General features: G+C 34.8%; 1 protein-coding gene across 1 annotated transcript; it reads left to right on the top strand.

Annotated features, from left to right (window-relative positions):
- The first annotated feature begins 90,358 nt into the window (after nt 1–90,358).
- On the top strand, nt 90,359–94,158 carry LOC139852444 (uncharacterized). Its single transcript, XM_071841742.1, has 6 exons — nt 90,359–90,836; nt 90,921–91,141; nt 92,306–92,519; nt 92,612–92,697; nt 93,411–93,502; nt 93,600–94,158. The coding sequence occupies exons 1-6, from the start codon at nt 90,765–90,767 to the stop codon at nt 93,842–93,844; spliced, it is 930 nt and encodes a 309-aa protein (XP_071697843.1). The 5' UTR covers nt 90,359–90,764; the 3' UTR covers nt 93,845–94,158.
- The last annotated feature ends 50,021 nt before the right edge of the window (nt 94,159–144,179 follow it).

Raw genomic sequence — 144,179 nt, 5'->3', positions numbered from 1 at the left:
TATGAGTGAAGAGGAATTTTATGCCTTTCTTGCTTCAAACATAGCCACAGTACAGGCCGCGCTACATATCAACAATAACTCTGAATCTAGCAATACAGGTAACGGCGCAAGAAATCGTGTAGGATGCTCCTACAAGAAATTCACTGCCTGCAAACCTTCAGAATTTGATGGGACATAAGGACCAATCGGATTGAAATGGTGGACCGAGAAAATTGAATCGGTGTTTGCCATAAGTAAGTGTGCTGAAGGAGACAAAGTGAAGTACGCTACGCATACCTTCACAGGTATTGCGTTAACATGGTGGAATACCTATCTAGAGCAAGTGGGACAAGATGCTGCTTACGCGCTACCGTGGTCAGCATTCAAGCACTTGATGAACGAGAAGTACCGTCCCAGAACCGAGGTCAATAAGCTCAAGTCAAAACTTAGAGGGTTACGAACACAGGGATTCGATATTACTTCGTACGAAAGATGATTCACAGAATTGTGCCTATTGTGTCCGAGAGCGTTCGAAGATGAGGAAGAGAAGATCGACGCGTTTGTGAAAGGGTTACCGGAGAGAATCCAAGAAGATATAAGTTCACACGAGCCTGCCTCCATACAAAAGGCATGTAGAATGGCTCACAAACTAGTGAACCAGATTGAGGGAAGAATTAAAGAACAGGCAGCCGAAGAGGCCAACGTGAAGCTAGTCAAAAGAAAGTGGGAGGAAAATGGTGATAAGAGTCACCAATACAACAACAACAATCCCAACAATCGCAACATCAATCGCAACTACAACAAACGGCACAACAACAACAACAATAACAACAACTACAACAATCATCCCAATAATAATAACAACCACAACAACAACAACAACAACAATAATCAGAAGCAGCTATGCCAAAGGTGTGAAAAGTATCACTCGGGGTTCTGCACCAATTTTGCAACAAGTGTAAAAGAAATGGACATAGCGCGGCGAAGTGCGAGGTCTACGGACCAGGGGTTAATATAACAAAAGGAACAAATGGTGTCAAAATGAGTAATGGAGGAGCAAGTAGTGTCGGAGCAAGTTATGCCAATGTAGTTTGCTATAAATGTGGAAAACCGGGCCACATTATTAGAAATTGCCCGAACCAGGAGAATACGAATGGACAAGGCCGCGGAAGAGTTTTCAATATTAACGCGGTAGAGGCACAGGAAGACCCGGAGCTTGTTGAAATGTCCCGTTCTTATTGATTAAAAACGTTCCATATTAATTGATTTCGTTGCGAGGTTTTGACCTCTATATGAGACGTTTTTCAAAGACTGCATTCATTTTTAAAACAAACCATAACCTTTATTTCATAAATAAAGGTTTAAAAAGCTTTACGTAGATTATCAAATAATGATAATCTAAAATATCCTGTTTACACACGACCATTACATAATGGTTTACAATACAAATATGTTACAACAAAATAAGTTTCTTGAATGCAATTTTTACACAATATCATACAAGCATGGACTCAAAATCTCGTCCATATTTAAGTATGCGATAGCGGAAGCTCTTAATAATCACCTGAGAATAAACATGCTTAAAACGTCAACAAAAATGTTGGTGAGTTATAGGTTTAACCTATATATATCAAATCAGAATAATAGACCACAAGATTTCATATTTCAATACACATCCCATACATAGAGATAAAAATCATTCATATGGTGAACACCTGGTAACCGACATTAACAAGATGCATATATAAGATTATCCCCATCATTCCGGGACACCCTTCGGATATGATATAAATTTCGAAGTACTAAAGCATCCGGTACTTTGGATGGGGTTTGTTAGGCCCAATAGATCTATCTTTAGGATTCGCGTCAATTAGGGTGTCTGTTCCCTAATTCTTAGATTACCAGACTTAATAAAAAGGGGCATATTCGATTTCGATAATTCAACCATAGAATGTAGTTTCACGTACTTGTGTCTATTTTGTAAATCATTTATAAAACCTGCATGTATTCTCATCCCAAAAATATTAGATTTTAAAAGTGGGACTATAACTCACTTTCACAGATTTTTACTTCGTCGGGAAGTAAGACTTGGCCACTGGTTGATTCACGAACCTATAACAATATATACATATATATCAAAGTATGTTCAAAATATATTTACAACACTTTTAATATATTTTGATGTTTTAAGTTTATTAAGTCAGCTGTCCTCGTTAGTAACCTACAACTAGTTGTCCACAGTTAGATGTACAGAAATAAATCGATAAATATTATCTTGAATTAATCCACGACCCAGTGTATACATATCTCAGTATTGATCACAACTCAAACTATATATATTTTGGAATCAACCTCAACCCTGTATAGCTAACTCCAACATTCACATATAGAGTGTCTATGGTTGTTCCGAAATATATATAGATGTGTCGACATGATAGGTCGAAACATTGTATACGTGTCTATGGTATCTCAAGATTACATAATATACAATACAAGTTGATTAAGTTATGGTTGGAATAGATTTGTTACCAATTTTCACGTAGCTAAAATGAGAAAAATTATCCAATCTTGTTTTACCCATAACTTCTTCATTTTAAATCCGTTTTGAGTGAATCAAATTGCTATGGTTTCATATTGAACTCTATTTTATGAATCTAAACAGAAAAAGTATTGGTTTATAGTCGGAAAAATAAGTTACAAGTCGTTTTTGTAAAGGTAGTCATTTCAGTCGAAAGAACGACGTCTAGATGACCATTTTAGAAAACATACTTCCACTTTGAGTTTAACCATAATTTTTGGTTATAGTTTCATATTCATAATAAAAATCATTTTCTCAGAATAACAACTTTTAAATCAAAGTTTATCATAGTTTTTAATTAACTAACCCAAAACAGCCCGCGGTGTTACTACGACGGCGTAAATCCGGTTTTACGGTGTTTTTCGTGTTTCCAGGTTTTAAATCATTAAGTTAGCATATCATATAGATATAGAACATGTGTTTAGTTGATTTTAAAAGTCAAGTTAGAAGGATTAACTTTTGTTTGCGAAAAAGTTTAGAATTAACTAAACTATGTTCTAGTGATTACGAGTTTAAACCTTCGAATAAGATAGTTTTATATATATGAATTGAATGATGTTATGAACATCATTACTACCTCAAGTTTAGTAGGTAAACCTACTGGAAGTGACAATAAATGATCTAGCTTCAAAGGATCTTGGATGGCTTGAAAGTTCTTGAAGTAGGATCATGACACAAAAACAAGTTCAAGTAAGATTTTTACTCGAATTAAGATAGTTTATAGTTATAGAAATTGAATCAAAGTTTGAATATGAATATTACCTTGAATAAGAAAGATAACCTACTGTATATAACAAAGGTTTCTTGATCTTAGATGATTACTTGGAATGGATTAGAAAGCTTGGAAGTAAATTAGTAAACTTGAAGGGATTTTTGAAGTGTTCTTGAAGTGTTCTTCCTATGATGATTATAGCTTGATTCTTGAAGTGATTTTTGATGAAGATGATGATTAACTACTGGAAAAATACGTTCATAATAGTGTGGGTGTGTTGAGAGAGAATTAGAAAGAGAATTGGAAGTGAAATGGAGTGAATGATGAGTGGTAATTGGTGAGTGGTGAGTGGGGTTAAAAGGAGTTCTAGTTAGTTGACTAGCTCATGGTAGAAGTTAAAATTGATTAGTCATACATGACATAATCAAGAGTGGAATCCCATGCTAGTTCCTATTGGTATATACCCATAGTAAGTACGTTTTGAAGCTGTGTATAATACGGGTAAAAATACGACTAGAATTCTTGATGAAAGAAAAGAATGGGAAAGTAACTGTAACCATTTTCGTTAAGTATGAGTGTTTTGATATATGTTTTGAAGTCTTCCAAAAGTATTTTAATACATCTAAATACACTACATGTATATACATTTTAACTGAGTCGTTAAGTCATCGTTAGTCGTTACATGTAAGTGTTGTTTTGAAACCTTTAAGTTAACGATCTCAATTAATGTTGTTAACCCATTGTTTATTATATCTAATGAGATGTTAAATTATTATATTATCATGATATTATGATATATTAATATATCTTAATATGATATATATACATTTAACTGTCGTTATAACGATAATCGTTACATATATGTCTCGTTTCGAAATCCTTAAGTTAGTAGTCTTGTTTATATGTATATAACTCATTGTTAATATACTTATGGAGATACTTACTTATCATAATCTCATGTTAACCATATGTATATCCATATATATATCGTCATGTCGTTTTTACAAGTTTTAACGTTCGTGAATCGCCGGCCAACTTGGGTGGTCAATTGTCTATATGAAACATATTTCAATTAATCAAGTCTTAACAAGTTCGATTGCTTAACATGTTGGAAACATTTAATCATGTAAATATAAATCTCAATTAATATATATAAACATGGAAAAGTTCGGGTCACTACACTTGTTACGGGTACGTTTCTTATTGACAATAAATCTGCTTCCTTTTTATTTGATTCGGGTGCGGATAGAAGCTATATGAGTAGAGATTTTTGTGTTAAATTAAGTTATCCATTGACGCAGTTGGATAGTAAATTTTTACTCGAATTAGCAAACGGTAAATTAATTTCAGCAGATAATATATGTCGGAATCGAGAAATTAAACTGGTTAGCGAAACATTTAAGATTGATTTGATACCAGTAGAGTTAGGGAGTTTTGATGTGATAATCGGCATGGACAGGTTGAAAGAGGTGAAAGCAGAGATCGTATGTTACAAAAATGCAATTCGCATTGTACGAGAAGAAGGAAAACCCTTAATGGTGTACGGAGAAAAGAGCAACGCGAAGCTAAATCTTATTAGTAATTTGAAGGCGCAAAAGTTAATAAGAAAGGGTTGCTATGCTGTTCTAGCACACGTCGAGAAAGTACAAACTGAAGAAAAGAGCATCAATGATGTTCCCTTCGCAAAAGAATTTCCCGATGTATTTCCGAAAGAATTACCGGGATTACCTCCACACCGATCCGTTGAATTTCAAATAGATCTTGTACCGGGACCAATAGCTCGTGCTCCATACAGACTTGCACCCAGCGAAATGAAGGAACTTCAAAGCCAATTACAAGAACTTCTAGAGCGTGGTTTCATACGACCAAGTACATCACCATGGGGAGCTCCTGTTTTGTTTGTCAAAAAGAAGGATGGTACATTTAGGTTGTGTATTGACTACAGAGAGTTGAATAAACTTACCATCAAAAACTGTTATCCACTGCCGAGAATTGACGACTTATTTATCAACTACAAGGCTCGTCGGTTTATTCGAAAATCGATTTACGTTCTGGATATCATCAAATGCGAGTAAAGGAGGATGATATTCCAAAAACTGCTTTTAGGACGCGTTATGGTCATTACGAGATTATGGTTATGCCGTTTGGATTGACTAACGCACCAGCTGTGTTCATGGACCTTATGAACTGAGTATGTGGGACATATCTTGACAAGTTTGTCATTGTTTTCATCGATGACATACTTATTTACTCAAAGAATGATCAAGAGCACGAAGAACATTTGAGAAAAGTGCTAGAAGTATTGAGGAAAGAAAAACTGTACGCTAAGTTTTCAAAGTGTGCATTTTGGTTGGAAGAAGTTCAATTCCTCGATCACATAGTGAATAAAGAAGTATCCAGGTGGACCCGGCAAAGATCGAAACCGTTGAAAAGTGGAAAACCCCAAAAACTCCAAAGCATATACGTCAATTTTTAGGATTGGCTGGTTACTACAGAAGATTCATCCAAGATTTCTCCAAAATAGCAAAACCCTTGACTGCATTAACGCATAAAGGGAAGAAATTTGAATGGAAGGATGAACAAGAGAAGGCATTTCAGTTATTAAATAAAAAGCTAACTACGGCACCTATATTGTCATTGCCTGAAGGGAATGATGATTTTGTGATTTATTGTGACGCATCAAAGCAAGGTCTTGGTTGTGTATTAATGCAACGAACGAAGGTGATTGCTTATGCGTCTAGACAATTGAAGATTCACGAGCAAAATTATACGACGCATGATTTGAAATTAGGCGCGGTTGTTTTTGCATTAAAGACTTGGAGGCACTACTTATATGGGGTCAAAAGTATTATATATACCGACCAGAAAAGTCTTCAACACATATTTAATCAGAAACAACTGAATATGAGGCAGCGTAGGTGGATTGAATTGTTAAATGATTGCGACTTTGAGATTCGTTACCACCCGGGGAAGGCAAATGTGGTAGCCGACGCCTTGAGCAGAAAGGACAGAGAAACCATTCGAGTAAAATCTATGAATATAATGATTCACAATAACCTTACTACTCAAATAAAGGAGGCGCAACAAGGAGTTTTAAAAGAGGGAAATTTAAAGGATGAAATACCCAAAGGATCAGAGAAGCGTCTTAATATTCAGGAAGACGGAACCCGGTATAGGGCTGAAAGAATTTGGGTACCAAAATTTGGAGATATGAGAGAAATGGTACTTAGAGAAGCTCATAAAACAAGATACTTAATACATCCTGGAACGGGGAAGATGTACAAGGATCTTAAGAAACATTTTCGGTGGCCAGGTATGAAAGCTGATATTGCTAAATATGTAGGAGAATGTTTGACGTGTTCTAAGGTCAAAGCTGAACATCAGAAACCATCAGGTCTACTACAACAACCTGAAATCCCTGAATGGAAATGGGAAAATATTACCATGGATTTCATTATTAAAGTGCCAAGGACTGCAAGTGGTTTTGATACTATTTGGGTAACAGTTGATCATCTCACCAAATCAGCACACTTCCTGCCAATAAGAGAAGATGACAAGATGGAGAAGTTAGCACGACTGTATTTGAAGGAAGTCGTCTCCAGACATGGAATACTAATCTCTATTATCTCTGATAGGGATGGCAGATTTATTTCAAGATTCTGGCAGACATTACAGCAAGCATTAGGAACTCATCTAGACATGAGTACTGCCTATCATCCACAAACTGATGGGCAGAGCGAAAGGACGATACAAACACTTGAAGACATGCTACGAGCATGTGTTATTGATTTCGGAAACAGTTGGGATCGACATCTACCGTTAGCAGAATTTTCCTACAACAATAGCTACCATTCAAGCATTGAGATGGCGCCGTTTGAGGCACTTTATGGTAGAAAGTGCAGGTCTCCGATTTGTTGGAGTGAAGTGGGAGATAGACAGATTACGGGTCCTGAGATAATACAAGAAACTACTGAGAAGATCATTCAAATTCAACAACAGTTGAAAACCGCCCAAAGTCGACAAAAGAGCTACGCCGACATTAAAAGAAAAGATATAGAATTTGAAATTGGAGAGATGGTCATGCTTAAGGTTGCACCTTGGAAAGGCGTTGTTCGATTTGGTAAACGAGGGAAATTAAATCCAAGGTATATTGGACCATTCAAGATTATTGATCATGTCGGACCAGTAGCTTACCGACTTGAGTTACCTCAACAACTCGTGGCTGTACATAACACTTTCCACGTCTCGAATTTGAAGAAATATTTTACCAAAGAAGATCTCACTATTCCGTTAGACGAAATCCAAATTAATGAAAAACTTCAATTCATTGAAGAACCCGTCGAAATAATGGATCGTGAGGTTAAGAGACTTAAACAAAACAAGATACCGATTGTTAAGGTTCGATGGAATGCTCATAGAGGACCCGAGTTCACCGGGGAGCATGAAGATCAGATGAAGAAGAAATACCCGCATCTATTTCCAGAAGACACGTCAACACCTCCAATAGCTTAAAATTTCAGGATAAAATTTATTTAACGGGTAGGTACTGTAGTGACCCGAACTTTTCCATGTTTATATATATTAAATGAAATTGATATTTACATGATTAAGTGTTTCCAACATGTTAAGCAATCAAACTTGTTAATACTTGATTAATTGAAATAGGTTTCATATAGACAATTGACCACCCAAGTTGACCGGTGATTCACGAACGTTAAAACTTGTAAAAACTATATGATGACATATATATATGATTATATATATAGTTAACATGATATTATGATAAGTAAGTATCTCATTAGGTATTTTAACAATGAGTTATATACATAAAAATGAGACTATTAAATTAAGAAACACGAAAACGATATATATAACGATTATCGTTATAACAACGTTTTACTAGGTACATATGAATCATATTAAGATATTGATACACTTGGTTAATTATGTTAAATGATAATTAAATATATCATTAAGTGTATTAACAATGAACTACATATGTAAAAATAAGACTACTAATTTAATGATTTCGAAACGAGACATATATGTAACGATTATCGTTGTAACGACATTTAACTGTATATATATCATACTAAGATATATTATATATCATAATATCATGATAATGTAACAATTTAATATCTCATTTGATATAATAAACAATGGGTTAACAACATTTAACAAGATCGTTAACCTAAAGGTTTCAAAACAACATTTACATGTAACGACTAACGATGACTTAACGACTCAGTTAAAATGTATATACATGTAGTGTTTTAATATGTATTCATACACTTTTGAAAGACTTCAAGACACTTATCAAAATACTTCTACTTAACAAAAATGCTTACAATTACATCCTCGTTCAGTTTCATCAACAATTCTACTCGTATGCACCTGTATTCGTACTCGTACAATACACAACTTTTAGATGTATGTACTATTGGTATATACACTCCAATGATCAGCTCTTAGCAGCCCATGAAAGTCACCTAACACATGTGGGAACCATCATTTGGCAGCTAGCATGAAATATCTCATAAAATTACAAAAATATGAGTAATCATTCATGACTTATTTACATGAAAACAAAATTACACATCCTTTATATCTAATCCATATACCAACGACCAAAAACACCTACAAACACTTTCATTCTTCAATTTTCTTCATCTAAGTGATCTCTCTCAAGTTTTATCTTCAAGTTCTAAGTGTTCTTCATAAATTCCATAAGTATAGTTTCATAAAAATCAAGAATACTTCCAAGTTTGCAAGTCTACTTCCAAGCTTTCTAATTCATTCCAAGTAATCATCTAAGATAAAGGAACCTTTGTTATTTATAGTAGGTTATCTTTCAAATTCAAGATAATATTCATATTCAAACTTTGATTCAATTTCTACAACTATAACAATCTTATTTCGAGTGAAAATCTTACTTGAACTGTTTTCGTGTCATGATTCTGCTTCAAGAACTTTCAAGCCATCCAAGGATCCTTTGAAGCTAGATCTATTTTTCTCATTTCCAGTAGCTTTATCCAGAAAACTTGAGGTAGTAATGATGTTCATAACATCATTCGATTCATACATATAAAACTATCTTATTCGAAGGTTTAAACTTGAAATCACTAGAACATAGTTTAGTTAATTCTAAACTTGTTCGCAAACAAAAGTTAATCCTTCTAACTTGACTTTTAAAATCAACTAAACACATGTTCTACATCTATATGATATGCTAACTTAATGATTTAAAACCTGGAAACACGATGAACACCATAAAACCGGATATACGCCGTCGTAGTAACACCGCGGGCTGTTTTGGGTTAGTTAATTAAAAACTATGTTAAACTTTGATTTAAAAGTTGTTCTTCTGAGAAAATGATCTTTCTTATGAACATGAAACTATATCCAAAAATCATGGTTAAACTCAAAGTGGAAGTATGTTTTCTAAAATGGTCATCTAGACGTCGTTCCTTCGACTGAAATGACTACCTTTACAAAAACGACTTGTAACTTATATTTCTAACTATAAACCTATACTTTTTATGTTTAGATTCATAAAATAGAGTTCAATATGAAACCATAGCAATTTGATTCACTTAAAACGGATTTAAAATGAAGAAGTTATGGGTAAAACAAGATTGGATATTTTTGATCTTTTTAGCTACGGGAAATGTTTAACAAATCTATACAAATCATATCCTAGCTAACTTATATTGTATTATACATGTATTCTAATATATTATGTAATCTTGGGATACCATAGACACGTATGTAAATGTTTTGACATATCATATCGACCCATCTATATATATTATTTGGAACAACCATAGACACTCTATATGCAGTAATGTTGGAGTTAGCTATACAGGGTTGAGGTTGATTCCAAAAATAAATATAGTTTGAGTTGTGATCTAGCCTGAGACGTGTATACACTGGGTCGTGGATTGATTCAAGATAATATATATCGATTTATTTCTGTACATCTAACTGTGGACAACTAGTTGTAGGTTACTAATGAAATGTCCCGTTCATATTGATTAAAAACGTTCCATATTAATTGATTTCGTTGCGAGGTTTTGACCTCTATATGAGACGTTTTTCAAAGACTGCATTCATTTTTAAAACAAACCATAACCTTTATTTTATAAATGAAGGTTTAAAAAGCTTTACGTAGATTATCAAATAATGATAATCTAAAATATCCTGTTTACACACGACCATTACATAATGGTTTACAATACAAATATGTTACATCGAAATCAGTTTCTTGAATGCAGTTTTTACACAATATCATACAAACATGGACTCCAAATCTTGTGCTTATTTTAGTATGCAACAGCGGAAGCTCTTAATATTCACCTGAGAATAAACATGCTTTAAACGTCAACAAAAATGTTGGTGAGTTATAGGTTTAACCTATATATATCAAATCGTAACAATAGACCACAAGATTTCATATTTCAATACACATCCCATACATAGAGATAAAAATCATTCATATGGTGAACACCTGGTAACCAACATTAACAAGATGCATATATTAGAATATCCCCATCATTCCGGGACACCCTTCGGATATGATATAAATTTCGAAGTACTAAAGCATCCGGTACTTTGGATGGGGTTTGTTAGGCCCAATAGATCTATCTTTAGGATTCGCATCAATTAGGGTGTCTGTTCCCTAATTCTTAGATTACCAGACTTAATAAAAAGGGGCATATTCGATTTCGATCATTCAACCATAGAATGTAGTTTCACGTACTTGTGTCTATTTTGTAAATCATTTATAAAACCTGCATGTATTCTCATCCCAAAAATATTAGAATTTAAAAGTGGGACTATAACTCACTTTCACAGATTTTTTACTTCGTCGGGAAGTAAGACTTGTCCACTGGTTGATTCACGAACCTATAACAATATATACATATATATCAAAGTATGTTCAAAATATATTTACAACACTTTTAATATATTTTGATGTTTTAAGTTTATTAAGTCAGCTGTCCTCGTTAGTAACCTACAACTAGTTGTCCACAATTAGATATACAGAAATAAATCGATAAATATTATCTTGAATCAATCCACGACCCAGTGTATACGTATCTCAGTATTGATCATAACTCAAACTATACATATTTGGGAATCAACCTCAACCCTGTATAGCTAACTCCAACATTCACATATAGAGTGTCTATGGTTGTTCCGAAATATATATAGATGTGTCGACATGATAGGTCGAAACATTGTATACGTGTCTATGGTATCTCAAGATTACATAATATACAATACAAGTTGATTAAGTTATGGTTGGAATATATTTGTTACCAATTTTCACGTAGCTAAAATGAGAAAAATTATCCAATCTTGTTTTACCCATAACTTCTTCATTTTAAATCCGTTTTGAGTGAATCAAATTGCTATGGTTTCATATTAAACTCTATTTTATGAATCTAAACAGAAAAAGTATAGGTTTATAGTTGGAAAAATAAGTTACAAGTCATTTTTGTAAAGGTAGTCATTTCAGTCGAAAGAACGACGTCTAGATGACCATTTTAGAAAACATACTTCCACTTTGAGTTTAACCATAATTTTTTGGATATAGTTTCATGTTCATAATAAAAATCATTTTCTCAGAATAACAACTTTTATATCAAAGTTTATCATAGTTTTTAATTAACTAACCCAAAACAGCCCGCGGTGTTACTACGACTGCGTAAATCCGGTTTTACGGTGTTTTTCGTGTTTCCAGGTTTTAAATCATTAAGTTAGCATATCATATAGATATAGAACATGTGTTTAGCTAATTTTAAAAGTCAATTTAGAAGGATTAACTTTTGTTTGCGAACAAGTTTAGAATTAACTAAACTATGTTCTAGTGATTACGAGTTTAAACCTTCGAATAAGATAGTTTTATATATATGAATCGAATGATGTTATGAACATCATTACTACCTCAAGTTTAGTAGGTAAACCTACTGGAAGTGACAAGAAATGATCTAGCTTCAAAGGATCTTGGATGGCTTGAAAGTTCTTGAAGTAGGATCATGACACAAAACAAGTTCAAGTAAGATTTTTACTCGAATTAAGATAGTTTATAGTTATAGAAATTGAATCAAAGTTTGAATATGAATATTACCTTGAATAAGAAAGATAACCTACTGTATATAACAAAGGTTTCTTGATCTTAGATGATTACTTGGAATGGATTAGAAAGCTTGGAAGTAAATTAGTAAACTTGAAGGGATTTTTGAAGTGTTCTTGAAGTGTTCTTCCTATGATGATTATAGCTTGATTCTTGAAGTGATTTTTGATGAAGATGATGATTAACTACTGGAAAAATACGTTCATAATAGTGTGTGTGTGTGTGTTGAGAGAGAATTAGAAAGAGAATTGGAAGTGAAATGGAGTGAATGATGAGTGGTAATTGGTGAGTGGTGAGTGGGGTTAAAAGGAGTTCTAGTTAGTTGACTAGCTCATGGTAGAAGTTAAAATTGATTAGTCATACATGACATAATCAAGAGTGGAATCCCATGCTAGTTCCTATTGGTATATACCCATAGTAAGTACGTTTTGAAGCTGTGTATAATACGGGTAAGAATACGACTAGAATTCTTGATGAAAGAAAAGAATAGGAAAGTAACTGTAACCATTTTCGTTAAGTATGAGTGTTTTGATATATGTCTTGAAGTCTTCCAAAAGTATTTTAATACATCTAAATACACTACATGTATATATATTTTAACTGAGTCGTTAAGTCATCGTTAGTCGTTACATGTAAGTGTTGTTTTGAAACCATTAAGTTAACGATCTCAATTAATGTTGTTAACCCATTGTTTATTATATCTAATGAGATGTTAAATTATTATATTATCATGATATTATGATATATTAATATATCTTAATATGATATATATACATTTAAATGTCGTTACAACGATAATCGTTACATATATGTCTCGTTTCGAAATCCTTAAGTTAGTAGTCTTGTTTATATGTATATAACTCATTGTTAATATACTTATGGAGATACTTACTTATCATAATCTCATGTTAACCATATGTATATCCATATATATATCGTCATGTCGTTTTTACAAGTTTTAACGTTCGTGAATCGCCGATCAACTTGGGTGGTCAATTGTCTATATGAAACATATTTCAATTAATCAAGTCTTAACAAGTTTGATTGCTTAACATGTTGGAAACATTTAATCATGTAAATATCAATCTCAATTAATATATATAAACATGGAAAAGTTCGGGTCACTACAGTACCTACTCGTTAAATAAATTTCGTCCCGAAATTTTAAGCTGTTGAAGGTGTTGACGAATCTTCTGGAAATAGATGCGGGTATTTCTTCTTCATCTGATCTTCACGCTCCCAGGTGAACTCGGGTCCTCTACGAGCATTCCATCGAACCTTAACAATTGGTATCTTGTTTTGCTTAAGTCTTTTAACCTCAAGATCCATTATTTCGACGGGTTCTTCGATGAATTGAAGTTTTTCGTTGATTTGGATTTCATCTAACGGAATAGTGAGATCTTCTTTAGCAAAACATTTCTTCAAATTCGAGACGTGGAAAGTGTTATGTACAGCCGCGAGTTGTTGAGGTAACTCAAGTCGGTAAGCTACTGGTCCGACACGATCAATAATCTTGAATGGTCCAATATACCTTGGATTTAATTTCCCTCGTTTACCAAATCGAACAACACCTTTCCAAGGTGCAACTTTAAGCATGACCATCTCTCTGATTTCAAATTCTATATCTTTTCTTTTAATGTCAGCGTAGCTCTTTTGTCGACTTTGGGCGGTTTTCAACCGTTGTTGAATTTGGATGATCTTCTCGGTAGTTTCTTGTATAATCTCCGGACCCGTAATCTGTCTATCCCCCACTTCACTCCAACAAATCGGAGACCTGCACTTTCTACCATAAAGTGCTTTAAACGGCGCCATCTCAATGCTTGAATGGTAGCTGTTGTTGTAGGAAAATTCTGCTAACGGTAGATGTCGAACCTAACTGTTTCCGAAATCAATAACACATGCCCGTAGCATGTCTTCAAGCGTTTGTATCGTCCTTTCACTCTGCCCATCAGTTTGTGGATGATAGGCAGTACTCATGTCTAGACGAGTTCCTAATGCTTGCTGTAATGTCTGCCAGAATCTTGAAATAAATCTGCCATCCCTATCAGAGATAATAGAGATTGGTATTCCATGTCTGGAGACGACTTCCTTCAAATACAATCGTGCTAACTTCTCTATCTTGTCATCTTCTTTTATTGGTAGGAAGTGTGCTGATTTGGTGAGACGATCAACTATTACCCAAATAGTATCAAAACCACTTGCAGTCCTTGGCAATTTAGTGATGAAATCCATGGTAATGTTTTCCCATTTCCATTCCGGAATTTCGGGTTGTTGAAGTAGACCTGATGGTTTCTGATGCTCAGCTTTGACCTTAGAACACGTCAAACATTCTCCTACGTATTTAGCAACATCGGCTTTCATACCCGGCCACCAAAAATGTTTCTTGAGATCCTTGTACATCTTCCCCGTTCCAGGATGTATTGAGTATCTGGTTTTATGAGCTTCTCTAAGTACCATTTCTCTCATATCTCCAAATTTTGGTACCCAAATCCTTTCAGCCCTATACCGGGTTCCGTCTTCCCGAATATTAAGATGCTTCTCCGATCCTTTGGGTATTTCATCCTTTAAATTTCCCTCTTTTAAAACTCCTTGTTGCGCCTCCTTTATTTGAGTAGTAATGTTATTATGAATCATTATATTCATAGATTTTACTCGAATGGGTTCTCTGTCCTTCCTGCTCAAGGCATCGGCTACCACATTTGCCTTCCCCGGGTGGTAACGAATCTCAAAGTTGTAATCATTCAATAATTCAATCCACCTACGCTGCCTCATATTCAGTTGTTTCTGATTAAATATGTGTTGAAGACTTTTGTGGTCGGTATATATAATACTTTTGACCCCATATAAGTAGTGCCTCCAAGTCTTTAATGCAAAAACAACCGCGTCTAATTCCAAATCATGCGTCGTATAATTTTGTTTGTGAATCTTCAATTGTCTAGGGGCATAAGCAATCACCTTCGTTCGTTGCATTAATACACAACCGAGACCTTGCTTTGATGCATCACAATAAATCACTAAATCATCATTCCCTTCAGGCAATGACAATATAGGTGCCGTAGTTAGCTTTTTCTTCAATAACTGAAACGCTTTCTCTTGTTCATCATTCCATTCAAATTTCTTCCCTTTATGCGTTAATGCAGTCAAGGGTTTTGCTATTCTGGAAAAGTCTTGGATGAACCTTCTGTAGTAACCAGCTAGTCCTAAAAACTGGCGTATGTGTTTCGGAGTTTTCGGGGTTTCCCACTTTTCAACAGTTTCTATCTTTGCCGGATCCACCTTAATACCTTCTTTGTTCACTATGTGACCGAGGAATTGAACTTCTTCCAACCAAAATGCACACTTTGAAATCTTAGCGTAAAATTCTTCCTTCCTCAATACTTCTAACACTTTTCTCAAATGTTCACCGTGTTCTTGGTCATTCTTTGAGTAAATAAGTATGTCATCAATGAAAACAATGACAAACTTGTCAAGGTATGGTCCACACACTCGGTTCATAAGGTCCATGAACACAGCTGGTGCATTAGTTAAACCAAACGGCATGACCATAAACTCGTAATGACCGTAACGTGTTCTGAAAGCAGTCTTTGGAATATCATCTTCTTTCACCCGCATTTGATGTTACCCGGAACGTAAGTCAATCTTTGAATAAACAGACGAGCCTTGTAGTTGATCAAATAAGTCATCGATTCTCGGTAGTGGGTAGCAGTTCTTGATGGTAAGTTTGTTCAACTCTCGGTAGTCGATACACAACCTGAATGTACCATATTTCTTCTTGACAAACAAAACAGGAGCTCCCCACGGTGATGTGCTTGGTCGAATGAAACCATGCTCTAAAAGTTCTTGTAATTGACTTTGCAGTTCTTTCATCTCGCTGGGTGCGAGTCTGTAAGGAGCACGAGCTATTGGTGCAGCTCCTGGTATAAGATCTATTTGAAATTCAACGGATCGATGTGGGGGTAATCCCGGTAATTCTTTCGGAAATACATCGGGAAATTCTTTTGCGACGGGAACATCATTGATGCTCTTTTCTTCAGTTTGTACTTTCTCGACGTGTGCTAGAACAGCATAGCAACCTTTTCTTATTAGTTTTTGTGCCTTCAAATTACTAATAAGATGTAGCTTCGTGTTGCCCTTTTCTCCGTACACCATTAAGGGTTTTCCTTTTTCTCGTATAATGCGAATTGCATTTTTGTAACAAACGATCTCTGCTTTCACTTATTTCAACCAGTCCATACCGATTATCACATCAAAACTCCCTAACTCTACTGGTATCAAGTCAATCTTAAATGTTTCGCTAACCAGTTTAATTTCTCGATTCCGACATATATTATCTGCTGAAATTAATTTACCATTTGCTAATTCGAGTAAAAATTTACTATCCAAAGGCGTCAATGGACAACTTAATTTAGCACAAAAATCTCTACTCATATAGCTTCTATCCGCACTCGAATCAAATAAAACGTAAGCAGATTTATTGTCAATAAGAAACGTACCCGTAACAAGCTCCGGGTCTTCTTGTGCCTCTGCCGCATTAATATTGAAAACTCTTCCGCGGCCTTGTCCATTCGTGTTCTCCTGGTTTGGGCAATTTCTAATGATGTGGCCCGGTTTTCCACATTTATAACAAACTACATTGGCATAACTTGCTCCGACACTACTTGCTCCGCCATTACTCGTTCCGACACTATTTGTTCCTTTCGTTCTATTATCCCCTGGTCCGTAGACCTCACACTTCGCCGCGCTATGACCATTTCTTTTACACTTGTTGCAAAATTTGGTGCAGAACCCCGAGTGATACTTTTCACACCTTTGGCATAGCTGCTTCTGATTGTTGTTTGTAACAACCCAAACCGTAACCGACCAAACACGACGAAATTGCAAACAAAAAAAATTTTCTGGTGCAGGCCATCTGCGCGGCGCGCCAGGTGGCCGCGCGGCGCGCCAAACCACCTGGACAGCCCGCTGTCCCCGGAAGTCTATTTAACGAAAATGTTTGACTAGTTCTCGACATTTTTAGCCAAAACGCTTTTAACCATACATTCATATATGTAAAACTAGCACATAACTAAGGTTTGAGCGAGTTTTACAAAGTGGGGCCCACACGTGCCCAAAACGCCACTAAGTTTAAAATACAATGTTTAATACAAATTAGAGTTTCGACCACAAAAGTTTAATTGCCAAACGACACAACGAGCATGGTGTTTGGGGTTAAACTACCCAAGTCTCGGTCAAACTCCAAGCCAAAACCAAAAGTGCTTCCTAATCATCGAAGCGGGAAACTCAATCCAAGGTAATGCCCTTACCCTTGTCCACACACGAACCTATAAAAAGGTAAACAACGAGAGGGTAAGCAAAGCTTAGTGAGCAAGATAATTATACATATACATATATAATCTACTTACTCGCATCACTTACACAACATCATATTCGAGTTTAACAATTCATCAAGCATGCTACAATACTAAGCATATACCAATAACCGCAATACCACAATAGCTAGTAATACAATAGCATATATTTCATGATTAAATACTTTCAATACATAAATCACATAACCTTGGTTAACCAATTCGAACAAGGGAAACGGTGCTTAAGAGCCCGTTGGAGTTCATAACATCCGTTAGTGCTACTTAACCAACGCGTAGTCACTAATCCCCCGGGTGATGTCTTAAACAACGCGACTCACTCACCCTTTCCAATGTGGCGTCTTAAACAACGCGACGATTCCACATGCCATTCAATACGATGGGTGGTGTCTTAAGCAACGCGACATCCACCCCAATACATTGTGGTGTCTTAACAACGCGACATCCACTTCTTTACAATGTGGTGTCTTAAACAACGCGACAATGCCACATTCATGCAACACAAATAAATACATTATATACACATACGCATAATTATTCCACTCACCTTATGCCGTCGGTGATTACTAAACCAAGCTTGAATTCCGAGGTAACGTACCTATTTCACAAGCATATAATCAATCAATCGACTTGGCCTAAACTCATAACACACATCATCCTAGGTCATCTTGACCCATTTTGACACTTAACCCTAATTTGGGTCATTCTTACCAAAAACCCTAACTCTTGGCACTCAAGGCCTTCATACACTTTAAATCACTAGATTTTAACACAAAACACTAACGTTAACCAATCTTGGTCCATTTTGACCCGTTTGACTCAATAAAAGTCAATACACCCATTTTGGGTCATTTATACCCAAATCACACCCATTTACACTTCCCTAAGGTGTTCTAGCAAATTATTAGCCAATTAGGGTTTCATAACAACAATTAGTACCTTTAAAACCCTAGCTTACACATAATTGAGTCTACATGACCCAATTTACCCAAGAACACCCAATTTACCTACAAATGGGTCTTAGTGTTCATCTTCAACACAAACCCTAACCCATACACGAAAACAAAACAAGAATTGAAAGTTAAGGCATACCACAACTATCAAAATGTAGCAATTGACGAGATGAACAACTTTAGAACTTGGGCTTTAGCAAGAAACCCTCTTCTTCCTCTTCAAAGTGAGCTTTCCCTCTCTAAAACTCACTCTCTCACTAAAATAAATTGGGAGGTGATAAGGTTGGTGAACAAGGGAGTAAATGAGCTCCCAAACTACTGAACCAAGCATTAAACTCGGCCTTGATGTGAATTTACCAAAATACCCCCAAAATATCTAATTTAAAAAGAGAAAGGGATCTGTCACAGACAGTTGGCGCGGCGCGCCACAAGGCCGCGCGGCGCGCAACCCTGCCAGTTCAGCTCCTTTTGTATTTTAAATACACGCAACAGAACCCCGTTTCAAGTACCGTACATTACACTTATATACACTTATGTACACTATAAATAATCGGGTCTTACAACTCTTCCCCACTTATTCGGATTGCGACCTCGCAATCCATGCCGCATGACAAGCGGGAAGATAAACCAACACAAACTCTTCAGGTTCCCAAGTGAACTCGGAACCCTTATTCCGCCGCCATTGAACTTTAAAAGTCCTAACCTCCTTATGCCTCAACCTCTTGACCTTTTCATCAAGTATTGCAATTGGCTCTTCAACATACTCCAACTTATTGTTTAGCTCAATTTCATCTAAAGGCATCCATGAAGAATCATCTGCAAGGCACTTACGGAGGTGAGAAACATGAAACGTGTTATGGATCCCCGCAAGCTCTTCGGGCAATTCCAATCGATATGCAACTTCACCAACACGAGCTAAGACTTTAAACGGTCCAATAAACCGAGGACCTAACTTTCCCCGTTTTCGAAATCGAATAATACCCTTCCATGGCGAGACCTTAAGCATAACCATGTCACCCTCTTGGAATTCGATCGTTCGTCTACGTTTATCGGCATACGACTTTTGCCTATCTTGAGCCTTCTTCAAATGCTCCCGAATAATATCAATTTTGTTATTCGTCTCTAAAACCAAATCGGTACTTCCGATTTCTCTTTGACCCACTTCTCCCCAACAAATGGGAGTTCGACACCTTCGGCCATAAAGCATCTCGTAAGGTGGCATCCCGATACTAGTATGAAAACTATTATTGTACGAGAATTCCACCAAGGGTAAATGCTCGTCCCAACTACCACCGAAATCGATAATGCACGCCCGTAACATATCTTCCAAAGTTTGGTTCGTACGTTCGGTTTGACCGTCCGTTTGAGGATGATACGCCGTGCTCAACTTTAATTGTGTACCCATATCTTCGTGAAACTTTTCCCAAAATCGAGATGTAAAACGGGTATCTCGATCCGAAATAATAGATATAGGAACGCCATGTCGCGAGACCACTTCCTTGATAAACAACTTAGCCAGGGCCTCCGACGATATTGCTTCTTTAATGGGAAGAAACAAAGCACTTTTCGTCAACCGATCCACTATAACCCAAATCGAATCATATTGAGTTCTCGCCGTCTTAGGTAATTTAGTGATGAAGTCCATGGTAATGTGCTCCCATTTCCATTTCGGGATCTCTAACGGTTGCAACTTACCATACGGCTTTTGATGTTCGGCTTTAACTTGCAAACAAGTAACACATCGTTCAACGTATTTTACAACATCGCGTTTCATGCCCGGCCACCAATAATCTTTCTTCAAGTCATGATACATTTTCGTCGCGCCCGGATGAATGGAATATTTCGACTTATGTGCTTCATCGAGTAGCACCCGTCGGTAATCACCCGTCTTAGGCACCCACACCCTTCCTTGAAAGGACAACAAACCCCGCGGACCCATAGTAATAAACTCCAATTGGCCCACAATTCGTTCCGTGTGCTTATCGTGAACATAAGCCTCTATTTGGTCTTCACCCATCTTTTCAAGAAAGTCGTTAGTGATAATCAAACGTAACGATGTTATACGTATCGCCGGATGTTGAGTCTTTCGACTTAACGCATCCGCGACCACATTCGCCTTACCCGGATGGTAAAGTATCTCACAATCATAATCTTTCACCACATCCATCCATCTACGTTGACGATAATTCAAATCCCTTTGAGTAAAAAGGTGTTTCAAATTCTTATGATCCGAATATATCGTACACTTGACACCATACAAGTAGTGGCGCCAAATTTTCAACGCATGCACAACTGCCGCCATTTCAAGATCATGAGTCGGGTACCTCGTTTCGTGTTCCTTTAATTGTCGAGAGGCATAAGCAATGACTTTACCCCTTTGCATAAGAACGCACCCGAGCCCATTTAAGGAAGCATCACAATAAACCACCATGTCTTCGACGCCTTCCGGTAACACTAACACCGGAGCTTGACACAACTTCTCTTTCAATAATTGAAAAGCAATTTCTTGCTCGTTTTCCCAATTGAACTTAGCACTCTTCCTCGTCAACTTTGTTAATGGAGAAGCAATCTTAGAAAAGTCTTGGATAAACCGACGATAATAACCGGCCAATCCGAGAAAACTTCGGATCTCCGTGGGCGTAGTCGGTCGTCCCCAACTCTTCACCGTCTCAATCTTCCCGGGATCCACTTGGATACCGCTTTCGTTCACAATGTGACCAAGGAATTGAACCTCCCTTAGCCAAAATTCACATTTAGAGAACTTTGCATACAACTTCTCTTTTCTTAGCGTCTTCAAAACTTCACGTAAGTGACGTTCATGTTCGTGCATACTTTTCGAGTAGACTAGTATGTCGTCAATGAATACAATAACCGACTTGTCCAACATAGGTTGGCACACCCGGTTCATAAGATCCATGAATGCCGCCGGTGCATTCGTAAGACCGAAGGGCATAACTACAAATTCATAATGCCCGTAACGCGTTCGGAAAGCCGTTTTCTCAATATCTTCCTCACGGACCCGCATTTGGTGATAGCCGGACCGTAGGTCGATCTTAGAGAAATACGTTGCGCCTTGAAGTTGATCAAACAAATAGTCGATCCTAGGTAGTGGATAACGATTCTTGATCGTCACTTTATTCAACTCACGGTAATCAATGCACATACGCATACTACCGTCTTTCTTCTTCACAAATAAGACCGGAGCGCCCCATGGCGAAGCACTCGGTCGGATAAAACCCTTCTCGAGCAATTCTTGAATTTGATTCAATAACTCTTGCATCTCCGTTGGTGCTAAACGATAAGGAGTTTTAGCAATGGGGGTAGCCCCCGGAACCAACTCGATGCGAAATTCGACTTGTCTTTCCGCCGGGACACCCGGTAACTCATCCGGAAAGACATCTTCAAACTCATTAACTACCGGAATTTCACGAATTGGTGGTGGCTCATTACGAGTGTCGACAACATGAGCAAGGAAAGCCATACCACCGGTAACAACGTGACGTCGTGCCCGAGCAAAAGTGCATATCGGCACCGATCTCATTCGTTTGTCACCATGAATAATCATCTCTCCCCCACTTGGTGTCTTTACGCGAATAAACTTGTCGTGGCATGCAATATCGGCTCTATAACGATCGAGCCAATCCATACCAACGACAACATCAAAATCACCCAAAGTCATCGGAATAAGATCAATTTCGAAACTTTCGGCGCCAAACACAACATTGCAATTTTTACACACATCAACCACTAGCGCCGTCTTGCCATCCGCTATTTCAACTTCTACCGGACGACTCAACTTTACTAGCGGTTTATTTAACTTAGGCACAAATCTTGGAGATACGAAAGACAAATTAGCACCACTATCAAAAAGTATCCGAGCCGGATTAGAATTAACCATGAAAGTACCTGAAACGACTTCATTGGATTGTTTAGCTTCTTCATTAGACATCAAGTAGTTACGACCCCTAGCCGTACCCGCCGCCTTCTCTATCCGCTTAGCATTATCATTACGCAACTCGGGACACTCGGGCCGTTTGTGCCCTTCTTTACCGCAATTGAAACAAGTAAACTTGGGTGTAGTAGAGGGATTGGTGCAATCACGGGCCATATGTCCCTTTCGCCCACAATTATGGCAAGTATAACGAAACTCTCCCGGCGCACTCTTCTTGACACTTCCGACACTCTCGGTTGCACCCTTCTTTGAAAAGTTTGACTTCTTGCTTGAAAAATTTGAGTGACTCGAACCTTCATACTTTCTCTTCCTCAACACAATCGCTTCAAACCCTTTCGCCATATTAAACAACTCATCGAAGCTCTTCACCACATTTACGCTAATCTTTTCTTGATAACTGTCATTCAAGGTTCGATAGAAATCTTCTTTCAACATTTTATCATTCCCGACATACTCCGGGCAAAATTGCGTCTTGGACAAGAACACGGATTTGAGAGTGTTCAAGTCCATCGACCCTTGCCTTAAGGTGCGTAACTCGTCCTTAAGCCTTGTAAGATCGGCCGAAGTTCGGTACTCATCGAAGAACTCCGCTTTAAATTCCTCCCAAGTGAAGTCCATACATTGTTCTTCACCATAGAGTTGGATCTTAGCATCCCACCACAATTTCGCGTCACCCCTTAACATGCTACAACCATACCTAGTCTTCTTGTCGGGTGGACACTCACAAGTACGGAAGGCCCCCTCCATATCGGAGATGAATCGGGCACTCTTGAGTGGGTCCCGATCGCCCTCAAAAGTAGGAGGTTGAGCATCCCTAAAGTTCTTGAAGAAAAAGTCACGCCTTCCCCCATTTTCTTCTTGAAGAGCAATCTTAATTTGCTCCTTAACCAAAGTGACGACTTGTTCGTCAATCGTCTCTAAAAACATCTTCTTAACATCCTCGCGAAACTCCGCCTTTTGGCGTTCAAAGATGGCCTCAACCTTGGCCGTGAACTCGGGGTCCTCGCTCGTGCCCCCAATATCGGTGTCGTGTCCGTTTCTCATCTTCATTCTATAAAACGGAAAAGATTAAACAACGAAACTAAAGACATGACACATATATACATATACACCATACCACTCCATCTCGCTTGACAATCGTCGTACATCGCTTGCTTGACACGATTTGCACCCGTAGTAAGGGTAGCTAATCATTACTACGCGAGCTCGTCGCGTTAACTCGCTAGTACAACGTTCATTTCGCTCGATGATTACTATACAACACAACCAACAATGCATGATTAGTTCACATAAACCTATGTACTAACCAAGACCCGGTCCGACCCAAAGTCCTACAAGTCCCGCACAATACGCACACAAAAGTCTAAGTCTAGGCGCCTATCTCAAGTCACCTAAATCCCTTAGACCATGCTCTGATGCCACTTGTAACAACCCAAACCGTAACCGACCAAACACGACGAAATTGCAAACAAAAAAAATTTTCTGGTGCAGGCCATCTGCGCGGCGCGCCAGGTGGCCGCGCGGCGCGCCAAACCACCTGGACAGCCCGCTGTCCCCGGAAGTCTATTTAACGAAAATGTTTGACTAGTTCTCGACATTTTTAGCCAAAACGCTTTTAACCATACATTCATATATGTAAAACTAGCACATAACTAAGGTTTGAGCGAGTTTTACAAAGTGGGGCCCACACGTGCCCAAAACGCCACTAAGTTTAAAATACAATGTTTAATACAAATTAGAGTTTCGACCACAAAAGTTTAATTGCCAAACGACACAACGAGCATGGTGTTTGGGGTTAAACTACCCAAGTCTCGGTCAAACTCCAAGCCAAAACCAAAAGTGCTTCCTAATCATCGAAGCGGGAAACTCAATCCAAGGTAATGCCCTTACCCTTGTCCACACACGAACCTATAAAAAGGTAAACAACGAGAGGGTAAGCAAAGCTTAGTGAGCAAGATAATTATACATATACATATATAATCTACTTACTCGCATCACTTACACAACATCATATTCGAGTTTAACAATTCATCAAGCATGCTACAATACTAAGCATATACCAATAACCGCAATACCACAATAGCTAGTAATACAATAGCATATATTTCATGATTAAATACTTTCAATACATAAATCACATAACCTTGGTTAACCAATTCGAACAAGGGAAACGGTGCTTAAGAGCCCGTTGGAGTTCATAACATCCGTTAGTGCTACTTAACCAACGCGTAGTCACTAATCCCCCGGGTGATGTCTTAAACAACGCGACTCACTCACCCTTTCCAATGTGGCGTCTTAAACAACGCGACGATTCCACATGCCATTCAATACGATGGGTGGTGTCTTAAGCAACGCGACATCCACCCCAATACATTGTGGTGTCTTAACAACGCGACATCCACTTCTTTACAATGTGGTGTCTTAAACAACGCGACAATGCCACATTCATGCAACACAAATAAATACATTATATACACATACGCATAATTATTCCACTCACCTTATGCCGTCGGTGATTACTAAACCAAGCTTGAATTCCGAGGTAACGTACCTATTTCACAAGCATATAATCAATCAATCGACTTGGCCTAAACTCATAACACACATCATCCTAGGTCATCTTGACCCATTTTGACACTTAACCCTAATTTGGGTCATTCTTACCAAAAACCCTAACTCTTGGCACTCAAGGCCTTCATACACTTTAAATCACTAGATTTTAACACAAAACACTAACGTTAACCAATCTTGGTCCATTTTGACCCGTTTGACTCAATAAAAGTCAATACACCCATTTTGGGTCATTTATACCCAAATCACACCCATTTACACTTCCCTAAGGTGTTCTAGCAAATTATTAGCCAATTAGGGTTTCATAACAACAATTAGTACCTTTAAAACCCTAGCTTACACATAATTGAGTCTACATGACCCAATTTACCCAAGAACACCCAATTTACCTACAAATGGGTCTTAGTGTTCATCTTCAACACAAACCCTAACCCATACACGAAAACAAAACAAGAATTGAAAGTTAAGGCATACCACAACTATCAAAATGTAGCAATTGACGAGATGAACAACTTTAGAACTTGGGCTTTAGCAAGAAACCCTCTTCTTCCTCTTCAAAGTGAGCTTTCCCTCTCTAAAACTCACTCTCTCACTAAAATAAATTGGGAGGTGATAAGGTTGGTGAACAAGGGAGTAAATGAGCTCCCAAACTACTGAACCAAGCATTAAACTCGGCCTTGATGTGAATTTACCAAAATACCCCCAAAATATCTAATTTAAAAAGAGAAAGGGATCTGTCACAGACAGTTGGCGCGGCGCGCCACAAGGCCGCGCGGCGCGCAACCCTGCCAGTTCAGCTCCTTTTGTATTTTAAATACACGCAACAGAACCCCGTTTCAAGTACCGTACATTACACTTATATACACTTATGTACACTATAAATAATCGGGTCTTACATTGTTGTTGTTGCGGTTATTATTGTTGTTGGGATGATTGTTGTAGTTGTTGTTGTTGTTGTTGTTGTTGTTGTTGTTGTTGGGCCGTTTGTTGTAGTTGCGATTGATGTTGCGATTGTTGGGATAATTGTTGCGATTATTGTTGTAATTGCTGTTGTTGTTGTATTGGTGATTCTTATCACCGTTTTCCTCCCACTTTCTTTTGACTTGCTTCACATTGGCCTCTTCAGCAGTCTGTTCTTTAATTCTTTCTTCAATCTGGTTCACTAGTTTGTGAGCCATTCTACATGCCTGTTGTATGGAGGCGGGCTCGTGTGAACTTATATCTTCTTGAATTCTTTCCGGTAATCCTTTCACAAACGCGTCGATCTTCTCTTCCTCATCTTCGAATGCTCCCGGACACAATAGGCACAATTCTGTGAATCGTCATTCGTACGTGGTAATATCAAATCCTTGGGTTCGTAACCCTCTAAGTTCTGTCTTGAGCTTATTGACCTCGGTTCTGGGACGGTACTTCTCGTTCATCAAGTGCTTGAATGCTGACCATGGTAGTGCGTACGCATCGTCTTGTCCCACTTGCTCTAGATAGGTATTCCACCATGTTAATGCAGAACCTGTGAAGGTATGCGTAGCGTACTTCACTTTATCCTCTTCAGTACACTTACTTATGGCAAACACCGATTCGACCTTCTCGGTCCACCGTTTCAATCCGATCGGTCCTTCGGTTCCATCAAATTCCAAAGGTTTGCAGGCAGTGAATTCTTTGTAGGTGCATCCTACACGATTTCCTGTACTGCTAGATCCAAGGTTATTGTTTGTATGTAGCGCAGCCTGTACTGCGGCTATGTTTGAAGCTAGAAAAGTACGGAATTCCTCTTCATTCATATTCACGGTGTGTCGAGTAGTCGGTGCCATTTCCTTCAAAATAGTCAAATGGAACAAGTTAATCATACAGAATATTAAGAGTAGTTAATAGTATTTCGTAGCATAATATGAACTCATTTATAAAAGTTTTTTCTTCATATTAGCGTTTTATAAGTTTAAATTCGGGTAGTACCTACCCGTTAAGTTCATACTTAGTAGCTAATATACAATTCAACTACTACAATTCTATATGAAAAACTGATTATAATAATATTTCGCGTTCAAACTTTTACACAATATTTTACAAACTTACAATACCGCTTATTTTACATATAGCAAGAAATATAGCACACAATAAATTTGATACAAAATGGTTGTGAAGATAATTCTAGCTAGTACACAAGTCGTTCAGCAAAGGTAATAAAGACACGCAATTCATACGTCCAGAAACAAGTCATGCATTCTGGTTTTACTAGGATTACTTCCCATCCTTGTTCTTGTGGAACATAACCGTTATGGCCGTTGATAAGACAGCGTGTTGTAACGTCGTCAAAGGGACGAGGGTTACGTAATGTCCAACAGTCCCGTAACAATCTAAAAACCTCATTTCTTACCCCAATTACCGATTCCGTCACTTGTGGGAACGTTTTGTTTAATAGTTGTAGGCCGATGTTCTTGTTCTCACTTTGGTGAGAAGCGAACATTACTAATCCGTAAGCATAACATGCTTCTTTATGTTGCATGTTAGCCGCTTTTTCTAAATCACGAAGTCCAATATTCGGATATATTGAGTCAAAATAATTTCTTTACCCATTGCGTAAAATAGCATTTGGGTTCCCCGCAATATATGCGTCAAAGTAAACACATCGTAACTTATGGATTTCCCAATGTGATATCCCCCATCTTTCGAACGAAAGCCTGTTATAAACCAAGGCATTCTTGGAACGTTCTTCGAATGTCTTACAAACTGATCTCGCCTTAAATAGTTGTGCCGAAGAATGCTGACCGACTCTAGACAAGATTTCATCAATCATGTCTCCGGGTAGGTCTCTTAAAATATTGGGTTGTCTATCCATTTTGTGTTTTTATACTGTAAAATAGACAAGAGTTAGATTCATAAAAAAAATACTTATTAATACAAGCAATTTTTACATATATCATAAAGCATAAGCACACTATATTACATATATTACACCACACGAATACAACTATCTTATTCCGACTCGCTTGTTTCTTCTTCTTCGGTTTTGGTTCGTTTTGCCAAGTTTCTAGGGATATATGATGTTCCCCTAATACGAGCCGTAATTTTCCACATTGGTTTAGAAAAACCTGGTGGTTTAGAGGTTCCCGGGTCATTGTTACAACTTAAGGAGTTCGGGGGTTGACGATACATATAAAGTTCATCGGGGTTGGAATTAGATTTCTCTATTTTTATGCCCTTTCCCTTATTATTTTCTTTTGCCTTTTTAAATTCAGTTGGGGTAATTTCTATAACATCATCGGAATTCTCGTCGGAATCCGATTCATCGGAGAATTGGTAATCCTCCCAATATTTTGCTTCCTTGGCGGAAACACCATTGACCATAATTAACCTTGGTCGGTTGGTTGAGGATTTTCTTTTACTTAACCGTTTTATTATTTCCCCCACCGGTTCTATTTCTTCATCCGGTTCTTCCTCTTCCGGTTCTGATTCTTCTTCCGGTTCCGACTCTTCTTCCGGTTCCTCTTCGGGAACTTGTGAATCAGTCCACGAATCATTCCAATTTACATTTGACTCTTCATTATTATTAGGTGAGTCAATGGGACTTGTTCTAGAGGTAGACATCTATCACATAATATCAAACGCGTTAAGAGATTAATATATCACATAATATTCACATGTTAAAAATATATAGTTTCCAACAAAATTTGTTAAGCAATCATTCTAAGTGTTCTTCATAAATTCCATAAGTATAGTTTCATAAAAATCAAGAATACTTCCAAGTTTGCAAGTCTACTTCCAAGCTTTCTAATCCATTCCAAGTAATCATCTAAGATCAAGGAACCTTTGTTATTTATAGTAGGTTATCTTTCAAATTCAAGATAATATTCACATTCAAACTTTGATTCAATTTCTACAACTATAACAATCTTATTTCGAGTGAAAATCTTACTTGAACTGTTTTCGTGTCATGATTCTGCTTCAAGAACTTTCAAGCCATCCAAGGATCCTTTGAAGCTAGATCCATTTTTCTCATTTCCAGTAGCTTTATCCAGAAAACTTGAGGTAGTAATGATGTTCATAACATCATTCGATTCATACATATAAAACTATCTTATTCGAAGGTTTAAACTTGAAATCACTAGAACATAGTTTAGTTAATTCTAAACTTGTTCGCAAACAAAAGTTAATCCTTCTAACTTGACTTTTAAAATCAACTAAACACATGTTCTATATCTATATGATATGCTAACTTAATGATTTAAAACCTGGAAACACGATGAACACCATAAAATCGGATATACGCCGTCGTAGTAACACCGCGGGCTGTTTTGGGTTAGTTAATTAAAAACTATGTTAAACTTTGATTTAAAAGTTGTTCTTCTGGGAAAATGATCTTTCTTATGAACATGAAACTATATCCAAAAATCATGGTTAAACTCAAAGTGGAAGTATGTTTTCTAAAATGGTCATCTAGACGTCGTTCCTTCGACTGAAATGACTACCTTTACAAAAATGACTTGTAACTTATATTTCCGACTATAAACCTATACTTTTTCTGTTTAGATTCATAAAATAGAGTTCAATATGAAACCATAGCAATTTGATTCACTCAAAACGGATTTAAAATGAAGAAGTTATGGGTAAAACAAGATTGGATATTTTTGATCTTTTTAGCTACGGGAAATGTTTAACAAATCTATACAAATCATATCCTAGCTAACTTATATTGTATTATACATGTATTCTAATATATTATGTAATCTTGGGATACCATAGACACGTATGCAAATGTTTTGACATATCATATCGACCCATCTATATATATTATTTGGAACAACCATAGACACTCTATATGCAGTAATGTTGGAGTTAGCTATACAGGGTTGAGGTTGATTCCAAAAATATATATAGTTTGAGTTGTGATCTAGCCTGAGACGTGTATACACTGGGTCGTGGATTGATTCAAGATAATATATATCGATTTATTTCTGTACATCTAACTGTGGACAACTAGTTGTAGGTTACTAATGAAATGTCCCGTTCTTATTGATTAAAAACGTTCCATATTAATTGATTTCGTTGCGAGGTTTTGACCTCTATATGAGACGTTTTTCAAAGACTGCATTCATTTTTAAAATAAACCATAACCTTTATTTTATAAATGAAGGTTTAAAAAGCTTTACGTAGATTATCAAATAATGATAATCTAAAATATCCTGTTTACACACGACCATTACATAATGGTTTACAATACAAATATGTTACATCGAAATCAGTTTCTTGAATGCAGTTTTTACACAATATCATACAAACATGGACTCCAAATCTTGTGCTTATTTTAGTATGCAACAGCGGAAGCTCTTAATATTCACCTGAGAATAAACATGCTTTAAACGTCAACAAAAATGTTGGTGAGTTATAGGTTTAACCTATATATATCAAATCGTAACAATAGACCACAAGATTTCATATTTCAATACACATCCCATACATAGAGATAAAAATCATTCATATGGTGAACACCTGGTAACCGACATTAACAAGATGCATATATTAGAATATCCCCATCATTCCGGGACACCCTTCGGATATGATATAAATTTCGAAGTACTAAAGCATCCGGTACTTTGGATGGGGTTTGTTAGGCCCAATAGATCTATCTTTAGGATTCGCATCAATTAGGGTGTCTGTTCCCTAATTCTTAGATTACCAGACTTAATAAAAAGGGGCATATTCGATTTCGATAATTCAACCATAGAATGTAGTTTCACGTACTTGTGTCTATTTTGTAAATCATTTATAAAACCTGCATGTATTCTCATTCCAAAAATATTAGAATTTAAAAGTGGGACTATAACTCACTTTCACAGATTTTTTACTTCGTCGGGAAGTAAGACTTGGCCACTGGTTGATTCACGAACCTATAACAATATATACATATATATCAAAGTATGTTCAAAATATATTTACAACACTTTTAATATATTTTGATGTTTTAAGTTTATTAAGTCAGTTGTCCTCGTTAGTAATCTACAACTAGTTGTCCACAGTTAGATATACAGAAATAAATCGATAAATATTATCTTGAATCAATCCACGACCCAGTGTATACGTATCTCAGTATTGATCACAACTCAAACTATACATATTTTGGAATCAACCTCAACCCTGTATAGCTAACTCCAACATTCACATATAGAGTGTCTATGGTTGTTCCAAAATATATATAGATGTGTCGACATGATAGGTCGAAACATTGTATACGTGTCTATGGTATCTCAAGATTACATAATATACAATACAAGTTGATTAAATTATGGTTGGAATATATTTGTTACCAATTTTCACGTAGCTAAAATGAGAAAAATTATCCAATCTTGTTTTACCCATAACTTCTTCATTTTAAATCCGTTTTGAGTGAATCAAATTGCTATGGTTTCATATTGAACTCTATTTTATGAATCTAAGCAGAAAAAGTATAGGTTTATAGTCGTAAAAATAAGTTACAAGTCATTTTTGTAAAGGTAGTCATTTCAGTCGAAAGAACGACGTCTAGATGACCATTTTAGAAAACATACTTCCACTTTGAGTTTAACCATAATTTTTTAGATATAGTTTCATGTTCATAATAAAAATCATTTTCTCAGAATAACAACTTTTATATCAAAGTTTATCATAGTTTTTAATTAACTAACCCAAAACAGCCCGCGGTGTTACTACGACGGCGTAAATCCGGTTTTACGGTGTTTTTCGTGTTTCCAGGTTTTAAATCATTAAGTTAGCATATCATATAGATATAGAACATGTGTTTAGTTAATTTTAAAAGTCAAGTTAGAAGGATTAACTTTTGTTTGCGAACAAGTTTAGAATTAACTAAACTATGTTCTAGTGATTACGAGTTTAAACCTTCGAATAAGATAGTTTTATATATATGAATCGAATGATGTTATGAACATCATTACTACCTCAAGTTTAGTAGGTAAACCTACTGGAAGTGACAAGAAATGATCTAGCTTCAAAGGATCTTGGATGGCTTGAAAGTTCTTGAAGTAGGATCATGACACAAAACAAGTTCAAGTAAGATTTTTACTCGAATTAAGATAGTTTATAGTTATAGAAATTGAATCAAAGTTTGAATATGAATATTACCTTGAATAAGAAAGATAACCTACTGTATATAACAAAGGTTTCTTGATCTTAGATGATTACTTGGAATGGATTAGAAAGCTTGGAAGTAAATTAGTAAACTTGAAGGGATTTTTGAAGTGTTCTTGAAGTGTTCTTCCTATGATGATTATAGCTTGATTCTTGAAGTGATTTTTGATGAAGATGATGATTAACTACTGGAAAAATACGTTCATAATAGTGTGTGTGTGTGTTGAGAGAGAATTAGAAAGAGAATTGGAAGTGAAATGGAGTGAATGATGAGTGGTAATTGGTGAGTGGTGAGTGGGGTTAAAAGGAGTTCTAGTTAGTTGACTAGCTCATGGTAGAAGTTAAAATTGATTAGTCATACATGACATAATCAAGAGTGGAATCCCATGCTAGTTCCTATTGGTATATACCCATAGTAAGTACGTTTTGAAGCTGTGTATAATACGGGTAAGAATACGACTAGAATTCTTGATGAAAGAAAAGAATAGGAAAGTAACTGTAACCATTTTCGTTAAGTATGAGTGTTTTGATATATGTCTTGAAGTCTTCCAAAAGTATTTTAATACATCTAAATACACTACATGTATATATATTTTAACTGAGTCGTTAAGTCATCGTTAGTCGTTACATGTAAGTGTTGTTTTGAAACCTTTAAGTTAACGATCTCAATTAATGTTGTTAACCCATTGTTTATTATATCTAATGAGATGTTAAATTATTATATTATCATGATATTATGATATATTAATATATCTTAATATGATATATATACATTTAAATGTCGTTACAACGATAATCGTTACATATATGTCTCGTTTCGAAATCCTTAAGTTAGTAGTCTTGTTTATATGTATATAACTCATTGTTAATATACTTATGGAGATACTTACTTATCATAATCTCATGTTAACCATATGTATATCCATATATATATCGTCATGTCGTTTTTACAAGTTTTAACGTTCGTGAATCGCCGGTCAACTTGGGTGGTCAATTGTCTATATGAAACATATTTCAATTAATCAAGTCTTAACAAGTTTGATTGCTTAACATGTTGGAAACATTTAATCATGTAAATATCAATCTCAATTAATATATATAAACATGGAAAAGTTCGGGTCACTACAACTAACGAGGACAGCTGACTTAATACACTCAAATCTTTAAAATATAATAAAAATGGTTGTAATTATTTTTTGATCATACTTTGATATATATGTATATATTTGTATAGGTTCATGAATCGATCCGTGGCCAAGTCTTATTTCCGAGGAAGGAAATATCTGTGAAAGTGAGTTATAGTCCCACTTTTAAAATCTAATATTTTTGGGATGAGAATACATGCAGGTTTTATAAATGATTTACAAAATAGACACAAGTACGTGAAACTACATTCTATGGTTGAATTATCAAAATCGAATATGCCCCTTTTTATTAAGTCTGGTAATCTAAGAATTAGGGAACAGACACCCTAATTGACGCGAATCCTAAAGATAGATCTATTGGGCCTAACAAACCCCATCCAAAGTACCGGATGCTTTAGTACTTCGAAATTTATATCATATCTGAAGGGTGTCCCGGAATGATGGGGATATTCTTATATATGCATCTTGTTAATGTCGGTTACCAGGTGTTCACCATATGAATGATTTTTATCTCTATGTATGGGATGTGTATTGAAATATGAAATCTTGTGGTCTATTGTTATGATTTGATATATATAGGTTAAACCTATAACTCAGCAACATTTTTGTTGACGTTTAAAGCATGTTTATTCTCAGGTGAATATTAAGAGCTTCCGCTGTTGCATACTAAAATAAGGACAAGATTTGGAGTCCATGTTTGTATGATATTGTGTAAAAACTGCATTCAAGAAACCTATGTCGATGTAATATATTTCTATTGTAAACCATTATGCAATGGTCGTGTGTAAACAATATATTTTAGATTATCATTATTTGATAATCTACGTAATGTTTTTAAAACCTTTATTGATAAAATAAAGGTTATGGTTGTTTTAAAAATGAATGCAGTCTTTGAAAAACGTCTCATATAGAGGTCAAAACCTCGCAATGAAATCAATTAATATGGAACGTTTATAATCAATATGAACGGGACATTTCACATGTAAATAATTATGTATTAATATTAGTTTGTTATAGTAATATTATTATTATTATTAATATCATTAATATTATTACTAATATAAATATTAATATTATTAGTATTATCATGATTACTAAAAATCACTAAAACTAATATAAATACAACTTACTATTATTATCATCATTAACGTTGAGAGTATTAATATCTTTAATATATCTCTATGTATTTATTATTAATATTTAAAATGAAATAAATAATTACATGGAATCCATTCTGTTAGATGTATCAACCAATTATTTAAGATTTCCTGATCACCCGTGAATAAATATCAACACATAAATAATAAAATATGAAAAGTTGTTTTGTCAAGTACTGTATCATATCAGTGTCTATTTGTAACACCGGCCATTTTTTTTTAAATACACAGCGGAAGACTTTATTAACAAACACAATATAAGTCACGTCATTACGTTTGAGTTTACACAACGGTGTTACGTTATCACAAAACATTATTTATACAAAAGTCCACATCAGAGTTGGGTTGTCAAACATGTCTTCTGCAATAGCACCCTTCCCGACTAGCAGTACCTAAACCTGCAAGGGGAGAATATGTGGGGGATTAGCGCACCGCTAAGTGAATGGAATCTATCTAACAGATATAGCTTAAGTCACACACAAGCTATATACTAACAACAACACATGCTAACTATCAACTAGCATACAATAAGACAATACGAGGATCGGCGGCTTGTACGAGCACACGACTCCTAGTTGATCGGACTTGAGTCTACCGATAGTCCCTGCTACTCAATTCACAGTATAGTTATCCAGATGCAGGGGATGCATCATTCACACTATACTCTACAATCAGCAGCCTATGAACCCAACCTTCCCTAGGCACGGTTGACCTCATACGGACTCTAACCTCTCCTAGGCACGGTCTCGAGTCCCCAATCTCCCTAGGCCCGACTGGTGCCATTCACACAGTGTACACATAATTCACATACAACATCAGGCATACTATATTATTCTAACATGGCAATTTCTACACTATGCATGGTAAAAGAGTCAACCACAGTAGCATGATATGCTACTTAAACTCTATTCGGAGATAGACCCACTCACCAATTACCAGCAACTGCTCAGTTATTATTTCTGAGCTTCCTCCTTGTCCTTATAACAACTAGCCCGGGTTTCAGTCTGTTACAAATCCACCCCCTTAAGAAGATTCCGTCCTCGGAATCTGGTCTTGGTCAAACAAATGAGGGTAACGTTTTCTCATCAACTCTTCCGTTTCCCACGTATGATTAGAACCCAAACTGTGTTTCTACTCAATCAACACCATCGGAATCTCTATCTTTCTCAGCTTAGTCACCTTTTGGTCAACCACACGGACCGGCTCTTCCACCAATTTCTTATTCAAATCGACCCTTAAATCTTCTAAAGGAAGAAGTTGTGTTTCATCGTCGACTTTACACTTACGAAGATAACACACGTTGAATGTATTATGAATACCGGCTAACTCTGACGGAAGATCTAACACCACAGTCTGATCATTCAACACTTCACTGATCGGAAACGGACCAATAAATCTCGTGCTAACTTACCACGTTTAGCGAATCTGATAACCCCTTTCCACGGTGAAACTTTCAGATACACTCGTTCACCCACATTAAAGGTTACCGGACGTCTACGCGGATTAGCATACATTTTCTGCCTATCTCTAGCGGCTTTTAACTTTTCTCTCGCAATTGCAACTTTTTCGGCTGTCATTTGAACAATTTCGGGACCTGCAAACTGTTTCTCCCCGGCTTCTAACCAACAAGTCGGAGTTCTGCAACGACGACCGTATAACATTTCATAGGGAGGCATCCCTATACTCGAATGATATGAATTATTATACGCGAATTCGACCAACGACAAATGTGTATCCCACGAACCACCGTATTCTAACACACAAGCCCTTAACATATCCTCCAAAGTCTGTATCGTTCTTTCACTCTGTCCGTCTGTCTGAGGATGATAAGCTGTACTTAAATTCACACGTGTACCCAGATTCTGTTGAAGACTATTCCAAAAATTTGACACAAATCTGGAATCTCTGTCTGAAACGATCGATAACGGCACACCATGATGACTAACTATTTCTTTCACATACAATTCGGCTAACTCACTTAACGAAGCTGTCTCACGAGTAGCAAGAAAATGAGCACTTTTAGTTAGATGATCCACTATTACCCAAATCATATCATGTCTTTTCTAAGTTCTAGGTAATTTAGTCACAAAATCTATCGTTATATGTTCCCATTTCCACTCTGGAATCTGTAACTGACGTAACGAACCATAAGGTTTCTGATGTTCTGCCTTCACTTGAGCACATATATGACACTTTTCGACATAACGGGCGATATCTGATTTCATTGTTGGCCACCAATACACTGTTTTCAAATCATGATACATCTTATTACTACCCGGATGTACTGTCAATCTGGATTTGTGAGCTTCTGTCATGATTAAATCCCTCAAATCTCCAAGCTTAGGCACCCAAACACGATTGTTTAAGGTCTTTAGTCCACGTGAGTCATCAATTAAGTCCACTTTTCGTTTGGTCATTTGTTCAGATTTAATATGTTCGTCCTCTAAAGCACAGGCCTGAATGGTTCTTAAGCTGTTAATCAAATCTGAAGTTATATTCAAACGAAGAAATTTCACATTTTCACTTGAATTTTTATGACTTAGCGCATCTGCAACCACATTTGCCTTACCCGGATGGTATTTAATTTCACAATCGTAATCTTTGATCAACTCTTGCCATCGTCTCTGACGCATATTCAATTCTTTCTGTGAGAAGATATACTGCAAACTCTTGTGATCTGTACATATAACACAATGGGTTCCATACAAATAGTGTCTCCACAGTTTTAAAGCAAACACTACTACAGCCATTTCAAGATCATGCACTGGATAATTATTCTCATGAACTTTCAACTGTCGCGAGGCGTAGGCGATTACTTTATCTCTTTGCATTAATACACAACCCAACCCAGCATATGATGCATCACAGTATACCACGAAGTCCTCTGAACCTTCTGGTAAAACTAACACTGGTGCCTGACACAGTAGCTGTTTCAAAATCTGAAAAGCCTTTTCCTGTTCATCAGTCCATCGAAAGGCTACATCTTTACGAGTTAACTTAGTCAACGGACCCGCTATTTTCGAGAAATCCTTGATAAATCTGCGATAATAACCGGCTAATCCCAGAAAACTCTTAATCTCAGTCGGAGTCTTCGGAGAATTCCAATTCATTACCGCTTCTATCTTTGTCGGATCAACTTTTATACCCTCGGCACAAATCACATGACCCAAAAACTGCACTTCACGTAACCAAAATTCACACTTTGAAAATTTTGCAAATAGTTGTTCACGTTTCAACATGTTCAAAACCTGTCTCAGATGTTCAGCATGTTCACTTTCGGTCTTTGAATACACTAGTATATCTTCTATAAACACAATCACAAACTTATCTAAGAACGGGCGACACACTCTATTCATTAGATCCATGAAGATTGCTGGCGCATTCGTCAACCCAAACGGCATTACAAGAAATTCATAATGACCATACCTTGTTCTGAACGCTGTTTTCGGTATATCCGATTCAGCAACACGAACCTGATGATATCCGGATCGTAAGTCTATCTTAGAAAAGAATGAAGCACCCTGTAACTGATCGAACAAATCGTCTATTCGAGGTAACGGATACTTATTCTTCACCGTTCTTTTGTTCAATTCACGATAATCAATACACATACGCATTGACCCATCTTTCTTTTTAACAAACAATACCGGAGCACCCCACGGTGAAGAACTCGGTCGGATAAACCCACGATCTAATAGTTCTTGAATCTGTGACATCATTTCACGGATTTCAGACGGCGCTAATCGGTATGGAGCTTTTGCAACTGGAGTTGTTCCAGGAACCAATTCAATCTTATATTCAACTTCCCTTACCGGCGGCAGACCTGGTAACTTATCTGGAAACACTTCGGGAAATTCTGATACTATCGGAATATCGGCCACTGTTTTCTTTTCTTTCTTCGCATCAATCACATATGCAAGAAATGATTCACAACCCTTTGCCATCGACTTTTTCGCTTTCATCATGGTTATCAACAGAAAATTATACCCTCCCCGCTCCCCTCGGGCCACAACACGGGTTCCATCGGTCGAACGAAAGGTAATCATTTTCCTATGACACTTAATATTAGCCCTAAGCGAGCTCAACCAATCCATTCCTAGTACTACATCAAAGCTAGGAATAGGTAACACTAAACAAGTCACCGGGAAAGACTTCCCTTCGATCTCTATACAAACCCCAGTCACATAGGTTGTGACGGGTGTGGTCTTACCATCAGCTACTTCTACACTAACCGGCTTGGGTAACACAGTAGCTGGTAAATTCAACTTAGCACAGAAATCTAGGGACATAAAACACCTATTGGCACCACAATCAAATAATACGGGAGCAGGTATTGAGTTGATTAGAAACATACCGGTGATCACTTCGTCGGTTGCCACAGCATTCTCAACCGACATCTGAAAAGCTCTAGCCTCTGCTATTGAAGGGTTCTTCCTCTTCTGCCCACTCGAGGTAGTTGACCCTCCAGCTGATGCTGAACGCGCCCCTGACCCTGCCCCGGAACTACCACTCTTCGACGGACAACTAATTGCACGATGCCCTAGTTTGTGACAACTCCAACACACACTATTCGGATACGGGCATGCTGAAGACTCATGCCCAACAACACCACACTTTAAGCATCTTCTTGTAGCCTCAGAACACTGACCACTGTGAGAAGATCGACACGTGTGACACCAATTCCCTTTACCTGATCCAGATCCAGTACTACTCTGACCACTTTTACCCTTCGATTTAAACCCACTAGACTTCTTGAATTTAGATCCTGATTGACCAGATACTTGCCCACCTTGGTGTAGCACATTACCAAACATTCTGTTTCTGGCAGCCTGAACATCACTTTCTACCATCTTAGCCATCACAACAGCTTGAGACAATGATGTAGCTGTTCTAACAAAAGTTCTGTACTCAGGCAGAATGATATTAACAAAATGCTGGATACGAGACGCTTCGTCTGGCACCCATTGTTGTACAAACCTCAGTTTATCCATAAACTTCTCTATTACCTCATCGATCGTCATTTGAGGTGTCATCTTCATTTCAAGAAACTCAGTCTTGATTCGGATCATATCAAATGGATTACAATATTGTTCACACACCTTCCCATGAAACTGCTCCCATGTGATCATACTCACTTGCTCTTTTGGTATACTAGAAATCAAAGAATCTCACCAAATCATAGCCCTACCTTTCAACAGTCTACTAGTATATGTTACCTTCAGCTCGGGTTCACACTGACATGCTTCAAATACCCTTTCAACTTCTCGCAACCAATTGAGAGTTACAGTCGGATCAGTACTTCCAGAGAACTCGGAGGGTTTGCAATCACGGAAGTTCTTATAAGTACATCTTTTGGGTGGTTGCATGTAAGGTTGATGGAACATTTGCATTTGGTATGGATTCATCATCATGGGATTTTGGTAAGTAAAGGTGTTTTGTGGTGGCATATAATATTGGTTAGGTATTTGATTCTGAAACTGGTTCTGGGGCACATTAGGTATCGTTTGGGATTGCGCTGTTGGGAATCCAGGTGGTGTATCATCATTTCCAGAATGCCTCGCCAATTCAAGCTCATTAATTTTGTCCTCAGCCTCTTTTAGCTTGCTTTCTAACTGAAGGATGTAACTACTCTGATCATCATCCGACTCAACACCCTCTTCTGGTGCTCTGAATGTTCCGGGGTTAGATGGGCCAGTTGCATTTCTATCAGCCATACATGTGCTATAAAACAGCTCACACAAAAGCTTAGTGGATAACAGTTAGTTCAATCACAACTAACACACGTATATCCTATTTTCACTTAGCCCACACTCCCACAGACATGTTTGACTTGCCTCAGGATTTGGGAACAAAATACGCGCACGTATTTGCTGCCAAACCATGCTCTGATACCATAAGTAACATCACCATCAGCCCGTAGTATGATATTGTCCGCTTTGGACACAAGCCGATCACCGACGGGCTACCCGCACACGAGTACAACCCCGGATCGCACTTCTACCTCACGAATTTGCTTCTCGGGTAAACACCCTCAAAACGCGTCATACCAGAAGAGGTATCCATACCCTTATAAGGAGTGCTTTGTTTTCCTCTCCCACCGATGTGGGACGAGTCTGTTACAACTCTCCCCCCCTTCGGGACACTGCGTCCCCGCAGTGCACATCGATGCGGGCCCCAGCTCTGATACCAACTTGTTCTGGGACCCTTGTCACAAACTGGTCACAACACAATTATAATAAAACACTAATAAAATAATTAAAATAAAAGCACTTAAGACTAAGCACAAACCCTATGGGCAAAATAGGCAACTTACAACTAGCTCGGGTTTCAGTCTGTTACACTATTAGTTAACAAAAAGCAACAAGTAACAAGTTGATCCGTGAATTAGAATGATTAAAGTAAGTTTCACTATAAATGATTTATTAATATTTTCTTTCTTTCTTCATCATATTCCTTATCTCTTATATATTACACATAATATTTCATTTTTATTAAATAATTATGTATTAATATTAAATGGTTATATTAATATTATTATTATTAATATTATTATTATTAACATCATTATTATTAATTATTATTATCAATAATATAATCACTAATTTTATTATTAATATTATTAGTAATGTCATTATTACTAAATTTACTATTAAAATTATTTATTATAAAGATTGTTATTGCTATTACAATACAACTAATTATCATTATCCCTAATAAAATTATTGCTATGTAATATTATTATTAGTATATCAGTATTTTTTATTATTAATATTAATATTAATAGTATTATTATTATTAAGATATTTATTTATTAATAATCAATATTAGATATAATATATAGAAACAGATTTTACGCGTGGGAATTACTTTACATCATTATCATCTGATTTATTTTCTTCTCTTTCTCTGTTATTCCCTCATCCGTGATCAGATGTCGACCAAAACCCTACCAATCAAATTAATCATCTCTGATTTTCTACTACAATCATTCATAAGCCAACATCAAACTCACCTGCACGTTACTAATCCTTGTTACCATAAACAAAATCAGAAAAATATTTAAAGGAACAAGTTCGGTTCTTATATTCACGATCTGTTTTGACCAAAAGCTAAAAATTTAATCAATCATCAAAAAGTAAAAATGCAGTGTTCATTAGATTCATCCTGTGAATCAATACGTAGATTTTCAAGTCCTAATTCGATGAATTGAATTCGAATTATTGAGTCAAAGCAGTCGAAGGAAAAAGTCAAGCAGGTTTCTAGGAACGAATTCGAGTCCTCTGTAACAATTCATGTTCAATTGATGATTTACGAAGTTTCTAGTAAGGATTTACTACTTTTTATATAGAAACTATGATTTGAAACTATCCGAATTTTAAAATCAATGTTGGGTTCTTCATATTCATTGTTTTCATCGAGTTGCTGCTGTTACAGCTTTCATTTTTTTCTTCTTATTCTGATTAGTCCCAATCACATTGCAAAATGTTTCTGGATTAGTTTAACATTCTAATTTAAATCATAAACTCGTTGTTATTCAATTTATGGTCGATTGAATTATAAAGAAGAAGATGAAGAGGGGATAATAAATAATACGGGTTATATTTATTTCTTTGGGGATAAATTCAGAAAAACGGATATGGAGGAGTGGTCTTGGGTGTTTCGGGGGAGCGAGTGGTCACCGGTTCGAGCCCGGTCTTGGGCAAATATTTTTTTAGAAAAATATTTGAAAGGGTATACACTTCTATTTCCTTTTTATTGTTGTTGTTGTTGTTGTTGTTATTATTATTATTATTATTATTATTATTATTATTATTATTATTATTATTATTATTAATTTGATTATTACTATTAGTATTATTATTATTATTAATATGATTATTGTTATTAATTATCATTATTGTTATTATGTTAGATATTATTATTAACAAAATGATTAATAATATAATTTATGATATTATCATTATTATTACTAGTATTATCATTTATAAATCATTAGTATTATCATTACTAATATTATTATTATTATTAGTATTATTAGTATTGCATTATTACTATTAGTATTATCAATGTTATTATTATGAAAACTATTATATCTATGAAAATGAAAGTTTTAAAGATGTTGTTAAGATTATAACTATAAAATTCTAAATATGAATATAAATGTTAAAACGAAATATCATTATTATTATTAATATTATCACTATTATTATTATGGTTATTATTTCAAATAAAAACTTTATATAAAAACACATTACAATACTTATTACTAAATTCTATCAATAAAATGTTATTAATAAAATTATATTAAAATTTAATATGATAAGTATTAATTATATACAATGTATGAATTAAATATATTAAATTATCTATATAACCTAATATAACAAGTATATTATTAATAATAATAATATATAAAGTCGTTCGATTACAAGTATATATTTTAATATATATATGAATGATATAGGTTCGTGAATCCAAGGCCAACCCTACAATTGTTCAATGTCGTCATATGTATATTTACTACAAAATACAGTATTGTGAGTTTCATTTGCTCCCTTTTTAAATGCTTTTGCAATATATATTTTTGGGACTGAGAATACGTGCACCGTTTTTATAAATGTTTGACGAAATAGACACAAGTACTCAAAACTACATTCTATGGTTGGATTATTAAACCGAATATCACCCCTTTTAGCTTGGTAACCTAAGAATTAGGCAGACGAGTGGTTCTGTTCCTAATTGACGCGAATCCTAAAGATAGATCTATTGGGCCTAACAACCCCCATTCAGGTTATGGATGGCTTTAGTACTTCGAGATTATTACTAAACAGACGAGAGGTTCTGTTTGGGGATATTCTATACATTAAAGTTAATGTTGGTTACCAGATGTTCAATTCATATGAATGATTTTATCTTTATGCAGACGAGAGGTTCTGCTTATAAATTTGAAAAACTTGTGGTCTATTAAAATTATGGAAATGATCGATTATGATAAACTAATGAACTCACCAACCTTTTGGTTGATACTTTAAAACATGTTTATTCTCAGGATTGAAAGAAATCTTCCGCTGTGCATTTGCTCAATTTAAAGATATTACTTGGAGTCATTCATGGCATATTTCAAAAGACGTTGCATTCAAGTCGTTGAGTTCAATAAAGATTATGATTAAGTAAATGACAGATTAGATCATTTATAGTTGGATATATTATGAAATGGTATGCATACCGTCAACTTTCGATGTGATGAAAGTTTGTCTTTTAAAACGAATGCAATGTTTGTAAAATGTATCATATAGAGGTCAAATACCTCGCAATGTAACCATGTGTTATTGTATTCGTCCTTGTGGATTAGGACGGGTTATGACAAAGATATGGAAAGTTATTTAGCGAAATAAAATGACGAGAATACCCCCTATCCCCAGGAAACAGAATACGTCGTAGAACATAGGAAGAAGGGTGGAGAGGAGGTTGATGACTGAGATCAAAGGCCCGATGATTACTTATCTGCTTAGCTCAAAAAAATAGCTTAGCGCTAGATCTCTACCCTATATATATATATATATATATATATATATATATATATATATATATATATATATATATATATATATATATATAGCCAAAAGTTCAATACAAATTTTTTTAATGTGCACCATTGTACACAAATGTAAATCTGTGCACATTAGTTCCTTCTGTAGCTTTTTGATTTTATATTGAACCTCCTCATATATATGTATGTATGTATATATATATATATATATATATATATATATATATATATATATATATATATATATATATATATATATATATATATATAGGGGCAAGATCAATGGGAAGTAACCAATCGGGGGGAAGCGGGGGGAAGCCATTTTTTTTTCCTTTTTTTGGAATTTTTTTTTCGGCATCAAGATCACAAGAAAATATGAACATTTAGAAAAGACACTTCATGATGAATGTTAATATTTAGGTGGGAAAACGATCGACAAAAATAACATTCAAGATAATATTGTTCGTGAAGAATGTGAACATTTTTTTCATGTTTTGTGAAGTAAAATTTAGCCCGATTTAGAGTTTAAGGTTTAAGGTTTGGTGTTTTGGGTTTATTCCATAAACCCAAAACACTAAACCCTAAACTTTAAACTGTTCGTGTTAAAAACTCAATCTAAATCCTAAATCTAAACCCTAAACCCTAAATTTCTAAACCCTAATATCCAAACCCTATAAACCCTAATATATAAACCCTAATATCTAAACCCTAATAGCCAAAACCTCAACATACGCTCGGAAAACACGATAATTGTTATTACTTATTCGAGCGTTTTCCCGCCAAAATAAAAACATTTATCACAAAGTGTCTTTATTAAATGTTCATATTTTCATCTCATCTATAATGTTCGTGAACAAAGTTTTTACAAAAAACGAAAAAAAAAAGTTTTTGCTTCTCCTCGTTTCTCCCCGATTAGTTACTTCCCTCTTGATCCTACTATATATATACATATATATATATATATATATATATATATATATATATATATAGGGGCAGGATCAATGGGGAAGTAACCAATCGGGGGGAAGCGGGGGGAAGCAAAAAAAAAAAATTTCGTTTTTTTTGAATTTTTTTTTCCGGCATCAAGATCACACGAAAATATGAACATTTAGAAGAGATACTTCGTGATGAATGTTATTATTTAGGCGGAAAAACGATCGACAAAAATAACATTCAAGATAATATTGTTCGTGAAGAATATGAACGTTTTTTTTCTTCATGTTTTGTGAAGTAAAATTTAGCCCGATTTAGAGTTTAGGGTTTAGGGTTTGGTGTTTTGGGCTTATTTCATAAGCCCAAAACATCAAACCCTAAACCCTAAACCCTAAACCCTAAACTCTAAACCGTTCGTGTTAAAAACTCAATCTAAATCCTAAATCTAAACCCTAAATCTAAACCCTAAACCCTAAATTTCTAAACCCTAATATCTAAACCCTATAAACCCTAATATCTAAACCCTAATATCTAAACCCCAATAGCTAAAACCTCAAAATACGCTCGAAAAACACGATAATTGTTATATATTACTTCTTCGAGCGTTTTTTCGCCAAAATAAAAACATTTATCACAAAGTGTCTCTACTAAATGTTCATATTTTCATCTCATCTATAATGTTCGTGAACAAAGTTTTTTCAAAAAACGAAAAGAAAAAAAAAGTTTTTGCTTCCCCCCGAATGGTTACTTCCCTCTTGATCCTACCACTATATATATATATATATATATATATATATATATATATATATATATATATATATATATATATATATATATATATATATATATATATATATATATATATATATATATATATATATATATATATATATATAATCCATATTTCTCATTTTTCTCACTACAATTTTGAAAACTTGCCAACAATCCAAATTAACCAAACACTCCATTAATGTATTTTATTTTAGGTAATATAAATTAATTTAAGTAATGTATTTTTTTAATTAATGGGATGATTATTTATTTATTTATTTATATTGTTTTATTTAACTTAAATTAAAATAATTAAAATTGAAAAATGAATATAAATATGACACTTTCAGTGTCTCTAGATGACACTGGAAATGAACACCTAACGACACTCTATGCTCTAACCATTTTATCAACTTCTTAATAACTACCCTCACTAACTTAAATGTATAATTTTTAATGCATTTACGTTTTCTTAAACATAGCTTTTAATATTATAATTTAGAAAAACTCTATTTTATAATATAAAATTAAATGTTTATTTATAAATTGCATTAGCATAATTTGATTAACTTTAACTATGTATATATGGCACCTTTCCTAACTTCCTTCTATATGCATAAAAGGATTGAAGTTTGTAATGATCCAATAGTTTCTATCAATCAACATCTAACTTAATTTTTTTAGTCAACATTACGATCAATGTTGGTATTTTACTTTCGTTGCGAAAGCCTCCTGCTCGACCCATTTTCGTAAATGTCATTTACTATTTATGCAAGTCATAACGTTTTTTTCCTTCTCAAAATTCTTTGTATTGTTCGAAAAACGTTCATCTGAATCTGTGCATTTGAAAACATTATGATAATTAACAATTAAATATGTATTAATAGCAGAAATTGACTTTAAATCTTGTCATAACCCTGAGAAATACGTTACCTCAAAATTTTAAAAAAATTGTGACTTTTCATATGTTATGAATTTAGGACCCAACCAAAACAAGTGATTTACAACAATTACCACTCACGAATGACAAACGAATAATCTAAAAGCATAAACGATGAAATTAAAACATAAAGACACAATAATCTAAAGTGGTTATATCCTAACTCAAATACGGAGAAAAATTTACTCCACGGGCGTAAACTGGAGAATTTCTTTTATTATTTTCGTCCACATTACAATGATGTCAAAGTTACATTATATAGACAAAACGAAATAAGTAAACAATCTAAACCGACTTACTAGTCAAGCTAGGCTCACGACCGCGAAGCCCATCTCGTGACCACGAGATCTTCGCAGAAGCTTCTGTGATTTACTTCTAGGCCAAGTCTTCCACGTTCCGCCTTGATGCACAAGATAACTTAGAAACCAAGTAAACAACTTTTCTAAATGCAGAAACTTGATCTGCAAGTTAAATTTAACATCCAAGGTTAACTTATCTCCCAAACAATCTTGATTTTTTTCCTTGTTTAAAGATCTCTACATATCTCAACAATCTCCCACTAGGAGACTTTGAACAAACCCTACGCCAATCACATGTCTTGACTTCATTGAACTTACCCATCTATACTGTCAAGAAAGCTTCTTGGGACACGTTCCAACCACGACAAGTTGGCAGCTTTCGATAAATAGCACTTCAACTACACTCGTCTAAACGTAATCAACCTCAAATTGTCAATTATGGTGAGCATCCACAACAACTCTAGATCACCTGATTATAGAACTCCATTTGAACACCGCCAGATAACCATCCAGGACGCACCCCACTTTCACGTCTTGAGAAGGAAGACTTTCAACACTCAAACATCCGAGCAATAATCCAATCTTCGTAGTTAGCTTGGCTCATCTCTGTTTCTGCGCCACCATATTCTTACACCAGAAGATCATCTTTTTACACTAGAAGTTCCATTAAAGTATGCGAAATTTCAATCACATGATTTAGCCATGAGAAAAAAACCGCCTCAATGAATCGCTCTAGACACGCCCAATCATGTCACCGATCACCCATACTGTATTTTTGTGCATATCTGATTTTTTTCTCAGCAATCAGCTAATCAACATAGACGCCCTTATAGACTATTCATCAGATTTTCCTTTGTCTATTTTTTATAGTGTTTCAAAGTTCCCACCAAACTTGTAGTTTCCTCATTCCCTCCTTGACATTCCCGACTCAAAGTTATTCTAGGAACTTTAAAATATCAACGTTCCGCCAATTTTTTCCCAATTCTATTTTTTCTGTCTATATAGAGTCTTGAACACCAATTCTGAACAAACACTTGATTACACTTTTCACTTTATACTCTTTTAATTCCTGAGCTGAACACCTAATTTTAATGCGTTACTACTCGTTATTTTCTTTTACTTAATAAAGTATGTCCAGACGGATTAGTCATTTTTACTACTTCCAAACATGTGCATATGATTGACTTGAATTGGAAATGGTCATTTACTTTCTTTTACGGAGTAAATATTGTTTAATGCCACCCCTATCAAATTGAAGGTAGCGAAATAATAAATATATTCTGATAAATTATTACTTTTTACTCTTGATGGATATTGAATTAAAAAAGTTTTGGTTGTAAAATCAAAATTTGCCTTATTTTATTTTATTTTTTTTATTGAAGGCAAACACACACAGATGATCTTTAATTTAGAGAGTATCTCGATACTGTCAGGTCAATGATTATTAGTTAAAATATGCATATTCTATCAACGGTATAATATTTTTTTTATTTTGAAAGATAAGTTGTCGCCATCACCCAGAGGGGTAATAACCACATTCGCGATCATTTGCCACGCATGCAAGCACTTTTGAGAGGAAACTCGAATCGCATGACAGGAACCCGATTCTTAAATCATTTCGAGGGCATGAAATAAACGTTGTAGAGTAAAAATTTGAAATAAAAAGTGACTAATTATATCAATGAGATAAACATGAAATAAACTAATATTATATTATATTATATTATATTATATTATATTATATTATACCTTATATCTAAAAGACATAGCATAAATGAATAGTAGCCTCAAAAGTTTCACAAACCACCCTTACTCTTTTACTTACTATTCTCAAAAGTTTCACAAACCACCCTTACTCTTTTACTTACTTACATTTTAACCCAAAAAAAAATATAAAAGGCATAGCACAAACAAATAGTAACCTCAAAAGTTTCACAAACTACCCCCACTCTTTTACTTACTTACATTTTACCCCTAAAACAAATAGTAACCTCAAAAGTTTCACAAACTACCCCTACTCTTTTACTTACTTACATTTTACCCCTAAAAAACTATATAAATACCTTATATCTAAAAGGCATAGCACAAATTAATAGTAGCCTCAAAAGTTTCACAAACCACCTTCACTCTTTTACTTACTTATATATAAAAGACATAGCAAAAATTAATAGTAGCCTCAAAAGTTTCACAAACCACCCTTACTCTTTTACTTACTTACATTTTAACCCAAAAAAAAATATAAAAGGCATAGCACAAACAAATAGTAACCTCAAAAGTTTCACAAACTACCCCCACTCTTTTACTTACTTACATTTTACCCCTAAAAAACTATATAAATACCTTATATCTAAAAGGCATAGCACAAATTAATAGTAACCTCAAAAGTTTCACAAACCACCCTCACTCTTTTACTTACTTACATTTTAACCCCAAAAAAAAATATAAAAGGCATAGCACAAACGAATAGTAACCTCAAAAGTTTCACAAACTACCCCCACTCTTTTACTTACTTACATTTTACCCCTAAAAAACTATATAATAGTTAACTTTATGGTTTTTTACAAACTTATCCCAAACTATTAACATTTTATACTTTAACCATTAAACTTCTCATTCATTATAAATCGACTACATACTTTATATACTACCTAATAGACAAAAACGATTAATAGTCACCATGGGTGCTTTCGTTCTTTCACTTTTTTTTCCCCTTTTCCACCTTTTTTTAAAAAAAAAGTCCCCATAGTTTGTTCAAATATTAAAATCGACCCCCCAAACAGGGGTAAAGTGTCAAATACTCATTTTCATAAAAAAAAATTTAAAAAAACTACACCCAAATATTCAACGGGCCATATCTTCTCACTCGCACCGAGTTAAATTTTTCTGACACCATCGTTAAACTCGAAACAATTTTAGGAGCACATTGTCACTAACTATACGCAAATCAGACGCTTTTTAAAAAAACGCTAAATATTTGAGGTACTTTTCATACACGTCGATTTTGCGTTAAATTTTTAAAAGTCGACAATTCCATAGTGAAACGTGGAGATGTACATATATTGTTAATTTAAAATAACATTTAAATCTTTCACGGATTATACCTTTTAGTTCGACTCGAGTTGCGCTTCAACGATATCATCGTTAGCCACGAAATAATTTTACAAACTAAACGCAATATAATACATTGAAAACCGAACCCCGGCGCGAAGCGAGGGTTAGAACACTAGTTGAATTCAATTAGCTCAACTCATTACCACCTCATTTTCTTTATACTGTATTTCTTAACATCTATAAGTCATAAAAATGCTAGTAAGAAATTTCATTTTTCCTTTTCATTTTAATTTTATTTTTATTTTTATTTTTTGCAAAAATAATGAACACTTTATAAACATTAATATTCATCGAAAAATGAATGAACATCTTAACCAATACAGATAAGAAGGAACCGGGCGGTTGATATAGTTATTTATATGGTTATACTTATACTACTCAACTAACTTTAAAGTAATTTTTTTTATTTTTTTTTATGAAAGGCAAGATGAGACTTGTATTAATGATCACGAAATAGAGCACAGAGTATGGATGAGGTAATTTTAATCCCTCACGAACGAGTATCACGAAATAATCACGAGAGATAAGATTCAGAGATTGCACCTAACAACAAAAAAAAAAACAAATTATTACAAGTAAGTGTCCGGTTTGGACAGCCAAACACTCCAATCAATCAAAGGGCTTTTGATCTTATTTGAGATCCAATCGAACGAGATTGCTTGAATTTTGTATAAGGCTACCGTGGCGTTCCAACACCTTCTTTGAAAAACTATATTGTTGTGGTTTTTCCAAATAAGGTAAGAGGTGGCCCAAATAACCGCTTGCCAAATTTTTGAGTCCACGAAAGCGTTATCACGAAGGAGTTCATTTAATGAGAAGCTTGAGAACGAATCACGATCCCACCATTTGAAAACCCGAATCCAAATTTCAAGAGCATGAGAGCAAAAAATGAGCGTGTGGTCTACCGGTTCGAGGTCATTATCGCAAAGAGGACATCGAACACTGTGATGACCCGGAAATTTCTGACCAAATTTAAACTTTATCTTTAAATGATTTAATGTTTTCGACACGATAAGCAAAGTTTGTAAAGTTGAATCTCAAAATTTTTGAACTATCCAATTACCTTTCGATTGTTCTCAACGATTCGCGAACAATTATAGGTAAATAGATACATATATATACCATAACTTGAAAACGTAACAAAGTGTTGAGTATATGATACTGTGCATTAAACTTATTGGTTTGATTATCTGATTGATATATTTAGATACAGAGTTAAAAGATTATGCCAAACGATTGAATTAAAAGATAATTATTGAGTCCCTTAAGGATTATGATATTATTACGGGTCTCTGTTGTAAGGTCCACGTTGATTTGGGAAATCATTCATTCTTAACGGTATTCGGAATAAATGGTAAAGTGTTTGTTTAAATAACGTAATTTGGACACATACAATAATAAGGAATATCAACTGTTGGAATTAGGTATATATGAATAACTTGCGATATGTATTTTAAAACGTGTTTATTAATATCGAAAATGTATATTTAACAATACGATAAAATATAATATTAACTTGGTCATAAAAACAAATTGTTATTATATATATATATTAACAAATAGCGAGACGATGATTTATAGAAGCAAATGATCAAAATACTCGAAAGTTTAAGATATACTTTGAGTGGTATAGTTTAGGGATAATTTAAGGCTATATTTTGACAAAGGTACGTGACACGAAATGTAAAATACAAGTTTTCTCAGCGTACGAAAGGACATTTGAAAAACCGGAACCGGGACATAAGTCGAATGATGACGTACGACTTATCGGAACAAAAATTACAAGTCAACTATGCATGTGAATTTAATATAATATATAATTAATTATATAAATTAAATATATTATATATATTATATAAAATTATGTCGACAAACAAAAAGTTAAAAGTTTGTGAGCTGGATCAGAGGGCCATGCGATCGCATGGCCTTGAAGCACAAATCTCATGCGATCGCATGGGGTGCTTTTTCAGAAAAGGTACTATAAATTCAATTGTTTTGCTCGAACAATCACACACACTTACACAGATATAGATATATACTCCGTAATATTTATATTATTTATATTATTATTATTTAATTATTATTAATATTATTATTATAATTATTATAATTATTATTATTAAAGATTAATATTAATATTAATCTTATTATTATCAGTAGTATTAATATTATTTTTATTAGTATTATACATAAAATACTACGACGAGGTCATGTTCAAACGATTTCAAAAATGATTTTTGAGTGAATTAAAGCTAAGGATATTATGGGTTATTGCCAAGGAGGTTATGGGTAATGTTCGGGGGTATAACTGTGAATCAAACTTAGTGTTTATCATCTCCGTTACATCTACGTACTTTTCTACAATATTGAATCTCAATATTAATACGTAAGCATTTATATTTTATATTTTATATTTTATAAATTAATAGTGTATACATACTAGTGCTCGAGTGTATATATTTATACATGCTTGTATGCTAAATTTCGTCGTTAAACAGTTTATAATAAATCACGAATTAAATACATATATTACGGGTAAAAGATATATGATATACATGTTTTCGGAAAGCTGGCGAAAAATCAATAACTTTTCATTTAGATATCGAATAGTTTCGAGGAACGAATCAAAAGATATGGTCAACTGAATTATAATTGACATTAATTGGAATTGCTTTTTGAATCTGCAATTAATACTTAAACAACTTGTTTATGAGATTGATAAAATGGATTTTTGAATATTACCAACCGAGTAAATGAATCCTTATATAAGGTACGTCTCGTTTGTTGAACTATTGTCAAAATTGACTTTTTGAAACAACTTTGAATAACTTTTATATGTTAATTTCGAGCATTAGGATTGTGATACACTATGACCTGACCTAGCTTGATAGACATTTATTGACCAACATATGTTCTCTAGGTTGAGATCTACGATTATTTGATATACCGAGTTTCGGTCACATTACGATGAACAACTTTATGTGCTGCTAAGGTGAGTTTCATTGATCCCTTTTTAATTGCTTTTGCAATATATATTTTTGGACTGAGAATACATGCAATTTATTTTAAACACAATGGATACAAGTACATACTAAATTCTACACTGAGTTTGAACCGAAAATCCCTTAGCTTTGGTAACTAGTAACTGCCGGTTATAAGAACTGGTGGGCGCGAGTAGTAGTATATGGATCCATAGGGCTTGATATCCCCGTCCGAGCTAGAGCACTAGCCTTTTAACGGACGTATGCTATTTGAGAAGCGTACACGTTGGTTTGCGTGTATTATTAAGATGATTATACAAAGGGTACAAATTATATATACGTTAAGTTTAGTTACCAGGGTGCTCAATTTCGTAGAATATTTTGATAAACGTTTCTGGATGAAACAACTGAAATCTTGTGATCCATCTTTATATACAGATTATGCGAAACATACAAACTATGAACTCACCAACCTTTGTGTTAACACTTGTTAGCATGTTTATTCTCAGGTTCCCTAGAAGTCTTCTGCTGTTTGCTTATATGATAGACAAGCTATGTGCATGGAGTCTTATATGTCATATTTTTTAAGAAAACGTTGCATTCACCAATTCATCATCATGTACCTTATTTTGACTGCATTGTCAACGGAAGTACTATTGTAAATTATTATATACGGTAATTGTCTATATGTAGAAATCATCAGATGTCGAAAACCTTTGATTTAAATATTCATTTATGGTATGCCTTTTCAAAAGAATGCAATGTTTACAAAACGTATCATATAGAGGTCAAATACCTCGCAGTGAAATCAATGAATGACGTGTTCGTCCATATGGATTTGGAGCGATCGTCACAGTTGGTATCAGAGCGTTGGTCCTAGCGAACCAGGTCTTGCATGAGTGTGTCTAACTGATAGTTGTTAGGATGCATTAGTAAGTCTGGACTTTGACCGTGTCTGCATGTCAAAAGTTTTGCTTATCATTTTTTGTCGGAAATTACCTGCTTATCATTCCTAGTCTAGACACGTTTTACTGCATTGATTGCATGAATAGTGTATAGACAAAATTCATATCTTAGCGTATCTGTTACTGTAAACTTTTCCTGACATCTTTCAAAAATTTCTCCGTGATTTATGGAATTTGGTATTATATATACATATGTAAATTATGTATTGAAGAATACCAAACTAAATTCTATAATCTAATTCATATAAAAAAAATCATCTCCCTAATTATACAAGATGGATCCCGTATCTAGTTCAAATTCCTTAAACTCCGACAGCTATTTCGATATGGATATTCACCTGAATTCCGAAGACAGTGTAACCGGAATGGATCAACCAATCAGCCATCACCTATTCTGGATGAATTGGGTATGGGTTCCTAGCCTACTTAATTGTTGGAGATAAGAAGAAGGCGATCCCTTCCATCCACCACATTGACCTCTTGGCGAAGAACCTGAAGCACTAACCGGCGAACCTGTTCGTAATACCATTTTCTCTCTCATCTCCAGAATATCTCGTCATGATCATATACTCTCTCAAATTCTGGATCTTATTCATCCGCTCGTCCGAACCGCCAATCATCCCGGTGTAGTAGAAGAAGTCAACGAGCTTCGCGCTCGGGTAGTGGCTTTGGAGAATATGGTGCAAAGGTTACAAGCACCAGCAGAATCACCGGCATCAACAGTACCACCGACAACAACACCAACAGTACCATTACCACCACCAACAACATCCGTACCGCAAGCCTCAACATCACAATATGTACCTTGAACATCAACGTCATACGCATCGTAGTTACCAAGAAATACCAGCAACAATAACCGATGAAGTATTAACTCATTTTCCTTGAAGAAATTTTATGTATATTTAATATATATGAATTTTGAAATCAAAATAAATCTTTTCGTACTAAGCTATTACGTGTGAATCTTAACTGGTAGGTACTACTTGGTTAGTTCATATTACTAATATGCTATGATGTACATCCTTCGTTAATGACTTAACCATCGTTAGCTACAATCTCTGTTTTCAACTCAATGAATTCCATTTCATAATAAACTAAGTATATTATTCAATTATATGGTTGATTTTATACTTTCATCTTCGATGTATTCGAAACTTTCTATAAAACATCATTCGTACCTTGCGAAGTTAGCAAGAGTTCCATGAGCACCAACATGATTCACTGAGAAAATATCAATTAAACTGAGTATTGATTACATTAGTGAAATACTCCGTAAAGATTATTAAATCTTTAATGTTTTAGAGATTATTCATTTCTAATTCAAGTCAAAAATCAAATGAGCTTAATATAATATTAACTCATCAAATCGGTATTACATCTGAAGAAAATATACATACATATATTTTCATAAAGACGGTAATAAAAATTCTTTTGTACAAAATATTACTTGTGAAATCTTTAACGGGTACGTAATTCCCGGGAAATATATAAGTTCACAATTAATATGTTATACTGTACATTCTTCAACTTTGATTCAAAAATTATTAACTATGCTCACAGCGATATACAATCGTTTCCATACAAATTCAATTACATATTCTGATATTGACGGATCAGAATCCAAGTCAAGATTTAACGGGTGACATCATTCTTAGATCTCTACATCTTTCAAAGCTATACTTTGACTTCAAAAATGTGAAAGATCCTTTAGCATTGTTATTACTGAAAATAACCTTGCAATTTCTTTTCAAAGTATCCAGTATTATCAACCGTTCAACCAGTCAACGACGACCTTTCAGACTTGTAACTTTGGCATATACGTTTTTGTTATCGGGGAATCTTTCATGTTCCACCACATTAGCAGTAAATTTACCAACAACTTCATTGATCTTTGACCTTCCGAAAAATCCTTATACTCATTGAAACCGTATCATGTACTCATCCACATCTTTTAACGGCAATTGCCATACCAACTATCGGGAATTAGCAATCAGTATTTTGAAATCTTGTAGCACGTCTACGCCAACAGTTATATGTTTACATATAACGTCTACCTCCTGGACTTACATACTTCGAATGTGAAGTTTCCGAAAAACACCCCAAACTACGAAACTAGTTCTCCGAATTTTGGAAAAATGTTGATGAAGCAACAAAAACTGTAAACGACCTTAACAGTCAAAAGTTTGATGATAAAGAATAGTATGGTGGTAAAGCTGAGAAAAAGAGAAGGTTTGGAACTGGAAAACGGATTGAGCAGACCATGAAGGAGGCTGTGGACAAATCACAAAGACAAAATCTACCTTCAAAGAATCCAAATGATTCAGTGTCTGCTGAAACCATTAGTAAGAACCTTACTTCTTATTCTAAACCTTCGCAGACAGATTTTCCGCATCATCCTCTGATATTAGAAATTCTAAGATATCATCGTATCTTCCATTATAAATATCCTCCATATTTCTGAAGATATTTTCATAACTATTCTTATCTGAAATCATTTATCACTTCACGCTATCTTTGTTACATCATAAAAGAAACTATTTTAGTTTCTAAAATCTGAAAAATTCGAAAAATGGATGTTTTGAAGTAATGTTGGGAACTGAAGCATGAATTAGTATAATATAATGACACTTGATCGACGTGATTATATTACAGTAAGTCATGCTGAGTTTCTAATGGAACGTGATAAAGGTTCACAGATCACACCCTCATCATGAAGCATGTTATATAACTCTTTCATTCTATTTAATCTTTAAATATATCAAGAAAATACTTTTCTTGATGATTCGGTCTTTTCCAGATATTCTGGTAATTTGACAAATCAAGATCGTGTCATTACAATTTCTTTCTTAGAACATTAACTATGTTCATTTCGAAATGTATAGCTACGAATTCTGGACCATTATCCGCTTGACTTAAGGTCGGGAAGAGAAAACGAAAGCATGAAGCTCCGAAATATAATGGAGAATATAAAACCCGATAACAACCCCGAAATTACAAACCGTGTATATCAATGCGTATAGCAATATAAAGACACGGGAGAATGAAAAATACTATAACCCCAAGGTAATAGTAGAAGAAAATAACTTCCTCTGGTGGCAGATGAAAAAGAAGAATGAAGGATACGATAGCCAAGAAAATATCAAGAATCAGAACTGGATTAAGCATTTCACAATCTTTTGGAAGTATGAAATAAGGAAGAAGATGTAGGAGTGGTGAAAATAATGAAACGAAAGTGGTTAATTTATAGCAAAATATCAGACATAACAATCGAGGCAGATTACGCATTTAAAGGAAATCTTAATTTCCTTAAATTTCGAAGAATCAAATCTTATTTAGATTATGAAGATTTTCTATTCCTTAAATTCCGAAAATCAATCGTAACTACGTCAAAAGTTAAGACGAATCTCTATTTTTTCATTTCACTCTTTTACGATAACTTCTCTCATACGCTTCGAGAAATCGGATTGTTTTATCCATATTATTCAACGGTGATAAAATTCTATTTATCAACTCATATTCGTCATTAAAACATTTTTATTGTTAGCCATGACGACCTCACTTAAATTTCGGGACGAAATTTCTTTAACGGGTAGGTACTCTGATGACCCGAAAATTTCTGACCAAATTTAAACTTTATCTTTAAATGATTTAATGTTTCGACACGATAAGCAAAGTTTGTAAAGTTGAATCTCAAAATTTTTGAACTATCCAATTACCTTTCGATTGTTCTCAACGATTCGCGAACAATTATAGGTAAATAGATACATATATATACCATAACTTGAAAACGTAACAAAGTGTTGAGTATATGATACTGTGCATTAAACTTATTGGTTTGATTATCTGATTGATATATTTAGATACAGAGTTAAAAGATTATGCCAAACGATTGAATTAAAAGATAATTATTGAGTCCCTTAAGGATTATGATATTATTACGGGTCTCTGTTGTAAGGTCCACGTTGATTTGGGAAATCATTCATTCTTAACGGTATTCGGAATAAATGGTAAAGTGTTTGTTTAAATAACGTAATTTGGACACATACAATAATAAGGAATATCAACTGTTGGAATTAGGTATATGAATAACTTGCGATATGTATTTTAAAACGTGTTTATTAATATCGAAAATGTATATTTAACAATACGATAAAATATAATATTAACTTGGTCATAAAAACAAATTGTTATTATATATATATATTAACAAATAGCGAGACGATGATTTATAGAAGCAAATGATCAAAATACTCGAAAGTTTAAGATATACTTTGAGTGGTATAGTTTAGGGATAATTTAAGGCTATATTTTGACAAAGGTACGTGACACGAAATGTAAAATACAAGTTTTCTCAGCGTACGAAAGGACATTTGAAAAACCGGAACCGGGACATAAGTCGAATGATGACGTATGACTTATCGGAACAAAAATTACAAGTCAACTATGCATGTGAATTTAATATAATATATAATTAATTATATAAATTAAATATATTATATATATTATATAAAATTATTTCGACAAACAAAAAGTTAAAAGTTTGGGAGCTGGATCAGAGGGTCATGCGATCGCATGGCCTTGAAGCACAAATTCCATGCGATCGCATGGGGTGCTTTTTCAGAAAAGGTACTATAAATTCAATTGTTTTGCTTGAACAATCACACACACTTACACAGATATAGATATATACTCCGTAATATTTATATTATTTATATTATTTATATTATTATTAATATTATTATTATAATTATTATTATTAAAGATTAATATTAATATTAATCTTATTATTATCAGTAGTATTAATATTATTTTATTAGTATTATACATAAAATACTACGATGAGGTCATGTTCAAACGATTTCAAAAATGATTTTCGAGTGAATTAAAGCTAAGGATATTATGGGTTATTGCCAAAGAGGTTATGGGTAATGTTCGGGGGTATAATTGTGAATCAAACTTAGTGTTTATCATCTCCGTTACGTCTACATACTTTTCTACAATATTGAATCTCAATATTAATACGTAAGCATTTATATTTTATATTTTATAAATTAATAGTGTATACATACTAGTGCTCGAGTGTAACAACCCAAACCATACCGCGTATAAAACCCCGTTAAATTTCATGACAAAAAAAAATTTGCTGACTGACCCATTTGCGCGGCGCGCCGAACCTGTCTGGCAGCCCGCTGTCCCGTTTTACTTAAAATGCCAAAATGTTTGACCCGTTCCCGACGTTTTTAGCCAAAACGCTTTTAACCATGAATTCATACATATAAAACTAACACGTTTAATTAATAAAATTAAGTTTACGAAGCGGGTCCCACATCGACCCATTTTACCACCTTAAGTACCAAAATACAATTTTCGACTTTGAGACTTTAATACAACACAAAGCCGAGCATGGCGATCGGGGATACGCTACCCAATCCTAAACGATCCAAAAGCAAGTCTCTAAAGCAAGCTATGAAAGTCTTCTAGTCCTCGCACTTACCCGAGCCACCGTCCGCATGAAATCTATAAAAATAATCAACAACGAGAGGGTAAGCTAGTGCTTAGTGAATGATAATATACTACATACATATATATGTATAAAATGAATAAGCCACACAAAACAAATACCGCATACCGAAGCATCCAAGTATAAAGCATCTACACTAAGCATACCGTACGATCTAAGCAACGAGCTAAAGATACAACACAAAAGATAGTCCACCAACGACAAAGTGAACATCGCCAAATAGCTACACCCGGAGGGTTAGCTACAACACAACAACACATTAATATATATATAACAATATAAACGAACAAGGTTAACCCCTTAACCTCAAACACACGAACATTGGCCGAACAACCCGAGCCTTGTGAATTCGCACAACCCGAAATTCACTTCTCAACCATAAGATGACCGAACAACCCGAGTCATCATGAATCCGCACTACCCGAGATTCATTACCTCCAATAAGGTGACCGAACAACCCGAGTCACCATGAATCCGCACTACCCGAGATTCATTTCACAATACTAAAACCCACGGTCACGGGATTATAAAATCCACCACACAACCATATCAACCCTTCGCCATTAGGGTTATAACAACCAAATCACAACCAAGTGTGATAACGTGCACACAAACGTGTACTTCGCCAAAGATGGTCAACCAAGACGCACAAACGTGCCAATTGGACTCATACACAAGTCCTTCAAATCCACCTATATGTGAAGTGAGCTCTATAACCGAGAATCACCTCACCCGACCCGCACCCATCCTACACATACATATGCATATAGGATATTATCACTCACCTTGAAGTCTTGAAGAAAGCTTCCAAGTAAACCGCAACTCGCCGATGGAAAATACCTATTCCATTATCACAAATACCACAACACAATTAGATTGGATTCACAAATTAACCCAATTCGTCACTTAGTGCCATTTCGACCCAAATGCACTTCCAAGCACAAACCGTACCCAAACTAACCAATAATCACTAACACAAGTGAGAATGGTCCTAATATGCCAATTAAACCCGAACTCAAGTGTTAAACACGTGTCATACCCATTTTGACACTTAAACCCTAATTTTGACCCATAAAGGTCAAAATCTCATCCTTTACAAGTTTTGCCACCAAAACACATTTAACTCGGTCTTATACTTCAACTTAATCCATTTTAAGTTTATAAACCTCATTAATTCGCCAATCGGGTCATAATTACCACCAAACCCTAATTTGACCCAAAGTCACAATTAGTCACCCAAATACCCTAAAATGGTTTCCAATACTTCCATAATCACTAATCCAAGTGATTAAACTCATAATCAAAGCCTAATCAAGGCCAAACCGCCAACCAACCCAAAACCCACCAACAATAACTATAAGATCCGATTACTAGCTTCACTTAACCCATTTCATCACTTAAAAGGGTTTTACAACTAATTAACTCAAAACCCTAACTTGAATATCAAATTAAATAAATGAAATTCGGAGTTTGAGCTTACCAATACTATCACCGCGTAGCCGAGAACGAAAGGAACAACTTTAAAACCCGAGCTTTTGCGAGAAATCCACTCCTTCTTCCCCAATCAAGCTCTCTCTCTCTAAACTCCCTTCTCTCTCTCTAGATGTAAGTGTGTGAGTGAAAGAGGTGAAAATGAAGATAAGATTGCCCATGGATCAGTTTTGTGGCTCAAAACCCGGCCACCAAGTGAAATACCCATTTTACCCTTTTTAAAACACTTAAAAGAAAAAGGGGTCTGCCAGCTCGATTCTGCGCGGCGCGCACCAGGACCGCGCGGCGCACAACATGCCTGTTCCAGCTTCTTTTGCTTTTTAACTAATACAAATAGCCAATGCAACCAGAACTCGAATGTTATAAGTACATAAGTATGTAATATAAATATTTGGGTCTTACAACTCTCCCCCACTTAGACTCGATCACGTCCTCGTGATCCTCGTCACTTAACCCAACGGACCTCACCTCACGGTCCTCGACGTAAGTCCCAAACCGACTTTCCTAAGCATTTCTTTCCAACGAATCGCCTTCTACAACTTAATCGTCACCCGCGATTTCTCAAGTTCACAACCCGAGCACTAAACCATGCTCATTCCCCAACATCGAGGAAAACTCAACTAATCTCGTACCGGGATGTCAATCCCTTAGCATACTAATACCGAGTACAACTCTAAAAGCAACCAAGTCTCAACCTAAGGTCAACGACCCGAAACAATGAAGACCGAACCAAAAGAATCCTTACGGATACCACCAATCACGAATCATCCATTGTAGTGCGCAATACGACCCATACGCAACTACCGTAACAACACAATCCACGGTTAGAAACCGATAGCGCCCAAAGCGGCTATGGGAACACAAATCCCAAGGTGTACGAAATCGTCCATCGTCACACCCGTAATAAACATGTGAGCGAAACACGGCTATCGCATCACTAATCATACCACGTGGTCCTCACGACCCCACCATCGACGCATAAAACGACCGATAGTTCCCACAACATGGTCCTTACGACCCCACCATTGGTGTATCAAACAACCAATAGATTACAACTCAACATGGCCGAAACAACCCGAGCCAAAACACATATGGAGGATGGTCGAAACAACCCGAACCTTAGTGAATTCGCACAACCCGAAATCCACCAACCCAATCCATATATCTCACAACGACATGACCGCAAAACCCGAGTCATCGTGAATACGCGCAAACCGATATTCACTACTACCGCCACATAGTATAACCGAGGATGGCCGTACAACCCGAACCTTAGTGAATCCGAACTACCCGACATTCACTACCTCAAACTATGAGCCCAACCAACAGGGACATTCGTACTACCCGAAATATTGTGAATACGAACAACCCGATATTCACGTCCCACAACACAACCCTCTTGATGAAGTCAGTGGACCCCGAAGGTCATGCTCCACCAATCTCAATATCGGATGAAGTCAGCGGACCCGAAGATCATGCTTCACCGATCTCAATACCGGATGAAGTCAGCGGACCCGAAGATCATGCTTCACCGATCTCAACACCACGCTCATGACGAAGTCAGCGGACCCTAAAGATCATGCTCCATCAATCACGTACTCCCATGATGAAGTCAGCGGACCCTAAAGATCATGCTCCATCACGCAACCATACTATAATGAAGTCAGCGGACCCCAAAAGTCATGATTCATTAATCATCAATACCACGATGAAGTCAGCGGACCCCGAAGGTCATGCTTCATCAACTACATACCATAATCGAGCAAGAACCACCTATATCAAACATAGGTACCGAACAAGAATTCTCCAAAAGAGAACCCGACACACACCTTCCTTAACCAAAGGATTTCACCTTGCTCACCAAACACGTCCATTATCTCTCAACGAGATTTACCACATTACCGCCTCGGTGGGATTCCAATCCAAACCATAAGTACAATTTATCCGAAATCGCACTCTACCACGAATCGACCCAAAACTAGGTCTCGGTAAAAATTCCAGATCTACCAAAATCATCATCCGAAATATCACACTAACACTTTCCTCGCGCAGGAGTGCGACTCCCCCACTTGGAAACACGTTCCTATATCACAACTCGTACACCCGTACGATGCTACCAAAGGTAGACTTTACCAACAATTGGGTACACACGACCCATCACCACACCTTGCTCTAATCTTGAGCACGCGAAGGATTTCAATTAATCCTTAAACACTTCGAACGAAAAGTGTATCACGATTACACAAACCATACCCTCGCAATTATCCAATTGCTTTAGTTTGTCAAGTTTCACCTAGTCACTCATGTACCTAAGGGTTTCTCCCGGGACCCTAAGTACAATGTAACCACAACACAATCGGAGTCGACAACACGCTAGTAGGTATAAAAGAGGCACCTAATGTCGCGTCATAAAGACTCCATTACCAACACACATCGAGATTTTAAACACTCGATCTCAAAGGTTCCAATCACCCGGCGAACCTCATGGTTCATCACTTCAACACCAAAAGCGAACACGCGCTTAACAATCGAACACCAAAACCATTTTCGTGGCTTGTAGAAACATTTCCCAAATACTAAGGGATGCTTGGTTACACCAAGTCTTACGCCCTTCGTCCAACAACCAAACATGCAAATTACTATGCAATTAACAAGTCCGAACATATATGCCACGTAAATAAATATTCAAAGACATATTTATTAAAATGAAACGTACCTCAATGTCTCCTTGCGGCATTCGCCGCCGCCAACTCGGGACAATCCGGCTTGCGATGTCCCTCTTTATGACAATAGTAGCACATTCCGTCATCACTCCTCGGCATTGTGCATTCCCACAACTTGTGACCCCTAACGCCACAATTAAAACATCTAGGCGCACGAGACTCCACCGCGCCCTTTACCACATTACTCGTACTCGCACTCGGACCCTTAGTCCTCTTACTCGGAGCACGATAAGAAACAACCCTTCTCTCAATTGAAGGTTCGCCCCTTTTTGATCGGGAATACGACTCGAAACCTCTAGCCACGGCGAATAATTCTGCAAACGATTTCGCGTAGCCCCGGCTAATCTTACCTTTCAAGTCATCATTCAAAGTTCGATAGAAATCCTCCATCAACAAACGATCATTCCCCAAATATTCCGGGCAAAAACGAGCCTTCGACATAAAAGTCGTCTGTAAAGTATTCAAGTCCATAGAACCCTGTTGCAAATTTCGCAACTCGCAACGCAATTCCGATAAATCGGCTGAAGTTCGGAACTCCTCGAAGAATTCCTCCTTAAATTCATCCCATGATAACGCCATAAATGTCTCACCACCGACAAGATCAATCTTGCCATCCAACCAATCCTTCGACCTACCCCGCAACAAACTAGTAGCGAGTCTCGTCTTTTTCTCGGGAGGGCATTCCATAGTACGAAAACACCCTTCGACATCCGAAACCCAAGTCGTACTCACCAAAGGATCCGGCTTCCCATCATACATCGGGGGTCTAGTCCTCATGAAGCTCTTAAGACAACGCTCCATTTCACCCCTATTTTGGAATTCGGAATACTTCCCATCCATTTCTTCTCGAAACGCTCTCATTTGCTCCGCAAAGGCGGCCGCAACTCTAGCGTTAAATTCCGTGTCATTCGTCTCGGTCTCGTTTCGCGTCGTCATTCTAAAGAATGCAAAACGATTAGTCCACGCACGTATAAAACGACACGCACAACACCACCCCATCTTGCTAAACACTCGTCGTACATCACTTGTTAGACACGATTTGCACCCGTAATAAGGTCTGCAAGTTCTTATTACGCACGCACGGCGCATCGACTCGTTAGTACAACGACCGCCTCGCTCGATGCTATAAACAAACACAAACAAAATTCTACTCGACAGAAGCACACGCGAGATTTACACCACAACACAAATAATATATTAATAATATCCGCATTACTAATATAAACGTTAGTCGACCTATAAACAAGGCACTAACTAAACCCGTTCCTGACCCGTAATCCTACAAGTCCCGCAATAAATTACGCGCACACAAAAGTCTAAGTCTAGGCACCTATCTCAAGTCACCTAAATCCCTTAGACCAGGCTCTGATACCACTTGTAACAACCCAAACCATACCGCGTATAAAACCCCGTTAAATTTCATGACAAAAAAAAATTTGCTGACTGACCCATTTGCGCGGCGCGCCGACAGGTTGCGCAGCGCGCAGAACCTGTCTGGCAGCCCGCTGTCCCGTTTTACTTAAAATGCCAAAATGTTTGACCCGTTCCCGACGTTTTTAGCCAAAACGCTTTTAACCATGAATTCATACATATAAAACTAACACGTTTAATTAATAAAATTAAGTTTACGAAGCGGGTCCCACATCGACCCATTTTACCACCTTAAGTACCAAAATACAATTTTCGACTTTAAGACTTTAATACAACACAAAGCCGAGCATGGCGATCGGGGATACGCTACCCAATCCTAAACGATCCAAAAGCAAGTCTCTAAAGCAAGCTATGAAAGTCTTCTAGTCCTCGCACTTACCCGAGCCACCGTCCGCATGAAATCTATAAAAATAATCAACAACGAGAGGGTAAGCTAGTGCTTAGTGAATGATAATATACTACATACATATATATGTATAAAATGAATACGCCACACAAAACAAATACCGCATACCGAAGCATCCAAGTATAAAGCATCTACACTAAGCATACCGTACGATCTAAGCAACGAGCTAAAGATACAACACAAAAGATAGTCCACCAACGACAAAGTGAACATCGCCAAATAGCTACACCCGGAGGGTTAGCTACAACACAACAACACATTAATATATATATAACAATATAAACGAACAAGGTTAACCCCTTAACCTCAAACACACGAACATTGGCCGAACAACCCGAGCCTTGTGAATTCGCACAACCCGAAATTCACTTCTCAACCATAAGATGACCGAACAACCCGAGTCATCATGAATCCGCACTACCCGAGATTCATTACCTCCAATAAGGTGACCGAACAACCCGAGTCACCATGAATCCGCACTACCCGAGATTCATTTCACAATACTAAAACCCACGGTCACGGGATTATAAAATCCACCACACAACCATATCAACCCTTCGCCATTAGGGTTATAACAACCAAATCACAACCAAGTGTGATAACGTGTACACAAACGTGTACTTCGCCAAAGATGGTCAACCAAGACGCACAAACGTGCCAATTGGACTCATACACAAGTCCTTCAAATCCACCTATATGTGAAGTGAGCTCTATAACCGAGAATCACCTCACCCGACCCGCACCCATCCTACACATACATATGCATATAGGATATTATCACTCACCTTGAAGTCTTGAAGAAAGCTTCCAAGTAAACCGCAACTCGCCGATGGAAAATACCTATTCCATTATCACAAATACCACAACACAATTAGATTGGATTCACAAATTAACCCAATTCGTCACTTAGTGCCATTTCGACCCAAATGCACTTCCAAGCACAAACCGTACCCAAACTAACCAATAATCACTAACACAAGTGAGAATGGTCCTAATATGCCAATTAAACCCGAACTCAAGTGTTAAACACGTGTCATACCCATTTTGACACTTAAACCCTAATTTTGACCCATAAAGGTCAAAATCTCATCCTTTACAAGTTTTGCCACCAAAACACATTTAACTCGGTCTTATACTTCAACTTAATCCATTTTAAGTTTATAAAACTCATTAATTCGCCAATCGGGTCATAATTACCACCAAACCCTAATTTGACCCAAAGTCACAATTAGTCACCCAAATACCCTAAAATGGTTTCCAATACTTCCATAATCACTAATCCAAGTGATTAAACTCATAATCAAAGCCTAATCAAGGCCAAACCGCCAACCAACCCAAAACCCACCAACAATAACTATAAGATCCGATTACTAGCTTCACTTAACCCATTTCATCACTTAAAAGGGTTTTACAACTAATTAACTCAAAACCCTAACTTGAATATCAAATTAAATAAATGAAATTCGGAGTTTGAGCTTACCAATACTATCACCGCGTAGCCGAGAACGAAAGGAACAACTTTAAAACCCGAGCTTTTGCGAGAAATCCACTCCTTCTTCCCCAATCAAGCTCTCTCTCTCTAAACTCCCTTCTCTCTCTCTAGATGTAAGTGTGTGAGTGAAAGAGGTGAAAATGAAGATAAGATTGCCCATGGATCAGTTTTGTGGCTCAAAACCCGGCCACCAAGTGAAATACCCATTTTACCCTTTTTAAAACACTTAAAAGAAAAAGGGGTCTGCCAGCTCGATTCTGCGCGGCGCGCACCAGGACCGCGCGGCGCGCAACTTGCCTGTTCCAGCTTCTTTTGCTTTTTAACTAATACAAATAGCCAATGCAACCAGAACTCGAATGTTATAAGTACATAAGTATGTAATATAAATATTTGGGTCTTACATCGAGTGTATATATTTATACATGCTTGTATGCTAAATTTCGTCGTTAAATAGTTTATAATAAATCACGAATTAAATACATATATTACGGGTAAAAGATATATGATATACATGTTTTCGGAAAGCTGGCGAAAAATCAATAACTTTTCATTTAGATATCGAATAGTTTCGAGGAACGAATCAAAAGATATGGTCAACTGAATTATAATTGACATTAATTGGAATTGCTTTTTGAATCTGCAATTAATACTTAAACAACTTGTTTATGAGATTGATAAAATGGATTTTTGAATATTACCAACCGAGTAAATGAATCCTTATATAAGGTACGTCTCGTTTGTTGAACTATTGTCAAAATTGACTTTTTGAAACAACTTTGAATAACTTTTATATGTTAATTTCGAGCATTAGGATTGTGATACACTATGACCTGACCTAGCTTGATAGACATTTATTGACCAACATATGTTCTCTAGGTTGAGATCTACGATTATTTGATATACCGAGTTTCGGTCACATTACGATGAACAACTTTATGTGCTGCTAAGGTGAGTTTCATTGATCCCTTTTTAATTGCTTTTGCAATATATATTTTTGGACTGAGAATACATGCAATTTATTTTAAACACAATGGATACAAGTACATACTAAATTCTACACTGAGTTTGAACCGAAAATCCCTTAGCTTTGGTAACTAGTAACTGCCGGTTATAAGAACTGGTGGGCGCGAGTAGTAGTATATGGATCCATAGGGCTTGATATCCCCGTCCGAGCTAGAGCACTAGCCTTTTAACGGACGTATGCTATTTGAGAAGCGTACACGTTGGTTTGCGTGTATTATTAAGATGATTATACAAAGGGTACAAATTATATATACGTTAAGTTTAGTTACCAGGGTGCTCAATTTCGTAGAATATTTTGATAAACGTTTCTGGATGAAACAACTGAAATCTTGTGATCCATCTTTATATACAGATTATGCGAAACATACAAACTATGAACTCACCAACCTTTGTGTTAACACTTGTTAGCATGTTTATTCTCAGGTTCCCTAGAAGTCTTCTGCTGTTTGCTTATATGATAGACAAGCTATGTGCATGGAGTCTTATATGTCATATTTTTTAAGAAAACGTTGCATTCACCAATTCATCATCATGTACCTTATTTTGACTGCATTGTCAACGGAAGTACTATTGTAAATTATTATATACGGTAATTGTCTATATGTAGAAATCATCAGATGTCGAAAACCTTTGATTTAAATATTCATTTATGGTATGCCTTTTCAAAAGAATGCAATGTTTACAAAACGTATCATATAGAGGTCAAATACCTCGCAGTGAAATCAATGAATGACGTGTTCGTCCATATGGATTTGGAGCGATCGTCACAAACACTATGGAGATCAATCCCTCTTTTGTCGAGTTCAACCCTAACCGGAAGTCTTTTCCTTAGCGCACGCCATACAAAGAGTTCAACTTTCTTAGGTATTAAATGATTACTACAAGTTTCGTCTCCATGGTTTAAGTGAGCTGCAAGAAGACGATCATCAACTAAAGCCGACATTTTTTTAACCGTGAATACACCTCTAGAATCAAGAGACCATTTCCATGAGTCTCCTTTATCTCGAACCAGAGTAACACCACGAATCAAATCAGAGATATCACAAAATTCACTGAGTGTTCGGCTCGAAGGGGTGCGCTGCTGTAAGACCCGTTTATTCGTACGACTTATATATATATATACATATACATACGTAAATGTATATTATGGATTCGTCGTATTGAGTTCATGCGACGTATAAATAATACATGTAAATGTATATATATGCTATATATATGTAGTGTACGATAGGTAGACAAAACGTGTATGTACGTGGTGCGTATCGAAGTTATGAAGTGTATGTACGCACGCATGCAAGAGAATAGATGATTGCATGGGAATGTATATATATATATACGTATATGCATGGCGAGATTATGAAAGTATTCATGCATTGGAACGAGAAGTGTAAGCACGTGTACGTATATGTATAGAAAATATATATATACAACGAGTACCAAATATATATATGGATATAGAGTATGTGGATTGTTCGAGGCATGGTTTAAGTGTTTTTATATGGTTGTACGTTGCATAGATGAAGGGCACATGTGTATATGCATGAGTAAGTGTTCGACGAGTTAAAACTGGACGAAATACGCCCAAGGTCGCGGCGCGACCGAGGGAACCGTGGCGCGGCATATCATGGATTCCACGAACAGGAGCTCGACAAAACAACCACCAGACCACGCTGGTGGTCGCGGCACGAAGAAAGAGAACCACGGAGCGATGATGCTGCAGTTCTGGGTCCGAATGTGATGAAGTCTCCAAATCCATATGGACGAACACGTCATTCATCGATTTCATAGTGAGGTATTTGACCTCTATATGATACGTTTTGTAAACATTGCATTCTTTTGAAAAGGTACACAATAAATGAATATTTAAATTAAAGGTTTTCGACATCTGATGATTTCTACATATAGACAATCACCATAAATAATAGTTTACCATAATACATCCGTTGACAATGCAGTCAAAATAAGATACACGGTGATGATTTTGTGAATGTAAAGTTTTCTTGAATAAAACATGTATGACTCCATGCACATAGCTTGTATCACATATAAGCAAACAGCGGAAGACTTCTAGAAACCTGAGAATAAACATGCTTAAAAGTGTCAACACAAAGGTTGGTGAGTTCATAGTTTTAATGTTGCGCATAATCTGTATATAAAGGTGTATCACAAGTTTTCAGTTTTTTCATCCAGAAACGTTTATCAAAATATTCTACAAAATTGAGCACCCTGATAACTAAACTTAACGTATATATAATTTATACCCTTTGTATAATCATCTTAATAATACACGCAAACCAACGTGTACGCTTCTCAAATAGCATACGTCCGTTAAAAGGCTAGTGCTCTAGCTCGGACGGGGATATCAAGCCCTATGGATCCATATACTACTACTCGTGCCCACCAGTTCTTATAACCGGCAGTTACTAGTTACCAAAGTTAAGGGATTTTTGGTTCAAACTCAGTGTAGAATTTAGTATGTACTTGTATCCATTGCGTTTAAAATAAAGTGCATGTATTCTCAGCCCAAAAAATATAGATTGCAAAAGCAATTAAAAAGGGAGCAAATGAAACTCACCTTAACAGCACATAAAGTAATTCACCGGAATGTGACCGAAACTCGGAATGTAAAATAACCGTAGATCTCAACCTAGAGAACATTTGTTGGTCAATACATGTCTAACAAATTAGGTCTGGTCATAGTGTATCACAATCCTAATGCTCGAAACTGACATACAAAAGTTAATAAAAGTCATCTCAAAAGTTAACCTTACCCAATATGATCTTTAAATCTATACATGTCTATTAACATAATATAAGTCTTGATAATTGAACGAATTTATAGTTTATCAAACTCAAAATATTATTTATTTCATGAGCTATATTATATTTGAATTATCATGGCAATCGAACATATTTTATTATTTCACATAGTTTTCCAATACTTGTAAAATCAGATTGTAGTGTTTATAAAGATTTATAACATGATAAGACAGTCAACTTTGACAATTGCTCAACAAGACGAGACGTGCCTTATATAGAAATTCATTTACTCGATTAGTAATATTTAAAAATTCAATTTATCAATCTCATAGAAAAGTTGTTTAGATATTAATTTACAGTTTCAAACACAATTTTATTTAACGTTAACCATAATTCAGTTGACCATATCTTTTAATCCGTTCATCGAAATTACACGATTTCTAAATGAAAAGTTAATAATTTTTCGCTAACTTTCCAACGACATGCATATCTTATACATTATCTCAACCGCATATGTAACTAATTCAGGATTCAACATAACCTATCTAATGACAATATCAAAAGTACAAGCATGCATAATCCTATATACTCGAGCACTAGTCAGGGATACACTATTAATATATAAAAATTAAATTATGAGTACTCACGTATCAATATTGAGATTCAATATTGCAGGAAAGTATGTAGACGTGACGGATATGACAAACACTAGTTTGACTCACGAGCAATACCTCTGAACCATACTCATAACCTCCATATTATTATTGAAACTATCATTTTATTATTTGTATCATTATTATTATTATCAATATTATTTAATCAAATAAATATGCGTACAAAGATATTTTTACCACACGTAATATAATTACATTAATAATACATACCACTATATTTTTATGATATCAAGTGAATTTTATAAATTTTATTACTTGAGATATATAAAAGTATATTTTTATCATATATGAATTTAAATATAAATTTTTATTTATTAATAAATGACTTGTATTATTTAGTATAATAAGATCTGATAAATATATTTAAATATATAAAACGACTATATATAAGTTATATAATAAACATGTATAGATTTTGGAAGTCATTTTGGGTCAAGTTGACTTTTGTTGACTTTTGCATGTCAGTCTCGAGCATTAGGATTGTGATACACTACGACTTGACCTAAATTGTTAGACAGATATTGACCAACATATAAATATATATACTTAATATAGGTTCGTGAATCCGAGACAAACCCTGCACTTGTTCAGTTCCGTCATATACATAATTGCTACGAAATACAGTATTGTGAGTTTCATTTGCTCCCTTTTTATATATATTTTTGGGCTGAGAATACATGCGCTGATTTATAAATGTTTTACGAAATAGGCACAAGTACTAAAACTAATTCTATGTGGGTTTAAACCAGAAATATACCCTTAGCTTGGTAACATTAAACTACTTGTCTATGTACGGTAGGCGCGAATCCTAAAGATAGATCTATTGGGTCTGACAAACCACATCCTGACTATGGGATGCTTTAGTACTTCGAGGTTATTTTAAACACACCTGATCTGGTGTACTTCAGAGGGTAAAACATGAATGTTAAAGCTTGTTACCGGGTGCCTACAACTTATAGAATACTTTTATACACTTGCGAGTGTACGAATATTTATAGAAACTGAAATCTTGTGGTCTATTACTATTACGGAAATGATGGATTATGATAAACTAATGAACTCACCAACCTTTTGGTTGACACTTTAAAGCATGTTTATTCTCAGGTATTAAAGAATTCTTCCGCTGTGCATTAGCTCATTTTAAGGATATTACTTGGAATCATTCAAGACATACTTTGAAAGACGTTGCATTCGAGTCGTTGAGTTCATCAAGATTAATATTAAGTCAATTATAGTTGGATGTAATATGAAATGGTATGCATGCCGTCAATTTTTGATGTAAAGAAAGTTTGTCTTTTAAAAACGAATGCAATGTTTGTAAAACGTATCATATAGAGGTCAAATACCTCGCGATGTAATCAACTATTGTGAATCGTTTATAATGTATATGAACGGGTCCTTTCAATTATATTAACGGTGATAGCAATTATGAGTACAAGTTAGTCAATTGAAGTTTTTGACTTTAAAATATGTACATATATATATTTATATACTTATATATTTAAAAGTCAACTTTGATCAACGTCCGTCTCGACCCCCGTCTCGACCCCGTCTTGAACGTCTCGACCTTTTTAGGACCCGACCGTCTCGACCCCGTCTCACGTCTTTTGCAACCTTGGCTATAACCCATAATTTTCTTAGCTCTATCCCTCTCAAAACTCATTTTGAAAACATTTGAGCAGAACCTTGTCGTAGTATTTTATGTATACTACTAATAATAATACTCCTAATCATAAGATTAATAATAATATTAATCTTAATAATAATAATAATAATAATAATAATAATAATAATAATAATAATAATAATAATAATAATAATAATAATAATAATAATAATAATAATAATAATGATATATAAAGAGAGATATGCGAGAGATATGTAGATGGAATGAAAAATGAATTTAGAACTGGACTCGTTCTACTTTTAAAGGAGTGTAACCCTCACCTAACCACCATGTGATCGCATGGGGCTGAGGTGCATAGGCCATGCGATCGCATGGCTCATGTTACCAGCTCATGTTCTTTAAATTTTTCCTGTCGACACAGTTGTAATACATTTGTAATGTATATATATATATATATATATATATATATATATATATATATATATATATATATATATATATATATATATATATATTATTTTAATATATAATATATATATATATATATATATATATATATTATTTTAATATATAATATATTTAATCTTTAGAATTAACTAGTCCGGATCCGGCCCGCGCGATGCGGCGGGGGCTTTTGGCCTGTGTATTCATATTTAACGTAGAGTTATGTATTTACAGAGGGGGAAACGGCTCATGTCTTAAGCGCCGTTTAGATGTCGTTGTCTTAAGCGTTTTTTAAAAAGTGTCCGTTTCGAGCGTAGTTTGTTTCGTTTTTTTCATAAAAAAAATTCGAGTGTAACGGTGCTGTCGGAAAATTTTAACTTGCGGCAAACAGAAAGATACGGGATGTCGTTGTGTTAAACGTTTTTTAAAAAGTGTCCGTTTCGCGTATAGTTAGTCCCGTTGGGTTGGTGAGACTTTTTTGAGTTGAACGGCAATTTCGGAAAAATTTAACTCGCACCGAGCGAGAAGATAGAGCCCGTTATAAATTTGGGGGAATTAGTATATTTTATTTTAATAAAATTATATGTTTACACTTCCTACCCTGAAAAAGTGTAAACTTGAGGGGCTGTTGTGTAAATTAAATCGAATTTGAGGGACCGATTGTAGTGTGAACACAAACTCAAAACTACAATAAAAATGAATTGAAACTACACAATTAGGCATGAGTTTTAGTATATAAGGGTTAATTAAATATTATATTATATTCTCGTGCATAGTTGATTTATAATTTTAGCACCGATGAATTGTACGTTGACGCTCGACTTACGTACCGATTCTGATTTTTCGAACGCATTTTCTTATGCTTAGAAAACTTGTATTTTACGTTTCGCGACGTGTACCTTTGTCAATAATTAGACTTATTTCACCAATGAGTATACTAATTAAAATGTAACTTATACTTTTGAGTGTTATGGTCATTTGCTTCCTAAAATCATCGTCCTAATATATATATATATATATATATATATATATATATATATATATATATATATATATATATATATATATATATATATATATAATATTATTTTAAATTTAAACGTTTTATGACTAAGTTAAAATATATATATATTTTTATTTAGAATTGTAAATTTGAACGTAATATATATGTTTGAAATATTTATCTAATGATATAAAGAAAAAAATTTAAACTTAGTCATAAAGATAAAGTTTAAATTTGTTCGGAAATTTTTGGGTCGTCACAGTACCTACCCGTTAAAGAAATTTCGTCCCGAAATTTGATTGTGGTCATCATGGCTACTCATAAAAAATGTTTTTATGACGAATATGAGTTGGTATATAGAGTTTTATCACTATTGAGTAATATAGATAAAACGATTCGATTAATTGAAGAGTACGAGTGAAGCTATCCTAAAAGGAATGAAATGAGAACTAAAGTTTTGTCTTAACTTTTGACGTTGTCTTGGTTGAATTCCGGATTTCAAGGGATTTAAAGAAAATCTTCTAAATCTAAAAGATTTGATTTTTCGGCGAATAAGGAAATTAGGATCTCTCTAATTAAATGCGGAGATCTGCCTTGATTTCTCTATCAAATATTTCACTATAAATTAACTTCTTCCGGTTTGTCACTTTTACCATTCCTATACTTAATTCTCAAATTCAAAAGATTGTGAAAATGCTTAATCCGGTTCTGATCCTTGTCCTTATCCTTACTATCGCAACAATCATTCTCCTTTTTCTACTTCCACCAGAGGAATCTGCTTACTTCTACTTTGCTCTTGGAGTTATAGTGCTTTTAATTCTCCCGTGTCTTTATGTTGCGATAAACATTGATATTCACGGTTTGTAATTTATGCGTTGTTATCGGGTTTTATATCTCCCCTAATATTTCAATGTCCCTAATTCTGTCTTCTATAATCATTGTCATCCACAGTTAATACTCCCTCCTATTTGCTGCGATTTATACTCTAATTTCTATTTCGGAGCTTTGTCCCTTCGTTTCTTCTTCTTGCGATTAGGCATCTCTTGTAATGGTCCAGAATTTGCATATATAAATTTCGGAATGAACATTGTTAATGTTCTAGGAAGGAAATGATAATGGCACGATTTTGATTTGTTAAATTACCAGAATACCCTGGAAAAGACCGAATCATCAAGAAATATTTTCTTGATATTTTAGAGATTAAATAGGATACAAGAGTCGTGTAACATGGCACATGATGATGTTATGATCTGTGAATCATTACATTCCATTTACAAACTCAGCATGAATTACTGTAATATAATCACGTTGATCAAGTGTCATTATATTATACTAACTCATGCTTCAGTTCTCAACACTACTTCAAAAATATTCCTATTTTAAACTCGAAAGTTTCAGAATTTAGAAACTAAAATAGTTTCTTTTATGATGTAATACAGATAGCGCGAAGAGGTAAATGATTTCAGATAAGAATAATTATGAAAATATCTTTAGAATTATGGAGGATATTTATAATGAAAGATACGATGATATCTTAGAATTTCTAATATCAGAGGATGATGAAGAATATTGTCCGTAGGGGTTTAGTATCAGGAGCAAGGTATTCATTAATGACTTCAGCAAATACTGAATCATTTGGATTCTTTGAAGGCAGGTTTAGTCGCTGTGATTTATCCACAGCCTCCTTCATACTTTGCTCAATCCGTTTTTCAGTTCCAAACCTTCTCTTTTTTCTGAGCTTTGCCAACACATTATTCTTTATCATCAAACTTTTGGCTGTTAAGGTCATTTACAGCTTTTGCTGCTTCATCAGCATTCAAAGTTATCATAACTGAATCATCGGTTATCAATTCGAGGTGTTTTCAAAAGTTTGAAGGGTTTGCATGAAGATTGTAATTGTCAAGATACATATGATGTTCTAGAATTTTGAATGATACAAATATTTTTTCTGGGTTTATGAATAGAAGTGATGTTCTAGCACAATTTTGAAGTCAAAGTATAGCTTTGAAAGATGTAAGAACCTAAGAGTGATGTTTTCTGTTAAATCTTGGCTTGGATTCTGATTTTTCAAAATCAGAATATGTAATCAAATTTGAATGCGAATGGTTGTTTTGATTTCTAGGAAAGAATGTATATCGTTGTGAAAGTAGTGAGTATAATTGATGATTTACTGAATCAAAATCGAATAATGTAACATATCAATCGTGAATTCATATATCTTTCGGGTATTACCTACCCGTTAAATGTTTCACATGTAATATTTTGTACCCGAGAATTTTATTACAGTCTTTATGAAAATATAAGTATGTATATTTTCTTCAGATGTAATACAGATTTAATGAGTTAATATCATATTAAGTTTATGTGACGATCGCTCCAAATCCATATGGACGAACACGTCATTCATCGATTTCATTGCGAGGTATTTGACCTCTATATGATACGTTTTATAAACATTGCATTCTTTTGAAAAGGCAAACCATATATGAATATTTAAATCAAAGGTTTTCGACATATGATGATTTGTACATATAGACAATCACCGTAAATAATAGTTTACAACAGTACTTCCGTTGACAATGCAGTCAAAATAAGATACATGGTGATGATTTGGTGAATGCAACATTTTCTTGAAAATATGCCATGTAAGACTCCATGCACATAGCTTGTCTATCATATAAGCAAACAGCGGAAGACTTCTAGGAAGCCTGAGAATAAACATGCTAACAAGTGTCAACACAAAGGTTGGTGAGTTCATAGTTTTAGTGTTTCGTATAATCTGTATATAAAAGTGGATCACAAGATTTCAGTTGTTTCATCCAGAAACGTTTATCAAAATATTCTACAAGATTGAGCACCCTGGTAACTAAACTTAACGTATATATAATTTATACCCTTTGTATAATCATCTTAATAATACACGCAAACAAACGTGTACGCTTCTCAAATAGCATACATCCGTTAAAAGGCTAGTGCTCTAGCTCGGACGGGGATATCAAGCCCTATGGACCCATATACAACTATTCGCGCCCACCAGTTCTTATAACCGGCAGCTACTAGTTACCAAAGTTAAGGGATATTCGGTTTAAACTCAGTGTAGAATTAAGTATGTACTTGTATCCATTGCGTTTAAAATAAAGTGCATGTATTCTCAGCCCAAAAATATAGATTGCAAAAGCAATTAAAAAGGGAGCAAATGAAACTCACCTTAGCAGCATATAAAGTCGTTCACCAAAATGTGACCGAAACTCGGATTACCAAATAACCGTAGATCTCAACCTAGAGAACATATGTTGGTCAATAAATGTCTATCAAGCTAGGTCAGGTCATAGTGTATCACAATCCTAATGCTCGAGATCGACATACAAAAGTTATCCAAAGTCGTTTCAAAAAGTCAATTTTGACAATAGTTCAACAAAACGAGACGTACCTTATATAAGGATTCATTTACTTGGTTGGTAAAAAAAAATCCATTTTATCAATCTCGTAAACAAGTTGTTTAAATTTTAATTGCAGATTCAAAAGCAATTTCAATTAACGTCAATCATAATTCATTTGATCATAGCTCTTAATCCGTTCATCGAAACTATTCGATATCTAAATGAAAAGTCATTGATTTTTCGCCAGCTTTCCAAAAACATGCATATCATATACCTTTTACCAGTAATATATGTATTTAATTCGTGATTCATCATAAACTGTTTAACGATAAAATTTAGCATACAAGCATGTATAAATATATATACTCGAGCACTAGACATGGATACACAATTAATATATAAAAGATAAAATATGAGTGTTTACGTATCAATATCGAGACTCAATATTGTAGGAAAGTACGTAGACATAACGGAGATGATAAACACTAGGTTTGATTCACAAATATACCCCCGAACATTACCCATAACCTCCTTGGCAATAACCCATAATTTCCTTAGCTCTATCCCGCTTGAAAACCATTTTGAAAGTGACATGCTCATGACCTCATCGTAGTATTTTATGTATAATACTAATTAATAATAATACTACTAATTAAGATTAATAATAATATTAATCATATTATTAATCATAATAATAATAATAATAATAATAATAATAATAATAATAATAATAATAATAATAATAATATAATATAATATAATATAATATAATAAGGAGTAATATTTGAATGAGTAAAGAAATGGCACCAGATCGAGTTTTTATAGTATGTGACTTGAAACAGTACCCCATGCGATCGCATGGGTTTTCAGTGCTTTTTCCATGCGATCGCATGGCCGCCTGATCCGCTTTTGTTTGCTAGTTCGTCGACATAAAAATACTGTAGCAATAGTGTTTTACTGTAGCAAGTCGTTTCACTGTAGCAATGTAGCAAAATCGTTTTACTGTAGCAAATAGTGTGTTACTGTAGCAAATAGTGTTTACTGTAGCAAGTCGTTTTCACTGTAGCAATGTAGCAAAATCGTTTTTACTGTAGCAAAGTCGTTTTCACTGTAGCACTGTAGCAAAGTCGTTTTTACTGTAGCAAATAGTGTTTTACTGTAGCAAATAGTGTTTTTCGAAAACACTGTAGTTTTTGGGTACTGTAGCAATTCGAAAATACTGTAGTAAATTAGTGTTTTACTTGTTCATCTTAAACGTTTTAGTTAACTTATCTAAATATCAATCGAATGTTACTATCGTTTACTAAATAACTTGAAATCAAATATATCTAATTCTAACAGTTAATATTCCTTATTATTGTATGTGTCCAAATTACGTTATTTAAACAAACACTTTACCATTTATTCCGAATACTATTAAAAATGAATGATTTCCCAAATCAACGTGGACCTCACAACAGAGACCCGTAATAATATCATAATCCTTAAGGGACTCAATAAATATCCTTTCATTCAATCGTTTGGCATAATCTTTTAACTCCGTAGTTAAATATATAAATCAGATAATCAAACCAATAAGTTTAATGCACAGTATCATATACTCCACACTTTGTTACGTTTTCAAATTATAGTATATGTATCTATTTACATATAATTGTTCGCGAATCATTGAGAACAATCGAAGGGTAATTGAATAGTTCAAAATTTTGAGATTCAACTTCATAGACTTTGCTTATCGTGTCGGAAATGTTAAAGATTAAGTTTAAATTTGGTCAGAAATTTCCGGGTCATCACAGCTCATTTGATTTTCAGTTGGATTAGATATGAATAATCTCTAAAACATTAAAGATTTAATAATCTTCACGGAGTATTTCACTAATATAATCAATACTTCGTTATTCAGTTTTATTGATATTTCCTTAGTGAATCATGTTGGTGCTTATGGAACTCTTGCTAACTTCGCAAGGTACGAATGATGTTTTCTAGAAAGTTTCGAGTACATCAAAAATGAAAGTGTAAAATCAAACGTGTAATTGAATAATACACTTAGTTTATTATGAAAAGGAAATCATTGAATTTGAAACAGAGATTGTAATTAACGATGGTTATGTCGTTAATGAAGGATGTACATCATTGCATATTAGTAATATGAACTAACCGAGTAGTACCTACCAGTTAAGATTCACACGTAATATCTTAGTACGAAAAGATTTATTTTGATTTCAAAATTCATATATATTAAATATACATATAATTTCTTCAAGGGAAATGATTTAATACTTCATATCTCGTTGATACAATATACGCGTTGTTGATTTGTGATGATGTGGTGATTACAGAATTGGCGGAACTTGTAGTGCTACAGGTTTTGCCGGTGTTGGTGATACTGACGGTACTGTTGATGCTGCTGGTAAAACAAGTCTAGCTTGTAAATCGTGCACCATTCCGGTCAGGGTTTTTACTCTTCCTTCTATCGTTTCGGTCCACTCATCTGATTTACGATTATGGCTGAAATAGATAATTTCTAAAACTTTAGATATTACATAATCGCCGCAGAATATTTCTCCAATGAAGTTATGAATCAATACTTCATATGTTATTGTTGTTGGTACTCCTTGGTATCTATGGTGAGTATGACTTTAATGCTCAAGGTACAAATTGTGATGTTGAAGTGTGGGATATGGATGTTGTTGTTGGTGGTGGTGATGGTACTGTTGGTATTGCTGATGGTAGTACTGTTGCTGCCGGTGCTGCTGCTGGTGCTTGTAACCTTTGCACCATATTCTCCAAAGCCACTACCCGAGCGCGAAGCTCGTTGACTTCTTCTATTACACCGGGATGATTGTCGGTTCAGACGAGCGGATGAATGAGATTTAGAATGTGAGATAGTATATAATCATGATGAGATTCTCTAGAAATGAGAGAGAAAATGGTATTACGAACAGGTTCGCCTGTAAGTACTTCAGGTTCTTCGCTTAGAGGGCAATGTGGTGGATGGAAGGGATCGCCTTCTTCTTGTCTCCAATGATTAAGTAGACTACGAACCCATCCCCAATTCATCCAGAATAGATGATGGCTAATTGGTTGATCCATTCCGATTACACTGTCTTCGGAGTTCAGGTGAATATCCATATCGGAATAGCTGCCGGAGTTTAAGGAATTTGAACTAGATACGTGATCCATCTTGTATAATCAGGGAATTGATTTTGATATGAGATAGATTATAGGATTTAGTTTGGTATTCTCCGATACATAATTTACATATGTATATATAATACCAAAATCTCATAAGTTACGGAGAAATTTTCGGAAAGTGTAAGACAGAGTTTACTGTAATAGATATGCTTAAGATACGAAATTTGTCCATACACTATCTATGCAATCAATGCAGTAAAACGTGTCTTAGGCTTAAGATAATAACAGGTAATTTCTGACAAGAAATAATAAGTAAAACTCGGTAAAAACAAATACGGTCATAGTCCCGACTCACTAATGCATCCTAACAATTACCAGTTAAACGCACTAATGTAAATTCTGGTTCCCTATGACCTCAAGCTCTGATACCAACTGTGACGATCGCTCCAAATCCATATGGACGAACACGTCATTCAACAATTTCATAGTGAGGTATTTGACCTCTATATGATACGTTTTGTAAACATTGCATTCTTTTGAAAAGGCACACAATAAATGAATATTTAAATCAAAGGTTTTCGACATCTGATGATTTCTACATATAGACAATCACCTTAAATAATAGTTTACCATAATACATCCGTTGACAATGCAGTCAAAATAAGATACACGGTGATGATTTTTTGAATGCAAAGTTTTCTTGAATAAAGCATGTATGACTCCATGCACATAGCTTGTATCACATATAAGCAAACAGCGGAACACTTCTAGAAACCTGAGAATAAACATGCTTAAAAGTGTCAACACAAAGGTTGGTGAGTTCATAGTTTTAATGTTGCGCATAATCTGTATATAAAGGTGAATCACAAGTTTTCAGTTGTTTCATCCAGAAACGTTTATCAAAATATTCTACGAAATTGAGCACCCTGATAACTAAACTTAACGTATATATAATTTATACCCTTTGTATAATCATCTTAATAATACACGCAAACCAACGTGTACGCTTCTCAAATAGCATACGTCCGTTAAAATGCTAGTGCTCTAGCTCGAACGGGGATATCAAGCCCTATGGATCCATATACTACTACTCACGCCCACCAGTTCTTATAAACGGCAGTTACTAGTTACCAAAGCTAAGGGATTTTCGGTTCAAACTCGGTGTAGAATTTAGTATGTACTTGTATCCATTGCGTTTAAAATAAAGTGCATGTATTCTCAGCCCAAAAATATAGATTGCAAAAGCAATTAAAAATGGAGCAAATGAAACTCACCTTAACAGCACATAAAGTAATTCACCGGAATGTGACCGAAACTCGGAATGTAAAATAACCGTAGGTCTCAACCTAGAGAACATTTGTTGGTCAATACATGTCTAACAAATTAGGTCTGGTCATAGTGTATCACAATCCTAATGCTTGAGACCGACATACAAAAGTTAACAAAAGTCATCTCAAAAGTTAACCTTACCCAATATGATCTTTAAATCTATACATGTCTATTAACATAATATAAGTCTTGATAATTGAACGAATTTATAGTTTATCAAACTCAAAATATTATTTATTTCAGGAGCTATATTATATTTGAATTATCATGGCAATCGAACATATTTTATTATTTCACATAGTTTTCCAATACTTGTAAAATCAGATTGTAGTGTTTATAAAGATTTATAACATGATAAGACAGTCAACTTTGACAATTGCTCAACAAGACGAGACGTGCCTTATATAGAAATTCATTTACTCGATTAGTAATATTTAAAAATTCAATTTATCAATCTCATAGACAAGTTGTTTAAATATTAATTTACAGTTTCAAACACAATTTCATTTAACGTTAACCATAATTCAGTTGACCATATCTTTTAATCCGTTCATCAAAATTACGCGATTTCTAAATGAAAAGTTAATAATTTTTCGCTAGCTTTCCAACGACATGCATATCTTATACCTTATCTCAACCGCATATATAACTAATTCAGGATTCAACATAACCTATCTAATGGCAATATCAAAAGTACAAGCATGCATAATCCTATATACTCGAGCACTAGTCAGGGATACACTATTAATATATAAAAATTAAATTACGAGTACTCACGTATCAATATTGAGATTCAATATTGCAGGAAAGTATGTAGACGCGATGGATATGACAAACACTAGTTTGACTCATGAGCAATACCTCTGAACCATACCCATAACCTCCATAGCTATAACCCATAATTTTCTTAGCTCTATCCCCCTCAAAACTCATTTTGAAAACATTTGAGCAGAACCTCGTCGTAGTATTTTATGTATACTACTAATAATAATACTCCTAATCATAAGATTAATAATAATATTAATCTTAATAATAATAATAATAATAATAATAATAATAATAATAATAATAATAATAATAATAATAATAATAATAATAATAATAATTATGATATATAAAGAGAGATATGCGAGAGATATGTAGATGGAATGAAAAATGAATTTAGAACTGGACTCGTTCGACTTTTAAAGGAGTGTAACCCTCACCTAACCACCATACGATCGCATGGGGCTGAGGTGCATAGGCCATGCGATCGCATGGCTCATGTTACCAGCGCATGTTCTTTAAATTTTTCCTGCCGACACAATTGTAATACATTTGTAATGTATATATATATTATTTTAATATATAATATATTTAATCTTTAGAATTAATTAAATATTATATTATATTTTCGTGCATAGTTGATTTGTAATTTTAGCACCGATGAATTGTACATTGACGCCCGACTTACGTACCGGTTCCGATTTTTCGAACGCATTTTCGTATGCTTAGAAAACTTGTACTTTACGTTTCGCGACGTGTACCTTTGTCAATAATTAGACTTATTTCACCAATGAGTATACTAATTAAAATGTAACTTATACTTTTGAGTGTTATGGTCATTTGCTTCCTAAAATCATCGTCCTAATATATATATATATATATATATATATATATATATATATATATATATATATATATATATATATATATATATATATTTAGAATTGTAAATTTGAACGTAATATATATGTTTGAAATCTATCTATGATGAATATATTTATCTAATATTATATTCTCGTGCATATTTGATTTGTAATTTTAGCAAATGATATATAAACCAAATTTTGAAATCTATCTATGATGAATATATTTATCTAATATTTATCTAATAATATAATATATTTAATCTTTAGAATTAATTAAAATAATAGGTGTAAATGTACATTTTATACATTTTTAACTTTATATTCTGAAATCTATCTATGATGACTTTGAATAGAAAAATGATATATAAACCAAATTTTAAAATCTCAAAACAAGACTGATCATTGAGGGAAAATAATAGGTGTAAATGCACATTTTATGCATTTTTAAATTTATATTCTGAAATCTATCTATGATTTTTTTTGAAAGGCAAAAATTATATATATTTAATAAACATCTCGAAAATTACAAAGGATTGGGGATTCTTATAAACACAAATCACCCAAGAAACACTAAATGAAACACGAAAACTACATAAAAGTACATGAAGGCTTAACACTCGAAACTTAAAACTCTAAATGTGGGTTGCAAAGGAAGCAACCCGAAACTTTGTTTATGTCTAATAAAATCTTGCTTTTCAAAAAAAAAATGTGGGTTGCAAAGGAAGCAGCCCGAGCCTATACAATCACGATATAAAGAGATACGCACTAGGATTAGACAACCAAGTAAGCCAGTCGAAATGCGTTCCTTTTTCTCTAAAAGATAACCACTCGAACGATTTGATTTGTATCTCGTCTAGCGCTGAAATCTATCTATGATTACTTTTTAAAATACTTTCACGGGTTTATTTTAGTGGTGTAATTAGAGGTATGCCAATTTAAACACTAAATAAGACAGAATAATATAAAGGACAATTGACATACGTAGTAATATTATTGGGTTAACTATTCTAATTATGAGGTTGAAACTTTAAAATCTAGGATGAGACATAATTATAAAAATTTATAGGTTAATTTGTGATAGAGTGTAAATTGTCTTTAATCGACTCCGTGGTATTTGTGTTGGTCACGACAAGATCGTGGTATCCCACCTTCAATATGCGGATGATACTATCTTCTTTGGCGAATGAAGCAGAAAAAACGCAAAAAATATATCCAAACTCTTGAAATGCTTCGAAAATATATCCGGCCTAAAAGTCAATCTTAAAAAAAGTAACCTGTATCGAATCGGGGTCCCACATAACGAGGTTGTGGAGATTGCCATTTACATCGAGTGTTCAGCGGGTTCAACCCCCTTTACATACCTCGGTCTCCCAGTTGGCGCCCCCACTACGAAAGCCTCCTCCTGGCAGCTTATCATCGAAAAGTTTGATAAACGCCTCTCGGACTGGAAAGCCAAATCCATGTCATTTGGAGGGCGTCTCACCCTAATCAAATCTGTCCTATCCAGTATCCCCCTGTACTATTTCTCGTTATTCCGCGCGCCTATTAAATCATTAACTCACTTGAAACTAAGAGAAGATTATTTTTCTGGGTTGGTTCGGGTACGGAAAATAAAATTAACTGGATTAAATGGGAATACACTCTAATGCCATATGATAAAGGTAGGTTAAACATTGGGTTGCTTTTTTGTAAAAATTTATCCCTACTATGCAAATGGTGGTGGAGATTTCACAATGAGAAGAATGCACTTTGAGTTAAAATCATATCGAGCATATATGGGGAAGGGGGGAGGGGGGTTTGTACTAATGTTTTATCCAGAAATGTTACAGGTCGCACAATTTGGAACGAGATCATTAAAGCCAGAAAAATAGCTGACAACCTCGGAGCTAACTTCTCCTCTTCGATCTCCAAAAACATCGGTAATGGAAACAACACAAAATTTTGGTTAGATAACTGGTGCGGAACGGAAAATTTTTGTACACAATTTCGAAGACTCTTCATGCTTGAATCCAACAAAGTAGCAACGGTATCGGATCGTCTCACATCAAATGAATCTTCGACAACCGTCTCATGGAATTGGACACGACCACCAAACGGAAGGGCTCTCAATGAATTAACGGAACTAAATAATCTCCTGGCTTCCATAAAGCTAACTGACAAACCGAATACATGGAAATGGAACTTAGATCAATCTGGAATCTTCACAACAAAAGTTCTTGCTTCATTCCTCGACAACCTAAAACTCCAAAACCCTACCAACCATATAGCGACACCTAGAAACAAACTAATACTACAAAAAATCAATATCTTTATGTGGCCTACAATTCTCGGTAGAATACCAACGCGTGCGACACTCGACAAACGCAACATAGATCTTGACTCTCTTCTTTTGTAAGATCCTGTTTTCTCAGATGGTTGGGATGCCGTCCAACTTGTGGGACGCCGTTCAAGTTTGAAGGGGTGGACGCCGTCCAAATGTACTGGCGGGCCAGCTGTCTTACTTTGGTTATATTAAAGGGGCTTTTTGGTAATTTCACTTATGGAACGAGTTTAAGGCCCCTAGATCAGTTCATTGAGTGTCATCACTCCATTTTCAACCACCACTTCTTATCCACTTAAATTCTAGAGAGAGAAGGGTTTTAGTGTGAGAAAGCCCAATCCAAAGAGGAAGAAGCTAGTTTCGGGTCAAAGTGCGTGTTTTAAAGTTGTTCATCTACTCCCTAGCTACGTTTTGATTGTAGTGGTAAGTCTTAACCTTGAATTCCTTACTTTAATTGTTTAAGGGTTAGGGTTTGGGTAGGTGATGAACTTAAAACCCATTTGCTTGTAATTTAGGGTTTTTGGGTAAGTTTGGGTTATGAGGACTCAAAGATGACTAACCTAGGGTTTCTAAAATGATAAATGTGTTCAAGAGTCTTAATTGGTTAGTTGAGTACTAGCACACCTATATATTGAGTAAGTAAGTGCTATTTGGGTATGGTGGTGACCCAAATGGGTGTGTTAACTTTGAAATGGTTCAAGCGAGTCATTGATGACCTAAGTTATTTAATGGGTGTGAAAATGCGATGACCTTGTGTTAAAAGGTATATTAAGACCGAAATGGCTAGTATTAGGGTTAAGTGTGCAAATGGGTCGAAATTTGCACTATGGGTCAATGTGTCACTTGAATGGGGAGTAAGTTGGTTGACCAACTCGATTGTGTGATTGATTATATGAATGATGTAATAGGTACGCCGCGTTGAAGGTTACGAGCTTGATTAACTCACTAAAGGCATTAAAGTGAGTGGAATAATTATATATGTATGTATATGATTTATTTGCTTGTGAGGTATGGGTTAAAGTTCGATGTTGACAATATCATATCCTAGAGTATATTGTTCGTTCGTTTTGATGAGTGTTTAAGTTCGATGTTGACGATACCTCATGTATAGATTTAAAGTTCGATGTTGACGAAGCCATACCACTATTGTAGTGATATTCGATGAGAGTTTAAGTTCGATGTTGACGATACCTCATATGTGGGTTTAAGTTCGATGTTGACGATACCACATTAATTAGGACGGATGGGGAATAAGTTCGATGTTGACGATACCATTCGTTGGGCTAGCCTTGGGATTTGGATGCTAATGGATGTTGTGAACATCGATGTTTGTGTATTGTGTTGTAGCATATTGTAATGTTTGCGTTATATGCTATTGTTATACTAGCTTATGTTATCGAGGATTTAGCGTTATACGTTATGGAGGTATGCTAAATATATTGCTAGTATGTATGCGGATTTGGTATAAGTGTTTGCAGGTAAGTAGGTTATATATGTATGTGTATAACTATTGCACTCACTAAGCTTTGCTTACCCTCTCGTTGTTTACTCTTTTTAGGTTCCGGCGTGGACAAAGGTAAGGGTGTTCGGTTGGATTAGTGGCCTCCCGCTTCGTTTTGATAGGGGATGCATTTGGGGTGTTAGCTTTTGAAGTTTGGCCAAGATGTGGGTAGTTTAACCCCAAACACTATGCTCTAGGTGTCGTTTGGAATTTAAACTCTTATGGTCGAACTTGTATTTTTGAACGAAACTTGTAAAACGATCGATGTGGGCCCGATGTTGTAAAACTTGATTTTATTGTGGAAAACTCTTAGTTTTAATTATGTTAACATGTTGTGAAAAGGGTTTCGTTTAAAAGTGTCAGGAAGCGGGATTTCCGCTCATGTAAGTTGGACCCGGGAAGCAGAAACTTTCAGATCATTTGGACGCCGTCCAATATGCTTGGACGCCGTCCCACAATTCAGAGCTGGACGCCGTCCAGATGTGTTGAAACAGAAATTTTTTTTGGGGTCATATTTTGGTATAACGGGGTTTGGGTCGTTACATCTTTGCCCACTCTGCAACTCGCACATCGAAACCATTGATCACATTCTCTTCCATTGTCCATCTACTATAACCGTCTGGACATCTTTATTAAAATGGTGGAATCAACCCATTAAAACCTTCACCACATTCCACGACGTTACACTAGGCGATCAACCCTTTGCTACAACTCAAGTTGGTGCACGTATTTGGCAAGCCACTAAGTGGGCATCGATCTACATCATTTGGAAATACCGTAACATCAAAGTCTTCAACAAAAAGGAATGGAACGCCACCACTATACTATCCGAGATCCAAACTCAAACATTCGCATGAATATCAAAAAGAACAAAAAAATCACCAATAGTGTGGCACCAATGGTTAATTAACCCATCCTTCTACATATCTCCAAACGTATATAGATCGGGAATTGGATAACTCGGGATCTTTTTGTCACTATCGGACCATACACGGTTGAATCCACACGCCTATTTTAAACTGGTTTAAGGTCTCCACTCTCACTTGGTTAAATGAAAAGTAGCCTCCAGCTTTGTCATCGCAAGTGCGGTACTGTTTGGTTGCTTCCTTTCAGCTTGTCTTATACAAGTGCCGTGGTGTCTGTGGCCCCTCGTCCATGTTTAGTATAGGTTTCCGATTGTATTTATTTCTATTTACTTCCGTTGCATGGTATAATATTGTATAGTTTATACGGCCATGTAATTTTTTGAGTTATCAATAAAAGTTTCTACTTGCTTTTCAAAAAAAAAAAAAAAAAACTAATAGACAAAATTTGTCTTATTTGTTATGAATAGTACTATTTAGTTTTTCATTTTTCACAAACCTAACTCCTTAACTTCCATTAAAATATAAATCGAACCCCCCACTTTATACCTATATTTTAAATTATTATTTATCCCATCACTAACATCAAAAATACTGAATAACACCCACCACGCTTTACCGACTTGTACACTGCGCTCAAACAGTAGAACCTACATAGGCCACTACTGTGCTACCTTTTTTTTCCAACGATAAAAGAAGCAACTTTCTTAAAAGGAACAACTCTTCAATGCTACCAAAAGATGTCGAAAAACATTTTTTTTTACAAAATAGATCAACTAACTTTAACGCTAAAAGAAGCAACTTTCACAAATGGAACAACCCTTCAATGTTAGATGTCGAAAAAAATTCTTTTTTACAAAATAAATCAAGACTTTTTTTTAACTCGTATTCAAAACGGAGACCTCGGCGCGAAACGAGGGCCCCACAACTAATTAAAAATAAAAAGTAAAAAGTAAACAAGAATGTTTTTTCCTATGCCAATATATGGAGTTATCTTTACAAGGAAAGTAATACTCCGTATATACTTGTTAACTATTAACTAAAATAATGAAAAGAATGTGATAAGCGTTTAAAGCACAAAATTATAGTATCTTTTTAGAAGATAAAACTTATCTACTTACCATCAATTAATTCAATTTCATTTCAGTATTTACTTAAAACTCGAACTAAATTCATCTAAGGTATGCAAATCAAGTAGATTTTGTCTCTTTATAAAATAAAAGTAAAATATAATATAATATTATTGAAAATAATAATAAAATAATCCAAGAATAGGTTGTGTGTAATGTGTATAGTGTGAAAACATGAAAGTTAAGAGAGAGACATGTGTAGAGGCTCATAATTTCATTCGTTTTACATTTTTATATTTCATTTAAAACAAAAACACACACTAAAACATCAGTCTTGTTCTTCATACAATTGGACCGCTTTCTTGTTCTGTTTTGTTCATCATAAATTCAAGCATTTTCTGTTCTTCTCATCTTTGCAATTATTATTCTTTTTCATCCAAATAATACCTCTCCCCTTTTTTCTTTTTCCATAATCTTGCCGGAATCTTTTATTTCCGGCAACCGATTACATCATTCCCATATGCTTTTTCTCTCTACTTTCCTATTATAAGTTATCTTTAATTGTCATTATTGACAATTAATTGATTAATAATTTACTGAATCTTCTCATTTTCTTTATCATATCATCCAAACATAAAAAGCCAATCAAATTGCTTCATATCATATAATATATAAAACCTCACTTTTTTTTTCTCTTGAACTAATTACCTGCAATGCAACCATCAAATCTTGAATGTTTCATGGACAGTACAACCCCTGTTGTACCATCACAATTCCTTTCAAAGGTATGAACTTTATTTAATATTGAACGATTTATGCAATACCCATGTGTAGATTTGTTGTTTAATAATTGAAATTGTGATGAATAGAGTGAAATTGCAAAGCTAAATAGGCTATGGCATCCATGGGATAAAGAAAAAGTTGAGTTCTTTAATTTAGGCGATCTTTGGAATAGTTTAGATGAATGGAGTGCTTACGGTGCCGGAGTTCCGATCGTTACCGGAGATGATGAAACAATTATTCAATATTATGTTCCTTATTTATCTGCCATTCAAATCTTTACTAGCAATTCTTCTGTGAACTATTTAAGGTAAGGTGTTTTTTTTCAAATCCTTTTCATTTTTATAAATATATAATAGAATTATAAATTATTTTGTACAAAATTTTAGTACTGTATTATTTTTGTGACATATAAAATATTATTTTTTTGTCTTGTGTGTGTATAAGTTGCGATAGATTCATATCGGTTAATAGGATATGACCAATTCAATTGTTAAAAAAAATTGTACAGTTTTTCCAAAAGGTTGTTTTTTTTATGTTGGTAAAATTGGAATTTTATTTTGTATATACTTTGGTTAAAGTATTAATAGAATATTGTAACGGAATTTATTTTGGATTTTTTGGAGTCACTAAAATTAGTCTTTGTTTTGTTCTGGTTCATTTTTAAAAGAGATGCGTAAAACTTTTGAAGAAGAAAAATCTATTTGAACTGGTAGTGAAAAGTTTTAGTCAAAGACTCTCAAAGGGTTAAAAGTGAGATTTAGAAAAATAGTCAAGGACCATTTATGTAAATATATGACGTGCAAGAATTCATGGTTTTTTTTCTTCCTATTTTGTTATTTTATATATATCTTAAATAAATAACGTGATTGGAAAAGTGAAAGGCATATTCCTTTTTTGCTGTTACTTATCCGCCTTCTTAAATTAGAATTAGAAGAATACATTTAATATATGAGAAAAATATCTGTTTTGTAGTATAATTCAATCAATAGTTTTGTATAAATTTAAGGTACTTATTTAATGATATATCAATATAATCGTAATTAATTTTATACAGTTCTAACTTATATCACGGTCATTGGTCACCCAAACCTCATAATGGGAACAATGTATGCCTTTTGATCAGGGGCGGAACACATTGTTACCCAAATGGGGTTTTCCGCTCCACATGGATTTAACGAGAAAAAAGGTTTACACTAAAAATTTTTTTACCAAAAAATAAAGTTTTTTTTTTTTAGTGTTTACCCTGCCGACAATGAAAAGTTTATTAAATTTTTACACCGCCCCATTTGTATCCGGGTTCAAGTTCTGCCAGTGCTTTTGATGTAATACTCAGTTAATCATACAACCAGGATTACAAAAACACTTACAAATTAGATTATGATAATCTATATCCTAAAATGTGCAAAGTTCGCCATTAGTATTAGTATTCATTTTAAAATCAGACTTATCGTGATCATGTTGTATTCTTTAGGGAAGAAACGGATTCAGAAACGAGGGATTCGTACAGTGATTCCTTTAGTGATGAGAGCGAGTTCGAGAAGTTGTCGAGATGGGATGGATGTTCATCGGAGGAAGGTGTATTTGAACATGAGAGCTCTTCACAATTTAACGATCGATTGGGTTACCTTTACTTTCAATACTTTGAAACAGCTATTCCTTATGATAGAGTTCCTCTTTTTGATAAGGTAACTATTTATTTTCATTTCGACTTTACTTTTAAGATATGATATTTTATACTGAATCTTTTATCTTGATATTATTACGTTTATGTGTGTAGATTTCTATGTTATCTCAAAAGTACCCTGGATTAACGTCATTAAGAAGTGTTGATCTTTCACCGGCTAGTTGGATGGCAGTTGCATGGTATGTCTCTTTCACTAGTGTAGTAAAATATTCATTACAAATGTTATATCATATCATTCAAGTTAATCATCAAGATGCATAAAGGGTAATAACCATAACTTGATGACTGTTCACACTATTCGGGAAAGGAAAATATATTTTTTCTTATGTATATGATCTAAATGGGTTATCCCGTGATTGTTTCTAACGCGCATAAAGGGTTAATAATGCGTAGATAATAGTTACCTGCATGGGCGAAACTACATAGGGGCAGGGGGTGGCGCCCGGCCCTAGTGGATTTGAAATTTTCAGTGTTAAAATTTTGGTTTTTTTATTTTGCCCTACTGGATTTGAAATTTTCAGATGCCCTACTGGATTTGAAATTTTCAGGCTTAAAATTTGATTTTGCCCTCAAAAGCCTAATATTTTGCCCAAAAGACTCCAAGATTTTACCCCAACCCAAAAGCCCATGATCCAAAAGGTTGTATTTTCATGGAAAAATGGAAGAAAAAAATGTACAGTGAATGTGAACGCTTTTAAAAAAAAAATTCGCCCCCGGTGAATTTTTTTTTGGGTTCCGCCACTAGTTACCTGTGTAACATGTTAATTGACTGTACTTTTGGCAACTAACCTAGTAACCATGATACATCTATTTTAGTAAAGAAAAAGTCTTTGACATCAAAATGTTTATAGTGTAAGTTAGCATGTGATTGATTTTGATTGATATATTATAGGTACCCAATATATCACATTCCAATGGGGAGGACCATAAAGGACTTATCCACATGTTTCCTCACTTACCATACCCTTTCATCATCATTTCTAGGTATTTAAATGTGGTACAAGTTTTTTGTTTTTTCTTTTTTGGTTGTTATATAGAAAGTGTCTTTAACCGAAAGCTTACTAAATACGCACGAATCTAGATATAGACAACGAAGATCACAATCACGAACTCTTGAAAAAGAAAAAAGAAGAAAATGAGGGAATCCGTCTACCCGCATTTGGACTAGCCACTTATAAGATGCAAGGAGGCGTGTGGATATCGAATGCAAATGGTAAGGATCAAGAAAAGCTCGTTTCACTTTTGAACGTGGCGAGTTGTTGGCTAAAACAATTGAACGTACAACATCATGATTTTAACTACTTCGTCAGGTATCGGCATGGTTGATGACCATATATATACAACCTTTTTGGATGATTCGAGTGAACTTATAGCTAGTAAGAGATGTGAATTACTAGTAAAAGTCTTTGTTAAGTTTTCTCTTTTTTGTCATTTTGGTTTCTTTCTGGCACACACAGGGGGATATCAGAGTAAGTTAAGTTGGTTTTCGTTTAGTGTCAAATTAGATGAACTGAAAATTATGTGGAGTTATGGGATTTTGTATATATTAGCTGAGGGCTCTGTTAATTTACTAGAAGTGTTCACTGTGTATATTTTTGACAGTGTTTTATTCTAACTTTTTAAGAAAGTTTTAATTTTAATTATTGCAGATATTTGTTATTTGATTTATGTGATCCCTCTTTCTTAATTGCATGTTGACGTTGAGAGTAAAATGGTTAAATTACAAGGATTGTATATAAACGAGTGTGACCTGCACGTTGTTGCAAAAAGACTTTGCACTTGCTTGTATAATTGCTACTATATGTTTTCTATTTACTTCTTCTCATATGTTTTAGATTTGGTGACAAACTTTCACGATGATATAACCCTTTTAATTTACACACAATGAAAATACATGATACATGAATAAATAAGTTATCATTGTAATAGGTTGGTATTGTTTTGTTACATAATTCTTACACAATTAAAATCACAATTCGCATATCGCCGATTAATACAAATTTTTATGAAATATATGTATGTATGTATGTGTCTATATACTACGGAGTATACTATTTTATTAGTTTATATAAAAAAAAAAAAAAAAAAAATTGACCAGCAAAAAAAAGTAAGGATCTATAATTACAATTCTTATGACTGATAGAAATCCTTTACTAAATAGATAATTAAAAAGTTACGTGTGTGTGTGTATATATACATATATATATATATATATATATATATATATATATATATATATATATATATATATATATATCGGGTGAGGGAAGCACTTTTTTGAGGGGATGGGGGAAGCAAATTTTTTTTTTTTTTTTTTTTTCGTTTTTTGAAAAAACTTTATCCACGAACATTATAGATTAGATGAAAATATGAACATTTAAAAAGAAACTTTGTGATGAATGTCATTATTTTGCGAAAAAACGCTCGAAGAAAAAAAAAATAAAAACTTTCAGTGTATTGAATGTTTTGCTGCTGAGTTTATTTGCATCGTTTTGTTTTCATCTTGTGTGAATGTTTTTTTCGAATTTAGCCCGATTTAGAGTTTAGGATTTAGAGTTTTCGGGTTTACTCCGTAAACCCTCAACCCAAAACCCAAAACCCAAAACCCTAAACTACCCTCAACCCAAAACTCTAAACTCTAAACCGTTCATGTTAAAATATTCAATATAAACACTAATTTCTAAACCCTAATTTCTAAACCCAAAACCCTAATTTCTAAACCCTAATAGCTAAACCCTAATTTTTAACCCCTTAATTTCTAAACCCTAATTTCTAACCCCTTAAAAAATAACTCAGAATCAAAACATTCAATGCATTGAATGTTTTCATTTTTTTTCTTTGAGGGTTTTACCGTCAAAATAATAACATTCATCACAAAGTGTCTTTTTTAAATGTTCATATTTTCATGTGATCTTGATGACTGAAAAAAAATTTTCTAAACAAAACGAAAAAAATTACTTCCCCCCAAAAAAGTGCTTACTTCTTGATTATTTCTCTCTCTCTCTCTCTCTCTCTATATATATATATATATATATATATATATATATATATATATATATATATATATATATATATATATATATATATATATATATATATATATATATATATAGTGGTATGATCAAGGGGGAAGTAACCAATCAGAGGGAAGCGGGGGGAAGCAAATTTATTTATTTATTTATTTTTTCGTTTTTTGAAAAAACTTTGTTCACGAACATTATAGATTGGATGAAAATATGAATAAAGAAACTTTGTTATAAATGTTTTTATTTTGGCGAGAAAACGCTCGAAGAAGTAATATATAACAATTATCGTGTTTTTCGAGCGTATATTGAGGTTTTAGATATTAGGGTTTATAGGGTTTAGATATTAGGGTTTAGAACTTTAGGGTTTAGCGTTTAGATTTAGGATTTATATTGAGTTTTTAACACGAACGGTTTAGAGTATAGGGTTTAGGGTTTAGGATTTGGTGTTTTGGGTTTAGGACTAAACCCAAAACATCAAACCCTAAACCCTATACCCTAAACTCTAAATCGGGCTAAATTTTACTTCACAAAACATGAAGAAGAAAAAAACGTTAACATTCTTCACGATTAATATTATTTTGAATGTTATTTTTTTCGGTCGTTTTCCCGCCTAAATAATAACATTCATCACGAAGTGTCTTTTTTAAATGTTCATATTTTCGTGTGATCTTGATGCCTGAAAAAAAAATTCAAAACGAAATTTTTTTTTTTTCCTTCCCCCCGATTCCCCAGATTGGTTACTTCCACATTGATCTCGCCCCCATATATATATATATATATATATATATATATATATATATATATATATATATATATATATATATATATATATAGGGGCAGGATCAATGGGGAAGTAACCAATCGGGGGGAAGCAAATTTTTTTTTTTTCGTTTTTTTTGAATTTTTTTTTCCCGGCATCAAGATCACACGAAAATATGAACATTTAGAAGAGACACTTCGTGATGAATGTTATTATTTAGGCAGGAAAAAGATCGACAAAAATAACATTCAAGATAATATTGTTCGTGAAGAATATGAACGTTTTTTTTCCCATGTTTTGTGAAGTAAAATTTAGCCCAATTTAGAGTTTAGGGTTTAGGGTTTGGTGTTTTGGATTTATTCCATAAACCCAAAACACCAAACCCTAAACCCTAAACCCTAAACCCTAAACTCTAAACCGTTCATGTTAAAAACTCAATCTAAATCCTAAATCTAAACCCTAAATCTAAACCCTAAACCCTAAATTTCTAAACCCTAATATCTAAACCCTATAAACCCTAATATCTAAACCCCAATAGCTAAAACCTCAAAATATGCTCGAAATACACGATAATTGTTATATATTACTTCTTCGATCGTTTTTTCGCCAAAATAAAAACATTTATCACAAAGTGTCTCTACTAAATGTTCATATTTTCATCTCATCTATAATGTTCGTGAACAATGTTTTTTCAAAAAACGAAAAAAAAAGTTTTTGCTTCCCCCGAATGGTTACTTCCCTCTTGATCCTACCACTATATATATATATATATATATATATATATATATATATATATATATATGTATAGGGTCATCATCAAGAGGGAAGTGATTTTTAGAGGGAAGGGGGAAGTTTAGCAATTTAGTGGATCTGCTGGTAACAACCTCAAAAACACGGAGGGGCAATTTGGTCAATTTGCAAATCAGATGAAAAAGGCGTTGAATAAAAATAATAAAAAAAATAAAATAAAATGAATAAAAATAAAAACAATACTGATTATTTTCATTCGTAATTCTAGGGTTTACTTCATCGTTCCATTTTCTAGGGTTCAATCGATCAAATTCTTTCATTCAATCGCTCGCTTTCACAAAGTAATCGATCAAATTCTTTCATTCAATCGATCAAATTCTTTCATTAAATAGCTGAAGAAACTGAAACTGAAGAAAGATCACAATTAAATGACGGGAGATTCATCAAAAAGGGGGAAAAATTATGCGATAAAGGAAAATCGAAAGAAACTGAAGGTTCAGGTAATAAACATATTACGATTTATGAATTATAAAGAATTGTATGTTGCATTCTACAATTTTTTGGGAATCTGTGTAAATCTGAATTAATTAACATACAAATTCGTTGTAATGAATATTCAGGAGATAAACATATTTGTGTTAATGAAGCTTAGGAATCAGATCATGTGTGTTGAGTGAAATTTTAAAAACATTACTTGTGTTGAATGTTTCATAATAAAAGAGATTTTGATAGTATGGTTTACGTCTAGTATATGAAAGAGTAATAAATGTAATGAATATACTCTGTATGTACATAATTAAAAGTGTATCACATTTTTATATTGCATCATGTTTATATTACATGTCCTGAGTATTATGATATTATGATTAATCATGAGTAAAAAAGAGTATATGATATAATATTAAATTGTGCATTGTATTTGTATGAATCTGAATGAATTATCATACAGATTCGTTGTAATGAATATTCAAGAGATAAACATATTTATGTTAATGAAACTTAGGAGTCAGATCATGTGTGTTCAGTGAAATTTTAAAAACATTACTAGTGGTGAATGTTTCATAATAAAAGAGATTTTGATAGTATGGTTTACCTCTAGTATATATCAAAGAGTAATAAATGTAATGAATATGCTCTGTATGTACATAATTAAAAGTGTATCACAGTTTTATATTGCATCATGTTTATATTACATGTCCTGAGTATTAAGATATTATGATTAATCATGAGTAAAAAAGAGTATATGATAGAATATTAAAGTGTGCATTGTATTTGTATGAATCTGAATGAATTATCATACAGATTCGTTGTAATGAATATTCAAGAGATAAACATATTAATGTTAATGAAGATTAAGAGTCAGATCATGTGTCTTCAGTGAAATTTTAAAAACATTACTTGTGTTGAATGTTTCATAATAAAAGAGATTTTGATAGTATGATTTACGTCTAGTATATGAAAGAGTAATAAATGTAATGAATGTGCTTTGTATGTACATAATTCATAGTGTATCATATTTTTATAATGAATATTATTGAAATTGTTACAAGTGGGAAAAAAAAAGAACAAGGGAAACGGAAAGAAGTACAAATACAAAAACCCAAAAAGAAACAAAAACTAGTTGATTTGGAACTTATAGATCCAAAGTATTTAGAGAATGTTTTTGTACAATTGTTAAAGAAGTATAATGTCATTCCAAAAGGTAAGAAAAAAAATTGGGTGAAGGAAGTAGTGAACAAGTGCAATCTGATGATGATTTTGTTCAACATAAAGAAGTCTGCAAGACGAAAAGCACAAAAGAAACAGGTAACTCTATTTGTTGTCAATTTAAGCTAATATTTAACTATAAAAAGTGAAAATATTATATATGATGCATGTTAGTAATGTTAATTGACAAATCAACTTATTATATGCTATTCAATTTTTTTATTCATTATAGTTTTTATAAAATGTTACATGTATTGAATGTATGTATATACTGATTACATATGTAATACACGCAGCTATACGACAAGTTGAAGAAATAATGAAATCAAGATCATCTCCGAGATGTTTGTACAACACCATTCAATCCATGTCAATTCAGCAAAGAAACAAAATCAAGGAGATAGGTTTTGGATCAATCTTAGAAATCAAATTCTCTGAAAATAATATGAAGCTTGCATATTATTTAGCTGATAAGTTTGATGAAACTACATCAACTTTAAACCTCAAAAAAGGATCAATTCCAATAACCAAAACAACAGTTCATGAACTACTTGGAGTACCAATCGGTGGAATGAATATACAGCCAGTTGAAAGAGTTGATTCAGAGGAACCAACAACAAAAATGTGGAAAGCAAATTTCAGGAAGCAAACTGTAAGGTGTGGGGATATAGTTGATTATAGGAAAACAACAAAAGAAGCTGACAGAACCTTCATATTGAATTTTCTGATATTATTTGCAACATGCTTTGGCCAATCAACAAAATTTGGAAATTGCAACACAAAGTTCCTTCCAAGTATAACAGATGATGTTGATATATCCAAACTGGATTGGTGTGGGTACGTTTATGACTGTCTTTTACAAAGTAAAAAAGGTTGGAACAGGGGAGAAGGTGGTCAATTCTACAGTGGACCAGTAACTTTGCTAATTGTGAGTCAAATACTTCTATTATTATTGTTATTAGACTCTTTTAAAATGAATTTCAAGTAGGAAATTAATAGTTAAACACATGTAATGTTTTATTATGTGTATGCAGCTGTTGTACCTGGAAAAGGTAAAATGTGATGGATATGATCATAAACGTAAAAAGGCTGTTATTGAGAAATGGACAGCAGATGACATCAAAAGAAGGATTGAATTGGAGACATCTAAAGGAGAATTTGGTGAAGGTGAAATTCAAGAAGATGGAGATAATGAAGAAACAAAATCAAATGAAGATCAGAATCAAGTACTTAGCCAGCCAAGATATACTTACATTCCAAATCCAATTGAAGAAAAGGTAAACTAAAATAAAACTATATGAATAAATATGATTTATTTTTATAATGTTACATGCATTGAATGTTATTCTATGACAATGAATGTTATTAAATATTATGATGTTTTATATTTTACATGCATTGAATCTTATTCTATGACAAATAAATATGAAGCAATACATTGATTGCTTGGAGCTGAGATACGAGCACATTGTTGAAGAAACCGAACAACTCATGGTATTTTTGAAGGAAGCATTAAAGAAGTATCCAAACAGTAAGGATATAAGAAGCTGCAGAGAAAAAATCTTATTGATTTTTCAAGAACATGAAAACAAAGAAGAAGAAGAATCGGCATTGAAAACAGAAATTATACTAGATGAAGTTACAGGCCTTCCAATGAATGAGTTCCTTAATATAATTGATGAAAACACAAAGAAAGTAACACTATCAAAGTTGAGACCAACAATAATGGATGATGCTTCTGTTCCAAAATTTGATCTTCTAAATGAACATGGTATAAAAGATGTTCCAAGTGCAAGTTCAAAGGTTGAAGGAAAGTACAAGATTAGTAATGTTAATGAGTTCGAAAATGACGTTTCAAGCTTCTTGCATTGTTTTGTTGATGATCCACTGTAAGTTTCTAATTTATTGTAAGAAAGTTAATTTACTATATCATGTTTGTAAGAACAATAATTTAAATACATATTATGTTGATTTTCACAATTTCAGGAAGATTGTATTCAGGAGTATAGTTGGAAATACACTAAATAGAATACAAGTTGGAAGTTTACTTCATCATACAAAAATATCAACCTCTGTTATAGATTGCTGGTCAAACATCTTGAATCTTGAAGAAAAATTACTTGGGAGTAATGACTGTTCAAGATACTTTTTTGAAACCACAATCATAGTAAGTCTTGTACAATTGTTGATGAAAAAATGTAATTGTTTAGCATATAGTTTTTATAATTCTGATGATAGAACACAATAAAAATAAGTTGTAATGCATCATTAATTTCTAATAAAAATAAATATATTTTTGTGATAAATGTAGTCTGAAGAAATGCTGAATGAAGGTGCTTACAAAGAAAAAGTTTATATAAGATTCAGAACGAACTTGATAGTACAAGCAACATCAGAAAACATAGATTTCAGATTCGCAAAGACAGATCTGGTATGACACTCTATATCATAAATAAAAAGCATATATGTATAGGTATAAGAAATAGTTTAAATTTAACTAATTAGTTTTATTTGAAAATGTAGGTGTTCTTTCCTGTAATGGTAAAAGAGCTGAATTACCTGATAGTTTTCAATCTTAAAACTTCAGAGGTTGAAATAATTGATCACAGAAAAGCTTATATTCATACTCGTTTGAACTATGGCAGTTTACCAACTAGCATTGTAAGTAAATCATCATTTTGGTAAATTGAAAAACAAATATGTATATTAAATTTGTATTGCTAAGTTTAGTTGTTTGAATTGCAGACACACTTGTTTTCAAAATACTTGGAAGATGTTTCTCATCCAAACTGCAATTTGATTTGAAATTGTATACCAAAAATGAAGATTGTACCTTGGGGCATAAGTGAGAATAACATAGATTTTGGGGTGATGATGATGAGACACATGGAGGTGTACAGGAGTGAAATTCAGTGGGATTGTGGACTAGATGTTGAAGGAAACCATCAACGCAGTCAAATTGAGTTGTTGAGAAAGAAATATGCAAACAAAATTATTTTGAGTGATATTAATAAAACAAGAGATGATGTGATTGATGATATGAAATATTTCAATGGAAACTACAATGAAAGCCACAGAAGGATCCTCAAAGAAGAAGCAAGGAAGAGATGCCCTGAATATTTCAGAAACAATAGAGGAATATGTATGTTATGAACAACTTTTAATATTATTACATACAGTGAATGTTTTATACTATTTGTCTAATAACATGATTTATTTTGATGGAAATAGGAAACTGGTGAGATTCAAATCAGCAAAGAAGCTTCATTGCAAGATTGATAAAAGAAGAAAGTGTACTTCAAACAAAATTCGATGCAAAAGAATAATCTTTAAAACGTTGTAGTTTCTTATTTTCATCTTTACAAATTAAGACAATATTTGATATATGTTAAAACTATGTATTAGATTGTTATAAACAACATCTAGCTATGATATAATGAATAATAATGGATGTTATTAAAGTTTATGATATTAAAAGTTGTGACTAAATCTTATCATATTAAATCCATTATATATCATGTGAACATATTTCAGTATTATTGCAACCTATGTTTGGATTGTCTTATTGCAAAAAAATCATTTTGCTATAATATTTTTTGTTTGAAATGATATTTTAGTTTTTTTTATATATTTTTTATGTAATTTTATGGAAATAAATGTTGAAATAATGAAATATATTAAATATATAATATCATTGTAACATCCCATTTTCCTCATACATAGACTAAAGGTACGTATTTTTACCTTGTAAATGCTTATTATTAACCGCAAACGATTGTGTGTAGTTTAAATGTTAGAAAATGTTGAAAATGGTGTGGTCAGGCCTCCTGTCGCGTTTGGGCTCTATGTATCGCGTTTTAGCTTGTCGCGATACGCGACAGGTGAATCTGGAACGCGACAGGTTAAAATCCTTCAAACTGTCCACTTTGTCGCGTCCTGGGTGTCGCGTAACGCGACAGGTTGTCACGAAACGCGACAGATGTCGCTGTTTGACAATTTTAGCCATTTTAAATGGCATCTTTTGGGGGTGTAATGGTCTTTTCACTTATGGCCGATTTTAGGAGTCTAAAAGCTGGTTCAAGCTTATCCAAACCTCATTTATCATTTCTTCAACCACCTAAATTAAATCTAGAGAGAGTTGAGGTTTTAGAGTGAGAGAGCTCACTTTGGTGAAGAAGAAGGCCAAATCTCACCCGAACCCAAGCTTTAAAGTTGTTCCCTACGTCACTAGCTACGTTGTGGTTGTATTGGTAAGTCTTAACTCTATGTTTTGAGTTTTAATTGGTTTATGGCTAGGGTTTTGTTTACTTGAGAATTATATGACCCATTTGGGGGTTAAATGGGTGAATTTGGGTTATATTGATGAAAGGAAACCCTAATAGCTATAATCTAGGGTTTGGTCATATCAATTGAGGTTGTAAGTGCTAAATCGTGTTGTTAGTCACTAATACACTTGTTAAATGATGAAATAATTGTTAATGGGCTAAGTTTGACTAAAATTGTAAGTCTAAGTGTTAAAATGGGTCAAATGAGTAATGGTTGACCTAATTGGGCGAAATGGGTATGAAATACCCTAAGTATGTGTTAGTTGGTGTTAGTAGACATTAATCACTATCTTTTAGTGATTAAAGATGAGTCTTGGCAGTGTAATTGAGTTATTTAATGCAATTGGGTCATTAAATGCTCAAGTGTTAAATGTTGGTGTCTAGTCCAACTAGTTTGTGTATTGAAAGTGTACTTAATGTATTAGGTACCTTGCTTAAAGCATACGGGAGTAATTAATCACCACCGACGTGATAAGGTGAGTGGAATAATTATATGCGTGCATATATAATGTATTTATTTGTGTCGCATGAGTTGTGAAGTGTCGACGTGCTAAGACACCACTTCTCACGTGGATGAGTTGTGAAGTGTCGACGTGCTAAGACACCACTTCTCACGTGGATGAGTTGTGAAGTGTCGACGTGCTAAGACACCACTTCTCACATGGCGAGTGAAGTGTCGACGTGTTAAGACACCACTCGGGAGTGAAGCATCGACGTGTTAAGATGTCACTCCAAGAGATGTAACGAGTGAAGTGTCGACGTTTTAAGACACCACTCGGGGTGAAGTGTCGACGTGTTAAGACACCACTCAGGGTGAAGTATCGACGTGTTAAGATGCCACCCGTGGGGTTAGTGTACGACGTGTTAAGTGCACTAACGGTTGTTATGAACACCGATGGGAAATTCAAGTATCATTCCTTGTACGATTGGTTAACCATGGTTGTGTGTTGTATTGTGGCATATTATATTGTTCGAACTATATGCTATTGTTATGCTAGCTCGTGTGGTTGAAGGTTTAGTATTATACTTGTGTTGGTATGATCAATTATATTGCTAGCATGTATGCGGTAAATGCGTAAGTGATTGCAAGTAAGTAGGTTGTATATGTAATCGTATAATTGTTGCACTCACTAAGCATTAGCTTACCCCTCTCGTTGTTTATCTTTTTAGACAGGTGCGGAGAAGGGAAAGGGGGTTGTTGGATACTAGTTCCCCTATGTTGGATTCTTGATGAAGTTTTTGGAAGTCGGCCTAGTGTTTTGGGTAGTTTAGCCCCAAACCATGCTCGAAGTGTTGTTTGGATTAAAACTATCATTTTAACGGGTCGAACTTGAATTACGTTTGTTTAAGGGCCTCTGTGCCTTATTTGTAAACATTAAACTCGTGACATTGTTTTAATGGTTTGTATGGGATGGTTTACACCTTTTGTATGACGCATAAATGTATTAATTACAAAAAAAAATTTACTCGTGTTAAATACGGGTTGAGTTGTTTCAAGTGGTATCAGAGCATGGTCTAAGAGATTTAGGCGACTTGAGATAGGTGCCTAGACTTAGACTTTATTGTGTGTGCGCTTTATGCGGGACTTGTAGGACTTCGGCTCTGATCGGGTTCTGGTTAGTGCATAGGTTTATGTGAACTAACCTTACGCTATTTGTTTGTGTTGTATTTGAAATCCATCAAGCGAAATAGACGTTGTACTAGCAAGTTAATGCGAGGTACTCGCGTAACAATGACTAGCTACCATTGTTACGGGTGCAAATCGTGTCAAACAAGCGATGTACGACGATTGTTGAGAAAGATGGGGCCGTAAGGTGTAGATGTGTATATATGAATGTGTCATGTCTTTCGTTTCGTTGTTTAACCTCTTCCATTTTATAGAATGAAGATGAGAAATGGACACGACACCGAAAATGGGGGCACGAGTGAGGACCCCGAGTTCACGGCCAAGGTTGACGCTATTTTGAAAAGTCATCATGCGGCTTTCCTAGAAGATGTTAAGAAGATGTTTCTAGATACGATTGGCGAGCAATTAGTCAATGTAGTAAAGGAATAAATTAAGGTTGTCCTTCAAGAGGATAACGTTGGAAGGCGGGACTTTTTCTAAAAGAATTTCAAAGATGCTCAACCTCCTACTTTTGAGGGTGGACGGGACCCACTTAAGAGTGCCCGGTGAATCTCCGATATAGATGGGGCTTTTCGTACTTGTGAATGCCGTCTTGATAAAAAGACGAGGTATGGTTGTAGCATGTTGAGGGGCGATGCTAAGTTGTGGTGGGATGCGAAAATCCAACTTTATGGTGAAGAACAATGTATGGACTTTACTTGGGACGAGTTCAAGGCAGAGTTTTTCCAAGAGTACCGAACTTCGGCCGACCTTACTAGACTTAAGGATGAGTTGCATTCCTTAAGGCAAGGGTCGATGGATTTGAACACTCTTAAATCCGTTTTCTTGTCAAAAACCCAATTTTGCCCGGAGTATGTCGGGAATGATAAAATTTTGAAGGAAGACTTCTATCGAATCTTGAACGACAACTATCAAGAGAAGATTAGTGTGAACGTGGTGAAAAGTTTTGATGGGTTGTTCGATATGGCCAAAGGTTTCGAGTCACTCATCTTCAGAAAGAGTGGCTTTACTTTAGGCAAAAGGAAGTTTGAAGCTACTAGTCATTCAAACTTTTCAAACAAAAAGAACAATAAGGGCTCTGAGGGTGTTGGTAGTGTGAAGAAAGGTGCTTCCGGAGATTTTACTTATGCGTGCTACAATTGTGGACAAAAGGGGCACATGGCTCGTGATTGTCTGAAACCATCATCTATAACCAAGCTCACTTGTTTTAATTGTGGTAAGGAGGGGCACCGAAGGACGGAGTGTCCCAATTTGCGGGGTGATCATGTTAAGAGGTTGGAAAAAGCAGCGGGCACGGCTAAGGGGCGAAATTATTTGATGACCAATGATGAGGCTAAACAATCCAATGAAGTTGTCTCAGGTACTTTCATGGTTAACTCTAATCCGGCAAGGATATTATTTGATAGCGGTGCTAATTTGTCTTTTGTGTCACCTCGATTTGTGCCTAAGCTTAACAAACCGCTAGCTAAGTTAAGTCATCCGGTAGAAGTTGAAATAGCGGATGGTAAGACGGTGTTAGGGGTTGATGTGTGTAAAGATTGTAATGTTGTGTTTGGTACCGAAACGTTTAAAATCGATCTCATTCCGATGACTTTGGGTGAGTTTGATATTGTTGTGGGTATGGATTGGCTCGATTGTTATAGAGCCGATATTGCATGCCATGATAAGTTCATTCGTGTAAAGACGCCAAGTAGGGGAGAGTTGATTATTCATGGCGATAAACGAAGAAGACTCATACCACTATGCACTTATGCAGGGGTGAGATGTTGTCTTAAGAGTGGTGGTATGGTTTTCCTTGCCCATGTAGTTGATACTCGTGATGAGCCACCATCCATTCGTGAAATTCTGGTGGTTAATGAATTTGAAGACGTTTTTCCGGATGAGTTACCGGGTGTTCCGGCGGAAAGACAAGTTGAATTCCACATTGAGTTAGTTCCGGGAGCTACTCCCATTGCTAAAACTCCTTATCGTTTAGCACCGACGGAAATGAAAGAGTTGTTAAATCAAACCCAAGAGTTGCATGAAAAGGGTTTTATTCGACCGAGTTCCTCGCCATGGGGTGCTCCGGTTTTGTTTGTGAAAAAGAAAGATGAAAGTATGCGGATGTGCATCGATTATCGGGAGTTAAACAAAGTGACGATCAAGAATCGTTATCCATTGCCTCGGATTAACGATTTGTTTGACCAACTCTAAGGTGCAACGTATTTTTCTAAGATTGACTTACGGTCCGGCTATCATCAAGTGCGGGTCCGTGAGGAAGACATAGAGAAAATGGCTTTCCGAACTCGTTAGGCATTTTGAGTTTGTAGTTATGCATTTTGGTCTTACGAATGCACCAGCGGCATTCATGGATCTTATGAATCGAGTGTGCCAACCTATGTTGGACAAGTCGGTAATTATGTTCATTGACGACATACTTGTTTATTCTAAGAGTATGAAGGAACATGAACACCATTTGCGTGAAGTGTTGAAGACGTTGCGTAAGGAGAAGTTGTATGCTAAATTCTCCAAATGTGAATTTTGGCTAAGGGAAGTGCAATTCCGTGGCCATATTGTGAATAAGGAAGGTATTCAAGTAGATCTGGGGAAGATTGAAACGGTGAAGAGTTGGGAAAAACTGACTACGCTTACGGAAATTCGAAGTTTTCTCGGATTAGCAGGTTATTATCGTCGGTTTATCCAAGACTTTTCTAAAATTGCTTCTCCTTTGACGAAGTTGGCGAGGAAGAACGTGAGGTTTAATTGGGAAAACGAGCAAGAAATTGCTTTCCAATTATTAAAGGAGAAATTGTGTCAAACTCTGGTGTTGGTATTACCGGAAGGGATTGAAGATAAGACGGTTTATTGTGATGCCTCATTAAATGGAATCGGGTGTGTTCTAATGCAAAGGGGTAAAGTCATCGCTTACGCCTCTCGACAATTAAAGAAACACGAAAAGAGATACCCGACTCATGATCTTGAATTGGCGGCGGTGGTTCATGCGTTGAAAATTTGGCGCCACTACTTGTATGATGTCAAGTGTATGATTTATTCGGATAATAAGAGTTTGAAACATCTCTTTAATCAACGAGATTTGAATTATCGCCAACGTAGGTGGATGGATGTGGTAAAGGATTATGATTGTGAAATACTTTATCATCCAGGTAAGGCGAATGTGGTCGCGGATGCGTTAAGTAGAAAGAGTCAACATCCGGCGATACGAGTAGGATCGTTACGCATGATTATTACTAACGATTTTCTTGTAAAGCTTGGCGAGATTCAAATTGAAGCTTTTGTTAACAATAAACATGAAGAACGAATTGTGGGGCAAACGGAGTCCATTACCTTAGGCCCGCATGGTTTGTTGTCTTTTCAAGAAAGAGTGTAGGTGCCTAAGATGGGTGGCTACCGACAAGTGCTACTTGATGAAGCACATAAGTCAAAGTATTCCATTCATCCGGGTGCAACAAAGATGTACTATGATTTGAAGAATGAGTATTTGATGTGCGGAAAGTGGTATATGAATTGTTGTATAAAATAATATGGAAAAATATCGATTACAGATTGCTACACACTAACGGGCAGTGTACCCGATCGTGTAGTAGTATAGTAACTGGTTTAGTTCCGTGTATCGTTCCAAGGACAGTTGTATTAGTCAAACTAGAATTATAAACTATATTATGATTAACTAAGTAAATGAAGCTTAAAGGTACAAGTTTTATGTTTTGGTGGCTATTTAACGATTTAGCCAAATCAGAGAAGGTTAAATGTAAAAACAATATTTTTGGTCTTTTAAGTTTATAAGATGAAAATGAGTGCAAAGAAAGCAAGTAAGATAGTTTTGATATCAATTTAAGGAAAAATGCTCATCTAGACTTTTTACCCTCGATGTTGAATGTTATTTAGGATTAAGACCGGATTGATTGGTTATGCACGAGAACTAATTGATCGGTTTACCAAGAGTAGTCTTGAGTAAACACTCAAACGGGATTACAAGACGCAAGTGATGTTCTTGTCATCTAAGACCTCCTATTTGTATTCAACTAATTCAACTAGTCTAAAGACTTAAAGAATGATCAAGTCAATGGTGTGTCGATCATGATCCACTCCTATGTCAACTTATGATTTAGCCTAGTTCATTCCTTTGGTCCCGTTAAATGCTCAATTCACCCAACCCAAGTAATCAATTTAGGGTGGTAATAAGATCCCTATAAACGTCACTAGATAAGGCAAATTACTAACACCTATTAGTTATATGGAATCGAGTAATGAAAATATGTATAATATAATCTAGGGAATTGATCGTTCACCTATATAACTACACATATCAATTAGGCTATCCGAAAGTGTCTACAAGAGTCGTTCTTACATTCCTATGTAAGCTGACCATTTGAACTCAACTTATCCCTTTTGGTAAACATGTCACTAGGTGTAAATCAATACATTAATTTAACAAGATGATGTTTCTTAATCAAATGAACATATCAATTAGTTGAATCGAAAGGATTAAACTTTAACAAGAATGGTTCTTGTATTCAAACATTAAACTATCGTGCATAATAACAATCAATCAAAAGTAAACATTCAACATCTCGGTTATTTATCTAGACAAACATTATAGAGTTTAGCCAACAATCATAATTACAAGCAAAATAACAATCAACTGATAAGTAGAATTCATTGTTGGAGAACAAGAAAACAACCTACTAGAGAATGAATCTTGGATGGAGAAGGTTTTGATCTTTGAAGACTTGATGTTGAGCCTCTTCCAAGAGCTTGAAGTTCACCAAATTTGCTCCCAAAATCGTCTCTGTAACCTCTGGTTTCGTATGTGATAAAACAGTTCCTCAATCAGTAGCTTTTAAAGTGGAGAAAGTAGGTCAGAAAGTCAAAAGTGGTTGAAACCTACTTCTGGACGGCGTCCTAAAGGCTGGACGGCGTCCCGTTGTAAAGAGCTAGACAGCGTCCCAATTCCCCGAACGGCGTCCAAGAATAAAGCGCTGGACGGCGTCCCAAAGCCCCGGACGGCGTCTAAGTGTAAAGAAAGCTACTGTCTCGTTTTGTTTTCAGTCTTCTTTCATTTGGACGAAGCCTAACACATTTGAAGCTTTGTTTTACCATTTTAGAGCACTAAATAGACCTTAACTCGTATCGGGATCAACCAAGGTCATAAATCATCAAAACTCCTTATAAATCACTCTCCGATACAAATTTGCATATCTTGGCCTATCACTTGTAGAAACGCCTTCATTATCCTTGATTCTAGAGCATTTTTACACGATATTGCGATAGATATATATGATGTTATTGAGCAATATCAAAACACCCCACACTTAAACCTTGCTTGTCCTCAAGCAATTCTTTCTTTACAAAGTAGAATAATATCAAACACAATCACACAATATAGATTACAAACATTACATAAATCACTCGAAGCACACGATACACACACGTTGATATGAAATGCAACTCACGCTATATGAAACACAAGCTTTAAGTATAACACACCTTTATTGTAATCACCCTCACGCTATATACACAATGGAAACACACACACACATTTTTGGGAGATTAGAGCCAAGTGTCATAACCCGTCCTTAACCATAAGAACGTGTTAGATAACGTATGATTTCATAGCGAGGTATTGACCTCTATATGCGACATTTTTAAAAGAACAACTGCATATATTTTACATTACAAACCATAATTCTTATTTTTGATACAAGCTTTAGACAATAAAAAGATGATTATCGTTTAGCGATAATCTTAGACTTACAAACTTTACATATGATGATAACAACACGATTTCTAGCATATTTTACGATACAAATCCTCGGATATGCAGTTTTGTTTTTGACACAAATATGAGTACGCAAGATCCTGCTTAAATTCAACATGTTGCAGCGGAAGCTTCTAATTATTACCTGAGAATAAACATGTTTAAAACGTCAACATAAAGTTGGTGAGATATAGGTTTAATGCCGGCAGCGATATAAATATAGACCACAAGATTTCATATGTAAACATTTTAATAAGAATATTCTAAGTGGTTGAGCACTTGGTAACCATACTTAACATTTAATCACGTCGCATATTCCCTTTATTATGAAATCTTACTACACCGTACCAAGTGTAGTCACGAAACGAAGTACTGTGCAACCGTTGAATACTGGTCGTCCAGTCCGGTTGGGGTTGTCAGGCCCGATAGATCTATCAACAGGATTCGCGTTTACAATACCGCTGTAAATATTAGTTACCAAGCTACAGGGAAGTATGCCAGTGGTACAACTCAACGTAGAATATATTTTTCAGTTACTTGTGTCCATAACGTAAAACATAAAATACATGTATTCTCATCCCGAAATATTTAGAGTTTAAAAGTGGGACTATATACTCACTTTTGTCTTGAAGATATGTAATTTCGACTTGGTCTCCGATTGATATCACGAACCTATCCATATATAATATATCAATACCTTTTCTTTTTAAAACAATCGTCACATATATATACTTATTATACTTTTAATACTTTTAATAATTTCTTAGTCCGTAGTTAACAGTCCGATGTTAGTAATTCAATTTTAATGGTTCATTTTTAGGTGTTTAATAAACCCCCAATGAAATAAATAAAACCCCTATCGTATATGTATTGGTCGAGATTAATCTTGACCCACGGTACCGGTGTTGTCAAATGACGTGTTGCGTACATAAAGTACCGGTGTTGTCAAATGACGTGTTGCGTACAATCATGGGATCTTATGATTAATCTTCTCGTATTGTTTACGGGTGATCCTGAACCATATAAAATTAAATTATGAGTACATATATATAAAATATCATGTTATCTTAGAAGTATGTGATTTTATGTAAATTTTTCCAATGAATCCCGAAGTTGAAAATGTCTAGGATAGCCAATTTTGTTTCGGTCATAGTTTCTTCGTTACAAGTCCGTTTTCGTTGATTCAAATTGCCATCTTCTTGGATCGAGTTCTTCTTTAAGACTATGAACTGTAAATACCTTGGTTTGTATTCAAAATCATACGGCATAGGTGAAAGTTTAGTGAAACATATGAAGTTAAACATTTTTGTTACAACAAAATCATTTAATGACCATTTTTCCAAAAATACTTATACTTTGAAAAACCAAGTTTTACCTTGTTAAATTAACATATAAATAAGTTATGTTACATGTCTTGAAGTATTTTAAAAGTTAAGTTAGAAGGATCTATTTAGTTTGCAAACAAGTTTGAAAACATTCAAACTATGTTCTTGTTGTTAAAATTTTATACCATAAAATAAGATAGCTATATATATATGAATCGAATAAGGTTATGAACAAAGTTACTACCTCAAGTTACTTGGACAAGATTGCTGTAAAAGAGGAGTAAAGACCTAGAACCAAAAGAGTGATGGAATTGGATGAAAGATTGGAAGTAAACTTGTGTTCTTGAAAGGATTCTTGAAGTGTTTTTGTAAGGTTTTTCTTATGGTGTTTAAGTGATGTTTTTATGGCTAGATCTTCATGGATACTAGCTGAATGGTTATGGAGTTTCTTAAGAGTGTGTTTTTGTTAAAGGAAATGTGTAGTAAAATGAAAATGGAATGGAGTATAAATGGTGGTGTAAAAGGTGTATAAGTTTGTAATTTTGTGAAAAAATCTTTTAATCATGTGAAATTGTCATACTAGATAACAAAAGTAGTTACCTTATACATAAGCCATTGAACAAGGGCTGGTTGGTGGTAATTTTATGTGTATATACCAATAGTAAATACGTATAGAAGCTAGGTATGATACGAGTACATGTACTCTAGATATACGTATAGAAATTTTGTGAAAAATGGAATGAGAATTCAAATATAGCTATCTTTTGTGAATATACTTATATTGTTTTATGTATTTAAGTCTTTAAAAAGTGATTAAATACATTACATATACGATATATGTATAAACATTATAGGTTATAAGTATTTATGTCAAATAACGTTACGTATGGTTATCGTTTTGAAAACTTAAGTTAGTAGTTTCAAAATATACTTATAACTTATTGTTATTAATACAAAATAAGATATTAAAACATCCTTAGATCATGTTAAATATGTATATATACATATATATATACAAACGTATAATTATCATATATTATATAGTTCGTGATATCATCGGTCAAACTAGACGGTCAAACGTTGTGTAAAACTCATTTCAAAAACATAAATCTCAACAATTTGGATTGCTTATCATGTTGGTAAGGTTTAATTTAGGTAAATATTAATCTTATAAGTATAAATTGATCGAAAAAGTCCGGGTCATTACAGTACCTACCCGTTAAATAAATTTCGTCCCGAAATTTTAAAATCGTACCTATTTTGCGTCATCGGGAAACAAATGCGGGTATTTTTGTTTCATTTGATCCTCTCGCTCCCAAGTAAACTCGGGACCTCTTCGTGCATTCCAACGAACTTTAACGATCGGTATGTTGCTCTGCTTGAGCCGTTTATCTTCACGGTCCATGATCTCGATTGGTTCTTCTATGAATTGTAGTTTCTCGTCAACTTGAATTTCTTCAAAAGGAATGGTGAGGTCTTCCTTTGCAAGACACTTTTTAAGGTTCGAGACGTTAAATGTATTATGTACTCCGGCGAGTTGTTGCGGTAACTCGAGTCGATAAGCTACCGGTCCAATGCGTTCGATAATCTTGAACGGGCCTACATATCTTGGGTTTAGTTTACCCCTTTTTCCAAAACGTATTACACCTTTCCATGGTGACACCTTTAACATAACCATGTCACCGATTTGAAACTCTAATGGTTTCCTTCGAACATCGGCGTAGCTCTTTTGGCGACTACGGGCTGTTTTCAATCTCTCCTTGATTTGTACTATCTTCTCAGTCGTTTCGTGTATGATCTCGGGACCAGTTAAATGCCGATCTCCTACTTCATTCCAACAGATAGGAGATCTACACTTCCTTCCATACAATGCTTCGAATGGTGCAGCTCCAATGCTCGCATGATAACTATTATTATACGAGAATTCTGCTAATGGTAGATATTTATCCCATCCGTTTCCAAAATCGATCACACATGCCCTGAGCATGTCTTCAAGAGTCTGAATCGTTCTTTCACTCTGCCCGTCAGTTTGCGGATGATACGCGGTACTCATATCCAAACGAGTTCCTAGGGCCTCCTGTAGTGATTGCCAGAACTTTGATGTAAATCTACTATCACGATCGGATATAATGGAAATAGGTATTCCATGCCTTGAAACAACTTCCTTTATATACAATCGTAATAGTTTCTCCATTCTATCTGTTTCCTTTATAGGCAAGAAATGTGCAGACTTGGTGAGACGATCAACAATCACCCAAATGGTGTCGTATCCCCAGGCAGTCTTTGGTAACTTCGTGATGAAATCCATGGTAATACCATCCCATTTCCATTCTGGGATTTCTGGTTGTTGAAGTAACCCTGACGGCTTTTGATGTTCTGCTTTGACTTTGGAACAAGTTAAACATTCTCCAACATATGTTGCAACGTCGGTCTTTAAGTTAGGCCACCAATAACGTGTCTTAAGATCTTGATACATCTTTCCAACTCCAGGATGTATCGAGTATCTTGTCTTATGTGCCTCATTTAATATCAACTTCCTTAATCCACCCAACTTCGGTACCCAAATACGATTTGCAAAATATCGAATTCCATCTTCCCGCATAACGAGTTGCTTCTCATACTTCTTCATTATTTCATTTCCTATATTTTCTTTAGTAAGTGCTTATCGTTGAACTTCTTTGATTTGTGAGTTGAGATTCATGCGAATTTTTATGTTCATCGCTCGTACTCGAATTGGTTCTCGTTCCTTTCTGCTTAAAGCATCGGCCACCACGTTCGCCTTCCCGGGATGATAACGAATTTCACAATCATAGTCGTTTATTAACTCGACCCACCTACGTTGTCTCATGTTCAGCTGTTTCTGATCAAAAATATGTTGAAGGCTTTTATGATCAGTAAACACAGTGCATTTAACCCCATACAAGTAGTGTCTCCATATCTTCAATGCAAACACGACTGCTCCCAGTTCTAGATCATGCGTCGTATAATTCCGCTCGTGAATCTTCAATTGTCGGGATGCGTATGCAATAACTTTCTTTCGTTGCATAAGAACGCAACCAAAACCTTGTCGCGAAGCGTCACAATATATTTCAAAATCATCGTTCCCTTCTGGTAACGATAAAATAGGCGCCGTAGTTAACTTCTTCTTTAGTAATTGAAATGCACTCTCCTGCTCAGAAGTCCATTCATATTTCTTCCCTTTTTGCGTTAACGCTGTCAACGGCTTAGCTATTCGGGAAAAATCTTGAATAAACCTTCTATAATAACCGGCTAAACCCAAAAATTGACGTATCTGCGTTGGTGTCTTAGGAGTCTCCCATTTTTCAATAGCTTCAGTTTTTGCTGGATCAACCTGAATTCCTTCGCTATTAACAACGTGACCAAGAAATTGCACTTCTTTCAACCAGAAAGCACACTTAGAAAATTTAGCATATAGCTGTTCTTTTCTCAACAACTCCAATATCAACCTTAAATGCTCTTCATGCTCTTGCTCACTCTTGGAATAGATAAGAATATCATCAATGAAAACGATAACAAACTTATCTAAGTACGGACTACAAACTCGATTCATGAGGTCCATGAATACAGCTGGCGCATTCGTCAATCCAAACGGCATGACCAAAAATTCGTAATGACCGTAACGTGTCTGAAAAGCAGTTTTCGGTATATCTTCTTCTTTGACACGTAATTGATGATAGCCCGACCTTAGGTCAATTTTTGAGTACATACATGATCCTTGCAGTTGATCAAATAAGTCGTCAATTCTCGGTAGTGGATACCGATTCTTGATAGTTAACTTATTTAATTCACGATAATCTATACACATCCTAAAAGATCCATCTTTCTTTTTAACAAATAGAATCGGAGCTCCCCACGGTGAAGTACTCGGTCGTATGAATCCACGGTCCAGTAATTCTTTTAACTGACTTTGAAGTTCTTTTAATTCGGACGGTGCAAGTCTATATGGCGCACGAGCCACTGGTGCAGCTCCTGGTACTAAATCTATTTGAAATTCTACAGATCTGAATGGAGGTAATCCTGGCAACTCTTCCGGAAAAACTTCAGGATAATCTCTTGCCACAGGCACGTCATTGATGCTCTTCACTTTTTCCTTTGTTTCGACTTTATTAACATGTGCTAAGATAGCATAGCACCCTTTCTTCAAGCACTTTTGAGCTTTCAAATAACTAATGAGTTTTAGCTTTGAGTTACCCTTCTCTCCATAAATCATTACTGGCGTTTTATCCTTACGAGGAATGCGAATTGCCTTCTTGGCACAAACAACTTCCGCTCCTATTTTGGACATCCAGTCCATGCCGACTATTACATCAAAACTTCCTAATTCTACGGGTATTAAATCAATTTTAAATATTTTTCCGGCTAAATTTATTTTACAATCACGGCAAATTTTATCGGCTTTAATTAGTTTACCATTAGCTAACTCAATCATGTACTTAGCATCTAGAGGTAATGATGAACAATTCAATTTAGCGTAAAAGCCTCTACTCACGTAACTTCTATCAGCACCAGTATCAAATATAATAGATGCGGATAAGTTATTAATGGTAAACGTACCCGTAACAAGCTCCGAGTCTTCACACGCCTCTCTAGCATTAATAACAAATGCTCTTCCACGTGCAGATCCATTATTCTTCTCTGGATTCGGACACTGGCTCTTATAGTGACCTTGTTTTCCACACCCATAACAAGTAATGGTAGCCAAAGCAGTTCTATTTGCATTGGTGGCAGGAGTCTTGGTACCATTTGTATTTGTAACGAGAGCCCTACAATCTTCAGCAAGATGACCCTTTCGATTACATTTGTTGCATACCACATTACAGTAGCCAGAGTGATGTTTGTGGCATCGGTTACATAAAGGATTTTGTCCTTTGTAACCAAAGCTTAAACCACTACCCGCACCTTGCGTGATTTCTTGTTTCTTAAAAGATTGTTGTTGGTTACCTCGATCATAATTTCCATTCCACTTTCTTTTGTTACCTGATACCTTCACATCAGTGTTGGATACTTTCTTATCCATGATGACCTGATCCATTAGCTCGTTTGCCATGGTTATAGCTTCATGAATTGTCTTAGGTTTCGATGCTGTAACATTTGCCTTGACCTTTTTGGGCAAACCATCTTTGTACATTTCAATCTTCCGTTCTTCGGTTGGAACCAATTCAGGACATAGCAAAACTAATTCCATGAATCGCTGATTGTAGTTGGTGATTTCAGTACCAATAACCTTCAGACTTCGTAACTCATCTTCCAACTTCCTAACCTCGTTCCTTGGACAATATTCATTGATTAACATTGTTTTGAATTCTTCCCACGGAGTATCATAAGCTACATCTCCTCCTACAGCCTTCACATAATTTTTCCACCACGTGAGTGCACTATCTTGTAAAGTGCACGATGCGTATTTGGTCATGTCCTTTTCAACACAACCACTGATTTTGAACACAGTTTCCATCTTTTCTATCCACCGGGTTAAACCGATCGGTCCTTCCGTTCCACTGAATGATGAGGGCTTGCAAGCTTGAAAAGTCTTGTAAGTGCATCCTACACGAGGATTTGGGTTAACTGCAGCAGCTCTTGCAGCTTCGACCCATAACATTCTGTCGTTCACTCGCTGGTTGATGAATTCCTCGACTTCTTGTTCCGTCATTCGATTCAATCGCGCCATTTCCTAATGAAAGAAAATAATTATTCACATGGAATATTATAGATGTAGTGTGTATTTATAGTACATTTATAGCTTGTTAATAATATGAACCAGGTATTATTATAAAAGCCTTTTCTTCTTATTAGCGTTTTATAATTATATCTAGGGTAGTACCTACCCGTTAATGTTCATACTTAATAGCTTAGTACAGAACCAATTACTACAATCTAAATAATACTTAACCATGGAAAATTATTGCATTTCATACTTCGCTATTTTACATATGCTTACATCAAACTTTGAACAAACCACACTAATAATATTATACAAAACATTATGTGATTCCATGGTTTAATACGGCAGCGCATCGTTTGGTCTATTTTCTAGGACGTTTAGGTTCAAGGAATGGCCTAACGCTTATCCTAGCTGTCTGCCTATATTTTGGCGGTGGGGCTGAAGAACTGGATGCCGGGATAGAACGAATAGGAATAGCGGGAATAGGGGTGGTAGTGTCTAGTGGAGTTGGTGCCACATCATCCTTACTAAACTCAGGATTTGAATTTTCTAATTCATTAGCCTTTCGTTTCTTTCCTAGTTCGAACTTGTCTTTCGTAATTTCTTGTATTTCTTCCTCGGGTTCACTTTCCTCCTCTGGTTCACTTTCCTCCTCGGGTTCACTTTCCTCCTCGGGTTCACTTTCCTCCTCGGGTTCACTTTCCGATATTGCTATAGTTGGTTCATCCGGAAATTGTGAGTCTTCCCCAAAAATACCACTTTCGTCATCGGATATGTTAATGACTGAAACACAATCTGAAGGTTCTGATTCGGAGTCGCTGAATGTGATAATAAGTTTCGAGCCCGACATCTATCACACAACAACTAACCCATTAGTACTACATAATATTTACATATAAATTTTAACCAACAATGATAAGCAATGGTTTTTAAATCAAACCCGGTCAAAGTCCAGACTTACTAATGTATCCTAACGACTTATCAGTTAGACACACTAATGCAAACCTGGTTCGCTAAGACCACCGCTCTGATACCACATGTCATAACCCGTCCTTAACCATAAGAACGTGTTAGATAACGTATGATTTCATAGCGAGGTATTGACCTCTATATGCGACATTTTTAAAAGAACAACTGCATATATTTTACATTACAAACCATAATTCTTATTTTTGATACAAGCTTTAGACAATAAAAAGATGATTATCGTTTAGCGATAATCTTAGACTTACAAACTTTACATATGATGATAACAACACGATTTCTAGCATATTTTACGATACAAATCCTCGGATATGCAGTTTTGTTTTTGACACAAATATGAGTACGCAAGATCCTGCTTAAATTCAACATGTTGCAGCGGAAGCTTCTAATTATTACCTGAGAATAAACATGTTTAAAACGTCAACATAAAGTTGGTGAGATATAGGTTTAATGCCGGCAGCGATATAAATATAGACCACAAGATTTCATATGTAAACATTTTAATAAGAATATTCTAAGTGGTTGAGCACTTGGTAACCATACTTAACATTTAATCACGTCGCATATTCCCTTTATTATGAAATCTTACTACACCGTACCAAGTGTAGTCACGAAACGAAGTACTGTGCAACCGTTGAATACTGGTCGTCCAGTCCGGTTGGGGTTGTCAGGCCCGATAGATCTATCAACAGGATTCGCGTTTACAATACCGCTGTAAATATTAGTTACCAAGCTACAGGGAAGTATGCCAGTGGTACAACTCAACGTAGAATATATTTTTCAGTTACTTGTGTCCATAACGTAAAACATAAAATACATGTATTCTCATCCCGAAATATTTAGAGTTTAAAAGTGGGACTATATACTCACTTTTGTCTTGAAGATATGTAATTTCGACTTGGTCTCCGATTGATATCACGAACCTATCCATATATAATATATCAATACCTTTTCTTTTTAAAACAATCGTCACATATATATACTTATTATACTTTTAATACTTTTAATAATTTCTTAGTCCGTAGTTAACAGTCCGATGTTAGTAATTCAATTTTAATGGTTCATTTTTAGGTGTTTAATAAACTCCCAATGAAATAAATAAAACCCCTATCGTATATGTATTGGTCGAGATTAATCTTGACCCACGGTACCGGTGTTGTCAAATGACGTGTTGCGTACATAAAGTACCGGTGTTGTCAAATGACGTGTTGCGTACAATCATGGGATCTTATGATTAATCTTCTCGTATTGTTTACGGGTGATCCTGAACCATATAAAATTAAATTATGAGTACATATATATAAAATATCATGTTATCTTAGAAGTATGTGATTTTATGTAAATTTTTCCAATGAATCCCGAAGTTGAAAATGTCTAGGATAGCCAATTTTGTTTCGGTCATAGTTTCTTCGTTACAAGTCCGTTTTCGTTGATTCAAATTGCCATCTTCTTGGATCGAGTTCTTCTTTAAGACTATGAACTGTAAATACCTTGGTTTGTATTCAAAATCATACGGCATAGGTGAAAGTTTAGTGAAACATATGAAGTTAAACATTTTTGTTACAACAAAATCATTTAATGACCATTTTTCCAAAAATACTTATACTTTGAAAAACCAAGTTTTACCTTGTTAAATTAACATATAAATAAGTTATGTTACATGTCTTGAAGTATTTTAAAAGTTAAGTTAGAAGGATCTATTTAGTTTGCAAACAAGTTTGAAAACATTCAAACTATGTTCTTGTTGTTAAAATTTTATACCATAAAATAAGATAGCTATATATATATGAATCGAATAAGGTTATGAACAAAGTTACTACCTCAAGTTACTTGGACAAGATTGCTGTAAAAGAGGAGTAAAGACCTAGAACCAAAAGAGTGATGGAATTGGATGAAAGATTGGAAGTAAACTTGTGTTCTTGAAAGGATTCTTGAAGTGTTTTTGTAAGGTTTTTCTTATGGTGTTTAAGTGATGTTTTTATGGCTAGATCTTCATGGATACTAGCTGAATGGTTATGGAGTTTCTTAAGAGTGTGTTTTTGTTAAAGGAAATGTGTAGTAAAATGAAAATGGAATGGAGTATAAATGGTGGTGTAAAAGGTGTATAAGTTTGTAATTTTGTGAAAAAATCTTTTAATCATGTGAAATTGTCATACTAGATAACAAAAGTAGTTACCTTATACATAAGCCATTGAACAAGGGCTGGTTGGTGGTAATTTGATGTGTATATACCAATAGTAAATACGTATAGAAGCTAGGTATGATACGAGTACATGTACTCTAGATATACGTATAGAAATTTTGTGAAAAATGGAATGAGAATTCAAATATAGCTATCTTTTGTGAATATACTTATATTGTTTTATGTATTTAAGTCTTTAAAAAGTGATTAAATACATTACATATACGATATATGTATAAACATTATAGGTTATAAGTATTTATGTCAAATAACGTTACGTATGGTTATCGTTTTGAAAACTTAAGTTAGTAGTTTCAAAATATACTTATAACTTATTGTTATTAATACAAAATAAGATATTAAAACATCCTTAGATCATGTTAAATATGTATATATACATATATATATACAAACGTATAATTATCATATATTATATAGTTCGTGATATCATCGGTCAAACTAGACGGTCAAACGTTGTGTAAAACTCATTTCAAAAACATAAATCTCAACAATTTGGATTGCTTATCATGTTGGTAAGGTTTAATTTAGGTAAATATTAATCTTATAAGTATAAATTGATCGAAAAAGTCCGGGTCATTACACCAAGTATCCGAAAAATTTGATCCTACGGAAATCAGGACCTTATGAAAACGTTTTATGTTTTTGAAAATATTATGCTAGTTTTAATACTAGGCACGTTTTCCGATTTTTTCGGATTTTCTGAATTTTGAAAAAATGAGTGCGGGTTTCCCGCTATTGGTCAAGCCAATCCCTCCCACGGTACCTAACATCACAAGATGTTGGTAAGAAAATAATGTGCTTAGGAGGATACACATTACGTCCGGATATCATTGACAATTATGAGGTAATCATCTAATCCGTTAAATCAATCATGAAGATTGAGGTTCATCAGTCTTAAAAGCTGATATCTTACCTTTCCGGAGGTTATCCACTGGGAATCTGATCAATTCACTAACATTTTGTGTATCATGGTGCGCTTCCCATTTGGCCAGCAATTCTCCCTCACTGAGATAAGCTTTGAGTACCAGTTTTCCTGTTTGATGTTGAGGCCTGGTAGATTTCCAGTCGATTTTAGCAATGACTTTACAAGATTTTTCGTCACCCTACAACTGGTCTGGACTACATCTTCTGAATTGAATCAGCAAGTGTGTCAGTCGGAAGACTTTACTTCCTTAAGGATGGAATAGATACATCCTATTGGTCATAAGAAGTGGTCGGACGCAACATTGTCCTTGTTAGGAGAAATAATGAGGATCGTCCTTAGAGTTTTCGATCTGGCGCGAGATCCGGTTTCCGACCACGCTATACAATCACTGCTCTCTCACGGTTTACACTCATTTTGGTACAAGTGACCTACAAGTTAGCTTTACTAAACTAGTAGGATTTTCATCCAAATAATTGAATGATAGTGCAACTTCAAAGACTATTAATAATTTAAAACATAAATCAATATTTATTTTCTAGATTTTAAGACCACAATGTGTGTAACATGGCTTTTGGACAATTTTGTTTTTTTTTTTTTGTTTTTTTTTTTTGTTTTTTGTAAAACTTCCCGATAAATTTCTATTTCCCACCCCACACTTGAGATCATGCAAGGCCCTCATTGCATGAAATCAGAAAAACGATTAAATTTAGAGGGCAAAGTGATAGGGTGATTGTAGAAATTTTCAATTTTTTAACCTGTAAATCGTGGAACATGTAGACGGATGCCGCTGAACTTACTGCCAGCATAAGAGCATCGTCTATTCCGCGATTATCATCATACACACATCATAATATCAAATGTTGCTGAACTTAATGCCAGTCTTTGAAGTTCAATCACGCTGCACAAATTAACAAACCACACATAATAATAAAAATAATGGTGTTTTTTTTCAACCACACCCATTATCAAACCACACAATTAGTCAATTATTACAAACCAAATATTGTCTAAAAACACACCACACGAATTAAATAGTCTGAAAACAGTGTACAAAATGATCAAAGGCACGCAGGCCTTAACTGGATTAGTTACCAAATGGCCAAAAGTAGCTTCCCGAACCATCTCTGTACGGGCGTCCTTGCGGGTATTCCTGATCAAATCGGTTCCTAGCATCCTGCATCGCAGCGTTAGTATCATAAATCGGGTGAGGAGGAGGTGGGTTTTGAGGATCCGTGTAATATTGGGGTGTCAGACGTGTCGTCCCATAGTACTGCTCGGGGTTGGAATAAAACAACTCTGAGTTATGGTTATTCCAATCAATACCATAACTCATCCATCCCTGATCGTGCACTTGAGCAATCTGTCGTTGCTCCATTCGCTGCTGACTATCCCACATTCGGTCGTTGTGTGTCCTTTGCTCACTCGGACTCAACCTCATATTATTAACACTACTAACCAAATTATGCCAACTAGATTGGGACGGATGCCAAGGACCCTGATCACCTACGTTCGTTTGCGCCTCCATTTCTGCTTCCTCCTCTACCTGCTGTTCTTGCTGGACGCCACTACCACTCGCGCCACCTGCGCCACCTGCCACAAAAGGTACTAAATGCCTATTTGCATCCTTCGTGAGAATTTCAGCGTTGATATAAGAAATTTTCTTTAATGGTTTCATGACTTTAGTACACTCCATCAATCGGCTGAAATCTATGTCGAAGCGACGAGCAATCCTCGTGAAGTGGCCTCCAAGAAGCGGCTTTTCTCTCCGTGTCTCGGTAGCGATGGCCAAAAAATAGTTTCCTATCAATCCAGGAATATCAGTATAGCAACCCCGTTTTATCTGATCCATGATCCACAGATCCAACGTTTTAACCTTTTCGTTACCTTCGACTCTCGCATTGAAAGTGAATGCAATGAGTCGATGAAGAAGTCTATCATCCCTGGATGCAATCTCATTATACCTGTGTCTGCTCGATTTGAAAGGTGTAGATGCATTTGGCCCACAAATTCTTCGCCAATAAGCAATCTCATTAAAGGGCTCTCGACCAATGTAATCGGAACCCCGCAAGTAATCACCCAATTGGTTGTCGGTAAGTTCCTCAAAAATCCCCAACACTCTGCACAACTCAAATCTGCTCATCCCTCTATTTTCGCCCCCTAACCGAAACTGAAGAAAATCATTCGACAAATAATCCCGAACATTATTAAACCGTACAGTTGAGTAAAATTCTTTTAACAACACCGGAAAAATTGGTTCGCGGATGCCAAAAACATGCTCCCATGCGTAGGTAACGATCCTATCGTAGGGGATGGCTAGCAAACTGGAAACATGTTGGTGCATATTTGCCTCATCCAATGGGCCCCAAATAAAGTACCGTTGCATTTATGGGCCTACTGTTTATCCTCTCAAATGTTTCTGCGTAATAGTTGTCGTTTTGAACCTGTGTCAACCAAACTCGAGGATCATTTAGATCCTCCTCTTCTTCATCACCAGATGATGAAGATGAATGTTGTTGCGGTGGTGGTGGTGGTGGAACCAAACCTGAGGTCCTCCCTCTTTTTGGTTGTCCTCTTCTGCTAGATTGTCCCTGCAAAACATAATAACACTAAACCAAAAGAACATAGAAACCGTTGTGTTAATGTTAGCTAAAAACATAACCGAGTAGCAAGAGAACCTATTCATTCCATTCAAAGTTCATAAGTATTATGATTCATTTAAACAAAAGCGTATGTTCACCATTTTTAACCAAAGTTAACCAAAGTTAACATAAACCCGCTAATACACTTTCAAAAATGAAAATCACAACTTCACAATTTAGCATCAACTTAGGACTCAAGCATGTTGCGTTCATAGGTCATAACATTTAAACTTGCATTCTAATGATATTCATCACAAATTTTCACAATTTTAGCTCAAAAGGACCATTATAACGCCATACATTATGGCATCCCATACCAGCAATCTATTTCAACAGGCTCACATAAATGAAAATCAAGCATACATGTTTCATAGGTTCATTTCAATTCAAAAATATGCTAAAAATTCAAGAACATTCAAATTATGACCCGGCCAAATTGACATCTATATCACCAACACAATTAAACACTTCACAAGCTTCATTAACATCATACGCAAACTCAAAATCATGAATTAACCACCCTAAATTCGGATTCAATTTCCACAAACCCTAGAATCATGAGCATACCCTTAAGAACATGTAATCTTTGCAAAAATCAACACATTATGGGCAATTAAACAACTAAGGCATGTTAATCTAAAAAATAATCATGCAAATCAAACACCCCACACTTATCTTTCACCAATTTAGACATATAAACATACAATTCAAGTAATTGAGAAAGAAAAATGTGAAAATGAAGTAACCATACCCTAGAAAACATGATTGAAGCTTGGAATTGGTAGAAGAAAACGCGAATTTGAGGTAGGAAATTAGGGTTTTTGGAAGTGGGTTCGTGTTTGGCAGAGAGAACTTAATAAAAAATGTGTTTTGTGGTTGAGAAATGGGGTGGATAGGGTATAAAACGCGTATATTTTTTTATGAGTCAGACAGTTGGGACGGCGTCCAGATAGTGGGACGGCGTCCAACATTTAAAAGTGGGACGGCGCCTGGGATATGGGACGGCGTCCTGGTTTAAAAAGTGGGACGGCGTCCTGGAAAACAAAACGGCGTCCAAATGCACTACAACTTACTGACCTCATTTTTTTTTCGACACTCGCCAGTTTAACAACCATACGTTAATCATTTTGCACCAAACTAAAAATTATCGTACACACAATTCAAAATATTTACATTTGTGAACCACTTTTTAACGAGTCGTTCACCCAACTCGTCCCCATTTCGATTTATGCTTTGTTCTCGAAGTTGAGGCTAACCTCATCTTCGATTTCTAGGGGACCATCAACATAGTACTTGACCCGGTGGCCATTCACCTTAAACGTTTCACCTTTTGCATTCCTTAACTCCACCGTTCCATATGGAAAAGCCTTGTTAACAACAAATGGTCCCATCCATCGGGAATTGAGTTTTCCAGGGAAAAGTTTAAATCGTGAGTTAAATAGCAAAACACGATCACCCTCTTTAAAATCTTTCATATTCCTAAGACGGTTGTCGTGCCAAACTTTTGTCTTTTCTTTGTATATGAGCGAGTTTTCATAGGCATTTTGTCTCAACTCATCCAACTCATTAAGTTGGTTTAAACGAAGGTTTCCCGTTTTTTCAAGATCGAGATTACATGTCTTAAGAGCCCAATGTGATTTGTGCTCTATCTCCAAAGGGAGATGACATGCCTTCCCATAGACTAGGCGGTAAGGTGTGGTTCCAATAGGAGTTTTGTGGGCGGTTCTAAACGCCCACAAAGCATCGTCAAGCTTCGTTGACCATACCTTAGGATTTGATCCAACCGTTTTCTCAAGGATCCTTTTTAGTGCCCGATTTGTATTTTCAACTTGCCCACTTGTTTGTGGGTGATAAGATGTAGAAATTTTATGGGTTACCCCATATCGTTTCAACACCTTTTCTAATTGGGTGTTGCAAAAATGGGTACCACGGTCACTAATTAATGCTTTCGGGGTACCAAATCGGGCAAAGAGCTCTTTAAGAAAAATTACAACAACTCGTGCATCGTTTGTGGGGAGAGCCTTTGTTTCCGCCCATTTTGACACGTAGTCAACTGCAACGAGTATGTATTGGTTGGAATTAGATTTTGGGAATGGTCCCATGAAATCAATGCCCCAAATATCGAAAACCTCACAAACTTGGATTATGTTTTGAGGCATTTCGTCTCTTTGACTAATTTTTCCTGCCCTTTGGCAAGAATCGCATGATTTACAAATTTGGTGGGCATCCTTGAAGATGGTAGGCCAATAAAAACCGGCCTCATAGACTTTTCTCCCCGTGATTTGGGGTCCGAAATGTCCACCAGTGGGACCAAGATGACATTGGAGAAGAATTTGATTGCATTCTTCCCCGGAGACACAACGACGGATTATCCCATCCGGACACCGTTTAAAGAGATACGGGTTTTCCCAAAAATAGTATTTTATGTCACTGAAAAATTTCTTTCGTTTTTGATGTGACATACCGGTTTCTAGGAATCCACCCGCAAGATAGTTGGCTATGTCTACAAACCAGGGATCATCAATTTTCTCAATTTTCATGAGATTTTCATCAGGAAAATTATCTTAAATAACGGTCTCATGGAGAACCTCAAGATTCGGGTTCTCAAGTCGAGAAAGGTGATCGGCTGCTAGGTTTTCGGCCCCCTTTTTGTCTTTAATATCAATGTCGAATTCTTGCAAAAACAAGACCCAACGTATTAATCGGGGTTTAGCATCTTGCTTAGCAAGCAAGTACTTTAATGCCGAATGGTCTGTATAGACAACCGTCTTTGCTAGTACCAAATAGGATCGGAATTTATCAAACGAAAAGACAATTTCCAGGAGTTCCTTCTCGGTGGTAGTGTAATTAAGTTGGGCTCCTTGCAATGTCTTACTAGCATAATAAATGGGCTTGAAATGTTTTTCAATTCTTTGCCCCAAGACTGCACCAATAGCAAAGTCACTAGCGTCACACATAAGTTCGAATGGAATTGACCAATTCGGCGATATGAGAATAGGTGATTGCGTGAGTTTTGCTTTAAGGAGGTTAAAGGCGTTAAGACACTCGTCTGTAAAGACAAATGGAGCGTCTTTCTCAAGAATTTTGTTCATCGGGGTTGCAATTTTGGAAAAATCTTTAATGAACCGCCGGTAAAAACCGGCTTGCCCCAGAAAACTTCTTACACCTTTCACATTTGACGGTGGTGGTGATGTTATGCGAGGTGTATATAAAATAGCTTAAATTTTACAAGGAAATACTATTAAATACGATACAATTTTACACAAGATATTTATTTATTTATTGAATGGAAATACTTAAACCTTGCTACAACACTTATATGCAGTGTACCTAATCGTACAGTAGTGTAGTTTTTAGTAAGTCCAGTTCATTTCACAGGGAAAATCTTTTAATCAAAGCTTAACGCTATATTAGTTTAATTTATAAAAATACAAATATATATATAAGTAATATTATTATTATAAAGGGGGTTTTTACCGTTTAATGACCGGTTTGTCGATTTTAAAACTTTAGTCGCAGTTAAAACCAAATGTAAAATATTAAATAAATAAAAGACTTAATTTAAAGCGTAAAGTAAATAACGATAATGAAATTGCGAATAATAAAAGTGCGATAAAATAAACTTGCGATAATTAAAAAGTACGATAATTAAAAGTGCAATTAAATACAATAACAATAAATAAAAATGCGATAATTAGAAGTGCAATTAAATATAAAATAAAGGAAATTAAATATGAATAAAAGAATTATGCTTATTTAAACTTCCGTAATCATGATGTTTGACGTGTTGATTTTAGTTTTATGCCCATGGGTTAATTGTCCTTTGTCCTGGATTATTTAATATGTCCGTCTGGTTTTTGTCCATAACAGTCCATCAGTCATAAATATAAAGTGCGAGTGTCCTCGTCAAATTATCCTTATACCCGAAGTTTAAATATTCCAACTAATTGGGGACTTAAACTGTAACAAGATTTTAATACTTTGTTTAATAATTACACCAGGATGTCGACTGAGTGTAACCCAAGGTTTTAATACTTTGTTATCAATTATGCCAAGTGTCCTTGTACATAATTTTACCCCTGTTTTAATAATTCTAGTGGCTATTAATCCATTCCCGTGTCCGGTTAAATGAACGATTATTCGTACATATAAATACCCCGCCCATCATGTCCGATCGAGTGTATATGGTTATTTATAGGGACGTCCAATTGTAAATCTTTATATTAACATTAACAAACTATCATTTAGTTAAACAAATATAAAGCCCATTAATAGCCCATAGTCTAATTTCCACAAGTGTCGTTCTTTTGTCCAAACCCCAATTATGGTACAAAGCCCAATTACCCAATTTTAATATTTTTAGCCCAACATCATGATTACTTCAGATTAAATAAGCATAATAATAACTTAGCTATGAGACATTAAATTAAAAAGGTTGAACATAACTTACAATGATTAAAAATAGCGTAGCGTTACACGGACAGAATTTCGACTTACACCCTTACAACATTCGCTAACATACCCTTATTATTAGAATTAAAATTAAAATTAAAATTAAAATTAAAATTAAAATTAAAATTAAAATATAAATATAAATATATACTACGTATATAGATAGAGAGATTGATATTATGGATTGAAAAATGGTGCACCAAAGCTCGATTTTTATAGGCCTGTGATCTGGAAAAGGGGCTCATGCGATCACACGGATTTATGCCTTCCAGGCCATGTGATCGCATGGCTAGCTGGGGAGAGCCACTTTTGGTTGTTTTCTTCTGCCGACGTTTATTTAAATATAATATAATATATATATTAATTTTAAGAATTAATTATATATTATATTATATTCATATGCATAGTTGACTTGTAATTTTTAGTCCGTTGCGTCGAGCGTTGAGAGTTGACTCTGGTCCCGGTTCCGGATTTTCGAACGTCCTTGCGTACAATTTAATATCTTGTACTTTTCGTTTTGAATCTTGTACTCTTGTAATTTTGAGACGTTTCTTATCAATAATTGGAACCTCATTGATTATATTTTGTACTTTTGAGCTTTTTGGTCGTTTGCGTCTTCAATTCGTCGAATCTGTCTTTTGTCTTCACCTTCTATTATTTAAACGAATATCACTTGTAAATAGGACAATTGCAACTAAAAGCTTGTCTTTCTTGAGGAATAATGCTATGAAATATATGTTCGTTTTTAGCATTATCAAATATTCCCACCCTTGAGCGTTGCTTGTCCTCAAGCAATATAGTCTTGAAATACTAGAATCACTTCTTTATTCTTCACACTTTGTACATCAGTGATTTCTTTACGGCGATATAAACAATGGTAGTAACGATGTGGTTTACAGTCCCACATGACTATAAAATTTAGATCCATTGAGGAAATTGGATCTTTATGAAAATATTTGATCTTTTGAAAATTAAATCTAGTTTTTACCCTAGATAAGTTTTCCGGAATAACCCTTCACCGGTGTTTGAAAAATATTTTTGTGGGCTTGGTGGGTTTCAGATTTGAAAATTTTAGCTCAAAACTTGTGGTTTTGTGTCACCCACTTGCTAACCTTGTATTAGGAAAGCAACACATCCAGTATACTTGCTCCGTATATTACCTTTCGGTAAACTACCGTCCGGTTGTAAAGGAAAGCGTTGAACAAGCAACTGTTAAGGCAATGTCCCCTGACATTCTTTTAATTATGGTCTATAACGTGTCGGACGCAATTACTATCCTTTGTAGGAGCAATACTAAAGCTCACCCTTATGATTTTTCGGTCTAGCACAAGGTCCTGTCTTCGACCATGCTATGCAACCACCGTTCTTACGGTTGACACCTGATTTAGTTCAGATGACCTAATGAATTCCAGGTGAATTCCTAGGATTTTACGTTCAATGGTAATGAACGCATTGAAAATGGGTTTTCAGAAAACAAATCGGTTTATAATTTGATCAAAATATTTTCTCGTTCAAGCTCGAGTTTAGATATCATTGAATTCCATGAGTTTGAATTCTCAATCTTTAAGGTCAATCTCTAGGATTGAGTAATATCAGGCTTAAAAGCTGATTTTTGATCTTTTAAGGAGATTATCCTTTCTGGGGATCTGATTTATTAGTCTTATCAAGCTAATTTGCACGGTGCCCCCCATTGTACGAGATAAATCCTTCTCATGGTTAGGATAAATCTGATCACTTGGCGACCCTGTTTTATGCTGAGGTCCGTGGATTTCCTGCTGATTTTAGAGATGACTTTTCTAGATTTTTCATCAACCTACAGCTGGTCTGGACGACAACTTCATGATCTAAATCAAGAAGCGCGTGTCTTTTTCGAAAGACTTTACTTCCTTTTAACGATGGAATTGATTCATCGTGTAGATCCATCTCTTCTTTTCTTTCATCAGGTAAAACAGTTAATTATCGTCCAAAACAAAAGTATTTTCAATTATTTGTACAAAAATATGTGATATGTATTTTGAATAACTCAGTGAAAATTTCCCACACTTGGCTTTTATTTTCCTTTTTATTGTCCTCTATTCCATTTTAAATGAATTTTAACATTTTGGTTTGTTTCTCAATTTATGCCCTTTCCGAGGTAACAATAATTTCGGTGTTAACACCTAGTTTTATCGTTCATAAATATGTATAAACATGATTTTGAGTTCATTTAATTGAAAATTTTGAAAAATTTTACTAGAATTGGGTAGTCAGTATATAAGACTAGGGCTGTTCTTTATTATCAGAGAGCACTAGATTCTAATACAACTACTACTTTACTAGTATTTCTAATGGTAACCAAGTGTTTAAAGTAAAAAATTTAAAAAATCCGAAAGAATTTAACCCCTTCCCACACTTGAGATCTTGCAATGCCCTCATTTGCAAGAAATCAGTAACAATTTAAATTATTGAGGGTGATTAGCGTAGAAATGATTAAATTTTACCAAAGTTTCCAAACATATTGGCGTTTGTTTGCTGAATGATAAATGGTACATATCATTTGTCCATTCCGTCTGTTGTTACATCACATTTATCTTGTCGTCAAAATTAGTAGCTTTTGCTGAACTTAATGCCAGTCTTTGAAAATGCGCTGTTTTACCCTGTTTTGTACAATTTACCATATACATACATACAAATATAAACATGCATGGCAATTTGAAATGGGACTTAATATCCCACTTTCAAATCCTAAATGTGAAACATTAGTACACAATAATAATAAAAATGATAAAGATTACATAAGTATATTCAATAACATAAGTTTAAACATGAATAAGTAAAAAGATAAAAACATAAAAATCATATAAATAACCAAATGGAACTAAATCAGTCTGGATATGGGTTCCAGTTCATCTCGTCAGGTGGGTTCCATTGTTGGTTATAGGTGTTCTGATAGGCTTGATTATAGTCATTCCGGTTAAAGGGTGGTCGGATATCGGGGCTGTGTGGCGGAAAATGAGCAGGTCGAGTAGGTACGTAATTATTTGGTACCTGATATGATAGCTGGCTCATGATTTGGTGCTGATGAACTAACCAGCTATCGTTTTGGCATCGCCTATAATCCTCGTATACTCGCTCGGAGTTCCACTGCTCATACATACTATGTCTGGCCGCGTTCGTCATTGCTTCCTCATCTATACGAACGTGGATGTCAAGAATAGCATCTCGAAAGACATCCCTAATGTCTTCCGCCTCCTCCATTTCATCGTCTGAGCCTCTCTCTACCTGAGGATGAGATCCCTCATAGGGTACTGCCTGGTTACGTCTACTTTTCAATACCTTAGCACCCACATAAACTTTCAATCCTAAGGGCTCAACCTGTTCTCTACAAAGCTGCAATGGACCCCCTTGGTTCCTATCAACACCTAAATACTCTCCAATGAGAGTAACAAAAATACCTCCTCCTATTATACTCCCGTCCTGCATTCCCTCTACCATTTTAGATAAATAAAAAGCAACACAGTAAGCAGTAGCGAAGCCAGAATTTTACTTAGTTGGTGTCATAAAATAACATCGAAATGTTTAAGTCTCAAAAGTTATTGGCAAACTATAATTAAGTACAAAAATAAAATCAAGTTACTTTGTGTTACAATTGTTCAATACAATATTTCATTCATTGAAAATGATCCATAATTAAGGGCGGATCTAGTGTATTGGCACCGGTAGCCCGTGTTATCACGATGCACTAGAATTTTTTAGGGGTTTTTAACTATTAATACCACAGAATAATGTAAATTTTTAGTAACACCATTATATTAGTGTAATTTTTTTTAACTTTTAACTAATAACACCCGTGACTAGAACTTACATCCACCACTATTGTCCATAATTGCTTGATCCGTAAACAATTTAATTTGCCTTTACCAAAGTAATACTATTGTATGATGTAAAATGTGAATAAAACTTTGTTGAGTGGGGTTTTTATCAAAGGGGTTACTTTTTCTAGAATCCAAAACTTCTACTACCTATTATATTAAAATTAATAGCTCACGTATCTGGGTCGATGGTGTCATATGACCCCATCAAAACATATGTGGCTCGGCCACTGACAGTAAGGGATATTGACAAAGCTTCTAGGATCCCGAATACACTTTAGGTAGAATAAATCATGCAAGGTAATTTTTTCTTTATTATGACCTCTCTGTGTAATCGAGTTAGCTAAAAATCTATGAATAATATGAAGCTCGGCTCTGTCAATATGTGTATAGGAGTGTCCTCCTGCTCGTGTAAAAACATCAAAATGTGACATACGCCTCAAAATGGCGTCAGCGTCAAAGTTACTATCTACCCTTTCACCATAATGAATCAAATTTGTACAATCGGGTAATAGCAACTCACCAGAAGTATATATCTGTAAGGCCCTGGCCATGTCCAGCATGGACATTCTGTACATCCTACCGCCAAGGATAAACCTAAGAAATCTTCTATCATCTATTCTAACTATATTTGTATCAAGTGATACAGTACTCATCAACTTAACACACCATTCCTTATATACAGGTCTACGAATGGTGAAAAGACGTTCCCAATCTGTAAAAGAAGAACTGCCATACCTTTGAACTAAAAGCTGTCTAACACGGTCAGCTAGATGGACCGTTTCCAAAGGGGCCCAATCGATTACCCTTGGCACCTCTACATTTTTTGTTACCAATTTGAATTTGTTCCTTTGATATGTCTCGTAATCTCTCCATCTCTGGATCATAATAAGGTACGTGCTGATCAGGCTGTTGTTGTTATTCCTGTTGTGGTTCTTGTTCGTGTTGCATTTCTGGTTTTGGTTCTGGTGCTGGTCGTCTAGATGATGATGCTCCTGAACCTCCAGTATCGGCTTTCTGCAAAACACATTAAACACAAAATTTGTGCATCCAAATATGCATTAGTGTTAGCAAAATAACAACTTAAAACAATCACTATAACATGTTAAATCAAAATTAAACTTATACACATTTTCACAATTTTTCACAATTCTACACTTTTCAAATAAGCAAATATGAGAATGTATACAAAGTTCATAAGCTTTTAACTCAAATAATATGTCAAAATATTCATTACTAATAATTAAACAAGTCTCAAATGGCAAATATATCAAATTAATCAAGTTCATGAATTTTGGACTTAAAAAGTCCACTTTAATCTCCAAAAATCATGTTTAGGATCAATGTTTGGATCATTTAACTATCTAAACATGTTACACTACTCAATTTAGCAATAATTCATGACAAAAATTGGCCATAACCTGTTTATATCAAAAAAGCCCTAAATTGCTCAAGAACACAAACCCTAGATTTCTAAATTTTTTGAAGTTTTTGGCTTCAAATCATGTTAAATAGCATCAATCTAGGTTATACATGCATAAAATACTAACAATTTAACACTAATTACACTAGAAATTAACAAAATTGCATTAGGTAAAAAATTAGAATTTATCACAAAAACTAGCAAATTTATGAGTTTAGGAGTGTAATTTTTATCATTTTGCTGAAGAATGAGAATCTAGGCATGATTAGAGCAAGAAAAATGACGAATTACAGTGGAAAATTGCGAATTTTAGAGGTGATTTTGGGGTTGGTTCGTGTTTGTGTGTGTGTTTTTTGTGCAGAACAGCGAGCTGTTCTTTTTATCAAACTGGCCTGGAATCCAGCCTCATGCGATCACATGAGGTTGAAGAGTAAACCCCATGCGATCGCATGGGGTTCCGGGTACAGTACTTTCAGGTTATATATATATATATATATATATATATATATATATATATATATATATATATATATATATATATATATATAAAACCTTATTCTTAATAAAACATAAAATTAATAAAATTTTAAAAATTTGTTTCTTTTTAGGATGAGGGCGTTTCGGATCGATGTCCTAGTCTGTCCCTCGACAAAATTTTTAAAATTTGTCAAATCAAAGCGCTGTTTTAAAAGTAAATATTTTTGGATTTTTTAATGTTTTTGGCATACTTTAATTCAATAAGATTAAAAATAATGATAATAAAAGTTCTCGTCCCTCCCTCGGGTAAAGCAATTTCGGTTCAACGACCTAGTCTTCAACTCACGACGAATTTTAAAAATCATATTTTTAACTTAGCGAAATAAAGTAAATTTTTGTTTTTAAATTCACACAACTTAAATTTAAAATTCACATTTTTTAAAAATTAAAAATTCACACCAAACTTATATTATATTTTTGTTTTTATACATACAATCTTAAAAATATCAATTGTTCAAATATTTATAATTTTAAATATATTAATTTAAAAAGTTTACAATATTAATTTAAGATTTATATATTAATTTTAAAAACATGGTAAAAATAAAATTAAAAATCTTTTTGGTCTTTTATCCCACTTTAATCAATAAAATATTATCAAAAATATGCGCCCCTCTTTTCGGTAAAGTAATTTCGGTTCCATGACCTAATTTAACTCATGACAAATTTTTAAAATATTTTGGGTTGATTGATTAAAGATATTTATACCTTAAGAATAAACGTTAAATTTCGCAGTGATGTAATAAATTTTTGTATGATATCAATAATTTCGGTCGCCAAACCTAATTTTATTCAATACCAATTTAATACTTTATATCGAACAAATTAGCGTTTATTATCAAAAGGTTAAAAATAAAAATAAAAAAATAAAAACTGTACAGAATTACCTGTGAGATAGTATTCTTAGTTATATGATCTATCCCATTCATAAGATAGTCGGTTTAATTGGTTTTCCATAGCTACATAGGCGTAACCTCGAGCATTCAGTGTTTTTTCTTCTAAACATATGAACGGTCCGTCTCTGCATAAAGTAACAAATTCGGTATTTGAATAGGTTTGATTATTTGAACATTTACCTCCATGTGACCAATTTCCGCATTTGTGACATCTTTCAAGGTGTCGTGCTCTTCTTTTCGCTGCGGATTTTGATTTTCCTTTACCAAATTGTAACTTATTATCTTCGCATCTGGATTCTTTTCTTACTCCGTCCAATCTTTCTCTGATTACTGATACTATTTCACTCGGAAGTGTGTCATTATTACGTTTAGTGATCAAGGCGTGTAGCATTAGACCATGGTTTAGTTCACAGGCAGTCTTCATTTCCTAAAAAAAATAAAAATTCAGAATGGGGGGAGAAGACTAGTTCTTTAGGGTCTGCTAGGGAAAGACCATTCGGGTTCCATTTTCGAGAACTACATGAAAACAGACAATCTAACTCTAACAGAAATACATAAAATCCTTAAAAGACTTGATTCTCCCCACACTTAGTTAGCTGTGGTATCGAAATTGTGATTAACTTCGTTGTCGACTTCCATCGGACTATCTATGTAATGTTTAACTCTGTGACCATTAACTTTAAATTCAATTCCATTTGAATTTATTAATTCTATCGTTCCGTATGGGAAAACTCTTTTGACTATGAATGGTCCAGACCATCTTGATTTCAATTTTCCAGGAAATAGCTTGAATCGTGAATTGAAAAGAAGAACTCTGTCTCCTTCTTTAAATTCTTTTGAACTTCTGATTCTTTTATCATGCCATTTCTTCTTTCTTTCTTTATAGATTAACGAATTTTCGTATGCTTCATGTCTTAATTCTTCTAATTCGTTTAGTTGACTTAATCGTAGACGTCCAGCTTCATGTAAATCAAGATTACATGTCTTCAAAGCCCAAAATACTTTGTGTTCAATTTCTACTGGAAGATGACATGCTTTTCCGTAGATGAGTTTAAAAGGTGTGGTTCCAATTGGAGTTTTGTAGGCTGTTCTAAAAGCCCAGAGTGCATCCTCCAATTTAATGGACCATTCCTTCGGATTTGACCCTACGGTTTTCTCTAGAATACGTTTTAAAGCTCGGTTGGTATTTTCAACTTGTCCACTTGTTTGTGGATGATAAGCAGTGGAGATTTTATGAGTTACTCCATATCTTTTAAGAACTTTCTCAAGTTGATTATTACAGAAATGAGTTCCCCGATCACTTATTAAAGCTTTCGGTGTTCCAAACCTTGCAAAAAGACGTTTTAAAAAGTTGACTACAACTCGTGCATCGTTAGTTAGGAGAGCTTGTGCTTCCGCCCATTTAGATACATAATCAATGGCTACGAGAATATAGAGATTATTATGAGATTTTGGAAATGGACCCATAAAGTCAATACCCCAAATGTCAAATACTTCACATACTTGAATGACATTTTGTGGCATTTCATCACGTTGACTTATTTTTCTGGCCCTTTGACAAGCATCACAGGATTTGCAAAGAAGGTGTGCGTCTTTGTAAATTGTAGGCCAATAGAATCCAGCATCATAAACTTTTCTTGCTGTTAGTTGAGGCCCATAGTGCCCTCCTGTTGGTCCTGTGTGACAATGGTTTAAAATTTTACTAGCTTCATCTCCGAATACACATCGGCGTATTATTCCATCGGGACAACTTTTAAACAGATGTGGATCTTCCCAAAAATAGTGTTTTATATCACTGAAGAATTTCTTTCGTTTTTGGTACGATAATCCTTTTTCAAGGAATCCACATACTAAGTAGTTTGCATAGTCTGCAAACCATGGTATTTCATTATAATCTATCTTCAATAGATATTCATCAGGAAAGTTGTCTTGTATGGCTGATTCATTTAGAACTTCTAATTCAGGATTTTCAAGACGAGAAAGATGATCAGCGGCGAGATTTTCTGCTCATCTTTTATCTCAGATTTCAATATCGAATTCTTGTAAGAGTAAGATCCAACGGATTAATCTTGGTTTGGCATCTTGTTTCGAAAATAGGTATCTAAGAGCAGAATGGTCGGTATAGACCACCGTTTTTGCTAGAACGAGATATGAACGAAATTTGTCAAAAGCAAAGACAATAGCAGGGAGTTCTTTTTCAGTAGTTGTATAATTTGTTTGTGCTCCTTGTAACGTCTTACTAGCATAATATATAGGTTGAAATCGTTTTTCAATCCTTTGTCCTAAAACGGCTCCCATTGCAAAATCACTTGCATCGCACATTAGTTCAAACGGTAGATTCCAATTTGGTGTTATCATGATCGGCGCATTAGTGAGTTTCTCTTTAAAAATATTAAAAGATTTGATACATTCATCTGAAAAGATGAATGGAGCATCCTTTTCTAGGAGTTTATTCATAGGAGTGGCAATTTTAGAAAAATCTTTTATGAAACGTCGGTAAAAACCGGCATGCTCTAGAAAACTCCTAACTCCTCTAACATTGGTGGGATGTGGAAGTTTAGCAATTACATCTACTTTAGCTCTATCCACTTCAATTCCTTCTTTTAAAATTTTATGTCCCAAGAACGATGCCTTCTTTAACCATGAAATGGCATTTTTCCCAATTAAGTACTAGATTTGATTGTTCGCATCTAATAAGCATTCATTCCAGATTATCTAGACATGATTCAAATGTATCACCGAAGACTGAAAAGTCATCCATGAAAACTTCCATGCATTCTTCTATCATGTCGTGAAAAATCGCCATCATGCACCTTTGAAAGGTTGCAGGGGCGTTGCAAAGTCCAAATGGCATGCGTTTGTAAGCAAAAGTACCATAAGGGCACGTGAATGTGGTTTTCTCTTGATCTTCGGGTGCTATTGGAATTTGAAAGTATCCGGAAAATCCATCAAAAAAACAATAATAACTATTTCCGGCTAATCTTTCCAACATTTGATCAATGAAAGGTAAGGGAAAGTGATCTTTTCTGGTGGCGTCATTTAATTTTCTATAATCAATACATACACGCCATCCTGTTACAGTCCTTGTAGGAATAAGCTCATTTTTTTCATTTGTAATGACAGTCATGCCACCCTTCTTAGGTACGCATTGAACTGGGCTTACCCATGGACTATCAGAGATTGGATAAATTAAACCTGCATCTAGCAGTTTAATAATTTCTTTTTTAACTACATCTTGCATATTCGGATTTAGTCTTCGTTGGCATTGCACATACGTTTTATGACCTTCTTCCATAAGGATTTTATGTGTGCAATACGAAGGACTTATTCCTTTAATATCATGAATCTTCCATGCAATGGCTGGTTTATGAGCTTTCAACACAGAAATGAGTTGAGATTTCTCATTTTTAGTAAGAGAAGACGATATTATTACAGGTAATTCAGATTCACCATGTAAATAAGCGTATTCCAAATGGTTTGGGAGTGGCTTTAACTCTAATGTCGGTGGTTCTTCTATCGATGATTTATATCGATATCTGTCTTCTTCTTTTAGCATTTGAATTTCTTCTGTTGTTGGTTCATATCCATTAGCTATTAGTGTAGCTAACATTTCAGCTTCATCAATTGGTTCATTACCTTCTCCTAAAGAACATTCTCCTGTTCCTTGTAATTCTGGAAATTCTTCTAACAATTTTAAATGTGAATCAATAGTTTGAATATAATAACATGTATCATCTGCAGATTGCGGTTGTTGCATTGCTCTATCAACTGAAAAGGTAACACTCTCGTCCTCTATACTTAGGGTCAATTTCTTACCGAACACGTCTATCATTGCTTTAGCCGTGTTTAAGAATGGTCTTCCTAATATGAGAGGAACTTGAGAATCTTCTTCCATGTCCAGAACAACAAAATCTACTGGAAATACTAAAGCACCAACTTTAACTAGCATATTCTCCATTATCCCTCTTGGATATTTTATTGATCGATCGGCTAGTTGTATGCTTATTCTTGTTAGTTTCAATTCTCCAAGGTCTAGTTTAGTGTATAGTGAAAACGGAATTAAATTTATACTAGCACCTAAGTCTGCCAATGCTTCTATTGAACTAAGACTACCCAGAAAACATGGAATTGTGAAACTTCCTGGATCAGATAGTTTTTCTGGTATCTTATTCAACAGCACTGCTGAACAATTAGCATTCATAGTAACAGCCGAGAGTTCTTCCATTTTCTTTCTATTCGAGATTAGATCTTTCAGAAATTTAGCATATCTAGGCATTCCTGAAATCACATCAATGAAAGGAAGATTTACATTTATCTGTTTAAACATATCTAAGAATTTGGATTGCTCGGCTTCAAGTTTCTCTTTTTTCATTTTACTTGGGTAAGGAAGTGGTGGTTGGTATGGTTTAACATAAGGTTTATCCTTAGCTGTGTTATCTTCATTAACCTTTTCAACTACAGGTTCTTTTTCCTTATCTTGTTCAGGTTGTGGTTCTTGTGGAGTAGGAATAGCTTCATCAGAAGTTACAGGTATTTCATGTGGTTTAAGTGTTGTACCACTTCTTGTGGTAATGGCTTTAGCTGTTTCATTCCGGGGGTTAGCATTTGTATCACTAGGTAAACTTCCCGGTTTTCTTTCACCTATTAACCTTGCTAGGTTACTTACTTCTTGTTCCAAATTTTGAATAGAAGCTTGTTGATTTCTAAATGCTTGAGCATTTTGTTCATTCGTTTGTTTCTGAGATGTGAAAAACTGCGTTTGAGTTTCAACTAGCTTCGTCATCATATCTTCTAAACTCGGCTTTTTATCATCGGTTTGTGGTGGTTTGTTTTGAAAATTAGGTCTTTGCTGATTGTAAGTATTATTGGATACTTGTTGATTGTTAGGACCTTGTTGGTTGTTGTATGGAATATTTCGGTTATAATTCTGATTTTGATTGTAAATCGGTCTTGGCGGTTGATAATTATTCTGATAATTATTTCCAGGCCTTTGGTTTAAATATGAAACATTCTCTCTTTGTTCCATTATTAATTCAATACTGAGACAATCTTTTGTCAAATGTGGTCCTCCATACTGCTCACAACTAATTCGTATTGAGTGTATATCTTTAGTCATCTTTTCCATTCGTCTCTCGACAGCATCTATCTTTGCGGAAATGGAATCTAAGTCATGGCTAGAATCGGCTCTAGCTGCTTTAGATGATCTAACGATATCTTTTTCTTGGTGCCACTCATGTGAGTGGGAAGCAGTGTTATCAATAATTTTGTAAACATCGGTTTCGATTTTCTTCATAATGGAACCACCAGCTGCAATATCTATGTCTTTCCTTGTAGTGATGTCGCATCCTTGGTAGAATATTTGTACTATTTGACAGGTATCTAAACCATGTTGCGGACATCCTCTTAATAACTTTCCAAATCTTGTCCACGCCTCATATAGAGTTTCATTTGGCTTCTGTGTGAACGTAACAATTTCTCCTTGAAGTCTTACGGCTTTAGATGCCGGAAAGAATTGTTTAAGAAAATTTTCAACTAAAACGTCCCATGTATCGATCGCCCCTTCAGGTAACGATTCCAACCAATCTTTGGCTTCTCCCTTTAAAGTCCAGGGAAATAACATGAGATATATCTGTTCATCCTCAATTTCTCTTATTTTAAATAGTGTGCAGATCCTATTAAAGGTACGAAGATGTTCATTTGGATCTTCCTTCGGCGCACCACTAAATTGGCATTGATTAGTCACCATATGTAGAATTTGTCCTTTGATTTCATAATCTGGCGCATTAATGTCTGGATGAGTATTTGCGTGACCTTGGCCAGTGCGTTTAGCTCTCATTCGGTCTTCCATACTTAAAGGTTCCAGATTTTCCATGATTGAATTTGTTGAATCCGAATCACTAGAGGATTCTGATTTAATGGTTCATTCCTCAACAATCTCTGTTTGAATGATTGGTGGTTCCGAAGGAAAATTTAATGGTTCAGGATCTATGAATTGTCCCTGAATATTATCCGAATTCTCAATTGTGAGGTCGGGTTCAAAAAATGGATTATCGGAAATTTGAATTGGAGTACTTGGTCGACTGGATGATGATTCTAAAGGAAAATCAACAGCGATAATATTTGCTAGATGTCTTGATCTAGTTATAGGTGGTGAACATACAAAAGGTGGTGAACGTCTTGCTCGGTGCATTCACTGAATATCCTATTAGTTTTTAAAAGGAAAGAAAAAATTATATAAGTTATCCAATTAATAGACTTTTCTGATTTTGCCCACGTTTCGAATAGCCAAAAGATGCAGCAGAGGGGCAGGATTCGTTTGGTCTCAATATAATTGAGGACTGTTTGGCTCCAATAACCCGGTGCATGTACAAATCCAACTATTACTACGAACCAGAAAATTTTGAAGTCTATCAATTTAACCACTTAAAATAAATTTTAGTAATTTTAAGAAATTTAGATAAGAAGTAGAATAAAAATCTATGTCCTAAAACTAGAATAGCGAGAAATAAGAAAGAAAAAGAGCGCGTCGAAAAAGGTCAAAAAATAAAAGGCGTCGAAAAATAAGAAAGAAAAAGAGTGACTTATAAAACTTAAAAATACTCGACTAACCCAACCTTATTACTACCACTAACTTAAAATTATAATCGCAAATTGAGATTACTAATTGGAATGATAATTGATACATAGGTAAAAGGCGTCGAAAAATAAAAATAAGAAAGTAGCGCGTTGAAACTTAAAAAGGAACTAAAAACTAAAAACTAAAAGTCGCGTCTAAAAATATAAAAGCTTACAAGTAAAACTATATCCCAAATGGCAATAACTTAAAAAGGTACTAAAACTTAAAAAGGCGTCGCAAAATTCTAAAGCACTTAAATCTTAGTCTAAAGAAAAAGCACTTAAGGGATTTTACGGCAATGCCTAAAAATCTAGAAATAAAAATAACTATGGCAAAAACTATGAATTAAAAATAAATACGAGCAAAAATTACAAAAGTTACGCTAAAACAATTAAAAAGGGATAAAATATAAAAATATACTAAAAGTTGTAAAAAGTACAATTTTTATAAAAATATTATTTTTATATTATTTATTTTATAAAACTATTAATTTTATATTTTATAAAACTAATTAAACTTAAAAATACAAATTAAATATTTAACTAATTGACTAATTTTTCCTGCCCTTTGGCAAGAATCGCATGATATACAAATTTGGTGGGCATCCTTGAAGATGGTAGGCCAATAAAAACCGGCCTCATAGACTTTTCTCCCCGTGATTTGGGGTCCGAAATGTCCACCAGTGGGACCAAGATGACATTGGAGAAGAATTTTATTGCATTCTTCTCCGGAGACACAACGACGGATTATCCCATCGGGACACCGTTTAAAGAGATACGGGTTTTCTCAAAAATAGTATTTTATGTCACTGAAAAATTTATTTCGTTTTTGATGTGGCATACCGGTTTCTAGGAATCCACCTGCAAGATAGTTGGCTATGTCTACAAACCAGGAATCGTCAATTTTCTCAATTTTCATGAGATTTTCATCAGGAAAATTATCTTGAATAACGGTCTCATGGAGAACCTCAAGATTCGGGTTCTCAAGTCGAGAAAGGTGATCGGCTACTAAGTTTTCGGCCCCCTTTTTGTCTTTAAAATCAATGTCGAATTCTTGCAAAAGCATGACCCAACGTATTAATCGGGGTTTAGCATCTTGCTTAGCAAGCAAGTACTTTAATGCCGAATGGTCTGTATAGACAACCGTCTTTGCTAGTACCAAATAGAATCGGAATTTATCAAACGAAAAGACAATTGCCAGGAGTTCCTTCTCGGTGGTAGTGTAATTAAGTTGGGCTCCTTGCAATGTCTTACTAGCATAATAAATGGGCTTGAAATGTTTTTCAATTCTTTGCCCCAAGACTGCACCAATAGCAAAGTCACTAGCGTCACACATAAGTTCGAATGGAATTGACCAATTCGGAGATATGAGAATAGGTGATTGCTTGAGTTTTGCTTTAAGGAGGTTAAAGGCGTTAAGACACTCGTCTGTAAAGACAAATGGAGCGTATTTCTCAAGAAGTTTGTTCATCGGGGTTGCAATTTTGAAAAAATCTTTAATGAACCACCGGTAAAAACCGGCGTGCCCCAGAAAACTTCTTACACCTTTCACATTTGACGGTGGTGGTGATGTTATGCGAGGTGTATATAAAATAGCTTAAATTTTACAAGGAAATACTATTAAATACGATACAATTTTACACAAGATATTTATTTATTTATTGAATGGAAATACTTAAACCTTGCTACAACACTTATAGGCAGTGTACCTAATCGTACAGTAGTGTAGTTTTTAGTAAGTCCGGTTCGTTCCACAGGGAAAATCTTTTAATCAAAGCTTAACGCTATATTAGTTTAATTTATAAAAATACAAGTATATATATAAGTAATATTATTATTATAAAGGGGGGTTTTTACCGTTTAATGACCGGTTTGTCGATTTTAAAACTTTAGTCGCAGTTAAAACCAAATGTAAAATATTAAATAAATAAAAGACTTAATTTAAAGCGTAAAGTAAATAACGATAATGAAATTGCGAATAATAAAAGTGCGATAAAATAAACTTGCGATAATTAAAAAGTACGATAATTAAAAGTGCAATTAAATACAATAACAATAAATAAAAATGCGATAATTAGAAGTGCAATTAAATATAAAATAAAGGAAATTAAATATGAAATAAAAGAATTATGCTTATTTAAACTTCCGTAATCATGATGTTTGACGTGTTGATTTTAG

The sequence above is a fragment of the Rutidosis leptorrhynchoides genome, chromosome 6, assembly GCF_046630445.1.
Source record: "Rutidosis leptorrhynchoides isolate AG116_Rl617_1_P2 chromosome 6, CSIRO_AGI_Rlap_v1, whole genome shotgun sequence".
Taxonomy (NCBI): domain Eukaryota; kingdom Viridiplantae; phylum Streptophyta; class Magnoliopsida; order Asterales; family Asteraceae; genus Rutidosis; species Rutidosis leptorrhynchoides.
Note: the sequence above shows the minus strand (reverse complement) of the source record. Positions and strands in the feature narration are given on the sequence as shown.

Bases quoted from the DNA above. Each gene is read 5' to 3' on its own strand.
- LOC139852444 (XM_071841742.1), top strand. From the start codon at position 90,765: ATGCAACCATCAAATCTTGAATGTTTCATGGACAGTACAACCCCTGTT. The intron at 90,837-90,920 runs GTATGAACTTTA...TGTGATGAATAG, and splicing joins CATCACAATTCCTTTCAAAG to AGTGAAATTGCAAAGCTAAA. The intron at 92,520-92,611 runs GTAACTATTTAT...TTATGTGTGTAG, and splicing joins GAGTTCCTCTTTTTGATAAG to ATTTCTATGTTATCTCAAAA.